This window comes from Cherax quadricarinatus, chromosome 4, assembly GCF_038502225.1.
Source record: "Cherax quadricarinatus isolate ZL_2023a chromosome 4, ASM3850222v1, whole genome shotgun sequence".
In the NCBI taxonomy this organism is placed as follows: domain Eukaryota; kingdom Metazoa; phylum Arthropoda; class Malacostraca; order Decapoda; family Parastacidae; genus Cherax; species Cherax quadricarinatus.
In genome coordinates this window covers 2,756,031-2,900,209 of record NC_091295.1, presented here as the reverse complement: position 1 = coordinate 2,900,209, position 144,179 = coordinate 2,756,031, and the positions used below count along the sequence as shown (strand labels likewise).

Below are 144,179 nucleotides of genomic sequence, written 5' to 3'. Positions count from 1 at the left end.
CAGTCTAAATAAAGACAGATCTGTTATCACAGAAAAAAACGTACGAGGAACTAGTACACACGAGACACCTTAACCAAATGAACACTGACTTCAGATGTCAAAATAACACGGATGTAAGCAACTCACAGACAAGGTAGAACGTAAGCCCATGACAAGGTAGACCTTTGCCTAATATTTTCAAAACTGTATATTACTATGCTACCATAATAAGATTTTTATTAACCCAGATTAATACAGTAATTAGAGAACTGTCTTAGTTTTAAGGTTGGCTTACCATCGGTTGGAATCTTGCCTTTTTTATGAGTAATGACCCACACCGTAGGTTTCTCTTTGGTTCTAAAAACGCAACTATTACTACTTACTGCTAATTGCTGTCATTTTATATATTATTATTACTATATTTGTCAAAAATTCAAAAGACAGACGGTGTCTTTAATAAACTTAGCCTTAATTAATATAAATTGAATGTACAGTATTCATACAAAATCCCCAGGCGAAATATATATGTCACTCTCAGAAGAATAGTTATCAGCCATATTTCATATTCATAGTTACTAGCAGGTTGGGACGTTATGTGCATGTGTCGGTACAGACAAGACTCGACTCACGAAATCGTAATGACACGATTGCAAACAAACTATACCAGGGGTGGGGTTTGAACCCGCGGTCAGAGAGTCTCAAAACTCCAGACCGTCTCGTTAGCCACTGGGCCAGCTAGCTGCAATAAGATTCGTCCAACTAGGTATATTTCTACACCATAGGAAGGTTAGCATAGGCACCACTGTGTCCACAATTGCAAGTTTTTACAGACGAATCTCCCGCTAGCATGTGGTGAAGCTTCCTAGTGTCGGTACAGACAAGTTCACTCAGTGTGTGGCGAGGCTTCCAACAGTGTCGGTACAGACAAGCTCACTCAGTGTGTGGCGAGGCTTCCAACAGTGTCGGTACAGAAGCTCACTCAGTGTGTGGCGAGGCTTCCTACAGTGTCGGTACAGACAAGCTCACTCAGTGTGTGGCGAGGCTTCCAACAGTGTCGGTACAGACAAGCTCACTCAGTGTGAGGCGAGGCTTCCAACAGTGTCGGTACAGAAGCTCACTCAGTGTGTGGCGAGGCTTCCTACAGTGTCGGTACAGACAAGCTCACTCAGTGTGTGGCGAGGCTTCCTACAGTGTCGGTACAGACAAGCTCACTCAGTGTGTGGCGAGGCTTCCAACAGTGTCGGTACAGACAAGCTCACTCAGTGTGTGGCGAGGCTTCCTACAGTGTCGGTACAGACAAGCTCACTCAGTGTGTGGCGAGGCTTCATACAGTGTCGGTACAGACAAGCTCACTCAGTGTGTGGCGAGGCTTCCAACAGTGTCGGTACAGACAAGCTCACTCAGTGTGTGGCGAGGCTTCCAACAGTGTCGGTACAGGTAAGACACATATGCAACAGTTAGGTATCTTTATTGTGAAACGTTTCGCCTACACAGTAGGCTTCTTCAGTCAAGTACAGAAAAGTTGATAGAAGCAGAAGATACTTGAAGACGATGTAATCAGTCCATCACCCTTAAAGTTTTGAGGTGGTCAGTCCCTCAGTCTGGAGAAGAGCATTGTTCCATAGTATGAAACAATATGGAGAAGATGTGACAGGATGGAGCTTTTATAGCGCCAAGAGGTGAGACGTAGGCCACTAGGAGAGGTAAGAACTCAGATGTTGAGAAGGCAGGTCCCTCTCAAATCCAGCCTCTCTCACTGGTGGAAGTTGTCGAAGTTGATTGCAGGTCTGTACCAAGATACCCCTGTGTTGCAGTGTCTGACAGATTGAACATTAAAAGGGTATAAAATACCGACAGATTGTTAGGTAAGACACATATGCCTACTGTGTAGGCGAAACGTTTCACAATAAAGATACCTAACTGTTGCATATGTGTCTTACCTAACAACCTGTCGGTATTTTATACCATTTTAATGTTCAATCTGTCAGACACTGCAACACAGGGGTATCTTGGTACAGACCTGCAATCAACTTCGACAACTTCCACCAGTGAGAGAGGCTGGATTTGAGAGGGACCTGCCTTCTCAACATCTGAGTTCTTACCTCTCCTAGTGGCCTACGTCTCACCTCTTGGCGCTATAAAAGCTCCATCCTGTCACATCTTCTCCATATTGTTTCATACTATGGAACAATGCTCTTCTCCAGACTGAGGGACTGACCACCTCAAAACTTTAAGGGTGATGGACTGATTACATCGTCTTCAAGTATCTTCTGCTTCTATCAACTTTTCTGTACTTGACTGAAGAAGCCTACTGTGTAGGCGAAACGTTTCACAATAAAGATACCTAACTGTTGCATATGTGTCTTACCTAACAACCTGTCGGTATTTTATACCATTTTAATGTTCAGTGTCGGTACAGACAAGCTCACTCAGTGTGAGGCGAGGCTTCCTACAGTGTCGGTACAGACAAGCTCACTTTATGTGTGGCGAGGCTTCCTGCAGTGTCGGTACAGACAAGCTCACTCAGATTGTGGTGAGGCTTCCTACAGTGTCGGTACAGACAAGCTCACTCAGTGTGAGGCGTGGCTTCATACAGTGTCGGTACAGACAAGCTCACTCAGTGTGTGGCGAGGCTTCCAACAGTGTCGGTACAGACAAGCTCACTCAGTGTGTGGCGAGGCTTCCTGCAGTGTCGGTACAGACAAGCTCACTCAGATTGTGGTGAGGCTTCCTGCAGTGTCGGTACAGACAAGCTCACTCAGTGTGTGGCGAGGCTTCCTGCAGTGTCGGTACAGACAAGCTCACTCAGTGTGTGGCGAGGCTTCCAACAGTGTCGGTACAGACAAGCTCACTCAGTGTGTGGCGAGGCTTCCAACAGTGTCGGTACAGACAAGCTCACTCAGTGTGTGGCGAGGCTTCCTGCAGTGTCGGTACAGACAAGCTCACTCAGTGTGTGGCGAGGCTTCCAACAGTGTCGGTACAGACAAGCTCACTCAGTGTGTGACGAGGCTTCCAACAGTGTCGGTACAGACAAGCTCACTCAGTGTGAGGCGAGGCTTCCTACAGTGTCGGTACAGACAAGCTCACTCAGTGTGTGGCGAGGCTTCCTACAGTGTCGGTACAGACAAACTCACTCAGTGTGTGGCGAGGCTTCCAACAGTGTCGGTACAGACAAGCTCACTCAGTGTGTGGCGAGGCTTCCTACAGTGTCGGTACAGACAAGCTCACTCAGTGTGTGGCGAGGCTTCCAACAGTGTCGGTACAGACAAGCTCACTCAGTGTGTGACGAGGCTTCCAACAGTGTCGGTACAGACAAGCTCACTCAGTGTGAGGCGAGGCTTCCTACAGTGTCGGTACAGACAAGCTCACTCAGTGTGAGGCGAGGCTTCCTACAGTGTCGGTACAGACAAGCTCACTCAGTGTGTGGCGAGGCTTCCAACAGTGTCGGTACAGACAAGCTCACTCAGTGTGTGGCGAGGCTTCCTACAGTGTCGGTACAGACAAGATCACTCAGTGTGTGGCGAGGCTTCATACAGTGTCGGTACAGACAAGCTCACTCAGTGTGTGGCGAGGCTTCCAACAGTGTCGGTACAGAAGCTCACTCAGTGTGTGGCGAGGCTTCCTACAGTGTCGGTACAGACAAGCTCACTCAGTGTGTGGCGAGGCTTCCAACAGTGTCGGTACAGACAAGCTCACTCAGTGTGAGGCGAGGCTTCCAACAGTGTCGGTACAGAAGCTCACTCAGTGTGTGGCGAGGCTTCCTACAGTGTCGGTACAGACAAGCTCACTCAGTGTGTGGCGAGGCTTCCAACAGTGTCGGTACAGACAAGCTCACTCAGTGTGTGGCGAGGCTTCCTACAGTGTCGGTACAGACAAGCTCACTCAGTGTGTGGCGAGGCTTCCTACAGTGTCGGTACAGACAAGCTCACTCAGTGTGTGGCGAGGCTTCCAACAGTGTCGGTACAGACAAGCTCACTCAGTGTGTGGCGAGGCTTTCAACAGTGTCGGTACAGACAAGCTCACTCAGTGTGAGGCGAGGCTTCCTACAGTGTCGGTACAGACAAGCTCACTTTATGTGTGGCGAGGCTTCCTGCAGTGTCGGTACAGACAAGCTCACTCAGATTGTGGTGAGGCTTCCTACAGTGTCGGTACAGACAAGCTCACTCAGTGTGAGGCGAGGCTTCCTACAGTGTCGGTACAGACAAGCTCACTCAGTGTGAGGCGAGGCTTCCTACAGTGTCGGTACAGACAAGCTCACTCAGTGTGTGGCGAGGCTTCCTACAGTGTCGGTACAGACAAGCTCACTCAGTGTGTGACGAGGCTTCCAACAGTGTCGGTACAGACAAGCTCACTCAGTGTGAAGCGAGGCTTCCTACAGTGTCGGTACAGACAAGCTCACTCAGTGTGAGGCGTGGCTTCCTACAGTGTCGGTACAGACAAGCTCACTCAGTGTGTGGCGAGGCTTCCTACAGTGTCGGTACAGACAAGCTCACTCAGTGTGAGGCGTGGCTTCCTACAGTGTCGGTACAGACAAGCTCACTCAGTGTGAGGCGTGGCTTCCTACAGTGTCGGTACAGACAAGCTCACTCAGTGTGTGGCGAGGCTTCCAACAGTGTCGGTACAGACAAGCTCACTCAGTGTGAGGCGAGGCTTCCTACAGTGTCGGTACAGACAAGCTCACTCAGTGTGAGGCGAGGCTTCCTACAGTGTCGGTACAGACAAGCTCACTTTATGTGTGGCGAGGCTTCCTGCAGTGTCGGTACAGACAAGCTCACTCAGTGTGAGGCGAGGCTTCCTACAGTGTCGGTACAGACAAGCTCACTCAGTGTGAGGCGAGGCTTCCAACAGTGTCGGTACAGACAAGCTCACTTTATGTGTGGCGAGGCTTCCTGCAGTGTCGGTACAGACAAGCTCACTCAGATTGTGGTGAGGCTTCCTACAGTGTCGGTACAGACAAGCTCACTCAGTGTGAGGCGAGGCTTCCAACAGTGTCGGTACAGACAAGCTCACTCAGTGTGTGGTGAGGCTTCCTACAGTGTTGGTACATACAAGCCCAATCAGTGTGTTTACCTGGAGTTTGCCTGGAGAGAGTTCCAGGGGTCAACGCCCCCGCGGCCCGGTCTATGACCAGGCCTCATGGTGGATCAGATCCTGATCAACCAGGCTGTTACTGCTGGCTGCACGCAATCCAACGTACGAGCTGGTCAAGTGCCGAGTTTAGGCGCTTGTCCAGTGCCTGCTTGAAGACAGCCAGGGGTCTATTGGTAATCCCCCTCATGTATGCTGGGAGGCAGTTGAACAGTCTCGGGACCCTGACACTTACTGTATTGTCTCTTAACGTGCTAATGACACCCCTGCTTTTCACTGAGGGGATGTTGCATCGTCCGCCGAGTCTTTTGCTTTCGTTGTGAGGGATTTTCGTGTGCAAGTTCGGTACTAGTCCCTATAGGATTTTCCAGGTGTATATAATCATGTATCTCTCCCGCCTGCATTCCAGGGAGTACAGGTTCAGGAACTTCAAGCGCTCCCTGTAATTGAGGTGTTTTATCTCCCTTATGGACGCCGTGAAGGTTCTCTGTACATTTTCTAGGTCAGCAATTTCACGTGCGTCGAAGGATGCTGTTAGTGTGCAGCAATATTCCAACCTAGATAGAACAAGCGACCTGAAGAGTGTCATCATGGGCTTGGTATCCCTAGTTTTGAAGGTTCTCATTATCCATCCTGTCATTTTTCTAGCAGATGCGATTATGGACCTTGAAGGTGAGATCCTCCGACATGATCTCTCCCAGGTCTTTGGTTGGTTTATTGCTCCATTTTGTGGCCGGAATTTGTTTTGTACTCTGATGAAGTTTTAATTTCCTCGTGTTTACCATATCTGAGTAATTGAAATTTCTCATCGTTGAACTTCATATTGTTTTCTGCAGCCCATTGAAAGATTTGGTTGATGTCCGCCTGGAGCCTTGCAGTGTCTGCAATGGAAGACACTGTCATGCAGATTCGGGTGTCATCTGCAAAGGAAGACACGGTGCTGTGGCTGACATCCTTGTCTATGTCAGATATGAGGATGAGGAACAAGATGGGAGCGAGTACTGTGCCTTGAGGAACAGATCTTTTCACCGTAGCTGCCTCGGACTTTACTCTGTTGACTACTACTCTTTGTGTTCCGTTTGTGAGGAAATTATAGATCCATCTACCAACTTTTCCTGTTATTCCTTTAGCACGCATTTTGTGCGCTATTACGCAATGGTCACACTTGTCGAAGGCTTTTGCAAAGTCTGTATATATTACATCTGCATTCTCTTTGTCTTCTAGTGCATCTAGGACCTTGTCGTAGTGATCCAGTAGTTGGGACAGACAGGAGCGACCTGCTCTAAACCCATGTTGCCCTGGGTTGTGTAATTGATGGGCTTCTAGATGGGTGGCGATCTTTCTTCTTAGGACCCTTTCAAAGATATATATGATGTGGGATGTTAGTGCTATCGGTCTGTAGTTCTTTGCTACTGCTTTACTGCCCCCTTTGTGGGGTGGGGCTGTTTGTTGTTTTTAGTAACTGTGGTACGACCCCCGTGTCCATGCTCCCTCTCCATAGGATGGTAAAAGCTCGTGATAGGGGCTTCTTGCAGTTCTTGATGAACACGGAGTTCCATGAGTCTGGCCCTGGGGCAGAGTGCATGGGCATGTCATTTATCGTCTGTTCGAAGTCATTTGGCGTCAGGATAGCATCAGACAGGCTTGTGTTCACCAAATTATGTGGCTCTCTCATAAAAAAATCATTTTGATCTTCGACTCTCAGTCTGGTTAGCCGCTTGCTAAAAACTGAGCCATACTGGGACTTGAGTAGCTCACTCATTTCCTTGCAGTCATCTGTGTAGGACCCATCTTGTTTAAGTAGGGGCCCAATACTGGATGTTATTCTCGACTTTGATTTGGCATAAGAAAAGAAATACTTTGGGTTTCTTTCGATTTCATTTATGGCTTTTAGTTCTTCCCGCAATTCCTGACTTGCATAAGATTCCTTTTAGCTTAAGTTCGATGTTTGCTATTTCTCTGACCAGTGTCTCCCTACGCATTTCAGACATACTGGCCTCTTTTAGCTGCTCTGTTATTCTTTTTCGTCGCCTGTAAAGGGATCGCCTGTCTCTTTCTATTTTACATCCACTCCTCCTTTTTCTTAAAGGAATAAGCCTTGAGCATACATCGAGTGCCACCGAGTTAATCTGTTCTAGGCATAAGTTGGGGTCTGTGTTGCTTAGTGTATCTTCCCAGCTTATATCGTTTACGACTTGGTTTACTTGGTCACACTTTATGTTCTTGTTATTGAAGTTGAATTTGGTGAAGGCTCATTCGTGACTGATCTCATTTTGTCGGTCTGGGGCTCCACGCATACTTGTCTGAACCTCAATTGTGTTGTGATCTGACTATATTGTTTTTGATATGGTGACATTTCTTATCAGATCATCATTGTAGTGAAGATGAGGTCTAGTGTATTCTCCAGTCTAGTAGGCTCTATTATTTGCTGGCTTAAGTTGAATTTTGTGCAGAGATTTAAAAGCTCGTGTGAGTGTGAGTTTTCATCAGAGTTGCCTCCTGGTGTTATTACTGCAACAATATTATTTGCTATATTCCATTTTAGGTGCCTCAAGTTGAAATCCCCCAAGAGCAAGATGTTGGGGGCAGGAGCTGGAAGATTTTCCAGGCAATGGTCAATTTTTAACAGCTGTTCCTGAAATTGCTGGGACTTTGCATCCGGAGGCTTGTAGACTACCACAATGACTAGGTTTTGATTCTCGATCTTTACTGCTAAAACTTCCACTACATCATTTGAGGCATTAAGCAGTTCTGTGCAAACAAGTGGCTCTGCGATATGCAGGCCATCCCCCCCTTTTGCCTGTTCACTCTGTCACATCTGTATAGGTTGTAACCTGGGATCCATATTTCGTTGTCCAAGTGATCCTTTATGTGGGTCTCTGTGAAAGCCGCGAACATTGCATTTGCCTCTGCAAGCAGTCCACGGATGAAAGATATTTTGTTGTTCGTTGATGGTTTTAGACTCTGTATATTTGCAAAGAAGAATGTCAACAGACTGGTGGTATTGGTGGTACTGGGGGTGACTTTTTTTCCGGCATTAGTATCTGTATCTGTTGGTTTGGAGTGGAGGCCATCGACTGTGGTTCAACTCCAGAAATGACTGGATCTGGCGTATGATTTCTGCCATTTCCTGCCAGTTTTTTTTTCCTTCCTGGCACTAAAAAACCTCTCCCTCTTGAGTAGCTGTGGCTACCCAGGTTTTCCCATGGCCTGGATATTTTGTATCTTTTTGTCCCCTTTAGATGGTGTGCCTGGCAATTTAAGTTATAGCACAGTCTTTCCTGTACTGAAGAGGGACACATTTCAGGGTGAAAAAGCTTACAGGAAGGGAGTTTGCATTTTCCTGTTGTCATATGGGCACGGCATTTTCTAGGGTGGTCAAAGTTGCACGTCCCATCTGTTTTTCTAGATTTCCCATGCCTGCAGATACCAAGTGCATAGTATGTGCATAGGCTTGGTTTCCGTTTGCCTTGGGTTTTTGTGACTGTATTCCCTGTTGGTGCATGTTTTCCTGTCTCATTCCTATCCTCACTAGTACTAACAATGGAGCTCTCACCAGTTGTTTCTGGTAATATATTCTCACTATTACTAGTGGAGTCCCCTTGTTTGCTATCTCCTGTGGTATTACTAGTTTGTAATATTGGCTTTATCTTGTCCTTGCCTACACTTGTTTCCCCACTACGGCTCCTGTCTCCCTCGAGGCCATTTATATGCATTCCTTCATGCGTACATTTACTGTCTACCTGGACAGCACCTCTAGCCTTTCAGTTTCTGACTACATGGCTAGCACCAAGGGCGATACCATCAAGCACAGACTTTCTATTTTTTTATCTGTTACAGAATGGTTCCAGGTTTTCTATGAAGGCTGCATTGATGTTATCCTCTTTTAATACCAATGTGATTTTAGTCCACAGATTGGTCTCATTTGGGCATACCCAAAAACACTTCCCTGATTTAACACTGCTTGCAGATAATTCTTGGATATCTTCACAAGGGGCTTAGTGAGGCTTCCTACAGTACAGACAAGCTCACTCAGTGTGTGGCGAGGCTTCATACACAGGCCTACGCTGTGGAGGTTCACTCAGATATTGTCTCAAGAAACTATTATCTCAGTAAACTATTATCAACTTACTTGTTTCTTTATTCCTCCTAAGATTATTCTACAACCCAACTTTTATACCTACTCAGATTATTCTACAAGTACCGGCAGCACTCGAACTTTGAAGCCTTAATGTCGTAAAATCAAAAGTGTATTCATCTCCTGACGTTACTTTATAGCACGTTATCAAATATTAACATCGAACGTTTGAGTGAAAATCATTGGCTTAATAAAGGACACGATAACGAGCGTTAAATTTGCAAACTTTTTCTGCTCAAACTTATTAACACAAACCATGCTGATGTTCTGTACGTTATCACCGTTAATAATAAACAATCTATAAATCTGTTTGAAAAATAGCTGAATTTTTCTTATTTTGGCACATAAGAACATTAGAATAAACACTGCAGCAAGCTTGCTGACCCATGCTTGGCACGTCATTCTCAAAGAAGTGCCAATTATAGAAACGTATCATCTATGAAGCAGGATCTCACACACAGGCATGAGAATGGAGACTTGTATGCTGCAGTCATGAGGTACATAAGATGTTGCAAAGAGTCAGTAGTTAAAGATGTGGTCACAGGTGGGTGGAACCTGACTAGCAGAAGTAGGTCACACCCATAAGCTGGCCAGACGCTAGCTGAATCTGTGGCTTACCTCATAGGTCTTACATTTTTCCACTAGTTGGCCCCAACTCCATTAGATATTATCGCCTACCCTTCTCATTCTGTTACAGACTCCATTTAAATGCCTCTATGTGAGATTAATAAAACCTGCTGCTATTTTGAAAGTTTTTTTTTCAATAAACAAATAAAGATACCTGAGGTCAGTGGTCCCATTTGGTCATACCTGTTCTGAGCTGTCTGGGCATTAGCGTGGGGTGTTACCAAGCACCATGACTTGTTGTAGTGTTGTAGAATCTCAGGTTAAAGTGTTGAAGAAGGAGGTTCTACTTCTTCAGGAGGAAAATAGGAGGCTGAAGCTTAGCCTAGATGTCTTTGGGAGTGAGTGTGAGATAGTTTGGTGCTGGTAAGGAGGAAATGCTTACCACCAGTGAGAGTGGTAGACGCTTTAAGTGGCAAGTGGTTCACAGTTCAGGAAGAAAGATGATAAGGAGGGTTAATAAAGAAGATGTGAAGGTAGGAAATCGATTCTCTGTTCTCTAAGACGAGTGTACTTCAGTGGTTAGTGAGGTTAAAGGTACCTCTGACTCCCCTGCTAATCAAGGTAAGAATATTCTGATTGTGGGAGACTTTCAGGTAAGATATATGGACCGTGTTTTTTGTAGCAGAGATAGAAAAGTCAGACAGAGGGTGTGCCTCCCAGGAGCTGGTGTTGGTGATATAGTCAGAAGGCTGGATAATATTATGTCAGGTAATGGGAGCAAGCTAGTAAATCTGTCTTAGTACTGGTAGAAATGACATTGGGAAGGGCAGGAGACAGGAGCTACTGGATAAGTACAGGTCAGCCACAGAAGTAGTCAGGTCTAAGGGAGGGATCCCTATCATATGTAGCAATGAATGGATGTCTAGGGCAATTGGTATAAATTGCTGGCTAGAGAGGTACTGCAAGGAACTTGCAATCCCATTCATTGATAACTGGGACAAATTCTATAGCAAACATGATATGTATGCAAGGGATGGGGTTCATCTCACTGGTGTTGGAGTGGTTGCATTAGCCAATTCAATTAGGGGGGTAGTTGATGACTTGTCCAGGACTTTAAACTGATACATTATAGAGGTATGGGTGTTTGTGGGAAACAATTAGGCTGCAGTATTATTGTTGGAAACAGCAGATATTACCAAGATACCTCGGGGATATGTTTAAAAGACAATATTCAAAATAAAGCAACTGATCAACAAACAAAGAGAGATAGTAGAGGGAACGAGTGACTAGCTCCCTTAAGGTTTACTATACAAATAGTAGGAGTCTAAGAAATAAGACAGATGAGCTAAGATTACTCGCAAGTGCAGGTAATATAGATATTATTGCTATAACTGAAACCTGGTTCAACTTGAGGGATAGAGAAATGCTTTTTGAATGCAGCATAAAGGGTTACAAACTATTCCACACTGATAGGGTCAACAGGAAGGGTGGTGGAGTGGCGATGTATGTCAGCGATAATTTAAATTGTTGTGTTAGACATGATGTACGATTAGAAACACTGGACTCAGAATCTGTTTGGCTACAGTTTCTCGAGGGGTATGAAAAATTAATTTTGGGTGTGATATATAGGCCCCCAAACCCTGATAGGGAGTGCAGTAAGCTGCTATGGGACGAAATTCATAAGGCGTCTAGATATGAAAATGTTGTGATAATGGGGGATTTTAACTTTAGACAAATTGATTGGAACAACTTGACAGGAAATCTTGAGTCTAGTGACTTACTTCATACAGTTCAGGATTGATTTTTAAAACAGTTTGTGACAGAACCAACTAGAGGAAACAATCTGCTTGACTTGGTTCTTGCCAACAAAGATTCACTAATTAATAACCTTGAGGTTAATGATGAACTTGGGGAAAGTGATCACAAATCACTTAGTTTCAGTATTTTATGGAATTACCCAATAAACTGCAATCAAATCTCTGTCCCAGACTTCTGCTTGGCTGATTTCATGAGATTGAAAAATTACCTGGGTGGGCTAAATTGGGATGATCTGACTATGGGTCAGGTAGCTAATGTTGGTTGCCAATATGACGTTTTTCAGAGCATAGTTCTAGCTGCTCAGTCAACTTTTGTTCCAAGTAGGGAAATTAGATCTAATAAAAATGATCCCAAATGGATGAACAATAGATTAAAGCATCTCACTGGTCAAAACAGAGGCATTTTTAGACGTATCAAAAGATGGGATGGCAGTTAAGAAATAAGTATATTCAATTAAAGAGAGAAGTAACAAAAGGAATAAGAAAAGCAAAAAGGGATTATGAGGCTAAGGTCACAAGGGATTCGAAGAGTAACCCAAAAGGGTTCTTTCAAGTATACAGAAGTAAGATTAGGGACAAGATAGGCCCACTTAAGAGTAGCTCAGGAGAGATAACTGACAGTGATAGGGATATGTGTGAAATTTTCAATTCTTACTTCCTCTCAGTTTTTACTCAGGAAGATACTAGCGAAATTCCAGAAATAATAAATTATGTAGAACAGGACGATAATAAACTATGCACGATTGCGGTAACTAGTGACGTGGTCCTCAGACAAGTAGAGAAATTAAAACCTAACAAATCCCCAGACCCTGATGAATTGTTTGCAAGGGTTTTAAAGGAATGTAAAGAGGAACTTCGCAAACCTTTGGCTAATCTTTTCAACATATAACTACGAAGTGGCATAGTGCCTGATAAGTGGAAAATGGCAAATGTAATACCTATTTACAAGGCAGGTGACAGGTCCTTAGCTTCGAACTATAGACCAATAAGCCTTACCTCCATAGTGGGAAAATTTATGGAATCAATAATTGCCGAAGCAATTTGTAGCCATCTTGATAGGCATAAATTGATTAATGAATCTCAACACGGTTTTACTAAGGGGCGTTCCTGTCTTACGAATTTACTACCTTTTTTGCTAAGGTGTTTGGGAGGTTGATCATGGTAATAAATATGATATTGTGTATATGGACTTCAGCAAGGCTTTCGATAGAGTTCCACATCAGAGACTTTTGAGAAAACTTAAGGCACATGGAATAGGAGGAGAAATTTTTTCATGGGTTGAGGCATGGTTGACAAATAGGTAGCAATGAGTTTGCATAAATGGGGAGAAATCAGAATGGGGGCACGTCACAAGCGGTCTTCCACAGGGGTCAGTGTTGGGCCCCTTGTTGTTCACAATTTACATAAACGATCTAGATGAGGGAATAAATAGCGACATAAGCAAATTTGCAAAATAGTGCAAATAGTACACTCCAGGATGATTTGAATAGACTGATGCAATGGTCGGAGAAGTGGCAGATGCAGTTTAATATAGACAAATGTAAAGTTCTAAATCTTGGACAAGACAATACCCATGCCACTTATAAACTGAATGTATAGATTTTATTACTACTGATTGCGAAAAGGATTTAGGAGTTCTGGTTAGCAATAATCTGAAACCAAGACAACAGTGCATTAAAAAAACCATACCCCCGGCCGGGATTGAACCCGCGGTCATAGAGTCTCAAAACTCCAGCCCGTCGTGTTAGCCACTAGACCAGCTAGCCACGATAAGATTCATCCAACTAGGTATATTTCTACACTATAGGAAGGTTAGCACAGGCACCTCTGTGACCACAAATGCAAGTTTTTACAGACGAATCTCCAGGTCTAGTGGCTAACTCGACGGGCTGGAGTTTTGAGACTCTATGACCGCGGGTTCAATCCCGGCCGGGGGTATGGTTTGTTTGCAATCGTGTCATTACGATTTCTTAAGTCATGTTGACGGCAGTGAAGGGACTTGAGCTAGAGTTCGTCACGGCCACGCTAGCTGGAGATTCGTCTGTAAAAACTTGCATTTGTGGTCACAGAGGTGCCTGTGCTAACCTTCCTATGGTGTAGAAATATACCTAGTTGGATGAATCTTATCGTGGCTAGCTGGTCTAGTGGCTAACGCGACGGGCTGGAGTTTTGAGACTCTATGACCGCGGGTTCAATCCCGGCCGGGGGTATGGTTTATTTGCAATCGTGTCATTACGATTTCTTAAGTCAACAGTTTACCTGGAGAGAGTTCCGGGGGTCAACGCCCCCGCGGCCCGGTCTGTGACCAGGCCTCCTGGTGGATCAGAGCCTGATCAACCAGGCTGTTGCTGCTGGCTGCACGCAAACCAACGTACGAGCCACAGCCCGGCTGATCCGGAACTGACTTTAGGTGCTTGTCCAGTGCCAACTTGAAGACTGCCAGGGGTCTGTTGGTAATCCCCCTTATGTGTGCTGGGAGGCAGTTGAACAGTCTCGGGCCCCTGACACTTATTGTATGGTCTCTTAACGTGCTAGTGACACCCCTGCTTTTCAATGGGGGGATGGTGCATCGTCTGCCAAGTCTTTTGCTTTCGTAGTGAGTGATTTTCGTATGCAAGTTCGGTACTAGTCCCTCTAGGATTTTCCAGGTGTATATAATCATGTATCTCTCCCTCCTGCGTTCCAGGGAATACAGGTTTAGGAACCTCAAGCGCTCCCAATAATTGAGGTGTTTTATCTCCGTTATGCGCGCCGTGAAAGTTCTCTGTACATTTTCTAGGTCGGCAATTTCACCTGCCTTGAAAGGTGCTGTTAGTGTGCAGCAATATTCCAGCCTAGATAGAACAAGTGACCTGAAGAGTGTCATCATGGGCTTGGCCTCCCTAGTTTTGAAGGTTCTCATTATCCATCCTGTCATTTTTCTAGCAGATGCGATTGATATAATGTTATGGTACTTGAAGGTGAGATCCTCCGACATGATCACTCCCAGGTCTTTGACGTTGGTGTTTCGCTCTATTTTGTGGCCAGAATTTGTTTTGTACTCTGATGAAGATTTAATTTCCTCATGTTTACCATATCTGAGTAATTGAAATTTCTCATCGTTGAACTTCATATTGTTTTCTGCAGCCCACTGAAAGATTTGGTTGATGTCTGCCTGGAGCCTTGCAGTGTCTGCAATGGAAGACACTGTCATGCAGATTCGGGTGTCATCTGCAAAGGAAGACACGGTGCTGTGGCTGACAGTGCATTAGTGTTCACAATAAAGCTAACAGAATCCTTGGCTTCATATCAAGAAGTATAAATAATAGAAGTCCTCAGGTTGTTCTTCAACTCTATATATCCTTGGTTAGGCCTCATTTAGATTATGCTGCACAGTTTTGGTTACCATATTACAGAATGGATATAAATGCACTGGAAAGCGTACAGAGGAGGATGACCAAGCTTATCCAATGTATCAGAAATCTTCCCTAAGAGGATAGACTGAGGGCCCTGAATCTACACTTTCTAGAAAAGCGTAGAATTAGGGGGGATATGATTGAAGTGTATAAATGGAAAACAGGAATAAATAAAGGGGATGTAAATAGCGTGCTGAACATATTCAGCCAAGACAGGACTCTCAGCAATGGTTTCAAGTTGGAAAAGTTCAGATTCAGGAAGGATTTAAGAAAGCACTGGTTTGGTAATAGAGTTGTGGATGAGTGGAACAAACTCCCGAGTACCGTCATAGACGCTAAGACATTGTGTAGTTTTAAAATTAGGTTGGATAAATACATGAGTGGGTGTGGGTGGGTGTGAGTTGGACCTGGCTAGCTTGGGCTACCAGGTCTGGTGCCGTGCTCCTTCCTCAAGTGGAAGTGACCTGACTAGGTGGTCATTATACACAAATAACCCGCACATAAAAGAGAGAAGCTTACGACGACGTTTCGGTCCGACTTGGACCATTGACAAAGTCACTTTGTCAATGGTCCAAGTCGGACCGAAACGTCGTCGCAAGCTTCTCTCTTCTATGTGCGGGTTATTTGTGTATCGTTCCAGTCACGGAATTGTGCCTTTTTGATATTTAGGTGGTCATTGTTCTAGGCCGGGGCGTGGCATGGACCTGCTTCTCATGGGTCAGTAGGCCTGTTGCAGTGTTTCTTGTGTATCTTATTCATCAACTTGTCGACAGAGTAAACTTTTAATATATATATATGTCGTGCCGAATAGGCAGAACTTGCGATCTTGGCTTAAATAGCAACGTTCATCTTGCCATCTAGGACAAGTGAAAATTTGTGTATGCAATAATTTCGCCAAAATCATTCTGAACCTAACGAAAAAAATGTATTTGAATATGTTTGTTTAGTACTAAATTACTGTAAACGTATTTTAAATATATTTAGTTGGGTTAAGCTAAAATAAATTGCTCTTGTTATAATAAGGTTAGGTAAGTTTTCTAAGATTCTTTTGGTCCAAAATTAAAAATTTTTACATTAACATTAATGAAAAATATATATCTTTAAACGTATAAGAGAAAATTTTAGAAAGGACTTAATTTTAAATGAGTTCTTGCTAATTGACCAGTTTTACATATTCGGCACGACAAATATATATATATATATATATATATATATATATATATATATATATATATATATATATATATATATATATATATATATATATATATATATATATATATATATACATATATATATATATATATATATATATATATATATATATATATATATATATATATATATATATATATAAAGGTGAATACAGGAAAGAGTAAGGTTATGAGGATAACAAAAAGATTAGGTGATGAAAGATTGGATATCAGATTGGAGGGAGAGAGTATGGAGGAGGTGAACGTATTCAGATATTTGGGAGTGGACGTGTCAGCGGATGGGTCTATGAAAGATGAGGTGAATCATAGAATTGATGAGGGGAAAAGGGTGAGTGGTGCACTTAGGAGTCTGTGGAGACAAAGAACTTTGTCCTTGGAGGCAAAGAGGGGAATGTATGAGAGTATAGTTTTACCAACGCTCTTATATGGGTGTGAAGCATGGGTGATGAATGTTGCAGCGAGGAGAAGGCTGGAGGCAGTGGAGATGTCATGTCTGAGGGCAATGTGTGGTGTGAATATAATGCAGAGAATTCGTAGTTTGGAAGTTAGGAGGAGGTGCGGGATTACCAAAACTGTTGTCCAGAGGGCTGAGGAAGGGTTGTTGAGGTGGTTCGGACATGTAGAGAGAATGGAGCGAAACAGAATGACTTCAAGAGTGTATCAGTCTGTAGTGGAAGGAAGGCGGGGTAGGGGTCGGCCTAGGAAAGGTTGGAGGGAGGGGGTAAAGGAGGTTTTGTGTGCGAGGGGCTTGGACTTCCAGCAGGCATGCGTGAGCGTGTTTGATAGGAGTGAATGGAGACAAATGGTTTTTAATACTTGACGTGCTGTTGGAGTGTGAGCAAAGTAACATTTATGAAGGGATTCAGGGAAACCGGCAGGCCGGACTTGAGTCCTGGAGATGGGAAGTACAGTGCCTGCACTCTGAAGGAGGGGTGTTAATGTTGCAGTTTAAAAACTGTAGTGTAAAGCACCCTTCTGGCAAGACAGTGATGGAGTGAATGATGGTGAAAGTTTTTCTTTTTCGGGCCACCCTGCCTTGGTAGGAATCGGCCAGTGTGCTAATAAAAAAAAATATATATATATATATATATATATATATATATATATATATATATATATATATATATATATATATATATATATATATATATATATATATATATATATATATATATATATATATATATAGGCCATGAAACAGTGTTAGAACATCATCAGTTAAGTTGAACATCATTCCAAGTCGTACCGCAGCAAGAGGTTGCCACCCACGAGTTTAGGTGATACAACAAAGATCGCAAAAAATAAGTGCAAGTCATGCAACAACAGCATAGGTCGTACATCAACATTGGTCGTACTTCAGTATTAACCGTACATCAGAACATGTTGCAAAATATCATCAATACAGTTCTTACGACATTAACGTTGGTCGCAGCAAACCTTGATGACGGTGGTCGTAATATGAGGATTTACATAAACGGGACATATCGCATAATATCAGTTCAAGGTATTCACGACCAGTACAAGTAAATAACGACAGTGTAGGTCGTACAGCATTAGTACACAACGATTATCAGTAAAGACATTCGTAAATACTAACATACCTCTCGAAGCATTATTATTGCTTGCAAAAACGTTCACACAATTCGTACATAACACTTTAGTGTCACAATAACTAGAATAACATCATTATAACTTATTCAATACGAATATAACTTTCACACCATTTAAATAACTTATACAACATTATAACACAAGTATAACCCACAAATATTAATCTAACTTTCACAACATCAATATAACTCTTACATCTATATAACTCTTCCATCAACATAACTCTTACATCTATATAACTCTTCCATCAATATAACTCTTACATCTATATAACTCTTCCATCAACATAACTCTTACATCTATATAACTCTTCCATCAATATAACTCTTACATCTATATAACTCTTCCATCAACATAACTCTTACATCTATATAACTCTTCCATCAATATAACTCTTACATCTATATAAATAACTCTTACATCTATATAAATAACTCTTACATCTATATAAATAACTCTTACATCTATATAAATAACTCTTACATCTATATAAATAACTCTTACATCTATATAAATAACTCTTACATCTATATAAATAACTCTTACATCAATATAAATAACTCTTACGTCATCAAAAATATATCAATTTTAATATAATTATAAGGAAATCAATATAACTCAAAGAACATCCGAATAATTATTACAACATCAATATAATTCGTGGAGCACCGATAATTTTTACACTGTATAACTCAATAACATCAATATAATAATTATATCAATATAATTGCCATAACATCAATATAATTCTTATAACGTCAGTAAAACTACTATAATATAAATATAGCTCCTGTAACTTCAGTATAATTTCTATAACATAAAGGGGCTCTGGCGGCCTGGTGGTTAACGCTCTCGCTTCACACGGTGAGGGTCCGGGTTCGATTCCCAGCCAGAGTAGAAACATTGGACGTGTTTCTTTCCACCTGTTGTCTATGTTCCCCATCAGTAAAATGGGTACCTGGGTGTTAGTCGACTGGTGTGGGTCGCATCCTGGGACACTGACCTAAGGAGGCCTGGTCACAGACCGGGCCGCGGGGGCGTTGACCCCCGGAACTCTCTCCAGATAAACTATAATATTAATATAACTCTGTAACATTAATATAATTTCTATAATGTAAATAGAGCTCCAATAACGTATATATAACTCCAATAAACTGATAGCCTGAGTTTGCTACCATCTGCAGCTCATAAGACTGCCATCCCCACGAGCCCTTTTAGGGCGGGGCAGATGGCAGACCAGAGGCCTAGCTTCTCCCTACGAGCCCCGTGAGGGCGGGGAATGTGGCTAGGCCTGGGGACAATTGGTCCCAAAGATGAGGGGGTACTTGTACCTCCTCCCATGGGAGACTTAAGTCTCTAGACACTCCCCAGATAGGGAGCCAAGGCCGGGTCACCACTACTTGGAAAAGACCCGGGCCGGGAGAGTACCGGCGAAAAAAAAAAAAAAAACTCCAATAACGTCAATGTAACTCCTTTAACACCAATATAATTCCTGTAACGTGCATGTAACTCCCATAACATCAATATAACTCCTATACTGTCACTATAACTTGAAGCATCAATATAACTTCTGTAACATCAATATAACTCTTATAAAGTCAATATAACTCTTATAATATCAATATAATTCCTATGACGTCAAAATAACTCCTATAATATAAATATAACTCGAGTCAAATTAATATAACTCCTATAGCATCAAAATAACTTCTATAACATCAATATAACTCCCAGAAGGTAATATAGCTCGTGAAACATCAATAAATAATATAATCTTTAGAATATTAATATAATTTGAATATCAATATAGCCAGTACAACTAACTCATGGAATTAGCACATCAATCAATTTTCTTGATCAATAAAACTCTTAGTACATCAATATAATTTCTTCAACATTAATATGATTAGAACATCTGTTTAATATGCCCATCAGTACAACTCACAAGACATCAATATAGCACCTGCGACATCAATATAGCACCTGCGATATCAATATAGCACCTGCGACATCAATATAGCACCTGCGACATCAACATAGCACCTGCGACATCAATATAGCACCTGCGACATCAATATAGCACCTGCGACATCAACATAGCACCTGCGACATCAATATAGCACCTGCGACATCAATATAGCACCTGCGACATCAACATAGCACCTGCGACATCAATATAGCACCTGCGACATCAATATAGCACCTGCGACATCAGTATAGCACCTGCGACATCAATATAGCACCTGCGACATCAACATAGCACCTGCGACATCAATATAGCACCTGCGACATCAATATAGCACCTGCGACATCAACATAGCACCTGCGACATCAATATAGCACCTGCGACATCAGTATAGCACCTGCGACATCAATATAGCACCTGCGACATCAGTATAGCACCTGCGACATCAATATAGCACCTGCGACCTCAGTATAGCACCTGCGACATCAATATAGCACCTGCGACATCAGTATAGCACCTGCGACATCAATATAGCACCTGCGACATCAGTATAGCACCTGCGACATCAATATAGCACCTGCGACATCAGTATAGCACCTGCGACATCAATATAGCACCTGCGACATCAGTATAGCACCTGCGACATCAATATAGCACCTGCGACATCAGTATAGCACCTGCGACATCAATATAGCACCTGCGACATCAATATAGCACCTGCGACATCAGTATAGCACCTGCGACATCAATATAGCACCTGCGACATCAGTATAGCACCTGCGACATCAACATAGCACCTGCGACATCAGTATAGCACCTGCGACATCAACATAGCACCTGCGACATCAATATAGCACCTGCGACATCAACATAGCACCTGCGACATCAGTATAGCACCTGCGACATCAACATAGCACCTGCGACATCAATATAGCACCTGCGACATCAACATAGCACCTGCGACATCAGTATAGCACCTGCGACATCAATATAGCACCTGCGACATCAACATAGCACCTGCGACATCAATATAGCACCTGCGACATCAACATAGCACCTGCGACATCAATATAGCACCTGCGACATCAACATAGCACCTGCGACATCAGTATAGCACCTGCGACATCAACATAGCACCTGCGACATCAATATAGCACCTGCGACATCAATATAGCACCTGCGACATCAACATAGCACCTGCGACATCAATATAGCACCTGCGACATCAACATAGCACCTGCGACATCAGTATAGCACCTGCGACATCAACATAGCACCTGCGACATCAACATAGCACCTGCGACATCAATATAGCACCTGCGACATCAACATAGCACCTGCGACATCAGTAAAGCACCTGCGACATCAGTATAGCACCTGCGACATCAGTATAGCACCTGCGACATCAATATAGCACCTGCGACATCAACATAGCACCTGCGACATCAATATAGCACCTGCGACATCAACATAGCACCTGCGACATCAGTATAGCACCTGCGACATCAATATAGCACCTGCGACATCAACATAGCACCTGCGACATCAATATAGCACCTGCGACATCAACATAGCACCTGCGACATCAGTATAGCACCTGCGACATCAGTATAGCACCTGCGACATCAGTATAGCACCTGCGACATCAATATAGCACCTGCGACATCAACATAGCACCTGCGACATCAGTATAGCACCTGCGACATCAATATAGCACCTGCGACATCAGTATAGCACCTGCGACATCAATATAGCACCTGCGACATCAGTATAGCACCTGCGACATCAGTATAGCACCTGCGACATCAGTATAGCACCTGCGACATCAGTATAGCACCTGCTTACTCGTTCATCATCAATATATTTTGTAAATATTAAAATATCAGACAGCAACAATGCAATACGTGCAACATCAATAACACATAAACATCAATATAACTTTAACAACAATTATCTAATTGATATAATATAAGTATAATTCAACAATATGTCTCATTAATATTACTATAATTCAACAATTGTGTTGCAGAGGTGCGAGTTGTGCTCAGATTTGTTAAGTTATACCATGAATTAAGGAAAATGGAAATGTTATTAGAAGACGGTGGAAGTTATGTATCTCAAGTGTGTAGGTCCCTCAAGGAAGGTTCCTTGATGTTGGTGAGGGGCTCTTGATTTAGGGAATTGGATCTGTGCTCCAGTTTCCCAGACGGTGGAAGTTATGTATCTCAAGTGTGTAGGTCCCTCAAGGAAGGTTCCTTGATGTTGGTGAGGGGCTCTTGATTTAGGGAATTGGATCTGTGCTCCAGTTTCCCAGACGGTGGAAGTTATGTATCTCAAGTGTGTAGGTCCCTCAAGGAAGGTTCCTTGATGTTGGTGAGGGGCTCTTGATTTAGGGAATTGGATCTGTGCTCCAGTTTCCCAGACGGTGGAAGTTATGTATCTCAAGTGTGTAGGTCCCTCAAGGAAGGTTCCTTGATGTTGGTGAGGGGCTCTTGATTTAGGGAATTGGATCTGTGCTCCAGTTTCCCAGACGGTGGAAGTTATGTATCTCAAGTGTGTAGGTCCCTCAAGGAAGGTTCCTTGATGTTGGTGAGGGGCTCTTGATTTAGGGAATTGGATCTGTGCTCCAGTTTCCCAGACGGTGGAAGTTATGTATCTCAAGTGTGTAGGTCCCTCAAGGAAGGTTCCTTGATGTTGGTGAGGGGCTCTTGATTTAGGGAATTGGATCTGTGCTCCAGTTTCCCAGACGGTGGAAGTTATGTATCTCAAGTGTGTAGGTCCCTCAAGGAAGGTTCCTTGATGTTGGTGAGGGGCTCTTGATTTAGGGAATTGGATCTGTGCTCCAGTTTCCCAGACGGTGGAAGTTATGTCTCAAGTGTGTAGGTCCCTCAAGGAAGGTTCCTTGATGTTGGTGAGGGGCTCTTGATTTAGGGAATTGGATCTGTGCTCCAGTTTCCCAGACGGTGGAAGTTATGTATATCAAGTGTGTAGGCCCCTCAAGGAAGGTTCCTTGATGTTGGTGAGGGGCTCTTGATTTAGGGAATTGGATCTGTGCTCCAGTTTCCCAGACGGTGGAAGTTATGTATCTCAAGTGTGTAGGTCCCTCAAGGAAGGTTCCTTGATGTTGGTGAGGGGCTCTTGATTTAGGGAATTGGATCTGTGCTCCAGTTTCCCAGACGGTAGAAGTTATGTATCTCAAGTGTGTAGGCCCCTCAAGGAAGATTCCTTGATGTTGGTGAGGGGCTCTTGATTTAGGGAATTGGATCTGTGCTCCAGTTTCCCAAATTAAGCCTGAATGCCTTCCACATCCCCCGCCCCCCAGGCGCTGTATAATCCTCCGGCTTTAGCGTTTCCCCCTTGATTATAATAATAATCAAGTGTGTAGGTCATTCAACGTCTATGGGAATAGAAGGAAATCAGGTTCGATCCAAAAGAAAGAGCAATGTCTATTTCCTTGAATCAAGAGCCCTCGTCAGCATCAAGGCACCTCTCATGAAGTGATTTTTTGTGTTATACGTTTTTTAATGAGGGAAACCGCTAGGCTTACATTATTATAATCATGGGGAAGCGCTAAATCCGTATGATTATACAGCGCATGTGGGGGGGGGAGATGGAAGGTATTCCGGCTGAGTCCAGGGAACTGGAACACAGATCCAATTTCCTAGATCAAGAGCCCTCCACCAGCATCAAGGAACCTCCCTTGAGGGGTCATGACTCACAGTGATGATATAGTACCTGGGGTATGAGAAGCATTCGGGTTCGATCCAAGGAAATGAGAGCACAAGTTTAATTCTTTGGGCCAAGAAGTTTCACTGATATCAAGGTACCTCCTTTGAGAGACTCTAAGGAGATAATGCCTTCAGTTCCTTAAATCAAGAGCCTCTCACTAGAAAATATTCCTGTTTAGTAAGTAAGTAAGTAAGTAAGTAAATTTATTCAGGTATACACAATACAGTTACATAGAATTATCATACATAGCAGCATATGTGTAGAGAACCTGGGATAACCCAAAAAAGTCAGACAGAGTGACTTATTTCCATTGGGGTTTGTGTATTGTTCTTGTCACTTTGTGCCGAAACTTCGTGAGGCGAACTTCTGGGTGACTGAGAAGTAAATACAGGCGAAATGTTGCTGGAAGATGAAAGGAAATTCCCCAGAAGAATAAATCTGACTTTGGAGGGATAGAATTCCTCAATAAATAATTGCATTCGTTTAATCTAAAGAGTCGGATAATTGCACTCTACTTGTGATAATAAACGGCGGCCACAGCAGCCGTAGCATTGTCCAAAATTTATGTCGAGGAACCATCAGAATATCAATAGATTTTACTACCTTTTCTGGAGGTAAATCATAGTTCATAATACAAAAAAAATATGCAAAAAAATATTAACAATTTTCTAAATACATTCCTCTGAGAAATATGACAGAAAAAAATATATTTGTGTAACATACTCAGCCTTTCACTGCCCATGATTTTTTTAACAGGTTGCAGTATGACTATAACAAATCATAAGCAATACATTACTTAATTGTGGAACTTCGGCCTCAAGATCAATTTTATTGATTTTATTTTCATTTTATTATTGATTTTATTGTTATATATATTTTTGTTCTATCATTAAAAGAAGTTTTGAAATTTGACCACAATTCTTATCAACGGGTGATATCATTTCAATAATTATAAAAAGGGGAATCTTCAGGGTATATATAATACTACAGATGGACACTAAAGTCACAGCTGAATATTTGTTAATGTGAAAGTGGAGAAAGGTAGGAGAGTATGTGATAAGGACGTGTTTGGATCTCAGTTCAAAGACTAAGTCTAAGTCCAAGACTAAATTTCAGAAGTTGCTAAGACCAGTGACTAATTCAGCAAACACGAAATAGTTGAGTACATATACACGAACACTTATAATGTTCACAATAATTCCTTGATTTAAAATATATTAATTTATATTTTCATTCCAGTGATGCAAAAGTGATGTTGACAACTTTATGGCCAATTGTCTTTTCGTTGATCGGCGGTGAGAGTCGGGGAATTATGCAGACAACAGGATCAGATGGTACGTGAAGCAAAATATTAGTAAATGATATTAATCAGATACTATATATTGCTAGGTCACAGTGTAGTATTACGGAAGATATGCAGACATCAGGACCAGTTGGAAGATCACACAGGGTACTGGTATATGTAGATTGCTCTTGACCACTTCCACTCTCATTCTCATGCCATTGCAGTGTACACAGATGACTCTAAGTCTTCTGACGGCGTAGGATTCGCAGCAGTGTTTCCGGACAGCGTCGTACGAGGGCATTTACTATCTTCGGCTAGTATCTTTACTGCTGAATTGTATGCCATTCTTGCAGCACTTATCCGTATTGCATCTGTGCCTGTGTCATCATTAGTGGTTGTCTCAGACTCCCTAAGTGCTTTACAGGCTATACAGAAATTTGATACAACTCACCGCTTAGTCCTCCGTATCCAACTTTGGATACGCCGCATCTCTTCCAAGCATAAAGATATTGTTTTTTGTTGGGTCCCTGGTCATGTTGACGTACAGACACTGCTGCGCGGTCAGCAGTATATGACTTACAAGTTTCATATAGAGGTGTTCCATTTACGGACTATTTTGCTGCAATAGCTACCCACCTTCACACCCGTTGGCAACAACGTTGGTCTACTCTGCCCGGTAACAAACTTCAATCTATTAAACCGAGTATAGGTTACTGGCCGTCTTCTTGTCACCAGTGTCGAGGATGGGAGACTACTCTCACCCGTCTTCGCATTGGCCATACTCGTTTATCTCATGGAGAGGCGCCCTGCTCCTCTCTGTGAGAATTGTCAGGTTCCATAATCGGTTAGCCACATTCTATTAGACTGCCCACTTTATCAACGAGCACGCAGAATATACCTCCAACGTCGTCTTCGCTCCGCTGCTCTCTCTTTACCTTCCCTTCTCGCTGATGGACCCACCTTTCATCCGGACTCTCTCATTGACTTTTTGACAACAACTGACTTACTTCACAAACTCTGATGATACCTTCAGCCCTTTCTACCTCAATCTCTTGCTACCCTCTACCCCCGGACTATCCCCTGCCCCGCTGTTTTCTATAACCTACTGATCATCCCTTCCCCCTTCTACTGCCCAATACTCTCGCTTCCTTCCCTACCCTGCAGCGCTGCATAGCCCTTGTGGCTTAGCCCTTCTTTTTGATTATAATAATAATAATAAGGATCATCCTAAATTCATATGTACATTGTATCCTATTTTGTTTGCACTCAAGCGGAAATTAATATGATCTAACTGTTTATGACTCCATACTGCATTATAGTATAAAACTAGCAATTCAAACATCACTTTACGACGTCTGATTGCTATATGACATCGTCAGTGATCCACATGCAGAAGAATGGGATCCCAACGCAAGCAGAGAAAGCTGGACTTAAAACGCAGGTGAAGTCAGGGCTTACATCACATGTCATGAAAGCTGGTCTAGCAGCACACCTGGTGAATGCTGCACTAATAATACAAGTGCTGGAGGACGTACTAGTCGCGGGATCACACGAAAGCTACTCTGTAATTTTCTTCACAGATGGCAGTACCTCACCTTCCACTGTTTTTATGGCAAGTTCCTCAACTTATAACTCCCTGTTATTTTAAAATAATATTCAAAATAATTTTAATCCAAATAATATTTAACTCAGAACTATGCGAGTAATCCATCTGACTATAATTTTCTATATTAGTTTTTAATGTAAAGTAATTATGAACAGCAACACTGAGCTTCCTTCTACAGTTATTTATTCGTTTAACTTCACAAGAACCTCAAACTCTACTGTTTACATTAAAAGTTGCAAATTCCTGCTCTTTTCCAAAGCCATTGGAATGGCTGTTTTAAAACCTATTCTGAGAACTAAATATATATTTTTGGAACATATAATTACTAACGAGCAAAATTTAGTACCTTCTAAAAATTATATTTTTTTCAGATAAATGACCATCTAAAGTTTCCAGGAGTGAGCTTCTTCGAAGTAATGACCATCGGCCTTGATATAAACAAGGAGAAAAATTTTTGCATGCTGCTGGATCAAGTTAAGCTGGTAAGCTGTTTTCCGGTTGTTTCGTGACTTAGAGACTTACAGTGTTGCAATATTCCGGTACTGATAACTTTCAAGTAACTCACGATAATACAAGACTCCCTTCAGGTTTTTAACCATATAAATGGTAGTTACACAAGATAGTCAAAGACGAACAAACCCTGTATGTGTGTGCTCACCTAGTTGTGGTTGTACGGGTCTAGTTACAGCTTCTGGCCCCACCTCTTCACTGGTCACCGCTAGGTCAGTCTTCCTGCTCCATGAGTTTTATCATACCTCTTCCTAAGGCTGTGTATGGATCCTGCCTCCACTACATCACTTCCCAGACTATTCCACTATTCCACTATTCCAGACTATTCCAGGTCTGCATCCTGTCAAGATCCCTCTGTAGTTCTGCCTGGTCCTCGTCCAATTGAATTCTTCTCAACTTCACATCATCTGCAAACAGGGACACTTCTTAGTCTATTTCTTCCGTCATGTCGTTCACAAATACCAGAAACAGCACTGGTAGTAGGACTGACGTCTGTGGAACCCCAATGACAGAGATAATAGGGAAACTTTGTGAAACAACTTTGGAATTCCATAAAAAATGCCACCATTTTGAAGTCTCCAATAACGTCCCAACCATACTTACCATAGCTCAAAGCTTCGAGTAGAATTTGAACACTGTTTTAGTTCTCCTTAAGATGCACTGAATGAAGAAAGGCAAGAGATGGATACTTGTTCCCACTGTGCAGAAGTACAGCTTTTAGGCTTCTAGAGGAGCTGTCAGTGAAGAGTCTCCACTCATCTGGATTGCATGCAATTCCAATTGCATCAAACAGTCCTGATACATCATTACAGCAGCACAACCTGTCTTCATTAGTGAAGAAGCTTGAGAAATGTTGGTGACGTTTTCTTTGGCTTGTCACTTGCACACTTTCGTCCACCAAGTCCCATTCCTTGAGCCTTGAAATCAAAAGCTCGGCATTTGACTTTGTCAAACCAAGATCTCTGACAAGGTCATTGAGGTCTGTTTGGTTTGTGTAGTAAGGATTCCTCCCAACAGCTCCATCTGTGAGATCATAGTCTTGTTCACTGTGCTCTTCATTTTCTGATTTGCTGCTTTCTTCTTCTGACTGTTGACTTCTTTCTGGAGGTGTAGGTACAGGAAGATCAGCACTGTGTGGTACTGGTGCAATAGAAGAGGGAAAGTCTGGATAAGAAATAGCAGGTGCATTTTTCCCAGTTCGGTGTTTGTAAGGATCCACCAGTCAGACGCAGCAGTTCCTATATTCCTATATTCTAGCAACACCAAACTTCATGGCTCTTTTTTCTCCACCTATATCATCCTGTAAAAAGAACAAAAGAATTAGTTTCTGTTACATACATTTCGTTTAAAAAAAATGGTGGTATAAACCTTGGTAATAAATACCGACAAGTTGGTTTAGAAAGACACGTAAGCAAACACTATAACATATTTATTAGAAAACGTTTCGGTCCTGGGACCTTGATCACTTCTAACATACAGAGGTAGAAAGACATTATATATATAGGCGGAGAGTGAGATGTGACGCACGTGACCTGAGGAATGTCATAAGAACATAAGAATGGAGGAACACTGTAGAAGGCCTACTGGCCCATGCGAGGCAGGTCCTTATCAAAACAACCTCTGCCTATGATGAGGACCAGTAGACGATGAAATCATGTGACTCCTGTGTTGTTGGGTTGGTGCTGCTTAAGTATCATGTATGCCAATGTTTTTGAAATTTTGTAGTTTCCAGTGTTGCGTTCTATAGTGTCGGTGACGGTGATTAGTGAGGCTTCTAGGCACCGTCGGCGTCTGAGGTCTGGTTCGGTGAGAACGAGTTGTGCCTCGTTCCAGTTCATCAAATGCCCCGTGGAGTCTCTGTGGAGGACACAGGTGTACCTTACATCGTCTCTGTTAGAGGCATTTCGATGCTAATTCAGGCGGACTGCAAGATCTCTGCCTGTCTCGCCTACATATTTCTTGGGACAGAATCCACAGGGGATAGTGTAGACGCCTGCTGTAGAAGTTAGAGGTGTGGGGCTGCGTTTAGTAGTGAGGTCTTTGATAGAGGATGTGTTTATGGTGGAAACGTTGATGTTACTCATAGCAAGTGCCCGGCGAGTATTCGTGGCAACATCGCCACATGGGAGTACTATGAACTGTTTAGGGGGCTGTTCCATGGGCGGTTTGTTGAGGATAGCTTGTGCCTTGAGTCTGCAATCTCGGATGAAGAAAGATGGGAACTGAAGACGTGTAAAGGCTTGTGTTATGTAAGTGCATTCTTCTTCTAGAAAACAAGGGCTGGAGATGCGAAGAGCTCTCAAGAAGAAGCCAATGAGGACTCCTCTCTTAGTGCGGGTATCTTGGTGTGAATAAAAGTGTATAAGATCGTCCTTGTTGATAGGTTTTCTATACACTTTGAAGAGAAGTTTGTCACTGTCGGGAGATCTGCACAGTAGAACGTCCAGGAAAGGAAGTTTGCCATCATTTTCGAGTTCAAGTGTAAACTTTATTGATGGTTCAACTGCATTGATCTTGTTGAGAAGGGCCTGGATATTGAGACGTCTTGGATAGAAAACCAATATATCATCAACGTATCTTAGCCAGGTAACGGTGTTGGGAATGAGGGTGCTGAATTTCTCTGTCTCCAAGTTTTCCATGAAGAGGTTGGCAAGCACAGCACTGAGCGGGCTGCCCATTGCCATCCCAAAGCATTGTTTGTAACAGTTGTCCTGATACTTGAAGAAGTTGAAATTAACACACAGTTCCACTAGATTGATGAAATCTAGAAGAGGTAAAGGGAGGTCGTGGTTTTCAGTGAGCCTCTGTCTCAGAATGTTGATTGCAGCGTCAGTAGGAACGTTGGTAAAGAGGGCTGTGACATCGAAGGGAGCCATGCTTTTGTTTTTGACATTCAGGTTGGAAATTCGGGAGAGAAGGTCACCTGAATGTTTGAGGTGGGCTTGACTGATAGTGCCCAGAAGCGCTGAAAGGTATTTGGCAAGGTGGCCGGCTAGTCTGTGTGGTGCACTCCCTATGCCCGAAGTGATAGGCCGTAGTGGGATGCCAGGTTTGTGTGTCTTAGGAAGGCCATACAGGCGTGCTGGTTTCGGTTGACCTGGTAAAAGTTTAAGTAGTTTTTTGCCTTGTTCTGATTTTCGTAAGATGCTACTAGCCTTTTGAAGGAAAGTCTGGGTACTTTGAAGTAGCACTGATTCCGATACAGGCTGGTATGTGTTGGCATCGTTGATGTCACAGCCCTCTTTACCAACGTTCCTACTGACGCTGCAATCAACATTCTGAGACAGAGGCTCACTGAAAACCACGACCTCCCTTTACCTCTTCTAGATTTCATCAATCTAGTGGAACTGTGTGTTAATTTCAACTTCTTCAAGTATCAGGACAACTGTTACAAATAATGCTTTGGGATGGCAATGGGCAGCCAGCTCAGTGCTGTGCTTGCCAACCTCTTCATGGAAAACTTGGAGACAGAGAAATTCAGCACCCTCATTCCCAACACCGTTACCTGGCTAAGATACGTTGATGATATATTGGTTTTCTATCCAAGACGTCTCAATATCCAGGCCCTTCTCAACAAGATCAATGCAGTTGAACCATCAATAAAGTTTACACTTGAACTCGAAAATGATGGCAAACTTCCTTTCCTCGACGTTCTACTGTGCAGATCTCCCGACAGTGACAAACTTCTCTTCAAAGTGTATAGAAAACCTATCAACAAGGACGATCTTATACATTTTTATTCACACCAAGATACCCGCACTAAGAGAGGAGTCCTCATTGGCTTCTTCTTGAGAGCTCTTCGCATCTCCAGCCCTTGTTTTCTAGAAGAAGAATGCACTTACATAACACAAGCCTTTACACGTCTTCAGTTCCCATCATTCTTCATCCGAGATTGCAGACTCAAGGCACAAGCTATCCTCAACAAACCGCCCATGGAACAGCCCCCTAAACAGTTCATAGTACTCCCATGTGGCGATGTTGCCACGAATACTCGCCGGGCACTTGCTATGAGTAACATCAACGTTTCCACCATAAACACATCCTCTATCAAAGACCTCACTACTAAACGCAGCCCCACACCTCTAACTTCTACAGCAGGCGTCTACACTATCCCCTGTGGATTCTGTCCCAAGAAATATGTAGGCGAGACAGGCAGAGATCTTGCAGTCCGCCTGAATGAGCATCGAAATGCCTCTAACAGAGACGATGTAAGGTACGCCTGTGTCCTCCACAGAGACTCCACGGGGCATTTGATGAACTGAAACGAGTCACAACTCGTTCTCACCGAACCAGACCTCAGACGCCGACGGTGCCTAGAAGCCTCACTAATCACCGTCACCGACACTATAGAACGCAACACTGGAAACTACAAAATTTCAAAAACATTGGCATACATGATACTTAAGCAGCACCAACCCAACAACACAGGAGTCACATGATTTCATCGTCTACTGGTCCTCATCATAGGCAGAGGTTGTTTTGATAAGGACCTGCCTCGCATGGGCCAGTAGGCCTTCTACAGTGTTCCTCCATTCTTATGTTCTTATGACATTCCTCAGGTCACGTGCGTCACATCTCACTCTCCGCCTATATATATAATGTCTTTCTACCTCTGTATGTTAGAAGTGATCAAGGTCCCAGGACCGAAACGTTTTCTAATAAATATGTTATAGTGTTTGCTTACTAAACCAAAAAAAATGTTCCTATTCAAGATTTTACCCTTCATATAACTAATGACTTTCTTACCTTCCAATGTTTTCTTACAATGTTGACAAACAACATGAGGCGCCCAGGCATGCCAAAATATGCTCTGTAAGCTTCACACATTTTTTTAGAAGAATTGACCACATATCTAGTATCTGGAGAATGATTGCAGCCTCTTGATGCCATTTCACTTCTTCTGATGTGTCTTCTCAGGCAGCCAGAGAGCTGCCCGTTATTATATTTGTCAAGCAAAACCCTAGAACTTAATAGTTTTACATCAGACTTTCTTGAAAGTGTTCCAGAAGTGTCCTGACCACAAAAGCAAAGTTCTGAGATTAAAACTGTTTTTTTAAATTTTGTTTAGTTATAAAGAATTGGGAAATGATTCTTACTTCCCAGGAACACGACAAAAGTGAAATTTTGTTACATAGTGTAATTTAGAAGTTAGGTCACTTACAGTAATGTATGGATTAAGACACGCACAATGATATTATAGGAGTCAGGTCACTTACAATAATACTAAAACTATAACCTCTTATCTTTAACATTTTCTGGATGTACTGACACTAAAATAAATTACATAAACAGCTGCGTCAGGTGTCATCATACACAACTGTCGTCGTCGTTACTGATGACCTGACCTTCCTAGCCGCCTTCCTCAAGTGTTCCCTCAAGGGCCGCGTCCTGGTGTGGTCTACAAGACTCCTGATCATCACTCGCACTCGCCTTGTAGATGTGCAGGATCTGCAAGCAGAATTATCTAAGTTGAATTCTATGATGCTTATTATCAGCGACTACACAACAAACATTAGGTTATATATTTTCTTGTTACAAACACTTAAAATGAAGATTAAATTAATTGATCTTTGATGCTACGCACCATTTGGATGTTTAAGTAAGGGTACTGAGAAACATTATGGATGGTAGGTAGCACTCACAGGTCTCTCACTGGTTTCAGACAAATATAAAATATAATTAAATTAATGTTTTCAGGTTTATTCTCTCTTCTGTCTGTCTGTCTGTCTGTCTGTCTGTCTGTCTGTCTGTCTGTCTCTCTCTCTCTCTCTGTCTCTCTCTCTCTCTCTCTCTCTCTCTCTCTCTCTCTCTCTCTCTCTCTCTCTCTCTCTCTCTCTCTCTCTCTCTCTCTCTCTCTCTCTCTTTCACACACACACACACACACACACACACACACACACACACACTCACACATGCAGCAGGTGTACCTCGACTGTGACAGAACATGAAAGAACAGAAACAACTGAGAGAGAGGGTAAGATGGTAGTGGCAGGAAGGGGAGACAGGGTAGGCATCGACTGCCAGGTTAGTGCAGCCTCGGGAAGAACTCCAAACACAGTCACCCACAGAGCCATGCACAGAATCCCCTCAACTCCTACCATTCCTCATCAAACAAACACAATAACTAGAAACAACCCACATTCCACGAACCTTTCCAGTCTCCCCAGTATTAATGCCACCATCACAGCAGCCTCCAGTAATATCCCGCCCTACCTTCCACATCTTCAGCTTGCACTATCCCCTCCCATGCTCCAAGAATACAGTAGTGGAAAGGAAGTTGAAGGTATGGTACACAAACGCAGATGAAAAAAGCAAATAAGAGTGAGGAGTGGCAAGAAAGAATCTCTGAGACATCCCAGGACATTATAGCATTCACGGAGACAAACCGATCTTCCCAAATGCATCTCGGATCCTGAAGAAAAACAGGGAACCGGGGAGGAGGAGGAGGAGAAGCTGCAAAAACCAATGGGGTTGAGATGGGAGGACTCGACAGATGGGAAGTAGATGACTACATAGTAGAACACTTCAGACCAGGAGTCCAAAAGTGATGTACAACTTGCAACTGAACACCAAGAAACCAAAACAAGAGTATTATGAGAGAAACAGAGCGATAGTGGACATACTAGCCGATGTGACTAGAAGGGCCCACAAGGGCAGGGCAAAGTTACTTGTCATAGGGAATTTCAACCACGAAGAGATTGACTGGGAAGGCCAGGAGTCACAGTGTGGACCATAAATGTTAAATGGTTAGATAAGTACACTTTCCTACATGAAACAAGATATAGCAATTGTTACTTATCCGTAACAGGATGATGTCCAGCAGCCTTCCCTTGGCCATCCCTTTGGGGTGCCATTCCAGGTTCCACTGGGGCTATGCATTAATAAGCGGTTATTTACATAATTTGCCCCAGAGGATAGTATATCTCAGCATTTTAGTATAATATGAAATGCCTAGAAGTACTCACTTCGTTGGGGCTTAAAGGCTTCCCATCACGGCCTTGTATAGGACAGCCCTAATTACCTTGTGTCTGCCCATGGACTGTAGTTCATAACTGGCGTTACAAGAGATTAGACTTACCTTGCTCGTGTAACGTGAAGTTATGGCGTTGACAGTGCCATTAAGACCGATATCGGTGACTTGACTGAAGGCTTGAGTGTCTCGGGGAATGTTGCACTGCTCGCCACTACGTCGGGAATGTTCGTTACCTGGAGGTTACCTGGAGGTTATTCCGGGGATCAACGCCCCCGCGGCCCGGTCCATGACCAGGCCTCCCGATGGATCAGGGCCTGATCAACTAGGCTGTTACTGCTGGCCGCACGCAGTCCGACGTACGAGCCACAGCCCGGCTGATCCGGCACTGACTTTAGGTATCTGTCCAGCTCTCTCTTGAAGGCAGCCAGGGGTTTATTGGCAATTCCCCTAATGCTTGATGGGAGGCTGTTGAACAGTTTTGGGCCCCGGACACTTATGGTGTTTTCTCTTAGTGTACCAATGGCGCCCCTACTTTTTATTGGCGGCATTTTGCATCGCCTGCCCAGTCTTTTACTTTCGTAGGGAGTGATTTCTGTGTGCAGATTTGGGACCATTCCTTCCAAGATTTTCCAAGTGTAGATTATGATATATCTCTCCCTCCTGCGTTCCAACGAGTACAAGTCAAGTGCTTCCAAGCGTTCCCAGTAGTTAAGGTGCTTGACAGAACTTATACGTGCAGTAAAGGATCTCTGTACACTCTCTAGATCTGCGATTTCACCTGCTTTGTATGGAGATGTTAATGTACAGCAGTATTCCAGCCTAGAGAGAACAAGTGATTTGAAAAGGATCATCATGGGCTTGGCATCTCTCGTTTTGAAAGTTCTCATTATCCATCCTATCATTTTCTTTGCACGTGCGATCGTGGCACTGTTGTGATCCTTGAAAGTGAGATCCTCAGACATTACTACTCCCAGGTCCCTTACATTATTTTTCCGCTCTATTGTATGGCCGGAGTCAGTAGTATACTCTGTTCTAGTTATTATCTCCTCCAGTTTTCCATAACGGAGTAGTTGGAATTTGTCCTCATTGAACATCATATTGTTTACTGTTGCCCACTGGAAAACTTTGTTTATATCTTCTTGGAGGTTAACCGCGTCCTCAGCAGATGACAGCCTCATGCAGATCCTAGTATCATCCGCAAAGGATGATACGGTGCTGTGGTGTATATCTCTGTTTATGTCTGATATGAGGATAAGGAATATGATGGGGGCGAGTACTGTGCCTTGTGGAACAGAGCTCTTCACTATGGCAGCCTCCGATTTAACTTTGTTGACCACTACTCTTTCGTTGCAAACACTCACAATACCGTTTGCACTTCACCATTCACTTCCATCATTTGTTCATAGTTTCGTGGTAATATCCACAACAGGGAGAACCTGGAGACGAATAACACTATGTTATTAGTTCTACCGCGAATTTCCTGACTCATATAAGGGAATTAGTCTAACTATCCTAGTTTCCTGATATTGTCAGAATGAACAAGAGTCAAGAACGCACTGGTCACTACTGTCCCTTTGCCTTTTAATGATAAGGAGGCAATGCTCTCGTGACACACACGTCTCTCTTCTGTTCCTTGAACCAATCTGAGGCCCACCCGCCTCGTCGCCCTTCTCATTGTCCCCACAAAGAATATGCTGAACTCAGCTTTATTTCTCTTCCTTTCTATACATTGCAACAGTATTCAACGAAAAAGTAGATTTTTTGCTAACTAGCTATTCACTACAATTCCTAATAGTCTCAACTTGTAGATAAAGTGGGTGCAGGGTTTCCCTTAATTTTCATGCTATGGAGAAAGAGTAATTAATCTCGTTTAACCGTTGTCTAGTTGACCAGGAACTCTTGCAAGGAGAGGAAAGCATGCCCCGTGACGCTACGGTACAAACTTGTGGGGTTAATCAAGTTGTTTGTGAGGAAGTAAGAATCCACTAGTCCCTTAGAGGGCTGAGAGGTAGCTGAGAGGGCTGAGAGATACCCCCTTTACTGGAGAATTTTCTCCACATTTGAGTTAGGATTTGTTCATGACACAGTACACTGTGTACATCAGGCCCATACTGGAGTATCTGGCTACAGTATGGAACCACACCTGATCAAACATGTCAAAAAAGAGAGAAAGTGCAATAGTTGGCAACAAAACTAGTCCCAGAGCTAAGGGTAGGTCCTATGAAGAAATGTTCAGGGCACCTGAACCTAAGATACAAGAAAAGAGGATGGATAGGAGACACATGATAACAGAATTTTTCAGAAATGGGATGCAGTGACAAAAGGACACAACTGGACGTTGAAAAATCAGATGAGTCACAGGGATGTTAAGAAGAATTTTTTCACTCTTCAGGAAGTGGAACAATGTGGAGAGTGAAGCATTAGATACAGGATCCATACATAGCTTGAAGTGTAGACAGCTTATGTTGTCTGCCAGCTGAGTTTATTTCGTGCCATGCTTGTGCTGCCACCTATAGGCCCATACCCAATTCAGAAACACCTCGCCGTCACCTTCAAGGACCACAACAATGCCACTATCACATCTTCGAGTAAACTGATAGGATGGATAATGAGAACATTCAAGATAAGAGATGCTAAGCCAATGATGATCCTTTTTAAATCACTTATTCTCTCTAGGCTGGAATACTGAACATTAACATCCCCATTCAAGGCAGGTGAAATTGCGGAACTAGAGAATGTACAGAGAACCTTTACTGAACGTATAAGTTCCATCAAACACCTTATCTACTGGGAGCGCCTGGAAGCACTTGACTTGTACTCACTGGAGCGCAGGCGAGAAAGATATATCATAATCTACACCTGGAAGATTCTGGAGGGACTGGTCCCTAATATGCACACAGCAATCACTTCATACGAAAGCAAAAGACTTGGCAGGCGATGCAACATACCCCCAGTGAAAAGCAGGGGCGTCACTGGTACACTAAGAGAAGATGCAATAAGTGTCCGGGGCCCAAGACTGTTCAACAGCCTCCCACCAGCAATAAGGGGCATTACCGGTAGACCCCTGGTGGTCTTCAAGAGCTGGACAGATGCCTAAAGACGGTGCCGGATCAGCCGGGCTGTGATTCGTACGTTGGATTGCATGCAGCCAGCAGTAACAGCCTCGTTGATCAGGCCCTGATCCACCAGGAGGCCTGGTCGTGGACCAGGCCATGGGTCCAGATCACTGAGGCAGCTGACTGCACTCAGACAACAGGTCTATTCCTCTCTCCCTCACAATTTGGCCCCTGGGGGCCATGAGCACCGTGTATCCACGATATCCCAAATAAAGTAAGAAGCCTTCGAAACCTTTATCATTGAACCACCGCCTGCAGAAAACGACCCTAATTATCCCATATAAATGGTGGAAGCGGTGGTCGCAGCATTTGTTTTGCCCAAGGAGGGAAGGAAGAGGAATGAAGTCATCTTCACTTCATCACCCCATACAAGAAGCATCCGTCTCTCAACGAGTTATCCTGATATCGTGTCTGCAAGTTTCAGCATCCAGACACAGGTACAAGCAGGATCCAGGCCTAAATTTGCCGCTGTTCTTCGAGAAATATAAATGGCGTCACCTGGAGCTTCACAGCGCCCCACGCTGTTTCTCAGTCACGTGCTCAGTGCCACCTGTATGTTCTGCTGTTGTTTTCAGCCCAGTACAGCTATTTCAGCAAGTCAGAGGTGAGGTTGTGGTGATTTTTGTGCTCAGCGTGGTAGAATGCACTATTCTCCTCGTGTGTTGTGAGATGAGAGTAGCAAGGCGCATGGTCCTGGCTTTACCATAACACCACGTTCGCCCCACTGTACGCCACCACACTACCCTACACCACCATGCTCTCACTCAGTTTGAATTCTTTGTCAGAGTTGTGTATCCGAGTGCCCGAGGTCACTCGAAGCCACGTGGATCACAAAGCCATGTGTGAACGAAACCACGTGGAGCAAGCCACGTCGGGTGTGGACGAAGCCATGTGGAGCTAGCCACGTGGGTTACCCAAGCCACATGCTGCCTGCATCATTCCAGGATGTCACCTCGCAACGTCCACTGATGCCACCTTTTGACGTCACTCACGATGCTGCCTAACTTCACGACCTGACTTCCGGACATTGTCGAAGTCACCTTGCAACGTCTTCTGACGTCGCCTCGTGATGTCACCCCATGACATCCCTCACTGCATCACGTCTGACATCACATGATGTCACATCGAGTGTTCTAGAGCGTTTGAGCCCCTTGTACAGAAAGCTCTTAATATTTTCCACTCGTAGATGCCCTGCTGAATCGTACCCACTACGATTCCCATCTTCACCTCCTAACCATCAGAGTGCAGCTATATGTAGAGAACCAGTCTGAGGATGCTTAGACTAACCTCTGCTGTAACTCCAATTGTCGAGAGAATGACACTCGTCATGCTGCAGTTAGCCCTGTCAGTAGTCTACTGTCTGCCTCGTGCCACAGCTTCATTGAGCAGCCTGCACAAAGATGATGTCACTTTGACTGCTAGCTTGTTCACTCCAGTACGGTGTATGTTGTTACGACTCCCGGATCCCAGATGTTCACTGAGTCGCCTCTGCCACGACTCACTCCACACTCAAAGGCAATTATAACCCCAGCGACAGTATCAGTCGAGAAATGTCCTCCTGAGTCGCTTGCTAAAAGAAGTCCTGCCTAGTTGCTGAGTATTTATTTATTTAATTATTTATTTTTTGTTTGGACATGATACATAGTTGTTCAAGGAAATATAATGGTTGGGTGTATGTGCCAAAAGCCCCTTGTATGCAGAGCATTATGGGCAGGCTTAAAATTAACTTAAGATTAACTAAGCAATGATATATTCAGTAGTAAAAATTGCAGTTGTGCCACAGGATGAGCAAGCCCTGCAGCGACTACTACGATGACTGCTTCACCGTTCCAGAGAACACCATACCCTGTTACATCACAGCTCAGCCCCAGCGACGTCTCCTGTGTTGCAGTATCTGTCCAGACACAGGTAGGCGTGCAGTAATGTCCCTCGACGCTCACTGCCTTGGACCACGATGTTCAGCACCCCTCCCCTAGGGTGTTCTGCACCCTGTTACTGCGAGAGAGAGACCGAGTTTTTTTTTCTGCCAATCATGGTCGACGACGACCATGGTGGTGGTGGCCGAGTGAATGTAGACAGCTTATGCTGTCTGTTAGCCCCTCGGGGCCATGGGCAATAACACACTGCCTATGTACCCACGATATTGCAAAATAAAGTAAGAAGCCTCCGAAGCATTATCATAACTCCCGCTTCCAAGAGCAACCCATTTAACTCATTTAGAAGCACACAAGTCTGGACTCTCTCTGTCTCTCTCTCTCTCTCTCTCTCTCTCTCTCTCTCTCTCTCTCTCTCTCTCTCTCTCTCTCTCTCTCTCTCTCTCTCTCTCTCTCTCTCTCTCTCTCTCTCTCTCTCTTTCACACATACACATCTTTACAAAGTAATCAACTATATACTAAAACTGTATTCACTTTGCAATGTATTTTAAAGAACTACTGTTACAGATGCAACATTTACATCCATCTGCCGTACAGTCCTCGAGGATCCCAGGTGTTGCAGGTGGCTCGGGGATCCCAGGTGTTGCAGGTGGCTCGGGGATCCCAGGTGTTGCAGGTGGCTCGGGGATCCCAGGTGTCGCAGGTGGCTCGGGGATCCCAGGTGTTACAGGTGGCTCACTGGGCCCCAAGTCAGGGTTTAATTTTCACCTCCAACCTTCCGCTCTTCCCTGACAAGTACTCTAAGTAAGATGAAAATAAATGGTATAAAATACCGACACAATGGAAACATAAACATATATGCAGTTCAATGTGATCCTCTGTTTGTGACTTGAAAAAGCCCACTGTGTGGGCGAAACGTTGTCAATAAAGGAACACATTAAACTGCATATGTGTTTATGTTTCTACTCTAAGTAAGACTGAGATGAAACGTAAAGAAGCACAACATAGTCGTTTTTGTTAGGTAAGACACATATGCAACAGTTAGGTATCTTTATTATGAAACGTTTCGCCTACACAGTAGGCTTCTTCAGTCAAGTACAGAAAAGTTGATAGAAGCAGAAGATACTTGAAGACGATGTAATCAGTCCATCACCCTTAAAGTTTTGAGGTGTCTTACCTAACAACCTGTCGGTATTTTATACCATTTTAATGTTCATAGTCGTTTTTACTTGTTTATTGTTCTACTTATTTCATTTTTTGAGAGTATAGGTATGTGAATAATAGAATTAAAAGTAACCTTCATGAATATTTTGGTCCACGAAAATATTTGAAATCGCAAAAGTGGATTTAAGTAGAAAAAGAGAAATTACAGGTTTTATTTCGTCATATTATTTGAGGAAAAATATTTTTAGGGGAGAAAATGACTATATTAATGAGTAATGACATAATATAAAAGGAATTTCTCTTCTGCATGAGTGACGAAAATCTGAAGATCTGAAAGAAATATTCTAATATATTCTCTTGCAAACAATATGAGGAATAATGTTGACTCTTATACGAATCTTTTGCTTAGTAATATTTAAGAATTGTTCAGTGTTCCTGAACAATTGTTCTCTCAGCCACTAACTTGCAAACTTAAAAAAAAAAATCAAGTTCTCAATATATCTTTTTTTTTTAATTTCTTTTCTATTTATTATTATCTATAATTCTCTAATAAAAAAAAATTATTTTTCTTAAAGAAAATCCAATTTCGTAAAAAAATCTGTATTATTATTATAATCATGTGGGAGCGCTAAACCCTTAGGATTATACAACGCATGTGGGGGGGGAGGGATGGAAGGTATTCAGGCTCAATTCAGGGAACTGGAGCACAGATCCAATTCCCTAGATCAAGAGCCCCTCACCAGCGTCAAGGAACCTCCCTTGAGGGGAAAAAAATCTGTAAAATTTGTAAAGTTGGCTCTTATAAAGGCCACAAAATTTTTCAGATTGAAATCCTCCATCGCTGGAGAATTTGACTCATCGCACAAGTGACATTCTTTAGTTTCTACACTGAAAACAGTTTAGTTAATGAAACTGGCTATATAAAATTTACGAAGCTTAAGGTAAAGACAAATTTTCTTCGATCAAAACCCAACCCACTGAGTGTGCAGTCTATCAGAAAACCCAACCCACTGAGTGCGAAGTCTATCAGAAAACCCAACCCACTGAGTGTGCAGTCTATCAGAAAACCCAACCCACTGAGTGTGCAGTCTATCAGAAAACCCAACCCACTGAGTGTGCAGTCTATCAGAAAACCCAACCCACTGAGTGTGCAGTCTGTCAGAAAACCCAACCCACTGAGTGTGCAGTCTATCAGAAAACCCAACACCACTGAGTGTGCAGTCTGTCAGAAAACCCAACCCACTGAGTGTGCAGTCTATCAGAAAACCCAACCCACTGAGTGTGCAGTCTATCAGAAAACCCAACCCACTGAGTGCGAAGTCTATCAGAAAACCCAACCCACTGAGTGTGCAGTCTATCAGAAAACCCAACCCACTGAGTGTGCAGTCTATCAGAAAACCCAACCCACTGAGTGTGCAGTCTATCAGAAAACCCAACCCACTGAGTGTGCAGTCTGTCAGAAAACCCAACCCACTGAGTGTGCAGTCTATCAGAAAACCCAACACCACTGAGTGTGCAGTCTGTCAGAAAACCCAACCCACTGAGTGTGCAGTCTATCAGAAAACCCAACCCACTGAGTGTGCAGTCTGTCAGAAAACCCAACCCACTGAGTGTGCAGTCTGTCAGAAAACCCAACCCACTGAGTGTGCAGTCTGTCAGAAAACCCAACCCACTGAGTGTGCAGTCTGTCAGAAAACCCAACCCACTGAGTGTGCAGTCTATCAGAAAACCCAACCCACTGAGTGTGAAGTCTATCAGAAAACCCAACCCACTGAGTGTGCAGTCTATCAGAAAACCCAACCCACTGAGTGTGCAGTCTATCAGAAAACCCAACCCACTGAGTGTGAAGTCTATCAGAAAACCCAACCCACTGAGTGTGCAGTCTATCAGAAAACTCAACCCACTGAGTGTGCAGTCTATCAGAAAACCCAACCCACTGAGTGTGCAGTCTATCAGAAAACCCAACCCACTGAGTGTGAAGTCTATCAGAAAACCCAACACCACTAAGTGTGAAGTCTATCAGAAAACACAACACCACTAAGTGTGAAGTCTATCAGAAAACCCAACCCACTGAGTGCGAAGTCTATCAGAAAACCCAACCCACTGAGTGCGAAGTCTATCAGAAAACCCAACCCACTGAGTGTGCAGTCTATCAGAAAACCCAACCCACTGAGTGTGAAGTCTATCAGAAAACCCAACACCACTAAGTGTGAAGTCTATCAGAAAACCCAACCCACTGAGTGTGCAGTCTATCAGAAAACCCAACACCACTGAGTGTGAAGTCTATCAGAAAACCCAACCCACTGAGTGTGCAGTCTGTCAGAAAACCCAACACCACTGAGTGTGAAGTCTATCAGAAAACCCAACCCACTGAGTGTGAAGTCTATCAGAAAACCCAACCCACTGAGTGTGAAGTCTATCAGAAAACCCAACCCACTGAGTGTGAAGTCTATCAGAAAACCCAACCCACTGAGTGCGAAGTCTATCAGAAAACCCAACCCACTGAGTGCGAAGTCTATCAGAAAACCCAACCCACTGAGTGTGCAGTCTATCAGAAAACCCAACCCACTGAGTGTGAAGTCTATCAGAAAACCCAACACCACTAAGTGTGAAGTCTATCAGAAAACCCAACCCACTGAGTGTGCAGTCTATCAGAAAACCCAACACCACTGAGTGTGAAGTCTATCAGAAAACCCAACCCACTGAGTGTGCAGTCTGTCAGAAAACCCAACACCACTGAGTGTGAAGTCTATCAGAAAACCCAACCCACTGAGTGTGAAGTCTATCAGAAAACCCAACCCACTGAGTGTGAAGTCTATCAGAAAACCCAACCCACTGAGTGTGAAGTCTATCAGAAAACCCAACCCACTGAGTGCGAAGTCTATCAGAAAACCCAACCCACTGAGTGCGAAGTCTATCAGAAAACCCAACCCACTGAGTGTGCAGTCTATCAGAAAACCCAACCCACTGAGTGTGAAGTCTATCAGAAAACCCAACACCACTAAGTGTGAAGTCTATCAGAAAACCCAACCCACTGAGTGTGCAGTCTATCAGAAAACCCAACACCACTGAGTGTGAAGTCTATCAGAAAACCCAACCCACTGAGTGTGCAGTCTGTCAGAAAACCCAACACCACTGAGTGTGAAGTCTATCAGAAAACCCAACCCACTGAGTGTGAAGTCTATCAGAAAACCCAACCCACTGAGTGTGAAGTCATTCAGAAAACCCAACCCACTGAGTGTGAAGTCTATCAGAAAACCCAACACCACTAGTGTGAAGTCTATCAGAAAACACAACACCACTGGGTGTGAAGTCTATCAGAAAAGCCAGCACCAATAAGTGTGAAGCCTATCAGAAAAGCCAGCACCAATAAGTGTGAAGCCTATCAGAAAACCCAACACCAATAGGTGTGAAGCCTATCAGAAAACCCAACATCAATAAGTGTGAAGCCTATCAGAAAACCCAACACCACTAAGTATGAAGCCTATCAGGAAAAGGATTCTCCAGTAATTTCTCCAAATTCAATCATTTTAATTTTCTAATAATTTCAATGAAATTTGAGTGTGTGTTTCCTATATGGAACATTTTTTGCAAGAAATATTGTAAGAAGATACTGTACTCAAAAATTTCTTTCTCCCAAATATTTGTGAATGTAGTGTTCACGTTGTTTAATATACAATTTCTCTAAACTTCATGTATCCAAAATATTTTGTGCGCCAGTTATAATTTTGAAATCATTTAACTCAGTCTATAATTGAGATTCATATTGTCTGCCTTTTTAAAATTCTTTACAGAATTGGTCTTTAGAAATGGGTCGTTATCTCAGAAAATACTGAAATCTTTCTTGAAAAGTAAAAACTTGGGCAAAATACTGTTTAATACATTATTATAAACCTGTGGGAGCTCTAAACCCTTAGGATTTTACAGCGCATGTGTGGGGTGGATGGAAGGTATACAGGCTCAATTCAGGAAACCGGAGCACAGATCCAATTCCCTAGATCAAGAGCCCCTCACCAACGTCAAGGAACCTCCCTTGAGGGGACTGTTTATTACAGTTCGTCAGGATATTCTGTACAATAATTAGGTCAGTTTTGTCCCAGGATGCGACCCACACCAGTCCACTAACACCCAGGTATTCATTTTACTGATGGGTGAACAGGGACAGCAGGTACCTTATGGAAACACATACTAATATTTTCAGCCGTACTGGGGGATCGATTACCGGAACTCAGTGTGTGAGATGAGTGCGCCAGCGTAAACTGTGGGGTCCAGTTTTCTGAACACTTGAGGGAATCTATTATTACAAAAATACAATTAGGAATGCAGCCATTTATTTACATGCATCAGCACTGTGAGGGCACAGATCAGTGTTTCTACGTCAAACCAACACAATGGGGCTGGATACTGTGCTCACAAGCCTCTCTAATGTAATTTTTTTTATTTGAATTATTTAATCATTTTTGCACATGTTGAGGTGCGCGGAAATTATTTTATTTTATTTATGTTTTTATTTAATTTATGGAGTAATTAACATGAGAACATAGGGACATAAAAACAAGGGAGTAGTGCACAAAGTCTATTGGCCCAGGTTAGGCAGGTACATTAGTGCAGCTCTCACACAACCACAGTCAGTTAGTAGTTTGAGAACAGTAATACGAAAATAACTTCTACTGAACTTCATTGACTTGAGTCAGTCCATGTATCATCATTCTATCATGCAGGAAGAGCCACATGTCTATGGTGCTTCTCACAAAATAAGCAAACTCTTGGATGTCACTCCCTCCGGGCTCCGGCTGGGGTTTAAGTATCTCTGACAGGTTAAATCACCACCACCAGATGTAGACCAAACGAAATATAAACTTTGCCAGATAGACTCTTGTCACAGCCTGCGTCATTATGTACTGGAGTGTGATCAAATTAATGAATTCAGAGACAACTCACTCACAAGATATGTGAAAGTATTTTTTCCACTGTGGTATATTACAAACCATTCTGGAAAAATACCTTGACTTGATCAACTGCAAATAACGCATTACCACTTATTTTTTTTTTTAAGAGTATGTGACCTAATTCATGTCTACATACGTTTGTGACCAGATATAAACATATAAAAAGTTTATTATCATTGTAATTTATTCAGCTTTAAAAATTCTGCTGGCCGGTCCCTGGACCCATTATATACCTCTGTAATCTTCTGTCTACCGTCCACAGGATGGGTATGGGGTGTATAATGAAGTTATTTAAGTAAAAACTACAAAGTTCTATCTTCAGTGATGCTACTTGGAAATCTTTTTCCCCTTCATCTATAATTCTATTCCCAAATTAGGACTTCCCTAAACTCTCTCTAAATCTCAATCTGTCCAACATAAATTCATTGCTGCAAGTCATGTCCTGGTTAGGCATTGTTATAAAAAACGCCATTCTAAAAGCTTAGAGATCTCCAGTGAATACTAGAAAGGACTGCCCTTCTAGCATCCAGCCTGTTACTGGGTTTTCGTAACAAGTAGTCAGTATCCTGGTCCAATTATCCATTAGAATTCAGTATGATTCAATAGTGCTTCAGGATTACAACTGGTAGGCTACTAACTAGAGAAATTAAAATTTAATAAATTTATTAAGTATCGTCTAGAGGTATATTATCAAATTAAATTAAATTAATCAATTCAAACAAATTAATAATAATTACTTCTCTCGTATACAATAGTATTGTAAAGGCATTTAAAAAATAAATATCAAATGAGAAACTGTAATTAATTTAATCTTAATAATCCTGTGTCTTTCAGATTTTTCCGCAGACCGCATTTGTTGGTGGCGGTGGAAGAGACAGCCTTCAGTAAGTTAATCAAAGGCAAAGAACCAGGGGCCTCTAAGTTCCTAGGATCCCTGCCACAGATGATTGATCAACTTTCTAAAGTAATGAATTTCACGTAAGTAAGCTTATGTAATAATTATTTTCACACACAAAAACACGCACACACACACACACACACACACACACACACACACACACACACACACACACACACACACACACACACACACACAACGGGAAGACCAGAACGAGCCCCTGGTTTTCCCGACGGTGTAAGGAGGCAAAAACAAAGTGAAATAGAGAATGGAAAAAGTACAGAAGGCAGAGAACACTCGAAAATAGGGAGATCAGTCGCAGAGCCAGGAATGAGTATGCAGAGGTAAGGAGGGAGGCCCAGCGACAGTATGAAAATGACATAGCATCGAGAATCAAGACTGACCCGAAACTGTTGTATAGCCACATCAGGAGGAAGACAACACTCAAAGACCAGGTGATCAGATTAAGGACAGTAGGTGGAGAACTCACAAGAAATGATCAGGAGGTATGTGAGGAGCTGAACAGGAGATTTTAGGAAGTTTTTACAGTAGAGACAGGAAGGGCTGTGGGAAGACAGCACAGAAGGGAACATCAAGAGGGAATATACCAGCAAGTGTTGGATGACATACGAACAACTGAGGAGGAGGTGAAGAAGCTCTTAAGTGACCTTGACACCTCAAAGGCGATGGGACCGGACAACATCTCCCCATGGGTCCTTAGAGAAGGAGCAGTGATGCTGTGCATGCCTCTAACCACAATCTTCAACACATCCCTTGAAACTGAGCAACTACCTGAGAAATGGAAGACAGCAATGTAGTCCCCATATTTAAGAAAGGAAACAGAAACGAGGCACTAAACTACAGACCTGTGTCTCTGACATGTATTGTGTGCAAAGTCATGGAGAAGATTATCAGGAGGAGAGTGGTCGAACACCTGGAAAGGAACAAGATTATAAATGAAAACCAGCATGGGTTCATGGAAGGCAAATCTTGTATCACAAACCTCCTGGAGTTTTATGACAAGGTAACAGAAGTAAGACACGAGAGAGAGGGGTGGGTAGATTGCGTTTTCCTAGACTGCAGGAAGGCCTTTGACACAGTTCCCCACAAGAAATTAGTGCAGAAGCTGGAGGATCAGGCGCATGTAAAAGGGAGGGCACTGCAATGGATCAGGGAATACCTGACAGGGAGGCAGCAACGAGTCATGGTACGTGAAGAGATATCACAGTGGGCGCTTGTTACGAGCGGGGTCCCACAGGGGTCAGTTCTAGGACCAGTGCTATTTTTGATATATGTGAACGACATGATGGAAGGAATAGACTCTGAAGTGTCCCTGTTCGCAGATGACGTGAAGTTGATGAGAAGAATTAAATCGGACGAGGATGAGGCAGGACTGCAAAGAGACCTGGACAGGCTGGATACGTGGTCCAGTAACTGGCTTCTCGAATTCAATCCAGCCAAATGCAAAGTCATGAAGATTGGGAAGGGGCAAAGAAGACCGCAGACAGAGTATAGCCTAGGTGGACAAAGACTACAGACCTCACTCAGGGAGAAAGACCTTGAGGTGACCATGACACCGAGCACATCACCGGAGGCACACATCAACCAAATAACGGCTGCAGCATACGGGCGCCTGGCAAACCTGAGAATAGCGTTCCGATACCTTAATAAGGAATTGTTCAAGACACTGTACACTGTGTATGTTAGGCCCATACTGGAGTATGCAGCACCAGTCTGGAACCCACACCTGGTCAAGCACGTCAAGAAGTTAGAGAAAGTACAAAGGTTTGCAACAAGGCTAGTCCCAGAGCTCAAGGGAATGTCGTACGAGGAAAGGTTAAGGGAAATCGGACTGACGACACTGGAGGACAGAAGGGTCAGGGGAGACATGATAACGACATACAAGATACTGCGGGGAATAGACAAGGTGGACAGAGATAGGATGTTCCAGAGAGGGGACACAGGGACAAGGGGTCACAACTGGAAGCTGAAGACTCAGACGAGTCACAGGGACGTTAGGAAGTATTTCTTCAGTCATAGAGTTGTCACCAAGTGGAATAGCCTAGCAAGTGAAGTAGTGGAGGCAGGAACCATATATGGTTTTAAGAAGAGGTATGACAAAGCACAGGAAGCAGAGAGAGAGAGGACCCAGTAGCGATCAGTGAAGAGTCGGGGCCAGGAGCTGAGTCTCGACCCCTGCAACCACAATTAGGTGAGTACAATTAGGTGAGTACACACACACACACACACACACAACATGATTGAAGGGTTAGACTCAGAAGTGTCCCTGTTTGCAGATGATGTGAAGTTAATGAGGAGAATTAAATCAGAGGAGGACCAGGCAGGACTTCAAAGAGACCTGGACAGACTGGACACCTGGTCCAGCAAATGGCTTCTCGAATTTAATCCCGCCAAATGCTAGGTGGCCAAAGACTGCAAACCTCACTCAAGGAGAAAGATCTTGGGGTGAGTATAACACCGAGCATATCTCCGGAAGCATATATCAACAAGATAACTGCTGCAGCATAAGGGCGCCTGGCAAACCTGAGAACAGCATTCCGATACCTTAATAAGGAATCGTTCAAGACACTGTACACCGTGTATGTCAGGCCCATACTGGAGTATGCAGCACCTGTTTGGAACCCGCACTTGATAAAGCACGTCAAGAAACTAGAGAAAGTACAAAGGTTTGCAACAAGGTTAGTTCCAGAGCTAAGGAGAATGTCCTATGAAGAAAGGTTAAGGGAAATCGGCCTGACGACATTGGAGGACAGGAGGGTCACGGGAGACATGATAACGACATATAAAATACTGCTCCGAATAGACAAGGTGGACAAAGACAGGATGTTCCAGGGAGGGGACACAGAAACAAGAGGTCACAATTGGAAGTTGAAGACACAAATGAGTCAGAGAGATATTAGGAAGTATTTTTTCAGTCATAGAGTTGTCAGGCAGTGGAATTACCTAGAAAATGACGTAGTGGAGGCAGGAACCATACACAGTTTTAAGACGAGGTTTGATAAAGCTCATGGAGCAGGGAGAGAGAGGGCCAAGTAGCAACCGGTGAAGAGGCGGGGCCAGGAGCTAAGACTCGACCCCTGCAACCACAAATAGATCAGTACAAATAGGTGAGTATACACACACACACACACACACACACACACACACACACACACACACACACACACACACACGGTGAAGAGGCGGGGCCAGGAGCTAGGACTCGACCCCTGCAACCACAAATAGGTGAGTACAAATAGGTGAGTACACACACACACACAGAGGAAGTATAGAAGGCAAAGGACCTAGGAGAATAAGGAGAGCAGTCGTAGAGCCAGAAATGAATATGCACAGGTAAGATGGGAGGCCCAACGACAATATGGAAATGACATAGCAGCGAAAGCCAAATCTGACCCGAAGCTGTTACACAGCCACTTCAGGAGGAAAACAACAGTCAAGGACCAGGCTAAGGAAGGAAGGAGGAGAGATCACAAGAAACGACTGAGAAGTGTGTGAGGAATTCAACACGAGATTCAAAGAAGTGTTCACAGAGGAGACAGAAGGGGCTCCAGAAAGACGGAGAGGTGGGGCACACCACCAAGTGTTGGACACAATACATACAACCGAGGAAGAGATGAAGAGGCTGCTGAGCGAGCTAGACACCTCAAAGCCGATGGGGCCTGTTAACATCTCTCCATTGGTCCTGAGAGAGGGAGCAGAAGCACTATGTGTACCCCTTACAAAAATATTCAATACATCTATCCAAACAGGGAGATTGCCTGATGCATGGAAGACAGCAAATGTAGTCCCAATTTTTAAAAAAGGAGACAGACATGAAGCACTAAACTATAGACTAGTGTCACTGACTTGTATAGTATGCAAAGATATGGAAAAGATTATCAGAAGAGTGGTGGGACACCTACAAAGAAATGAGCTTATCAACAACAGCCAACAAGGTTTCAGGGACGGAAAATCCTGTGTCACAAACCTACTGGAGTTCTATGACAAGGTGACAGCAGTATGACAAGAGAGAGAGGGGTGGGTTGATTGCATTTTCTTGGACTGTAAGAAGGCCTTTGACACAGTTCCACACAAGAGATTAGTGCAAAAACTGGAAAACACGGCAGGGATAAGAGGAAGGCACTACAATGGATCAAGGAATACCTGTCAGGAAGACAGCAGCGAGTCATGGTAAGAGGCGAGGTGTCAGACTGGGTCTAGGGGGTAAGAGACTACAAACCTCACTCAAGGAAAAAGATCTTGGGTGAGTATAACAGCAGGCACATCTCCTGAAGCGCACATCAACCAAATAACTGTTGCAGCATGTGGGCGCCTAGCAAACCTCAGAACAGCATTCCGACATCTTAATAAGGAATCGTTCAGGACCCTGTACACTGTGTACGTTAGGCCCATATTGGAGTATGCGGCACCAGTTTGGAACTCACACCTAGCCAAGCACGTAAAGAAACTAGAGAAAGTGCAAAGGTTTGCAACAAGACTAGTTCCAGAGCTAAGAGGTATGTCCTATGAGGAGAGGTTAAGGGAAATCAACCTGACGACACTGGAGGACAGGAGAGACAGGGAGGATATGATAACGACATACAAAATACTGAGAGAAATTGACAAGGTGAACAAAGACAGGATGTTCCAGAGATGGGACACAGCAACAAGGGGACACAGTTGAAAGTTGAAGACACAGATGAATCACAGGGATGTTAGGAAGTATTTCTTCAGCCACAGAGTAGTCAGGAAGTGGAATAGTTTGGAAAACGATGTAGTGGAGGCAGGATCCATACATAGGTTTAAGCAGAGATATGATAAAGCTCACGGTTCAGGGGGGGTGACCTAGTAGCGACCAGTGAAGAGGTGGGGCCAGGAGCATGGACTCGACCCGTGCAACCTCAACTAGGTGAGTACACACACACACACACACACACACACACACACACACACACACACACACACACACACACACACACACACACACACACACACCAACAAGGGATCTACCATCAAGTGCTGGATGAAATACACACAACTGAGGAAGAGGTGAAGAAGCTGCTATGTGACTTGATCCCTCAAAGGTGGTGGGACCGGACGACATTTCTCCCTGGGTCCTTGGAGAGGGAGCAGAGATGTTGTGTGTGCCACTAACCACAATTTTCAATACATCCCTTGAAACTAGGCAACTACCTGAGGTATTAAGATGGCAAAAGTAGTCCCCATTTTTAAGAAAGGATACAAAAACGAGGCACTAAACTATAGACCAGTGTCACTGACCTGTATAGTATGCAAAGTCATGGAGAAGATTAGAAGACTGCAGACACAGTATAGGCTAGGTGGTCAAAGAGTGGAAACCTCAATCAAGGAGAAAGGTCTTGGGGTGAGCATAATACCGAGCACGTCTCCAGAAGCACACATTAAACAGATAACTGCTGCAGCGTATGGAAACCTGGCAAACTTGAGAATAGCATTTCGATACCTCAGTAAGGAAACGTTCAAGACTGTACACCATGTACGTCAGGCCCATACTGGAGTATGCAGCACCAGTTTGGAACCCACACCCGGTCAAGCACGTCAGGAAATTAGAGAAAGTGAAAAGATTTGCAACCAATCTAGTTCCAGGGCTAAGGGGAATGTCCTACGAAGGAAGGTTAAGGGAAATCGGTCTGGAGTACAGGAGGGTTAGGGAAGACATGATAACAACATACAAAATATTGCGTGAAATAAATAAGGTGAACAGAGAGGTCACAATTGGAAGCTGAAGAATCAGATGAATCAAAGGGATGTTTGGAAGTATTTATTCAGCCATAGAGTTGTCAGGAAGTGGAATAGTCTGGCAAGTGATGTAGTTGAAGCAGGAACCATACATAGTTTCAAGACGAGGTGTGATGAAGCTCATGGAGCAGGGAGAGAGAGGGCCCAGTAGCGGTCAGTGAAGAGGCGGGGCCAGGAGCTGAGTCTCAATCCCTGCAACCACAAATAGGTGAGCACTGCAACCAAACAATCTAACCCAAAACCCACACACCTTACCCACTCTCCCTACCCCCCTCATCACAAACTTCAACCCCACAGCTATCCCCCATAGATCCCCGTCAGATCCCCCGCACCACAACGTTCTCCACAGACCCCGGTTTTAGAAAAGAAGTTGAAGGTTTGGTATACGAATGCAGATGGTACAGCGAACAAAAGTGAGGAGTGGCATGAAAGAATCAAGGACATCATAACACTCACAGAAACGAAACTCACAGGGATGATAACAGATGCAGTCTTCCTACCTGGATATCACATCTTGTGGAAAGATAAAGGGAGCAGAGGAGTTGCACTGCTTATTAAAAACCGATGGGGATTTTGGTACAAAATTATTGTTTTTTACGTTAACATAAATGAAAAATGTGTATCTCTAAACGTATAAGAGAAAATTTAGAAAAGACTTAATTTTAAACGAGTTCTTGCTAATTGTTCAGTGTTACCTATTCGGCACGACATATGTATGTATAATATATATATATATATATATATATATATATATATATATATATATATATATATATATATATATATATATATATATATATATATATATATGTATATATATATATATATATATATATATATATATATATATATATATATATATATATATATATATATATATATATATATATATATATATATATATATATATATATATATTATTATCACACTGGCCGATTCCCACCAAGGCAGGGTGGCCCGAAAAAGAAAAACTTTCACCATCATTCACTCCATCACTGTCTTGCCAGAAGGGTGCTTTACACTACAGTTTTTAAACTGCAACATTAACACCCCTCCTTCAGAGTGCAGGCACTGTACTTCCCATCTCCAGGACTCAAGTCCGGCCTGCCGGTTTCCCTGAATCCCTTCATAAATGTTACTTTGCTCACACTCCAACAGCACGTCAAGTATTAAAAACCATTTGTCTCCATTCACTCCTATCAAACACGCTCACGCATGCCTGCTGGAAGTCCAAGCCCCTCGCACACAAAACCTCCTTTACCCCCTCCCTCCAACCCTTCCTAGGCCGACCCCTACCCCGCCTTCCTTCCACTACAGACTGATACACTCTTGAAGTCATTCTGTTTCGCTCCATTCTCTCTACATGTCCGAACCACCTCAACAACCCTTCCTCAGCCCTCTGGACAACAGTTTTGGTAATCCCGCACCTCCTCCTAACTTCCAAACTACGAATTCTCTGCATTATATTCACACCACACATTGCCCTCAGACATGACATCTCCACTGCCTCCAGCCTTTTTAGCCGGGGATCGAACTTGTGTAATTTTCGCCCGCGTCGTTGACAGTCAAAATCTTCAACTCTCTAACCTGTGTGCCATCAGTCCTACTAACATCGTGTATCCAAGGCTAGTCGCTGCCAGTTGTTCGTGGATGCACTATGTATACTGCTTGTGAAGGCTGTACTACTTGTGAACGGGAGCAGAATGAAATTAGTTGTTAGGCTCACTATACTCATGAAATATGCCCAGTGTTACTGGGTACGTGATTTTTGTAGGGTTGCTTGAGAATTTTGACTGAGAATTTTGACTGGTTTTGACAGGCTAAAATGACAAGGGATCGATCCCCGGCCAGTTGCAGTTTCTTAATTGCTTGAAAACCACTTGTTCATGGAAGCATAAACATGTGTACTGCCCGTGAAGGCTGGAATTTTAAATGGGAGTAGAAATAAATTAGTTCCTAGCTTACCACATCCACGAATGTCCTTGCATCATGAAACCTGCCCAGTGCTACTGGGTACATAATGTTTGTAGGATTGATGGCTCAGTGTTTAGAGCGCCGTTAATTTTGAATGGCTTCCCATGAGGCGGACTATATTAACACCGGTTAGATTCTCAGCCAGTCGCAGTTTGTTATTTGCTTAAGAACCACTTGGTCGTAGATACATTAATGTGTATACTGCTCGTGAAGACTGGTGTTTTAAACGGGAGAAGAATGAAATTAGTTCTGAGCTTACCAGAACCATGTATGTTACATAAATTACATAAACTTTCTTAAAATAAATTATGTAGATTGTATGTTAACATAAATTACATAAATTTTGCGTTAACTTCATCACCTCTCTCTTTCCTAAGTTCACTCTTCGTTTCCTTCTTTTACTTACCCTCTCAAACTCGTCCCACCAACCTCTGTTACTTCTCTTCAAAATTTCCCAAAAGCACAGTGTCATCAGCAAAAAGCAAATGTGTCAACTACCACTTTATGTTAGAGTTTCATATTTTAACACCAACACCTGAGCATTCACTTCCCCTTACAAACTCATCTATAAATTTATTGAACAACTATGGTGACATTATGCATCTCTGTCCAAGGCCTACTTTTACTTAGAAATAATCTCCTTTTGTCCTACACGCTCTTATCTGAGCCTCACTATCCACTTTAACAACTTTTAGCTGCTTTAATTAACCTACCACCTATTCCATACACTTGCAGCAGCAACATCTGCCATATTGGTCCCCTAGCCACTATATCATTTCTTTTCCAAATCCATAAGCGTAACAAAAACTTCTTTCCATTTATCTAAATCATGTTCACTAATATGCTTCACTGAAAAAACTTGGTCTACACATCCTCTGCCTTTCCTTAAGCTTCCTTATTATTACGCGATTTTGCTCTCTATCTTACTATTAGTTCTTTCAATAATAACTCTGCTATACACATTACCAAGTATACTCAACAGGCTTATTACCCAATATTTTTTTCACTCTCTTTAGTCTGCTTTGCCTTTATACAAATGAACAATGCATGCTCTGTCTGCCGGTTTCTGGTTACCGTCCCCTCTTTCATACATTTATTAAATAAACGCACCAACCATTCCAAATCTATATCCCCTCGTGGTTTTAAAATATCTGTCTTAATTCAATCAGTCTCAGCTGCTTTACCCCTTTTCACTCTATCCACAGTCTCACACACCTCCCCATACTCACAATTGGCTCCTCCTCACTCCTAAAAGATGTTATACCTCCCTGGCGAATGCACGTAATCAAAGGCTCTCTACCTTCATCAACTTTTAATAGTTCCTCAAAATATTCCCGCAGTCTTTCTGATATATGCAACTCTTCTGTCATATACATTCGTTCCCTAGGATTTCTTCAAAACTAATTCTTATTCTCAGCAAAATTTCTTTAAGGTATCTCACCCACTCTCTCATTTGCTCTCATTTTACATTCCTTCACCTCTCTCATAACCTCTTTTTTTCTCTCCATATATTCCTCCCTCCTTATATCACTTCTACTTGGTAACACCCTCTCATATGCTAAGTTTTTCCTCTCTTACCTCATTCCACCAATCGCTCTTCTTCCCTCCCGCACCCACTTTGTTGCAACCACAAACTTCTGCTGAACACTAACACAACATTCCTATATCTATCCCATACCTCTTCAACCTGATTGCCTATACTCAAGCCCAACTTTCTATAACTGACTCCTTCATTAGCTTATAACCCTTCACCTCTCTCTTTCTGCTACAATTCTCCTTGCACTTCATCTACCTTTAACTCTTACTGTAGCTATAACTAAAAATCCGATATATCCGTTACCCCCTCTCAAACCATGCACATCAGAAGTTTGCTCATCATTCTTTTATTTATCTATACATTGTTCAACAAACTACTTTCATTACACCCTATATCATGTCATTTAGTTATTTATCCGAACCTCTTTTTATACAAAGTTCGGTCAACTGTCCCATATTATTACTTACCCCTGTCACCCCAGACTTACCTACCAGGCCCTATACAACCGTTTCTCCCACTTTAGCATTCAGGTCTCCTACAATAAATGCTCACACTTCTTTCAAACTCCCTAAGCTCATTTAACATCACACAAAATCTCTCTCTTTCCTCTACATTTTTCTCCAAGTGCATAAACTCTTGTTATAACCCACTTTTAGCATCCAACCCTCATTTTAATCTACAGAATCCTTGAATTTATACATTTATATTCCCACTTCTTCTGTAACAGATCCTTCAACATAATTGATGCCCCTTCTTTAGTTCTAAGTCTCTCAAATATTCCTGACCTAATCCCTTTTATTTCTCCCCACTGAATCTTCCCTACCCCCTTCACCTTTGTTTCACTTTAGGTTAGGACATCCAATTTCTTTTCCTTCATAACACTGGCAGTCATCTTTTTCTTATCATCTGCACTACATCAATTCACATTCAAACATCCCAGCTTTATAAGTTTTTCTTATTATTATTTATACAGAAGGGGGGAGGGGTTATTGTGTGTGTGTGTGTGTGTGTGTGTGTGTGTGTGTGTGTGTGTGTGTGTGTGTGTGTGTGTGTGTGTGTGTGTGTGCGTGTATAGGGAGTATGGTGTGATCTGCGACTTCTCTAATGTCGGTGCGCTGCCACACAAGTACATTAAGTTGCTTAAGTTACTTGCGTGGCGGCACGAGAAAACCTCTGAGGTTGCTTGTAAGTTTTCCATTAACTGTGTCTATATGTAGAGCAGCACATGTTGGGTACTATATGTAATTTATATTCTACTGAAAACCGTTATCAATATATATCAACAGATACAGCTTCGTTCGACCTCCTGATGGAGTCTGGGGAGTAAAACTGAAAAACGGCTCATGGTCTGGCATGGTGGGGATGGTGATGAGGGAGGTGAGTACAGTACCAATTGTTTTTTAAATCTGTCTCGTGTCACCATCACAAAATTTTAAATGAAATCAAAAATTAGTTTTAAGTACCGTATTTGTTAGGCAAATACTGCTAATTTCTCTCTAACCCAGAGTTTCATCGGTATAATACCAACGATATGTTTAATCGAGACCCAGGGCGTATGAAGGTAGTAATAATATTTGTTATAGTAGTAGTAGTAATAGTATTTGTTATAGTGCTTGTAGTAGTTGTAGTAGCATTTACTTCTTTTACAACCCCATCTATAAATATATTAAACAACCATGGTGACATTACACATCCCTGTCTAAGACTTACTTTTACCGGGAAGTATTCTCCCTCTCTTCTACACACCCTAACCTGAGCCTCACTATCCTCATAAAAACTCTTTACAGCATTTAGTAACTTACCACCTATTCCATATACTTGCAACATCTGCCACATTGCTCCTCTATCCACTCTATCATATGCCTTTTCTAAATCCATAAATGCAATAAAAACTTCCCTACCTTTATCTAAATACTGTTCCCGTAAATGCTTCAATGTAAACACTTGATCTACACATTCCCTACCCACTTTAAAACCTCCTTGCTCATCCGCCATCCTACATTCTCTCTCTTCTAATTCTTTCAATAATAACCCTACCGTACACTTTTCCTGGTATACTCAGTAAACTTATTCTTCTACAATTTTTACAGTCTCTTTTGTCCCCCTTCCCTTTATATAAAGGGACTACACACGCTCTCCGCCAATCCCTAGGTACCTTCCCCTCTTTCATACATTTATTAAACAAAAATACCAACCACTCCAACACTATATCCCCCCCTGCTTTTAACATTTCTGTCATGATCCCGTCAGTTCCAGCTGCTTTACCCCCTTTCATTCTACATAATACCTCACGCACCTCCCCCACACTCACATCCTGTTCTTCTTCACTCCTAAAAGATGGTATACCTACCTGGCCAGTGCATGAAATTACCGCCTCCCTTTCTTCATTGACATTTAAAAGTTCCTCAAAATATTCTCACCATCTACCCAGTACCTCCATCTCCCCATCTACTAACTCCCCACCACTGTTTTTAACTGATAAATCCATTCATTCCCTAGGCTTTCTTAACTTGTTTATCTCACTTCAAATTTTTTTCTTATTTTCATCAAAATTTCTTGACAGTGCATTTCCCACTCTATCATCTGCTCTCCTTTTGCACTCTCTCACTACTCTCTTCACCTTTCTTTTTCTCTCCATATACTCTACTCTTCTAATAACACTTCTACTTTGTAAGAACCTCTCATAAGCTACCTTTTTCTCTTTTATCACATCCTATACTTCATCATTCCACTAATCACTCCTCTTTCTTCCTTCACCCACCCTCCTATACCACAAACTTCTGCCCCACATTCTAATACTGCATTTTTAAAACTATCCCAACCCTCTTGATGACCCCCACTGTTTATACTTACACTAGCCCACCTTTCTGCCAATAGTTGCTGATATCTCACCCTAACTTCCTCCTCCCTTAGTTTATACACTTTCACCTCTCTCTTACTTGTTGTTGTCATTTTCCTTTTGTCCCATCTACCTCTTACTCTAACTGTAGCTACAACTAGATAATGATCAGATATATCAGTTTCCTCTCTATAAACGTGTACATCCTGGAGCCTACCCATCAACCAGTGGAGATGTCATGTCTGAGGGCAATGTGTGGTGTGAATATAATGCAGAGAATTCGTAGTTTGGAAGTTAGGAGGAGGTGCGGGATTACCAAAACTGTTGTCCAGAGGGCTGAGGAAGGGTTGTTGAGGTGGTTCGGACATGTAGAGAGAATGGAGCGAAACAGAATGACTTCAAGAGTGTATCAGTCTGTAGTGGAAGGAAGGAGGGGTAGGGGTCGGCCTAGGAAAGGTTGGAGAGAGGGGGTAAAGGAGGTTTTGTGTGCGAGGGGCTTGGACTTCCAGCAGGCATGCGTGAGTGTGTTTGATAGGAGTGAATGGAGACAAATGGTTTTTAATACTTGACGTGCTGTTGGAGTGTGAGCAAAGTAACATTTATGAAGGGGTTCAGGGAAACCGGCAGGCCGGACTTGAGTCCTGGAGATGGGAAGTACAGTGCCTGCACTCTGAAGGAGGGGTGTTAATGTTGCAGTTTAAAAACTGTAGTGTAAAGCACCCTTCTGGCAAGACAGTGATGGAGTGAATGATGATGAAAGTTTTTCTTTTTCGGGCCACCCTGCCTTGGTGGGAATCGGCCAGTGTGATAATAAAAACATAATAATAAAACATAATCTAACAAACTACTTTCATTACGTGCTATATCATACTTTGTATACTTATATATCCTCTTTTTCATAAAATATGTATTACTTATTACCAAACTTCTTTGTACACATAGCTCAATTAAAGGCTCCCAATTTTCACATACCCCTTGAACCCAAAACTTACCTACTACTCCCTCCACAACATTTTTACACACTTTAGCATTGAAATCCCCAACCACAAGTACTCTCACACTTGGTTCAAAACTCCCCATACACTCACTCAACATTTCCCAAAATCTCTCTCTCTCCTCTACACTTCTCTTTTCTCCAGGTGCATAAACGCTTACTATAACCCACTTCTCACATCCAACTCTTATTTTACTCCATTTAATACTTGAATTAATAAATTTATATTCCCTCTTTCCCTGCCATAACTTATCCTTCAACATTATTGCTACTCCTTCTTTAGGTTATGGAGGAAACATTCTTATTCCACTTCCCCATGAATATAAAAGGAAAAGCAATAAGAGCAAGAACTATTAAGGTAAAATCAAAGAAAACTCAGATAATTGTGTATACATAAACGTTTGTATGTATGTGTAGTGTGATCTAAATGTAAGTAGAAGTAGCAAAACGTACCTGAAATCTTTCATGTTTATGAGACAAAAAAAACACCAGCAATCATACCATCATGTAAAACAATTACAGGCTTTATATATATATATATGTATATATATATATATATATATATATACATATATATATATATATATATATATATATATATATATATATATATATATATATATATTCTTTCTTTCAACACACCGGCCGTATCCCACCGAGGCGGGGTGGCCCAAAAGGAAAAACGAAAGTTTCTCCTTTTACATTTAGTAATATATACAGGAGAAGAGGTTACTAGCCCCTTGCTCCCGGCATTTTAGTTGCCTCTTACAACACGCATGGCTTACGGAGGAAGAATTCTGTTCCACTTCCCCATGGAGATAAGAGGAAATAAACAAGAATAAGAACTAGAAAGAAAATAGAAGAAAACCCAGAGGGGTGTGTATATATGTGCTTGTACATGTATGTGTAGTGTGACCTAAGTGTAAGTAGAAGTAGCAAGACGTACCTGAAATCTTGCATGTTCATGAGACAGAAAAAAGGACACCAGCAATCCTACCATCATGTAAAACAATTACAGGCTTTCGTTTTACACTCACTTGGCAGGACGGTAGTACCTCCCTGGGCGGTTGCTGTCTACCAACCTACTACCTATAATATATATATATATATATAATATATATATATATATATATATATAATATATATATATATATATATATATATATATATATATATATATATATATATATATATATATATATATATGCAAAACAACCACTGTGAAAGAATAGAGAAATTCCAAGCACTTTGGTGACTACTCACATTATCAAGGAACAATGAAAGTAAAGCATCAAAGGAAGGTATATAAAGGGGTAGCCCACACCTAACTATCAGATCCCACAACAAAGAAACACCTGACGCGAGACTCATAAGAAAGGGAACACTGCAGCAGGCCCGCCGGCCCAACTAGACAGGTCCTTCACACACCTGTTTACTGTGATCTTTTTGCATATATATATATATATATATAGATATATATATATATATATATATATATATATATATATATATATATATATATATATATATATATATATATATATATATATATATATAATATAAATTATATATATATATATATATATATATATATATATATATATATATATATATATATATATATATATATATATATATATATAATGTGTGTGTGTGTACTCACCTAGTTGTACTCACCTAGTTGAGGTTGCGGGGGTCGAGTCCGAGCTCCTGGCCCCGCCTCTTCACTGATCGCTACTAGGTCACTCTCCCTGAGCCGTGAGCTTTATCATACCTCTGTGTGTGTGTGTGTGTGTGTGTGTGTGTATGTATATGTACATTATATCATCGCGTTAAAAATATTAATTATATGACCTTAAGAAGATACGAACAGAGGATCGCTGCAGTATTCATAGTGTCGGGGAGGTCCGACTCACTCCCAAACATTACTTAAGAATAGAGGTGCACCACAGCAAAAATATTGACCAATACTATACACACCCAACTAACATTCAACACATGTTTGCTTTGTAGTGACTCGGAAAGAAATTAGTGAGTCGAGTTGGATTTAATATAGACCTTCCTTGTGTGGACCAGTAGGCCTACTGCAACGCTTGTCAATAATTATGTTCTTATGACAGCTGTATTACAGTTATTCACATAAGTTACTATACAAGACAATATTTTATAATGCGTGATATAATAACTATTAGTAATTTCGTAATAACTATTTATTTTCTTCTACAGGAGGTAAGCATTGGTGCTGGACCTTTCATGGTTGACAGATGGAGAGCCGAGGTGGTGGACTTCACGGTTCCAATACTGATAGACTACTGGAGGATCCTTGGAGCCCGGGGACTTCCTGAGGTGGATCCCTGGAGTTTTCTGTTTCCCATGTCACCGACTGTGTGGGTGGCAATCATAGTGGCGTTGATGGTGCTAGCTGCCTCGTTGTTTCTCATGTCTTCTTGCTTCTTCCTCGCCAGTGACTACAAGAATAAATGGTTATCCCGCACATTCGACTACATACGGATATTGCTACAGCAAGGTAAGTGTAGTGTTATAAAACAGAAAATAATGGTTCGTTATTTTTTCATTATTTTTCCATCGGCAACCCATAATTTTTTCTATCTCGCCTTTTGTTTCCAAAACTATGGAAGGGAAATTCAAGAAAAACACTGAGATTTAGAAGATTTTCAAAGAATTGACGTCTAAAAAATACAGTTGTAGCTTTAATAAGAAGTCAAGTAAAGAAACTATCCAGGTGGCCTGGTGGCTAAAGCTCCCGCTTCACACACGGAGGGCCCGGGTTCGATTCCCGGCGGGTGGAAACATTCTGACACGTTTCCTTACACCTGTTGTCCTGTTCACCTAGCAGCAAATAGGTACCTGGGTGTTAGTCGACTGGTGTGGGTGGCATCCTGGGGGACAAGATTAAGGACCCCAATGGAAATAAGTTAGACAGTCCTCGATGACGCACTGACTTTCTTGGGTTATCCTGGGTGGCTAACCCTCCGGGGTTAAAAATCCGAACGACATCTTATCTTATCTTATCTTATCCACATCGAAACTAATTATGTATGTTTCAAATTTATTTAATATTACTTAAATTCAATGAAATCAATAAAACTGGTGAATTAACAAGAACTCATTTTAAATTAAATCTTTTTTAAAAATTTCTCTTATACGTTTAAAGGTATATATTTTTCACTTTGTTAATGTAAAAATTAATAATTTTATACCAAAAGAACCTTAGAAAACTTAACTAACCTCATTATAACAAACGCAATTTAATTTAGGCTAACCCAACTAAATATATTTCAGGTAAGTTTACAGTAATTTAACAATAAACAAACACAATGAAATATATTTTTTATCGTTAGGTTCAGAATGATTTTTGCGAAATTATTGCATACACAAACTTTCGTGTGCCTTATTCGACAAGAAGAGCGTTGCTTTTTAAGCCAAAATCTCAAGTTTTACCTATTCGGCACGACATATATTTCAACTTTCTTCATTATTTCATATCTATTGAACAATAAGAATTTCCTTATTGAACAAAGTCATTATAATTTTAAAAATAAAAAGTATAGTAAAAGTATCGGTATCGGCTGAAAATTGTGTATCGGTAACAGTAAAAATTTCAGTTATTGCTCTAACTCTGCTTTTCATATAGAGTTTTCCCCAATGCCGGACTCTATTGCTTTATCAAGAAATGAGTAAATTCACCGCCATGACGCCATGACGCCATGACGCCAACATCGGGGAAAGGCATGTTACGCATAACGTTATTGTGAAAACACGTCACATATGAGGTCATAATTTAAGAGATGAAGTGTTGTGAGGTGAGGTACTGGTGAAGGTTATGGTGATAATTATTGTGAGGTGAGGTACTGGTGAAGGTTATGGTGATAATTATTGTGAGGTGAGGTACTGGTGAAGCTTATGGTGATAATTATTGTGAGGTGAGGTACTGGTGAAGCTTATGGTGATAATTATTGTGAGGTGAGGTACTGGTGAAGGTTATGGTGATAATTATTGTGAGGTGAGGTACTGGTGAAGGTTATGGTGATAATTATTGTGAGGTGAGGTACTGGTGAAGGTTATGGTGATAATTATTGTGAGGTGAGGTACTGGTGAAGCTTATGGTGATAATTATTGTGAGGTGAGGTACTGGTGAAGCTTATGGTGATAATTATTGTGAGGTGAGGTACTGGTGAAGCTTATGGTGATAATTATTGTGAGGTGAGGTACTGGTGAAGGTTATGGTGATAATTATTGTGAGGTGAGGTACTGGTGAAGGTTATGGTGATAATTATTGTGAGGTGAGGTACTGGTGAAGGTTATGGTGATAATTATTGTGAGGTGAGGTACTGGTGAAGGTTATGGTGATAATTATTGTGAGGTGAGGTACTGGTGAAGCTTATGGTGATAATTATTGTGAGGTGAGGTACTGGTGAAGGTTATGGTGATAATTATTGTGAGGTGAGGTACTGGTGAAGCTTATGGTGATAATTATTGTATGAATCCTGGAGAACATAAGTACTAAGTCCAGCCAACGTGTACGTTCCTTTGTTATGCTTAATGATTCTTCTGGTGCGGTTCACTGATGCTTCCCGAATTCTGCGCTTGGCCATGTAGTTCTGCGCTTGGCCATGTAGTTCTGCGCTTGGCCATGTAGTTCTGAGCCTGGCCATGTAGTTCTGCGCTTGGCCATGTAGTTCTGCGCTTGGCCATGTAGTTCTGCGCTTGGCCATGTAGTTCTGCGCTTGGCCATGTAATTCTGCGCTTGGCCATGTAGTTCTCGCAGTGTAAGAACTGTGGTCTCACTGCCAGACGCAGAATTTCATAAACAGCTGTGATCCGCCTCATCAAAACAACTGAATTTCTGTAATTCATTGTTCTTATATCTTATCCTCCTTCATTTTGACCAAGATCTACGTTATTTATATTCGTACTATGGTTATTTTCTTAAACCAGGATTAAAAGCATAATTTTTTCAATATTCACCTGTGTCTGCTACATCTCCGACCCAATATTGACCTTTCCAGATCATTCTGTAGACTTTAGTCTACATCAGAAATATATGGACGATCTATTTTAGGGATATCTACGAAATTTCCGTTATTGATATTTTATCTCTCTCATTTATGAAGTCAACAGAGTTGGCAAACAAGACGGGCACCTAATACTGACCATTTGAAATGGGTTCCCTTTCTGATTACTCCCCAATTACTCCTCAATTACTCCCCAATTACTCCTCAATTACTCCCCAATTACTCCTCAATTACTCCCCAATTACTCCTCAATTACTCCCCAATTACTCCTCAATTACTCCCCAATTACTCCTCAATTACTCCCCAATTACTCCTCAATTACTCCCCAATTACTCCTCAATTACTCCCCTATTACTCCTCAATTACTCCCCAATTACTCCTCAATTACTCCCCAATTACTCCTCAATTACTCCCCAATTACTCCTCAATTACTCCCCTATTACTCCTCAATTACTCCCCAATTACTCCTCAATTACTCCCCAATTACTCCTCAATTAATCCCCAATTACTCCTCAATTACTCCCCTATTACTCCTCAATTACTCCCCAATTACTTCTCAATTACTCCCAAATTACTCCTCAATTACTCCCCAATTACTCCTCAATTACTCCCCAATTACTCCTCAATTACTCCCCTATTACTCCTCAATTACTCCCCAATTACTCCTCAATTACTCCCCAATTACTCCTCAATTACTCCCCAATTACTCCTCAATTACTCCCCAATTACTCCTCAATTACTCCCCAATTACTCCTCAATTACTCCCCAATTACTCCTCAATTACTCCCCAATTACTCCTCAATTACTCCCCAATTACTCCTCACTTACTCCCCAATTACTCCTCAATTACTCCCCAATTACTCCTCAATTACTCCCCAGTTACTCCTCAATTACTCCCCAATTACTCCTCAATTACTCCCCAGTTACTCCTCAATTACTCCCCAATTACTCCTCAATTACTCCCCAATTACTCCTCAATTACTCCCCAATTACTCCTCAATTAATCCCCAATTACTCCTCAATTACTCCCCAATTACTCCTCAATTACTCCCCAATTACTCCTCAATTACTCCCCAATTACTCCTCAATTAATCCCCAATTACTCCTCAATTACTCCCCAATTACTCCTCAATTACTCCCCAATTACTCCTCAATTACTCCCCAATTACTCCTCAATTACTCCCCAATTACTCCTCAATTACTCCCCAATTACTCCTCAATTAATCCCCAATTACTCCTCAATTACTCCCCAATTACTCCTCAATTACTCCCCAATTACTCCTCAATTACTCCCCAATTACTCCTCAATTAATCCCCAATTACTCCTCAATTACTCCCCAATTACTCCTCAATTACTCCCCAATTACTCCTCAATTACTCCCCAATTACTCCTCAATTACTCCCCAATTACTCCTCAATTACTCCCCAATTACTCCTCAATTAATCCCCAATTACTCCTCAATTACTCCCCAATTACTCCTCACTTACTCCCCAATTACTCCTCAATTACTCCTCAATTACTCCCCTATTACTCCTCAATTACTCCCCAATTACTCCTCAATTACTCCCCAATTACTCCTCAATTACTCCCCAATTACTCCTCAATTACTCCCCAATTACTCCTCAATTACTCCCCAATTACTCCTCAATTACTCCCCAATTACTCCTCAATTACTCCCCAATTACTCCTCAATTACTCCCCAATTACTCCTCAATTACTCCCCAATTACTCCCCAATTACTCCTCAATTACTCCCCGGTTATGCAAACTCTCTTACCTAATCCCCAGAGATTAGTTTTTTCTTCTGTATATCACTCAATAAAAGATTTGTAGATCTAACATAGCATTATTTATCATAATATACAATCTCAAATATATTAGTGGAAAAAGTTTCGTAATTTCGTATGGCAATAACACATTTTCGAAAAACCGTGCAGAGATTTTTTAACCAAATTTTTTAACCTAAATAGAATCCACAGTTATTTATTCCATCACCTTCCTCACAATTGAAGAAAGAGGAACTGGACTAGAATTTGAATCTAAGAACCTATCTCCGGCTTCATAAACTGGTATCTCATTTGCCATTTTCCACCTCTGACCAGCTCGTCAAGGTCAGGTAATTTGGTTTCAGTCAGTCTAGTTATCTGAGGACCATGTCACTAGTGACTTTATTCTTGCATAATTTATTTTCTTTCTAACGTGTATTATTTTCTAATGATGGTATTTCGTTTTTATATCCTCTTCTTAAAAATAGCGATAAAATAACAGATAGCAATGGTTCGCATTACTTTCTCGAGAGCAACAAGCTGACCTTATTTGCATTTAGTGTAATTAAATCGGACTATCTGTTCCTTACTCTAATTTTAGGCTCCCAAAAGAAACTCTTTTGGTTGGTCTTTGATTCCCTCAATGACGTCATTTCTTTTTAGCTTGTCTTATCCTTTCTTTACTTTTTCCTTGAACATACTTGTCAATAAGGTGACCTTCTCTTTCGATCTGCCTGTAAACGCCTCCTTTCATTTGTTAGTAAATAACACAGAGTTACTCTTAACATCATTACAGATATGACGGTTCCCATATGCTACTGGTGGGAGAGGATGTTGTTAGTAGTGTGGATGATGATCACACTGGTTATTACACGGAGCTACTCAGGCAACCTCATGGCTCTCTTGGCAGTGAGACACATCCCACAACCCTACCAGTCTCTTCGTGACGTGATGGACGACTCTTCCGTAACGGTGATATGGGAAAAAGACTCAGCATCAGTCCCTTATTTGAAAGTGCGTCAGTAAATATATAGCCTGAATTTTTGCTCATTGAAACGTGCTAAAAAATGCTTAAAACACACATATGCTCTCCCTCTCTCACACAGACACAGACACACACACACACACACACACACACACACACACACACACACACACACACACACACACACACACACACACACACACACACACACACACACACATATAGCTATAAGCAGAGGTATGATAAAGCTCACGGCTCAGGGAGAGTGACCTAGTAGCGATCAGTGAAGAGGCGGGGCCAGGAGCTCGGACTCGACCCCCGCAACCTCAACTAGGTGAGTACACACACGCACACACACTCACACACGCACACACACACACACGCACACACACACACACGCACACACACACACACAGACACACATGGTGGGTGCAGACGTGGGTACACAAGGCTCCGAGAACCTTCGTGTTTTTGAGGGGTGCAACAACCCCTAGCAGTAATCAGTGGTAGTGAAAAAGTCAGTGAACAAACCTACGAGTGATAACTATAGTTATTAGTTGAAAAAATTCGAGGGGAAACCTAAATTCAGTATTTTCTTTTAAAAGTGCCAAACCGTTGTGGATCTACTAGGCACTGTTGCCACACAGATACAAACATAAAAATATCAAAGTGAGTGTGGAAACGGGTGATCAAGAATTACCAGCGTTTGGTTAACAAGCGAAATGTGGGGCACCGTAATGTGAGAGTGAAAAAGTTAATAGGCAAAAGGAGAAAGAAAAAATAAAATATACAACAAGGGAAGGTGGCAGTAGGCCTACTGAAGCAGTGACGTCACACCAGTTTGTATGCCATTATACATATAAAGTGTAACACCGAATGTGAAGTGTATTCTGTAATAAGTGAAAAGTGAAATCACTTGAGGAACGCGGGATGCATGAGCATATATGATTATAAACATCACGGGTGAAGGAGTTACAAAATAGTGAGAGAAGGCCTATGTACGACCACTACGTCATCAGCTTCTGGCAACTTGTCATCACACCGCTGTCAGCGCAAGTATTCCACCTGTTGAGGTTGCATATTGCAAGATTGAGTCTGGTCCTGCATCACTGTTAGATACTGGTCACTCACTCCTGCAAGCCATTACCAGAATTAGAGTAGAAATAGCATAGAGGAGAGTGCAAGGAGTAAAGCGGTAGTGAGGGATAACGTCAGACACTTAAGCTGAGACAAGCTAAATTTTACAACCTAGCTACTTTCTGAATTTTAGAAGTAGAATCGATAAGTGTTACAAGTATTGGTAAGCTTAGAATTACTGGTATCTACCGGTATTCATTAGCAGTATGAATACTTAGAAGTGGGGGCACACACACACACACACACACACACACACACACACACACACACACACACACACACACACACACACACACACACACACACGCACACACAGGACTTCAAAGAGACCTGGACAGACTGGACACCTGGTCCAGCAAATGGCTTCTCGAATTTAATCCTGCCAAATGCAAAGTCATGAAGATAGGGGAAGGGCACAGAAGACCACAGACAGAGTATAGGCTAGGTGGCCAAAGACTGCAAACCTCACTCAAGGAGAAAGATCTTGGGGTGAGTATAACACCGAGCATGTCTCCGGAAGCACACATCAATCAGATAACTGCTGCAGCATATGGGCGCCTGGCAAACCTGAGAACAGCATTCCGATACCTTAGTAAGGAATCATTCAAGACACTGTACACCGTGTATGTCAGGCCCATACTGGAGTATGCAGCACCTGTTTGGAACCCGCACTTGATAAAGCACGTCAAGAAACTAGAGAAAGTACAAAGGTTTGCGACAAGGTTAGTTCCAGAGCTAAGGGGAATGTCCTATGAAGAAAGATTAAGGGAAATCGGCATGACGACACTGGAGGATAGGAGGGTCAGGGGAGACATGATAACGACATATAAAATACTGCGTGGAATAGACAAGGTGGACAAAGACAGGATGTTCCAGGGAGGGGACACAGAAACAAGAGGCCACGATTGGAAGTTGAAGACACAAATGAGTCAGAGAGATAGTAGGAAGTATTTCTTCAGTCATAGAGTTGTAAGGCAGTGGAATAGCCTAGAAAATGACGTAGTGGAAGCAGGAACCATACACAGTTTTAAGACGAGGTTTGATAAAGCTCATGGAGCGGGGAGAGAGAGGGCCTAGTAGCAACCGGTGAAGAGGCGGGGCCAGGAGCTAGGACTCGACCCCTGCAACCACAAATAGGTGAGTACAAATAGGTGAGTACACACGCACACACACACGCACACACACACGCACACACACACATACACATACACATACACACACACACATACACACACACATACACACACACACACACACACACACACACACACATACACACACATACACACACACATACACACACACATACACACACACACACATACACACACACATACACACACACACACACACACACACACATACACATACACACACACACACACACACATACACACACACACATACACACACACATACACACACACACACACACACACACACACACACGTACACACACACACACACACATACACACACACACATACACATACACATACACACACAGGAACAAGCACTTGTAAGCTGTAGTACACACGCAAACACACATACACAGGATTTCACACCGTCCTGTGAACTGACCATCTGAACCTTTCTCCTCTCCCCCCCCTCTTTCTACCCTAAGTAGACCTATCTCTACCTTTCTCACTCTTTACCTATATCTCTCTCTCTACCTATCACTCTCTACCTATCTCTCTCTCTCTCTTCCCTCTCCCATCTCTCCCCTCTAACATCTCTTACCTCTAACACCTCCCCCCCTCTAACATCTCTCCCCCTCTAACATCTGTCCCCTCCCATTATCTCTCCCCTCTCCCTTTCCCCACCTCTCTCCCATCCTCCCCTCCCTCTCCCCCTAGCCTCTCTCCCCTCTTGCTCTTCCATCTCCCCCCTCTTTCCCCCTTCTCCCCCTCTCTGCCCCCTCTCTCTCCCCCTCTTTGCCTTCTCTTTCTCTCTCTCTCTCCCTCTCTCCCTCTCTCTCTCTCTCTCTCTCTCTCTCTCTCTCTTTTTTTTTTTTTTTTTTTTTTTTTTTTTTTTTTTTTTTACACAGGGTTTGACAAGGTTAAGGATCCCTAGCTTTATTGACAGCTATTTACAGGTTAAGGATTCCTAACTTTATTGGCAAGCTAAGAGCTGTTACCTACATCAGCTCATTTGAAAGCATTTTTGTTATGAGACATACAAGTAGGGAACAGGACGAAGTTGGAGCCATCTGTGGGCCAGCATTTTCATTTGATCAACTGACGTTATCTCGTTGACATCATTATGCTGTACGAATGTGTTCCATACTCGAGTCATCCTGGGTATGTATGATCTCAGATGGAGTGATGTTCTGGAGAAGGGTACAGCCAGAGTGAAGTTGCTGCTTTCTGCCCGTCTCTCTCTCTCTCTCTCTCTCTCTCTCTCTCTCTCTCTCTCTCTCTCTCTCTCTCTCTCTCTCTCTCTCTTGCTCTCTCTCTCTCTCTCTTGCTCTCTCTCGTCCCCATTTTCCCTTCTAACTCCCCCCTCTCCTACTCTTCCCTTCACTCTCTCTGCCCCTCTACCTTTCCCTTCTCTCTTTTCTCACAAAAAAAAAAAAAAAAAAAAAAAAAAAAAAAAAAAAAAAAAAATGGTGGGGACTCGCAGGAACCAAGGATCAGATGAGAATGGTTCTGGTAGGGAGGAGTGGATGGAGGAGCAGTGGAAAAGGATGGAACAAGAGTGGGAGAGAAAATTAGGAGAGCTTTCTGAAAAAATGGAGAAAGAGCTCTCTGTGAAATTGGAAAAGAGGTTGGAGAAGGAGACAAAGAATTGGGAGGCACAAGTCGAAACTGCAGTAGCCAAGATAAGGGTCCTAGAAGTTGAGATAAATAGGCTGAAGCGAGTTACAGGGGCAGTGACCAGAGAAGACACAGCATATGAAGCTGCGAGGCCGAACAGGAAGGAAGGAATTATGAATTATGCTAAGGTCATATCAGTCTGCCAAGGAGGACCAAGGAGTGAAAGGGAAGATCAGCTGGTTGCAGATGGAGAGGGTGATAGGTCGAATGCTGAGGCACAACCAGGCTATCAAGAGCCACTGGAAAAATCAAGGGAGAAACTGACCACATACAGGCAGGATCCAGAGTCACAGAGGGTGAGGCAATGGGAGGAAGAAAGGGCAAAATCATTGTTTATCCATGGGCTTCAGGAGAGAGAGGAAAGGACACACACTGAAAGGCAGCAGGAAGAAAGAAAGGAGATTGAGAAAATCATCACGGAAATAGGTGAAGAGATGGACGAGATTGTAAATTTTCAGAGAATAGGGGGGTACTCGAAGGGGAGAAACCGACCAATCAAGCTGATTCTCAGGACGGAAACAGTGCGGAACAGGATCCTCCAAGAGAAACCACGATTGAAATACTCGGAAGAGTACAAGAGGGTGTTCCTAGACAGAGACAGAACAAAATCAGAACGACAGCAGCTGAGGGAGAGGACAAAAAAGCGAAAGGAGCTAGGAAAAGAGACAAGGAGGGAACCAGCAGAGGTCAGTCAGAGCAGAACAGAACAGCAAGGGCAAGCACACACACAACTATTCTCAGAACCATACAACCTATCACACCATCCCAACACACACTACAATCCATACCCACAGCCTCCACCCAACACCGAGCTATAGAATCCCACAGTATGCCACCAGGTCTCCCACCCTCACAGGCCCCCCAAACCACAGTGTTGGAAAGGAAACTGAAGGTATGGTACACAAACGCTGATGGAATAACAAATAAGTGGGAGGAGTGGCATGAAAGAGTCAAAGAAGCATCACCGGACATCATAGCTCTCACAGAAACCAAGCTTACAGGTATGATAACAGATGCCATCTTTCCAACGGGATACCAAATCCTGAGGAAAGACAGAGGGAACAGGGGGGGTGGAGGAGTGGCGTTGCTGATCAAAAATCGCTGGAATTTTGATGAGCTGGAGAGAGGAGACAGCGGAGAAGAAAGTGATTACATAGTGGGAACACTTCACTCTGGAGGTCCCAAGGTGGTAATAGCAGTGATGTATAACCCACCACAGAACAGCAGGAGGCCAAGGCAAGAGTACGACGAGAGCAATAGAGCGATGGTTGACACACTGGCTAGAGTGGCCAGAAGAGCTCATGCATGCAGGGCAAAGCTCCTGATCATGGGTGACTTTAACCACAAGGAGATCGATTGGGAGAACTTGGACCCACATGGGGGCCAAGATACATGGAGGGCTAAGATGATGGAGGTGGTACTGGAAAACTTCATGTGCCAACACGTAAGGGACACTACAAGAGAGAGAGGAGAGGATGAACCAGCAAGGCTGGACTTAGTATTCACCTTGAGTAGTGCAGATATCGAGGACATCACATATGAAAGACCCCTTGGGGCCAGTGACCATGTGGTTTTAAGCTTCGAATACACAGTAGAGCTACAAGTGGAGGGAGAAGCAGGAAGGCCAGGACGAATGAAGCCAAACTACAAGAAAGGGGACTACACAGGAATGAGGAACTACCTGAACGGGGTTCAGTGGGACAGAGAACTGGCAGGGAAGCCAGTTAATGAGATGATGGAATATGTAGCAACAAAATGCAAGGAGGCTGAGGAGAGGTTTGTACCCAAGGGTAACAGGATTAATGAAAAAGCCAGGATGAGCCCATGGTTTACCCAAAGGTGCAGGGAGGCAAAAACCAAGTGTGCTAGGGAATGGAAGAAATATAGAAGGCAAAGGACCCAGGAGAATAAGGAGAACAGTCGTAGAGCCAGAAACGAATATGCACAGATAAGAAGGGAGGCCCAAAGACAATATGAAAATGACATAGCAGCGAAAGCCAAATCTGACCCGAAACTGTTGTACAGCCACATCAGGAGGAAAACAACAGTCAAGGACCAGATAATCAGGCTAAGGAAGGAAGGAGGAGGGACAACAAGAAATGACCGTGAAGTATGTGAAGAACTCAACAAGAGATTCAAAGAAGTGTTCACAGAGGAGACAGAAGGGACTCCAGAAAGACGGAGAGGTGGGGCACACCACCAAGTGCTGGACACAGTGCACACAACCGAGGAAGAAGTGAAGAGGCTTCTGAGTGAGCTAGATACCTCAAAGGCAATGGGGCCAGATAACATCTCCCCATGGGTATTGAGAGAGGGAGCAGAGGCGCTATGTGTACCCCTAACAACAATATTCAATACATCTATCGAAACAGGGAGATTGCCTGAGGCATGGAAGACAGCAAATGTAGTCCCAATCTTTAAAAAAGGAGACAGACATGAAGCATTAAACTACAGACCAGTGTCACTGACATGTATAGTATGCAAAATCATGGAGAAGATTATCAGGAGAAGAGTGGTGGAACACCTAGAAAGGAATGATCTCATCAACAGCAGCCAACATGGTTTCAGGGACGGGAAATCCTGTGTCACAAACCTACTGGAGTTCTATGACATGGTGACAGCAGTAAGACAAGAGAGAGAGGGGTGGGTGGATTGCATTTTCTTGGACTGCAAGAAGGCGTTTGACACAGTTCCACACAAGAGATTGGTGCAAAAACTGGAGGACCAAGCAGGGATAACAGGGAAGGCACTACAATGGATCAGGGAATACTTGTCAGGAAGACAGCAGCGAGTCATGGTACGTGGCGAGGTGTCAGAGTGGGCACCTGTGACCAGCGGGGTCCCGCAGGGGTCAGTCCTAGGACCAGTGCTGTTTCTGGTATTTGTGAACGACATGACAGAAGGAATAGACTCTGAGGTGTCCCTGTTTGCAGATGACGTGAAGTTGATGAGAAGAATTCACTCGATCGAAGACCAGGCAGAACTACAAAGGGATCTGGACAGGCTTCAGACCTGGTCCAGCAATTGGCTCCTGGAGTTCAATCCCACCAAGTGCAAAGTCATGAAGATTGGGGAAGGGCAAAGAAGGCCGCAGACGGAGTACAGTCTAGGGGGTCAGAGACTACAAACCTCACTCAAGGAAAAAGATCTTGGGGTGAGTATAACACCAGGCACATCTCCTGAAGCGCACATCAACCAAATAACTGCTGCAGCATATGGGCGCCTAGCAAACCTCAGAACAGCATTCCGACATCTTAATAAGGAATCATTCAGGACCCTGTACACCGTGTATGTTAGGCCCATATTGGAGTATGCGGCACCAGTTTGGAACCCACACCTAGCCAAGCACGTGAAGAAACTAGAGAAAGTGCAAAGGTTTGCAACAAGACTAGTCCCAGAGCTAAGAGGTATGTCCTACGAGGAGAGGTTAAGGGAAATCAACCTGACGACACTGGAGGACAGGAGAGATAGGGGGACATGATAACGACATACAAAATACTGAGAGGAATTGACAAGGTGGACAAAGACAGGATGTTCCAGAGATTGGACACAGTAACAAGGGGACACAGTTGGAAGTTGGAGACACAGATGAATCACAGGGATGTTAGGAAGTATTTCTTCAGCCACAGAGTAGTCAGTAAGTGGAATAGTTTGGGAAGCGATGTAGTGGAGGCAGGATCCATACATAGCTTTAAGCAGAGGTATGATAAAGCTCACGACTCAGGGAGAGTGACCTAGTAGCGATCAGTGAAGAGGAGGGGCCAGGAGCTCGGACTCGACCCCCGCAACCTCAACTAGGTGAGTACAACTAGGTGAGTACATATAGGGAGGGAGGGAGCCAGGAGCTAAGACTCGACCCCTGCAACCATAAATAGGTGAGTAACACACAAGAACCAACATGGTTTACATGGGTTAGTTTTGGCAGACATCATCGTGAGTATCCACCGGAGATTACAGAGTTGTGACAATCCTCTGCATCAGACCGTTGCTTCTGTATCAGTGAAAGTGCAGTGTGCATGTTGGGATTTGGGGAGTAGCGGTGGTGAGGGGATCCTGCCAGTGGTGGTGTGGAAGGAGGTTTTGTTTACCTCTGTGTCCGGCCGGGGTCGGGGATTGGGGGAGGAAGTGGCCATTCACGACACCGTCACTGGATGCTCAACAGAAGAACACCTCGGTTAATAGTGAGGCAACTAACTACATGATAACCACCTGGTGGTTCACAATTACACTCATTCACCCACTGACTATAAGCCCAGAAATACTAATCTTAGTCTTAAAATAATAAATCCTAAGTAGTCATAAGTTTGCCTTAATCCTGTAAGGATTAAGAATTAATCTAAGTCTGCCCGAAATGCCTAGCCATGCTAGGTGTCCTAGTGGCCCCCTCTGTAATTAGTATTTTATAACATGTAAACCACACAATACCCAAAACCTGTAAACCCCACATTGTAACCCTTATAGAGAATAAACTTGAATTGAACTGAATTGAATTAGTGTGCTAACTGGCGAGGGTTTTTTCTAAATAGAATATTAAGTGCATAACAATTAGCAAAAATTATTCAGTGATGTGCATCTTTAGCGAACACACAGAACCACTCCCTCCGCCCCCAATCCATGATCCCCTCCCATCATCCCAGCCTAGGCCCACTGACTTCCTGATCAAGGGTGTTGCCGTTTATTGTCACACTAATTACATTATTATTATTATTATTATAATCTAAGGGGAAGCGCTAAACCCGTAGGATTATACAGCGCCCGGGGGGGGGATGTGGAAGGCATTCAGGCTTAAGTCGGGGAACTGGAGCACAGTTCCAATTCCCTAAATCAAGAGCCCCTCACCAACATCAAGGAACCTTCCATGAGGGGACACTAATTACAAGTTCTCCCGCTACTCCCCCACCCTCATCTCCCATGCATCCATGCTGTCCTTCACCCGTCACCCCACAGCTGGCGCCCTCCCACCCCTACGATATCAGAAATGTCACAAGTAGTCGCAGGTTCCCAGGAATCTTCACGACAGGGCCAAAGCCGTCGTTCACGAGGCATCTGCCGGGTGTGCTACAGGGAATGTGCACTCAATCCCTCAACTGGCAACATCCATGCACACAATGGATGTCTAGGCTCCAGGAGAGCTCCAAATGATAACCAACAGCCCCTCCAAGCAGACAGCGCTGACAGCTACCGTGACTTCACCTCTACAGAGGACATCAAATCTGCAATCAAATTAACATCCATCAGGACTCTGACACACATCCCCAAAGCAGCTCGCCCTCAAGCTGCTAGCAAATTCACTGACATTCTGAAGAAAGTCAACGAAGCTCCTTCAAACAACAGATCCTGGCACAACCTGCTGCTTTTTGGCAATGCCTGTTTGGCTTTCCGACCAAGGAGGGACAAGTCACTAGCAACACATGTTACCAGGGCAATAAATGCATTCCCAAGGGATGACAACCTCCTCCGTCTCCCCCCTAGGACGACAAACACCCACCGGGCAAATGCCAACAACAGGACACCCGACGCCTCAAAAATCAGAGCCCAAATTAGCAAAAAAATAGAAGAAGGTAATACTATTGAAGCTCTGAGGCTTATAACCAGTGAGGATACCATCGTTCGCAAGGATGTCAGCACGGCGCAAGCTCTGAAGGACAAACATACACCCAGGGCTCCCAATACCAACATTGACCTCCCTGACATTGCAGCAGGCAAAGAACATCTAACCTTACAGGATGCTGATGTGTATAAAGCTGATATGTTATTTCCACAGGGCTCAGCAGAAGGCTTCACCGGTTTAAGGCCTCAACACTTTAAACAAATACTCAATCCAGCACTTGGTGATGTATCAGAGAGGCTGCTGTCTGAACTCACCAAATTTTCCAACCTGTGCCTGCCTGGCAGTATTCCAGAGCCCATCAGACCCCTTTTCTTTGGTGCCTCATTGTGTGCCCTCCGGAAAAAGGATGGCAGAATCAGGTCCATTGTAGTGGGCAACATCCGTCGGCGCCTAGTCTCCAAGGTTGCAGTAAGAAGGGTGAGTCAAGAGGCTGCTGCAATGCTGAAACCAACTCAGCTAGGTTTTGGCATTCAACAGGGCTGTGAAGCAGCTACCCACGCAGCATGAGTATATATCAACAACATGCCCGATGAAAAAACCTTGGTCAAATTGGACTTTGCCAACGCTATCAACTCAGTCAGAAAGGATGCTGCTCTCCAAGCAGTTTATAGAAACTTCCCTTCCCATATCCCTTCATAGAATCGTGTTATAGTGTGACTTCCAAACTATTGTTTGGGGACCATGAAATTGACTCATGTGAGGGCGTGCAACAAGGGGACCCTGTCGCCCCCTTTCTATTCTGTTTGGTCATGAAGAAAGTCACAGAAGCACTCTCCAGTGAGCTCAATATCTGGTTCCTGGACGATGGCACCCTAGCTGGCACAACAAAATCTCTCCTAGAGGACATCAGTAAAATTAAAGACATGGGAGAAAGCCTGGGCCTTTCTTTAAACCCCACCAAATGTGAAATAGTTTCTACCAATAAACAGATGATCCAGAATATTAGCTAGGTTTTACCAGGAGAACGAGCCATTGATCCAGCCAATAGCACTCTCCTTGGTGCTCCTCTTGGGTCCAATGCCATCGATCTGATCCTAGAAAAAAAAGTCTCAGACCTCCGGACGATGGAAAGCAGGATGAAAGACACTGACACACATGATGCCTTCTACCTACTCACCAGGTGCCTGTCAATCCCAGAATTTACCTACTTTCTGAGATGCTCCCCAGCCTTCAGCAGTCCGAAACTCAAGGAATATGACTCTCTCCTTAAGACCATGCTAGAGAGTGCATTGAATCTTTCCCTTGAAGATGGAAAGTGGTTGCAAGCCTCACTTCCGGTCAGGCTTGGGGGGCTGGCAGTACGCAGATTCTCCCAGATCGCTCTACCAGCTTTCCTGTCCTCTTCCATAGCATCAAACGAGTTCATAAGACAAATTCTTCCTGATAACCTCAGTGACTCAGCAGGAATACAGGACCCTAGCTATGCCAGTGCCATTACTGAATGGGAGAGTCTTGCTGCTCCAGTACCAAACCCTAGTGCAGCACTGGCTCACAAACAGTCAAGCTGGGATGGCCCAATAACTGAAAAGGTGCTTGCCAACATGCTCAGGGCTGCAACATCTGTGAGTGCACCTCACTCTGGGGACTTCCTCCAAACAGTTCCCATATCGGCAATGGGAACGTGACTCGACCCTAAGACCCTCCGTATTGCAGTGGCGCCGCGCCTTGCTTCCCAAATTCACACAGAATATACGTGTATTTGCAGCGAAAAACAAGCAGACCAATACGGTCTACATGGTCTTAACTGTTCCAAAACCAAGGCCTGGCATGCAAGACACAATGAGGACAACAACATCATAAAGAGAACCCTTGTGTTGCAGTGTCTGACAGATTGAACATTAATATGGTATAAAATACCGACAGGTTGTTAGGTAAGATACCCAACTGTTGCATATGTGTCTTACCTAACAACCTGTCGGTATTTTATACCATTTTAATGTTCAATCCATATATATATATATATATATATATATATATATATATATATATATATATATATATATATATATATATATATATATATATATATATATATATATATATATATATATATATATATATATATATATATATATACACTCCTTAATAATTATTGCTTTCAGTCAGCGAATTCTGGTATATACCGGGAGGTAGCTGATGCTGAGAAGACTGGTCGACTTATATGGAGAACACATTCAGAGTTCGCCGAAGCATTAGATACTTTGGTGCGGCGGGGCGACCATGTCCTCATTGATGTTGATAATGCCATAAGGTCTTACATTGCTCAAGACTTCACAAAAACGGGTAATTTAAGTAAACTACCACAGGTTAATATAATTGTTTAACATTAATATAACTGATTTATTTGATAATATATTAGCCAAGATTGCTTTTAATGTTTTTTTGGTTAACTTCGTGGTACATTCTCTGCAAGTTTCTGAGAATATATTAATTTTTGTTAATTTGTTGTATTGCATCACGTAGTGTAATAACTGGTCCATCTTCCAGTATGATTAAGATGTGAGTGATGGTGATTATCTGATGTTAACCTCTGGGAATTCTATTTTTTACATTTACTGACTGTACCGGTAATGCAAATAAAAAGTCTAGTTATTTAACTTGAAAGATATTGTGTCGACGACGATCCGCTCTTCACCACTTTGTTTACATTACTCAAATATTTTCAACTCTCATGTTTATTCATTAAACATACATCGGTAGCGAATAATTATACTCTAAACTGCTTTTGTTGTATTCAGAATAATTCACAAATCAGCTTTATTTGTAAATTCACAATGGTTAAAATTTATAGCACCAACCATTATAAGACGTTTAAGTCTGCTCTTAGTTTCGTTCCCAGACTCGAGGTTCAATTTCAGTTCTGTGAAATAAAAATCCGCTCGAACAGTCTCAACAAGACATCATGGAGAAAATATATCAGGATAGATAAACAAAGGTATAGATATATAAAGTTGTATTGTTCCATAGCATTGTATTGCTTCAAAAACTGCAGTTTCTCCAAAAACTGCCCATCTCCAGGATGTGAGCGCACCTCACTCCGGGGACTTCCTCCAAACAGTTCCCATATCGGCAATGGGAACGCGACTCGACCCTAAGACTCTCCGTATTGCAGTGGCTCTGTGATTTGCTGCTCCAGTTCACACAAAATATATGTGTATTTGCGGCGAAGCGCAAGCAGACCAATACGGTCTACATGGTCTTAACTGTTCCAAAACCAAGGGCTGGCATGCAAGACACAATGAGGTCAACGACATCATTAAGAGAACCCTTGCTACAGCTGGATGCCCTGCCGAGAGGGAGCCCCGATCACTTGCAGCAAACAATACCCACAACCCAGCAAACCGCCCCGATGGGATCACCATCTATCCTTGGAAGAATGGCAAGCTCTTAGCATGGGACTATACCTGTGTGTCCACACTGGCTGACACCTACATCTTTCATAGTGTTGGGTGACAGGGAGGAGCTGCTGACCACAGGGAGGAGTACAAGATCAGCAAGTACAGGGACATAAGCCAACAGTATCAATTTATCCCAGTGGGATCAGAGACCTTGGGATCAAGGGGAAAAAATGCCACACGTTTCCTTAAAGAATTGGGTTCCAGACTCATCGACACCACCAGGGACCCAAGGACAGCCACTTTCATGTTCCAGCACCTCATCGTGGCCATCCAGAGGGGAAGTGCTTGCTGTATACTTGGCTCTCGTCTGGCTTCGGAGGAACTGGAGGAAATTCACGATCTTTAATACATTGTGCCATTGTATTCATGTTTGTCTTTTTCTGCAAATGTATTCTGTTTATTAATAAATGTTCACATAGAATATAAAATATAGGGGATGGTAGGAGAAGAAAATATTCAAACAGCTCCTGGGAGAACCTTGAGTTTTTCCTGAGGCACGTTTATTGTCTTCTCTGAGGATGAGGGTCCCCATTCCAGCTATAGAGGTGGCACTTCCCTGTATATATATATATATATATATATATATATATATATATATATATATATATATATATATATATATATATATATATATATATATATATGTATGTATATATATATATATATATATACATATATATATATATATATATATATATATATATATATATATATATATTTACACTGAGAGTAAAAGGTAGATGGGATACAAGGAGAATAGAAGCATCAGGGAAGAGAGAGGTGAAGGTTTATAAACTAAAAGAGGAGGCAGTTAGGGTAAGATATAAACAGCTATTGGAGGATAGATATGCTAATGAGAGCATAGGCAATGGGGTCGAAGAGGTATGGGGTAGGTTTAAAAATGTAGTGTTAGAGTGTTCAGCAGAAGTTTGTGGTTACAGGAAAGTGGGTGCAGGAGGGAAGAGGAGCGATTGGTGGAATGATGATGTAAAGAGAGTAGTAAGGGAGAAAAAGTTAGCATATGAGAAGTTTTTACAAAGTAGAAGTGATGCAAGGAGGGAAGAGTATATGGAGAAAAAGAGAGAGGTTAAGAGAGTGGTGAAGCAATGTAAAAAGAGAGCAAATGAGAGAGTGGGTGAGATGTTATCAACAAATTTTGTTGAAAATAAGAAAAAGTTTTGGAGTGAGATTAACAAGTTAAGAAAGCCTAGAGAACAAATGGATTTGTCAGTTAAAAATAGGAGAGGAGAGTTATTAAATGGAGAGTTAGAGGTATTGGGAAGATGGAAGGAATATTTTGAGGAATTGTTAAATGTTGATGAAGATAGGGAAGCTGTGATTTCGTGTATAGGGCAAGGAGGAATAACATCTTGTAGGAGTGAGGAAGAGCCAGTTGTGAGTGTGGGGGAAGTTCGTGAGGCAGTAGGTAAAATGAAAGGGGGTAAGGCAGCCGGGATTGATGGGATAAAGATAGAAATGTTAAAAGCAGGTGGGGATATAGTTTTGGAGTGGTTGGTGCAATTATTTAATAAATGTATGGAAGAGGGTAAGGTACCTAGGGATTGGCAGAGAGCATGCATAGTTCCTTTGTATAAAGGCAAAGGGGATAAAAGAGAGTGCAAAAATTATAGGGGGATAAGTCTGTTGAGTGTACCTGGTAAAGTGTATGGTAGAGTTATAATTGAAAGAATTAAGAGTAAGACGGAGAATAGGATAGCAGATGAACAAGGAGGCTTTAGGAAAGGTAGGGGGTGTGTGGACCAGGTGTTTACAGTGAAACATATAAGTGAACAGTATTTAGATAAGGCTAAAGAGGTCTTTGTGGCATTTATGGATTTGGAAAAGGCGTATGACAGGGTGGATAGGGGGGCAATGTGGCAGATGTTGCAAGTGTATGGTGTAGGAGGTAGGTTACTGAAAGCAGTGAAGAGTTTTTACGAGGATAGTGAGGCTCAAGTTAGAGTATGTAGGAAAGAGGGAAATTTTTTCCCAGTAAAAGTAGGCCTTAGACAAGGATGTGTGATGTCACCGTGGTTGTTTAATATATTTATAGATGGGCTTGTAAGAGAAGCGAATGCAAGGGTCTTGGCAAGAGGTGTGGAGTTAAAAGATAAAGAATCACACACAAAGTGGGAGTTGTCACAGCTGCTCTTTGCCGATGACACTGTGCTCGTGGGAGATTCTGAAGAGAAGTTGCAGAGATTGGTGGATGAATTTGGTAGGGTGTGCAAAAGAAGAAAATTAAAGGTGAATACAGGAAAGAGTAAGGTTATGAGGATAACAAAAAGATTAGGTGATGAAAGATTGAATATCAGATTGGAGGGAGAGAGTATGGAGGAGGTGAACGTATTCAGATATTTGGGAGTGGACGTGTCAGCGGATGGGTCTATGAAAGATGAGGTGAATCATAGAATTGATGAGGGAAAAAGAGTGAGTGGTGCACTTAGGAGTCTGTGGAGACAAAGAACTTTGTCCTTGGAGGCAAAGAGGGGAATGTATGAGAGTATAGTTTTACCAACGCTCTTATATGGGTGTGAAGCGTGGGTGATGAATGTTGCAGCGAGGAGAAGGCTGGAGGCAGTGGAGATGTCATGTCTGAGGGCAATGTGTGGTGTGAATATAATGCAGAGAATTCGTAGTTTGGAAGTTAGGAGGAGGTGCGGGATTACCAAAACTGTTGTCCAGAGGGCTGAGGAAGGGTTGTTGAGGTGGTTCGGACATGTAGAGAGAATGGAGCGAAACAGAATGACTTCAAGAGTGTATCAGTCTGTAGTGGAAGGAAGGCGGGGTAGGGGTCGGCCTAGGAAGGGTTGGAGGGAGGGGGTAAAGGAGGTTTTGTGTGCGAGGGGCTTGGACTTCCAGCAGGCATGCTTGAGCGTGTTTGATAGGAGTGAATGGAGACAAATGGTTTTTAATACTTGACGTGCTGTTGGAGTGTGAGCAAAGTAACATTTATGAAGGGATTCAGGGAAACCGGCAGGCCGGACTTGAGTCCTGGAGATGGGAAGTACAGTGCCTGCACTCTGAAGGAGGGGTGTTAATGTTGCAGTTTAAAAACTGTAGTGTAAAGCACCCTTCTGGCAAGACAGTGATGGAGTGAATGATGGTGAAAGTTTTTCTTTTTCGGGCCACCCTGCCTTGGTGGGAATCGGCCGGTGTGATAATAAAAAAAATAAAAAAAAAATATATATATATATATATATATATATATATATATATATATATATATATATATATATTTATTTATTTATTTATTTATTTATTTATTTATTTATTTATTTATTTATTTATTTATCTCTCTCTCTCCTCCTGCCTCACTTCTGTTACTGTGTGACAAGACATGTCATCTCTAAATTTGCGTTGGCTGTTGCTTATATAATTATTTATCGCCGGGAGCTCCACTATTCCCTTTCGGATTATATTTTATATTATCTTAAATAGCATACATGTCAATGATACAATCTTTTATTTCAATGCTTCCTGTCTTTCTCTTTTATTAAATACTGAAACAACATTTAAGGTCTTTCAAGTTTCTGAAAATTAGTCCACATCCATTGACTTACTGTAGATTTTAACTAGTCTCCCGCATTCGTTGACTCCCCTTCTGGTTCCCGTTCCTGAACATTCCTATTGTACGTCTTTATAAAATCTTTCATCTCGTCTTAGTTTCATCTTCTTGAAGCTTTTCTTCCCTCATTCTTTACTTTACACGAAATATTTGAAGCTTAGCATTGTATGGTTGCTTGTGCCCAGATGCCTCTCATAACGTATTTTATCTTCATCAGATGCCCTTACAATGAATACCAGATCCAATGTTGATGGTTCGTACCATTCTCTTTCTCTCTCATACTGTGTCCCATACTTGCTGACACACTTCTTCATCACATCTATCACCTCTAACCCTCTACATTTTTGGTCCCCCGTGTGAATTCTCTCAGACTATTTTTGGGGGGTTCAAATTACGCATGATAAGAAACTTAGTTGTGGTCATGTGTGTTTTTCTTGCTGTCTCTATTATGGGGTCCACCAGTGTATCATCTTTTCATTCCTCCCTCGGTCTCGTCCTGTATGGTGGTGGGTTGTATATCACTGATTCTCCCCGCCATGTAAACATTAGACTTATTTCTTTTCATCTCTTTCATCTCATTAAATCTCCAGTGATTTATTATTACGTGTTCCACTCTTCTGTTTCCTCATTCTTTCCTCATAACATGGTATCCTGCTGGAAATATTTTATCTGTTATTATTTCAGTTTAATCTGTGTAAGAACTATCACATCTTGGGCTGCTTTTGCTATCCATTCTTTTAAATTTGTTACTCCGGTGATATTCTATCTGCATTCATGAACCCTGCTCAAAATTGTTTTTTTTTTTTCTAAGCATTCGTTTTCCTCACCCATATGTCAACAGAGTGATGGGTCTGGGATTGATGTGAGCATAGATAAAAGATGTAAGGGCTTAGGGGTTAATGTTGTAGATGAAGGAGAGGAAGGAGAAGTTTGGGTTGAATTAAGTTAAACTGCTAAGAGAACACAAGTCTATTAATCAACTTGTTTTCAGATATTTCTGAAGGTTGAGTGTTCCCTCCGCATGCTATCTCTCTCTATTTCTTTCTCCTGTCCTTGACAATTCTACAAACGGTTCATCGACTGTTCCTTCTCCAATTCTGTTCTCTTCTGATCCAAGGAAACATGATTATGTTTTGATGTGCTTCTCAAGAATGTTCTCTATCTCTAGATCTGATTTCGAGGTGATCCAGACCAGATGGATAATTTGAGAGGCCATTATTAGCTTTGGGAGTACGTCCCTATTATTAATATTATTCATCTGCGCTAAATTTCCTCTCATCCATTACTTTCATTTATTACTGTAATCACCATCATCCTCATATACATATATTTCACAAATTAACTCCCTATTTCTTTCACAATCATTCCATCCAAGTTACCTTGTCTGTGGTTATTGGTTTCCATGTTTTCTCTCTTATCACTTCCCATGACTCTCGTGAGCATCTTGGCTATGGTAATTTATTTGTCTTACTTTCTAAATTCATCTAATAGTTCTGCTTTTCCCTTTATTATATCTGCCCTTTTACACCCTTCCACTCAAGTCTTTTTCAGAGTTTCTTTCAGAATTGATATTTTTTTTAGTCTTTGAGCTCTATCTTCCGCAGCAGTTGCCCTTTGTCCCATCCTAACCTTTCATCCCTGTGGCATGCAAAGAGTATGTTACAATTTATTCAGTGTATGTCATACTCCCATATAGGCTGTCTCCCAACCAGCAAACCGGGTGCTAAGGGTTTAACGATTATTGGGGGACCCGTCATTAAATCAGTACCTTGGTTCATTGACCAATTACAGGCGAGCTCGCCTGTGGTCAGCATTTGTCAGACTTGCCTACCTGCTGGTTGAGTACGGTGCTCTCTCTCTGGCTTTTGCTTTTGCCTTTCTGTCACCGTCGTGTGGTACACTTACTATTCAACCTCTGTACATAGTGTACATAAGTATATATCTGGTGAATTATATCTGGTGAAGGAAATGCAATTTATAGTCTATCTGCTGAGGTTTTTTTTATTTTTTTTTTTTTTTTGGTCCAAAACCTATTGTGACCAGGTCACAGGTCATTGCGACAAGGTCACAGGTCATTCATAATCCCTTTCTTTTAAATACATTTACATCTTTTCTTTGTATAGTATTCATCTTTCTTTCACATTCCTCGTTCATTTCGCTTTTCAAATTTACTATTGTCAAATTTGAAGGGATACCATCTAAACATCTCTTTTCTTTCCCTGCATAATGAATGCCTTTCTTTTGATTTCAAATTTATTTTCCCTGCAAATTTATTTTCCCTGCTGTTTCCGAACAGTCAAATGAATAGGTCGTAGAGTTCTTTAAAAGCAGCCAGATGATGAAGAGACAAATTCTGCCCATGGTCGATATTCTCATATTAGTCTGTAGTTAGTCAGGCTATAAGTTATTATGTAGTACAGTGCCTGAGGTGTGTGTGTGTGTGTGTGTGTGTGTGTGTGTGTGTGTGTGTGTGTGTGTGTGGGAGTGTACTCACCTGTTTGTGATTGCAGGGGTCAAGATTCAGCTCCTGGCCCCGCCTCTTCACTGACCGCTACTAGGTCCTCTCCCTGCTCCATGAGCTGTATCATACCTCGTCTTAAAACTATGTATGGTTCCTTCCACCACTACATCACTTGCTAGACTGTTCGTCTTCCTGACAATTCTATGACTGAAGAAATACTTCCTAACATCCCGTGACATAACTGAGTCTTCAACTTACAACTGTGACCCCTTGTTTCTGTATCCCATCTGTGGAACATCCTGTGTGTGTGTGTGTGTGTGTGTGTGTGTGTGTTTGTGTGTGTGTGTGTGTACTCACCTATTTGTACTCACCTATTTGTGGTTGCAGGGGTCGATTCATGGCTCCTGGCCCCGCCTCTTCGCTGATTGCTACTAGGTCCTCTCTCTCCCTGCCCCATGTGTGTGTGTGTGTGTGTGTGTGTGTGTGTGTGTGTGTGTGTGTGTGTGTGTGTGTGTGTGTGGATGTGTGTGTGTGGATGTGTGCGCCTACTGAGACTTGTCAGGATGAAATCAAATTAATATCAATAAATTGTTTCAGGTCAGTGTTCATTTTACGAGTCTAGAGAAGAGTTCCTGCTGATAATGTTGTCAATGATCGGTCAGAAGGACAGTCCACTTGTTCCTGCGTTAAGTAAGAGGTAAAATAATACTGACAGTATTGCTTGTGTATATATAATAAAGGACGCGTGTATGTGTAAATTATCATGACGCAACTAGGTCACACAACTTGGTCAAGTGGTCACACAACAAAGTCTGACACAACTTGGTCAAGTGGTCACACAACATAGTCTGACACAACTTGGTCAAGTGGTCACACAACATAGTCTGACACAACTTGGTCAAGTGGTCACACAACATAGTCTGACACAACTTGGTCAAGTGGTCACACAACATAGTCTGACACAACATGGCAACATGATGAAGGGGTCAAGAACCAGTCGAGAGTAAGTCCCAGAGTGACTAACTTTCAGGGGGAAGGGTATTTTGGGAGGTCGGACTAAGGTATGAATTTTTGGAGGATAGCCCAGAAAAAAGGTTCTTCTGAGCAGTTGCCTCTTAAGGTTTAGCTCCCGGACCCCCGAAACGGGGGCGGCTGTATGACTGGTCACACTGAGACGTGATTTTGTGTGTGTGGAGGTGGGGTTGTAATTCGAAATAATTGAGCGTTGTGTCTGAGATCATTTCCCAAGATTTTTTTTTTTATTAATTTGTAATTACCTTCCTCCCCCACACTCCCCTCCCGAAGTTCCCTACCCTCCTCACCTTCCCTAAGCCTCCCTCCCCTACCCTCCTCACCTTCCCTAAGCCTTCCTCCCCTTACCCTCCTCACCTTCCCTAAACCTCCCTCCCCCTACCCTACTCACTTTCCCTAAACCTCCCTCCCCTACCCTACTCACTTTCCCTAAACCTCCCTCCCACTACCCTACTCACTATCCCTAAACCTCCCTCCCCTACCCTACTCACTTTCCCTAAACCTCCCTCCCACTACCCTACTCACTTTCCCTAAACCTCCCTCCCCTACCCTACTCACTTTCCCTAAACCTCCCTCCCACTACCCTACTCACTATCCCTAAACCTCCCTCCCCCTACCCTACTCACTTTCCCTAAACCTCCCTCCCCTACCCTACTCACTTTCCCTAAACCTCCCTCCCACTACCCTACTCACTTTCCCTAAACCTCCCTCCCCTACCCTACTCACTTTCCCTAAACCTCCCTCCCACTACCCTACTCACTTTCCCTAAACCTCCCTCCCACTACCCTACTCACTTTCCCTAAACCTCCCTCCCCTACCCTACTCACTATCCCTAAACCTCCCTCCCCTACCCTACTCACTATCCCTAAACCTTCCTCCCCCTACCCTACTCACTTTCCCTAAACCTCCCTCCCCCTATCCTAAACCTCCAGGACCATCCATGCTCCTACTCCTTGGATCAAGAATTCATATAACTTCAAGATTCCCGTTTCCGTAGCCCCCTACACCCTGCCCCCTCTATTACCCTTCCTTCATTAAGCCCTACACGCTGTCCCCCTCTATTATCCCTTCCATAACCATGTTCTCAGGCCCGGTGGCCTGGTGGCTAAAGCTCCCGCTTCACACACGGAGGGCCCGGGTTCGATTCCCGACGGGTGGAAACATTTCGACACGTTTCCTTACACCTGTTGTCCTGTTCACCTAGCAGCAAATAGGTACCTGGGTGTTAGTCGACTGGTGTGGGTCGCATCCTGGGGGACAAGATTAAGGACCCCAATGGAAATAAGTTAGACAGTCCTCGATGACGCACTGACTTTCTTGGGTTATCCTGGGTGGCTAACCCTCCGGGGTTAAAAATCCGAACAAAATCTTATCTTATCTCTCTTATCAACCTTCCTCCATTGCATCACCCCTTCTCCATCACCGCTTTTCTAAATCAATCCCCCTAGATCACACTTCCCCTCCACCTCCAGGACCAACCAAACTCTATTTCCTCGGATCTAGAGCCCATCAAAGACCAAGACTCACTTTCCTCCCCTTCACCTCCCCCTCACCTCCCCCACCTACACAACCCACCACAGAGTTCCTCTCTCAGTGACAACCTACCCCACCTTCACACCCAGCTCCAACGCCCTGGATCACACTACAATGTAATGTGTGACTCAGCAATAGTGTTCCCCCACCAACCGACACAGGGGGGGGGGCCTTCCCTCACACTTCCCCTCCCCCCTCTGTCATGTCTACTTCACCAGTCTTCACGGTCATGTCTAATTCTTCATTTACTTAAATTTCACCTCATTCCTATAGTCTAATTATCCTAATATAAGTCTTTTCTTTATTACTTCACATAACATCACTCAAAATTTTAGAATAAATCATATATATATATATATATATATATATATATATATATATATATATATATATATATATATATATATATATATATATATATATATATATATATATATATATATATATATATATATATATATATATATATATATATATATATATATATATATATATATATATATATATGTATATGTATATATATATATATAATTTTTTTAAGTCCTATCTCTAAATTTACCTCTTGGTAATGTAAATAAAATTTGTAAAATTTCAATTTTTCAATAAATTATTCATCCCTAATTATACAATGTCAGAATAAATTCACTAAAATTTTAGAATAAACCTGATATATAATAAAATTTTAAAAGCTTTCACAACTAAATATATTCCATTATATCTTCTATTATATCTTCTGTTACATCTTCTATTAAATCTTCTTTTAAATCTTCTATTAAATCTTCTTTTATATGTTCTATTTGTTTAATATATTCTATTCATTCTCCTCATTTTTTCCTACAGACTTGATAATAAAACATCCATTGAACTTAACTCCTATTCCACAGATCAAGAGTAAACCTAAGTTCGAGACTCACGTCCCTCTCCAATCTCTACCCACCTACACAAGCCAACACCAGCTTCCCTCCCCCCATCTCTCCCCACCTACACAAGACAACACCAGCCTCCCTCCCCCCATCTCTCCCCACCTACACAAGACAACACCAGCCTCCCTCCCCCCATCTCTCCCCACCTACACAAGACAACACCAGCCTCCCTCCGTCATCTCTCCCCACCTACACAAGCCAACGCCAGCCTCCCTCCCCCCATCTCTCCCCACCTACACAAGCCAACACCAGCCTCCCTCCCCCCATCTCTCCCCACCTACACAAGACAACACCAGCCTCCCTCCGTCATCTCTTCCCACCTACACAAGCCAACACCAGCCTCCCTCCCCCCATCTCTCCCCACCTACACAAGACAACACCAGCCTCCCTCCGTCATCTCTTCCCACCAACACAAGCCAACGCCAGCCTCCCTCCCCCCATCTCTCCCCACCTACACAAGCCAACACCAGCCTCCCTCCCCCCATCTCTCCCCACCTACACAAGACAACACCAGCCTCCCTCCGTCATCTCTTCCCACCTACACAAGCCAACACCAGCCTCCCTCCCCCCATCTCTCCCCACCTACACAAGACAAAACCAGCCTCCCTCCGTCATCTCTCCCCACCTACACAAGCCAACGCCAGCCTCCCTCCCCCCATCTCTCCCCACCAACACAAGCCAACACCAGCCTCCCTCCGTCATCTCTTCCCACCTACACAAGCCAACACCAGGCTCCCTCCCCCATTTCTCCCCACCTACACAAGCCAACACCAGTCTCCCTCCCCCATCTTTCCCCACCAACACAAGCAAACACCAGCCTCTCTCCGTCATCTCTTCCCACCTACACAAGCCAACACCAGCCTCCCTCCCCCCACCTCCCCCCACCTACACAAGCCAACACCAGCCTCCCTCGCCGTCATCTCTTCCCACCTACACAAGCCAACACCAGCCTCCCTCCCCATCTCTCCCCACCTACACAAGCCAACACCAGCCTCCCTTCCCATCTCTTCCCACCTACACAAGCCAACACCAGCCTCCCTCCCCATCTCTTCCACCTACACATGCCAGCACCAGCCTCCCTCCTGATCTCTCCCCACCTACACAAGCCAACACCAGCCTCCCTCCCCATCTCTTCCCACCAACACAAGCCAACACCAGCCTCCCTCCGTCATCTCTTCCCACCTACACTAGCCAACACCAGGCTCCCTCCCCCATTTCTCCCCACCTACACAAGCCAACACCAGTCTCCCTCCCCCCATCTCTCCCCACCAACACAAGCCAACACCAGCCTCTCTCCGTCATCTCTTCCCACCTACACAAGCCAACACCAGACTCCCTCCGCCATCTCTCCCCACCTACACAAGCCAACACCAGTCTCCCTCCGTCATCTCTTCCCACCTACACAAGCCAACACCAGCCTCCCTTCCCTCACCTCTCCCCACCTACACAAGCCAACACCAGCCTCCCTCCGTCATCTCTTCCCACCTACACAAGCCAACACCAGCCTCCCTCCTCCTCCTCTCCCCACCTACACAAGCCAACACCAGCCTCCCTCCCCCCATCTCTCCCCACCTACACAAGACAACACCAGCCTCCCTCCGTCATCTCTCCCCACCTACACAAGCCAACGCCAGCCTCCCTCCCCACATCTCTCCCCACCTACACAAGCCAACACCAGCCTCCCTCCCCCCATCTCTCCCCACCTACACAAGACAACACCAGCCTCCCTCCGTCATCTCTTCCCACCTACACAAGCCAACACCAGCCTCCCTCCCCCCATCTCTCCCCACCTACACAAGACAACACCAGCCTCCCTCCGTCATCTCTTCCCACCAACACAAGCCAACGCCAGCCTCCCTCCCCCCATCTCTCCCCACCTACACAAGCCAACACCAGCCTCCCTCCCCCCATCTCTCCCCACCTACACAAGACAACACCAGCCTCCCTCCGTCATCTCTTCCCACCTACACAAGCCAACACCAGCCTCCCTCCCCCCATCTCTCCCCACCTACACAAGACAAAACCAGCCTCCCTCCGTCATCTCTCCCCACCTACACAAGCCAACGCCAGCCTCCCTCCCCCCATCTCTCCCCACCAACACAAGCCAACACCAGCCTCCCTCCGTCATCTCTTCCCACCTACACAAGCCAACACCAGGCTCCCTCCCCCATTTCTCCCCACCTACACAAGCCAACACCAGTCTCCCTCCCCCATCTCTCCCCACCAACACAAGCAAACACCAGCCTCTCTCCGTCATCTCTTCCCACCTACACAAGCCAACACCAGCCTCCCTCCCCCCACCTCCCCCCACCTACACAAGCCAACACCAGCCTCCCTCCGTCATCTCTTCCCACCTACACAAGCCAACACCAGCCTCCCTCCCCATCTCTCCCCACCTACACAAGCCAACACCAGCCTCCCTTCCCATCTCTTCCCACCTACACAAGCCAACACCAGCCTCCCTCCCCATCTCTTCCACCTACACATGCCAGCACCAGCCTCCCTCCTGATCTCTCCCCACCTACACAAGCCAACACCAGCCTCCCTCCCCATCTCTTCCCACCAACACAAGCCAACACCAGCCTCCCTCCGTCATCTCTTCCCACCTACACTAGCCAACACCAGGCTCCCTCCCCCATTTCTCCCCACCTACACAAGCCAACACCAGTCTCCCTCCCCCCATCTCTCCCCACCAACACAAGCCAACACCAGCCTCTCTCCGTCATCTCTTCCCACCTACACAAGCCAACACCAGCCTCCCTCCGCCATCTCTCCCCACCTACACAAGCCAACACCAGTCTCCCTCCGTCATCTCTTCCCACCTACACAAGCCAACACCAGCCTCCCTTCCCTCACCTCTCCCCACCTACACAAGCCAACACCAGCCTCCCTCCGTCATCTCTTCCCACCTACACAAGCCAACACCAGCCTCCCTCCTCCTCCTCTCCCCACCTACACAAGCCAACACCAGCCTCCCTCCGTCATCTCTTCCCACCTACACAAGCCAACACCAGCCTTCCTCCCCATCTCTCCCCACCTACACAAGCCAACACCAGCCTCCCTCCCCATCTCTCCCCACCTACACAAGCCAACATCAGCCTCCCTCCCCCATTTCTCCCCACCTACACAAGCCAACACCAGCCTCCCTCCCCCCACCTCCCCCCACCTACACAAGCCAACACCAGCCTCCCTCCGTCATCTCTTCCCACCTACACAAGCCAACACCAGCCTTCCTCCCCATCTCTCCCCACCTACACAAGCCTACACCAGCCTCCCTCCCCATCTCTTCCCACCTACACAAGCCAACACCAGCCTCCCTCCCCATCTCTTCCACCTACACATGCCAACACCAGCCTCCCTCCTGATCTCTCCCCACCTACACTAGCCAACACCAGCCTCCCTCCCATCTCTTCCCACCAACACAAGCCAACACCAGCATCCCTCCGTCATCTCTTCCCACCTACACAAGCCAACACCAGCCTCCCTCCCCATCTCTCCCCACCTACACAAGCCAACATCAGCCTCCCTCACCATCTCTCCCCACCTACGCAAGCCAACACCAGCCTCCCTCCCCATCTCTTCCATCCAGCACAAGCCAACACCAACCTCCCACCGCCATCTCTTCCCACCTACACAAGCCAACACCAGCCTCCCTCCGCCATCTCTTCCCACCTACACAAGCCAACACCAGCCTCCCTCCGTCATCTCTTCCCACCTACACAAGCCAACACCAGCCTCCCTCCCCCACCTCTCCCCACCTACACAAGCCAACACCAGCCTCCCTCCTTCATCTCTTCCCACCTACACAAGCCAACACCAGCCTCCCTCCCCATCTCTCCCCACCTACACAAGCCAACACCAGCCTCCCTTCTCATCTCTTCCCACCTACACAAGCCAACACCAGTCGCCCTCCGTCATCTCTCCCCACCTACTCAAGCCAACACCAGCCTCCCTCCCCTTCTCTCCCTACCAACACAAGCCAACACCAGCCTCCCTCCCCATCTGTCCCCACCTACACAAGCCAACAGCAGCCTCCCTCCTCATCTCTTCCCACCTACACAAACCAACACCAGCCTCCCTCCCCATCTCTCCCCACCTACACAAGCCAACACCAGCCTCCCTCCCCATCTCTTCCCACCTACACAAGCCAACACAAGCCTCCCTCCCCATCTCTTCCCATCTACACAAGCCAACACCAGCCTCCCTCCCCATCTCTCCCCACATACACAAGCCAACACCAGCCTCCCTCCCCATCTCTTCCCACCCACACAAGCCAACACCAGTCTCCCTCTGTCATCTCTCCCCACCAACACAAGCCAACAGCAGCCTCCCTCCCCGTCTCTTCCCACCTACACAAGCCAACACGAGCCTCCCTCCCCATCTCTTCCCACCTACACAAGCCAACACCAGCCTCCCTTCCCATCTCTTCCCACCTACACAAGCCAACACCAGCCTCCCTCCCCATCTCTTCCCACCTACACAAGCCAACACCAGCCTCCCTCCCCTTCTCTTCCCACCTACACAAGCCAACACCAGCCTCCCTCCCCATCTCTCCCCACCTAGACAAGCCAACGCCAGCCTCCCTCCCCATCTCTTCCCACCTACACTAGCCAACACCAGCCTCCCTCCCCGTCTCTTCCCACCTACACAAGCCAACACCAGCCTCCCACCCCATCTTTCCCCACCTACATTAGCCAACACCAGCCTCCCTCCCCCGTCTCTCCTCAGGTCTGCAAATTTGCCTGCCTCGAAGGGAACCACTCCTGTACAGCAGGACTCCAGCCTAGAAAGAACAAGCAATTTGAAGAGAATCATCATTGGCTTGGTATCCCTATTTTTAAAGGTTCTCATTACCTAATCATTTTTCAAGCAGATATGGTAGAGACAATGTATTGGTCTTCAAAAGTGAGATTCTCTGACATTTTCTCTCCCAGGTCTTACACATTAGTTTTTTGTTCTATTGTGTGGTTGGAATTTGTTTTATACTCCGATGCAATGGAGTAAATGAAATTTGTCTTTATTGAATTTTATATTGTTTTCTGAGGCCCATTTAAAGACTTGGTTAATGTCCACCTGGGGATCTGCAGTGTCCTCAATGGATGACACAGCCATGCAGATTTTAATATTATCAGCAAAGGAAGACACGGTGTCGCGGCTTACATCTTTGTACAAACTATGTCAGATATGAGGATGAGGAAAAGGATGGGAGTGAGTACTGTAACTTGTGCAACAAGAGCTTTTCACAGTAGCCGCCTCTGATTTTATTCTGTTTACTATTACTCACTGTGTTTTATTTGTTAGGAAGTTATAGATCCATCTTCTGACTTTTTCTGTTATTCCTTTATCACGCATTTTGTGTGCTATTACACCATGTAGAAGGCATTCATATAGTATACTATATCTGCATTTTGTTAGTTCTCCAGTTTATCGAAGACTGTCATAATGGTCCGAAAGTTATGAGAGGCAGGAGCGATCTGCTCTAAGCCCATGTTACCCTGGGTCATGCAAGTGTTGGGTGTCCATGTGGTTGGCGATCGTGCTTTTTTGAAACCTTTCAGAGATTTTTATGATGTGGGATGTTAATTTATCGTTGTGTATTTTTTTTGCAATTGCTTTACTGCCACCTTTGAGGAGTGAAGCTGTATCCGTTGTTTTTAGTGGCTGTGGGATGACCTGTGTCTATGTTCCCTCTCCATAGAACATTTAAGCCATATGCAAGGAGATTCATGTAATTCTTGATGAATACTGAGTTCTACGAGACTAGGCCTGGGGCAGAGTTAATGGGTATGTCATTTATTGCTTTCATCCCACTGTATGTTTCCGTTATTGAAGTTGAATTTGGTGAAGGTACTCTCCTGGCCAGTCTACTTACATCACTTTGTGATCCGAGTGTACTTTCTTTGATAATGTCATATTTCGCAACAGATTATTTTTATTAGTCAAGATAAGGTCAAGTGTATTTTCCAGTCTTTTTGGTTCCATTATTTGTCTTAAGGTGAATTTGTTGCAGTGTTAATGGTTCATGTGTGTGTTTATTTTCATCTGAGTTGCCATATTCCTCAACTTTAGGTGTCATAAGTTGAAATCCCTCACCAACAAGATATATGGGGCTGTGTTTGGAAGATTTTCCAAACAGTAATCTATTTCTAAAAAGTTGTTTCTTGATTTTTTAGGAAGATACATCTGGTGGCTTGTATACAACCATAATGACAAGATTTCGATTTTCAATCTTTACTCCCAAAGCTTCAAATGCATCATTTGTGGTGTTTATTGATTCCGAGCAAATGAATAACTCCATGATATACAGGCCATAATCCCACCCCCTTGTTGCCTATTCTTTCTGTCGCATCTGGATAAATTGTATCCTGAAAGCTATATTTAGTTGTCAAAGTGATCCTTTGAGTGAGTCTCTGTGAAAGCCGCAAACATTGCGCTTGACTCTGCGAGTCCACTGATAAAAGGTATTCTGTTGTTTGATTGCGAGAAGAATAAAAAAAACACAATACAGTCACTGGAACAATGCAAAAATAACGTGCACATAGGAAAGAGGAGCTTACGAGGACGTTTTGGTCCGACTTGAACCATTTACAAAGTCACACTAACAGATAGGAGGGAAGAAGGCAGTGTATCTAGGCCGAAACGTCGTCGTAAGCTCCTCTCCCCTATGTGGGAGTTATTTTTGTTTTGTTGATTGCTTTAGACCCTTTATATTTGCAAGTGCAAATGTTGTCGTGTTGATTGTACGAAGGGGAGGGGCTTTATTTGCTAGCATTAATATTTGTTGTTCCAGTAGTGATATGAGGTAGTGTAGTATTTCTGTCATTTCGTCCCAGTTTTTTTCTTACTGGCAATAAACAATCTCTTTCCCTGGAATGATTGCCACTACCCTGGTGTGTTTCCTAAGGTCTATGTGATCTGTACCTTCTGGTCCCCTTTGAATGGTGTTATGGAGAGTATATGTTGTAACAGTGTCCTTCATAGACTGAAGAATAACACATTTCAGGGTGAAATAGCTTACAAAAGAACAATTGCATACTCCTTTGGTCATTTGTTCATGGCATTTTCTAGATGGTCAAAATTGCAACTCCCACCTGTTTCTCCAGATATTCCATGCCTACAGATACCAAAGGAATAGAATCTGCACAGATTTGATATCTGACTGCTAGTTTTTTTTGAGGCTAGGTTTCCCTATTTCCTGACATCCTACTATTTGTCACAAGTGTCCTAGCTTCAGTACCACCACCAGTTATTACTGGTAATGTATTAACTCGCGCATCATCCCCCTTTTTTTTCCATCTCCAGCAGTAGTACTACTTTATATTTCTGGATTTTGCATGTCTTATTCTGTACATGTTTCTTCAATACCCAGGACCACTATCTCCCTCTGTTGCACTACCTTACATTTCTACATCTATACAGGCACTGTTTTCCAGTGACAGCTCCAGCTGACCCTCTCTCTCTTTACTTTCCCAATATTCGTATAAAAACTCAAATTATACAAATATGATATTTTTTTTGGTTAGCATTTCTGTCTTTTAGTATATACGAAAATTTGCTCTCACTGTTTCCTGTCTTACGAGCAGGCGAGAAACATTTCCCTGTTTTAATATTAGTAGTGGCAATTACAGAAACAACATTCTACTCTATCGATTCCTGGCTTGGAACTTAAGATACGATGTATCTGTTTTCTCGGTCTCCCCTCCTTTAGCATCTCCTAGTTGAAATTAAGACACATGTGCAACATCTGGGTATCTTTATTGTAGACGTTTCGCCATCCAGTGGCTATATGATAAAGCCACTGGATGGCGAAACGTCTACAATAAAGATACCCAGATGTTGCACATGTATCTTAATTTCATCTTGTCGGTATTGTATACCATTCTTGCACAGCATCTCCTAGTACTGGTTGGCGACCACCACACTGAGAAGCGAGCCCATGGCATTGACGTTTGATTTGATAGCACAAACTTGTTCCAAAAGGAAAGTAATTAAAGTTCATGCTAAGTTTGAAAATATAAATAATTTTTTTTGGGTTGGGACTGGAAGGTTCACGTTAACCATGACTTTCTGCCGTAAAATGGTAACAGCTTGGTGTGGGAGGGGGGGGGGGCTTGTAAATACAGAAATGACATCATAAATGTTTTAACACTAATATTCCTGATCCTGTCCAGGTTTTCTATATGTCGAAGATGTGCATAGCTCATTTTTCCCAGTAACTTGAGAGATATTTTGTTAGCTTTAATGCAAGTTAATGTGGGGCGCTTCCAGTACCGGACGTGATAAATCTTAGAGATTTCCCTGGTTTGCGTCTTCGAGAGAGATTATGTGAACGGGCTAGTCTGCATTTACTGGCTAAAATATGAAGGAGTTTCTTGATTTGTTGTGCACGTCTAAGTACCGTATTTGTCTTGATTTGGAGAGGAACAGATTGGTAAGTCTGTCTTACTCGAAGGACGCATTTGGTTGATAAATGGTTCTGTCATGCAGAACGTTCTGCATCTTAGCAACATAGTTCTCGACAGAGTTCACAGTGTCTGTACTTCGTACCATTTTTCTACACTGTACAGAAGACTGGAAAACTTTATATAGGTGCAGCGGAGCGTTTCCAATTAAGTTATAAAGTAATGTCTTCGTGGCAGAAAACACATACAACCATTGAAAGAGGAGTTTACAAAACTGACAAGTTGATGAATGTGTCACTTATGCAACTTTTGTGAATCTCTCTTCTGGAAACGTTTAGCCGGCCAGTGGGTTCTTCAGTCTAACGTAGAGAACGGTGGAAGATGGGCAGGTCGAGGTATTCAGTCCATCATGGTTTAGTCCATCAGTCTTTTATCAGATTGATCAGATAATTTCCTAACAAATAGAGCACGAGGAGAAGTAGTAAATAGAGTAAAGTCTGAGGCAGCTACGGTGAAAAGCTCTGTTCCACAAGGCGCAGTACTCGCTCCCATCTTGTTCCTCACCCTCATATCTGACAATCTGCATGACAGTGTCTTCCACTGAAGACACTGCAAGCCTCCAGGCAAATATCAACCAAATCTTTAAATGGGCCGCAGAAAAAATATGAAGTTCAAGGATGATAAATTTCAATTACTCCGATATGGAAAACATGAGGAAATTAAAACTACATAGGAGTATAAAACAAATTCCAGCCAGACAATATAGAGAAAAACTAATGTAAAAGACCTGAGAGTGATCATGTTGGAAGATCTGACCTTCAAGGACCATAACATTGTATCAGTCACATCTGCTAGAAAAATGGCATGATGGATAACGAGAACCTTCAAAACTAGGGATGCCAAGCCCATGATGACACTCTTCAGATCGCTTGTTCTATCTAGGCTGGAATATTGCTGCACACTAACAGCACCTTTCAAGGCAGGTGAAATTGCTGACCTAGAAAATGTACTGAGAACCTTCAAGGCACACTTAACTGCGATAAACCATATCAATTACTGGGAGCGCTTGAAGTTCCTGAACCTGTACTCCCTAGAACGCAGGCGGGACAGATACATGTGTCAGGGGCCTAAGACTGTTCAACTGCCTCCCAGCATACATTAGGGGGATTACCAATAGACCCCTGGCTGTCTTCGAGCAGGCACTGGACAGGCACCTGAAGTCAGTACCTGACCAGCCGGGCTGTGGTTCGTACGTCAGTTTGCGTGCGGCCAACAGTAACAGCCTGGTTGATCAGGCCTTGATCTACCATGAGGCCTGGAACCAGACCGGGTCGCGGGGACGTTGACTCCCAGAACCCTCCCCAGGTTCACTCCAGGTATAACATGGACTCCAGGATGAGGGACTCATTACCTCAGATTCCTCCTCATCTTCCACCGTTCTCTAGATCAGACTGAAGAACAAACTGGCTAGCGATCAAAATATCAAAACATTCCTCATGTCTCATTTAGGGAATCCCTAATTATTACTGCATATTTAATTAGAATACTTCGCTGTAACTGTGTATCCTCAAATGTGGTACCTCCCCTTCTTTACAGTATTTAAAACTGGTATGCTATAACTTGGTACCTCCCCATCTTTACAGTATTTAACACTGGTATGCTATAACTTGGTACCTCCCCATCTTTACAGTATTTAACACTGGTATGCAATAACTTGGTACCTCCCCATCTTTACAGTATTTAACACTGGTATGCTATAACTTGGTACCTCCCCATCTTTACAATATTTAGCACTGGTATGTTATAACTTGGTACCTCCCCATCTTTACAGTATTTAACACTGGTATGCAATAACTTGGTACCTCCCCATCTTTACAGTATTTAGCACTGGTATGCTATAACTTGGTACCTCCCCATCTTTACAGTATTTAACACTGGTATGCAATAACTTGGTACCTCCCCATCTTTACAGTATTTAACACTGGTATGCTATAACTTGGTACCTCCCCATCTTTACAGTATTTAGCACTGGTATGTTATAACTTGGTACCTCCCCATCTTTACAGTATTTAGCACTGGTATGCTATAACACTTCGCTGTAACTGTGTATCATCAAATGTGGTACCTCCCCTTCTTTACAATATTTAACACTGGTATGCTATAACTTGGTACCTCCCCATCTTTACAGTATTTAGCACTGGTATGCTATAACTTGGTACCTCCTCATCTTTACAGTATTTAACATTGGTATGCTATAACTTGGTACCTTCCCATCTTTACAGTATTTAGCACTGGTATGCTATAACTTGGTACCTCCCCATCTTTACAATATTTAACACTGGTATGCTATAACTTGGTACCTCCTCATCTTTACAGTATTTAACACTGGTACCAACGCAATAACTTGGTACCTCCCCATCTTTACAATATTTAACACTGGTATGCTATAACTTGGTACCTCCTCATCTTTACAATATTTAACACTGGTATGCTATAACTTGGTACCTCCCCATCTTTACAATATTTAACACTGGTATGCTATAACTTGGTACCTCCCCATCTTTATAGTATTTAACACTGGTATGCTATAACTTGGTACCTCCCCATCTTTACAGTATATAACACTGGTATGCTATAACTTGGTACCTCCCCATCTTTACAATATTTAACACTGGTATGCAATAACTTGGTACCTCCCCATCTTTACAATATTTAACACTGGTATGCTATAACTTGGTACCTCCCCATCTTTACAGTATTTAACACAGGTATGCTATAACTTGGTACCTCCCCATCTTTACAATATTTAACACTGGTATGCTATAACTGGGTACCTCCCCATCTTTACAGTATTTAACACTGGTATGCAATAACTTGGTACCTCCCCATCTTTACAATATTTAACACTGGTATGCTATAACTTGGTACCTCCCCATCTTTACAGTATTTAACACTGGTATGCAATAACTTGGTACCTCCCCATCTTTACAATATTTGACACTGGTATGCTATAACTTGGTACCTCCCCATCTTTACAGTATTTAACACTGGTATGCTATAACTTGGTACCTCCCCATCTTTACAGTATTTAACACTGGTATGCTATAACTTGGTACCTCCTCATCTTTACAGTATTTAACGCTGGTATGCTATAACTTGGTACCTCCCCATCTTTACAGTATTTAACACTGGTATGCTATAACTTGGTACCTCCCCATCTTTACAGCATTTAACACTGGTATGCTATAAGTTGGTACCTCCTCATCTTTACAATATTTAACACTGGTATGCTATAACTTGGTACCTCCCCATCTTTACAGCATTTAACACTGGTATGCTATAAGTTGGTACCTCCTCATCTTTACAATATTTAACACTGGTATGCTATAACTTGGTACCTCCTCATCTTTACAGTATTTAACGCTGGTATGCTATAACTTGGTACCTCCCCATCTTTACAATATTTAACACTGGTATGCTATAACTTGGTACCTCCTCATCTTTACAATATTTAACACTGGTATGATATAACTTGGTACCTCCTCATCTTTACAATATTTAACACTGGTATTCTATAACTTGGTACCTCCCCATGTTTACAATATTTAACACTGGTATTCTATAACTTGGTACCTCCTCATCTTTACAATATTTAACACTGGTATTCTATAACTTGGTACCTCCTCATCTTTACAATATTTAACACTGGTATTCTATAACTTGGTACCTCCTCATCTTTACAATATTTAACACAGGTATGCTTTAACTTGGCACTTCTCCATCTTTACAGTATTTAACACTGGTATACTATAACTTGGTACCTCCCCATCTTTACAATATTTAACACTGGTATTCTATAACTTTGTACCTCCTCATCTTTACAATATTTAACACTGGTATTCTATAACTTGGTACCTCCTCATCTTTACAATATTTAACACTGGTATGCTATAACTTGGCTCTGGTGGCCTGGTGGTTAACGCTCTCGCTTCACACGGTGAGGGCCTGGGTTCGATTCCCAGCCAGAGTAGAAACATTGGACGTGTTTCTTTCCACCTGTTGTCTATGTTCCCCATCAGTAAAATGGGTACCTGGGTGTTAGTCGACTGGTGTGGGTCGCATCCTGGGACACTGACCTAAGGAGGCCTGGTCACAGACCGGGCCGCGGGGGCGTTGACCCCCGGAACTCTCTCCAGATATACTCTCCAGATATACTCCTCATCTTTACAATATTTAACACAGGTATGCTATAACTTGGTACTTCTCCATCTTTACAGTATTTAACACTGGTATTCTATAACTTGGTACCTCCCCATCTTTACAATATTTAACACTGGTATTCTATAACTTGGTACCTCCTCATCTTTACAATATTTAACACTGGTATTCTATAACTTGGTACCTCCCCATGTTTACAATATTTAACACTGGTATTCTATAACTTGGTACCTCCCCATCTTTACAGTATTTAACACTGGTATGCTATAACTTGGTACCTCCCCATCTTTACAGTATTTAACACTAGTATGCTATAACTTGGTACCTCCCCATCTTTACAGTATTTAACACTGGTATGCTATAACTTGGTACCTTCCCATTTTTACAGTATTTAACACTAGTATGCTATAACTTGGTACCTCCCCATCTTTACAGTATTTAACACTAGTATGCTATAACTTGGTACCTCCCCATCTTTACAGTATTTAACACAGGTATGCTATAACTTGGTACTTCTCCATCTTTACAGTATTTAACACTGGTATGCCATAACTTTGACTGCGCATTAACTGGACTAAGTCTCGATGTAATACAATAATACTGTTGGTTACTCGCCAGAATAATGTGGATGACGGAGGCTGGACTGTTCTTCCAGTGGCTGGTAGCTGAAGAACCAAACTCGACTGTGTGTTATCGTACGTCCAGCAAGATCACAGTCAATGCTGCACTCTCTCTCACCAATATTTCGGTAATTTTATTTTTCATATATTACTTTTTTTTAGTTTAAAAAAGGTATTATGTATTATGATAGATATATTATGTTTAAAAATTATCTCTCTTAATTTAAATATTATAACGTTTACAAAAATTGAAGTGTAATTTTTTTTTCTCGCTTTTCAGGGAATGTTTGTAATCATTTTGGTTGGATATTTCACCAGTCTTTTCGTATTCTTCATAGAACTTTTGATTCCTTGCTCCAGAAATTTTTAAATATTTTTTGAAGTAAATGTAGCATTTAATTATTGTAAGAAATATTTTTTAGTGAGATGAGATCACTCATTTTGCTTATTGCAAAGAATAATTTGCTAGCAAGAAAATTCTTTGCAATATCGGAAATGGTTCGTTATGGCTACATATTTTTTTTAGAGATGTCGTCTATGTTTACTCATATTACCGCTTTTTGCTGTTTAATCGTATGTATATGTTTTATTTTCATTTCGTTGACTATCAGACTGTGTTAGCGACACATACACATAGTCTGGGAAGTAATGTAGTGGAAGCAGGATCCATACATAGCTCTAAGAAGAGGTATAATAATGCTCGTGGAGCAGGAAGTGTGACCTAGTAGCGACCAGTGAAGAGGCGGGACCAGGAGCTGTGGCTCTATCCCTGCAACCACAACTAGGTGAGTACAGATAGGTGAGTACACACACACTCACAAAAAGAAGTAGGAACCGCAAGCTGAAGCTGCAGAGGCCAGGATACAGAGACAAGAAGATGAACTGAGAAACATGAAGCTGTATATAGAGACAATGAACATAAGAGGCTTGGAATCATGAGCAGGTACACCATTATCCAGTAGGAGGGGGACACCATGAAATGTCGAGGAGAGAAAATGGCAAACACTGGGTACTGAGACAATCATAAGTGAGAGAATTGTAGGTAGAGTTGGTAATAGGTTACCTGCAGAGGCACTGTCAAGCTACATAGAAATACAGGAAATGATAAGGGAAGCAGGGGTGATGATTTTGCAACTAGAGCCAGAGATACAATGGGAAAAGAAGAGAAGAGAGGGAAGTTTTTATCCAAAGGCTTCAGGATGCTAAAGGGAAAATATATGAAGAAAAATGACAGGGAGAGGAAAAAAGAAACTGAAAATATCATCAAACAAACAAGAGAGGAGGACATGACTGAGCTGATATATTTCAGAGAATCGGAGGATACTTGAGGGGGGAGGGAATCTACCAACCTAATTAGTTTTCAGAACGGAAATGGTGCAAAAAAGAATCCTGCAGTGGAAACCATAGCTAACGAAAACAACAAAATGCAAGCGGGGTTTCCTCAACTTAGATAGAGTGGCAGACACTGAGAGAAAGGACTCAAAGATGCAAGGAGCCAAAAAACGAGAGACATGGTTAGAAACAGGCAGTGGCACCCAGAGTCAGGAGGACCAGCAAACAAGTCTACCAAAAGAACCACCCACAGAACAAGGCAACCAAACAAATTAACCCAAATCAAACCACACTCTGCACTCACAGAACTCCCCCCCCCCCCAGCACAACCCCAATCCACACAGCAGCATACCATAATGTCAAGCTGTATCTCCCACTTCCCAAGCCACCACAAACCCCCAGAATACAACTCAGGAAAAAAATCTGAAGGTGTGGTACATCAATGCAGATGGAATAACGAACAAGTGTGAGGAGTGGCACGAAGGAATCATGGAGGCATCCACAGACATCAGCACTTATGGAAACCAAGCTGACAGGAATAATAACAGATGATATCTTTCCAAGTGGATATCAGATCATGAGGAAGCACTGAGGTAACAGAGGGGAAAGAAGGAGTTTCATCAGTGGAGTTTTGAAGGGTTGGAGGGAGTGGACAGAGGAGGAAACAAGTGACTACACAGTATGAGGTATTTCCTGCATGAGGTACAGTGGGAGAGAACTGGTGGCAAAAACAGTGAATGAAATGATGGAATATGTGACTACAAAATGTAAAAAGGCGGAGAAGAGGTTCGTAGCTAAGGGTAACAGAATCAATGGGCAGATCAGAATAAGCCCTTGGTTCACCCAAAGGTGCAGAGAGGCCAAAACTAAGTGCACTAGAGAATGGAAAAAATGTAGATGACAAAGTACCCAGAAAAATAAGGAGATTAACCGAAGAGCCAGGAATGAATATGAATGAATAAGGAAGGAAGCCCAGCGGCAATACGAGAATGACATAGCATCGAAAGCTAAGTCTGATTCAAAACTGTTGCACAGCCACATCAGAAGAAAAACAACAGTCAAGGACCAGGTAATCAGGCTGTAGAAGGAAGGGAGATTACAAGAAACGACAAAGAAATATGTGAAGAGTTAAACACGAGATTAAAGGAAGTAATTTCAATGGAAATAGACTGGTCTACAGTAAAAAAAAAATGGTACTGTACACCTACAGGTGCTGAACACACTCTACACAACAGAGGAGGATGTAAAGAGGCTGCGAAGTAGATATGTCAAAAGCAATGGGACCAGACAACATCTCTCCATTGGTCTTGAGAGAAGAAGCAGAGGCACTGTGTGTGCCACTAGCAACAATCTTCAACACATCGATCGAAACAGGGCAACAACCTGAGGTGTGGAAGACAGCAAATGTAGTCAGTATCTTTGAGAAAGGACACAGGCAGGTAGCATTAAACTACAGACCAGTGTCACTGACATGTATAGTATGTAAAATTATGGAGAAGCTTATTGGGAAGAGACTGGTGGACCACCTAGAAAGGAATGAGGTTATACACAATAACCAGCACGGTTTCAAAGAAGGGAAATCCTGTGTCACTAACCTCCTGGAGGTTTATGACAAGGTGACGGAAGGCAGGAGAGAGAGAGATGGGTGGATAGACTGCATTTTCTTGAACTGTAAGAAGGCTTTCATCATAGTTCCACGCAAGAGATTAGTGCAAAAAGTTAAAGGACCAGGCAGGAATAACAAGAAAGGCACAATAAGTGATGGTACGGGACGATGTGTCAGAGTGGGCGCTTTTGACTAGCGGGATTTCAGCATAGTCCTAGTGTCGGTGCTGTTTCTGGTACATGTGAAATACTTGAGGGAAGGGATAGATTCAAGAGTGTCCCTGTTTGCAGACGACGTGAAGCTATTGTGGAGAATTCAAGTGGATGAGGATTAGGTAGATGTGGCATGCAAAGAGTACGTAACCTTTATTCGGCGCATGTACACACCCTCATTTACAGGCTATCTCCCCCAACCAGCGAACCAGGTAACTGAGAGTTGACGATGGGGCCCCGTCATTCAACTAGTAACCAGGCTCCAGCCAATAAGAAGATGGTTTTGGCAATCGCAGAGGTTATGTGGGTACCACTCTCCTGTCTGCCCTTGTCATTCCCATTCTAGAGCTGGTTGAAGCACGGTCTGCTCTCTTGTGGCTTCTCTTCTGCCTTGCTTATCGTGGAGTGCACTTATACCTATCACTGTATATAGTGTACATATTGCTGTTCTAAATTGGTGAAGGATAATATAAGTCAAAACTTTTCTGCTGTGTTTATTTTGCTCCCTTTACACCCACGATAACAGGCCATTTGGACTCCTGGGTTGTAATAGTAGAACTACAAAGGGATCTGGACAGGCTGAGAGCCTGGTCCAACAACTGGCTCCTGGAGGTTAACCCACCAAGTGCAAAGTCATGCAGATTAATGAAGGTCAAAGAAGACTGCAGACAAAGTACAGGCTAGAGAGCCAAAGACTGCAAATCTCACTTGAGAAAAAGGATCTTGGGGTGAGTATAATACTGAGCACATCTCCTGAGGTGCACATAAACCAAATAACTGCAGCAGAATATGGGTGCCTGGCAAACCTAAGAATAGCAAGCGTTTCAACACCTTAGCAAGAAATCGTTCGAGCCTCTGTACATGTTTACGTTATGCTCATATTGGAGTATGCAGTACTAGTACGTAACCCACACCTGGTCAAGCATGTCAAAAAATAAGAAAAAGTGTAAAGGTCTGCAACAAGGCTAGTCCCGGAACTAAGGGATATGTCCTACGAGGAGAGGTTAAGGGAAATCGATCTGACGACACTGGATGACAGGAGAGACAGGGAGGACATGATAACCATGTATAAAATACTGAGAGGAATTGACAAGGTAGACAGGGACAGGATGTATCAGTGATGGGACACAGCAACAAGGGGTCACAGTTGGAAGTTCAAAACTCAGATGAATCACAGAGCTGTTAGGAAGTATTTCTACAGTCACAGAGTTATCAGGAAGTGGAATAGCTGAGAAGTGATGTAGTGGAGGTAGGATCCATACATAGCTTTAAGAAGAGGTATGATAAAGCTCACGGAGCAGGAAGAGTGACCTAGTAGGGACCAGTGAAGAGGCCGAGCTAGAAGCTATGATTCGACCCCTGCGACCACAACTAGGTGAGTACACAATTTGAGAGAATCACCATTTGCACTTCGAAGTTCACAATTTAACAGTTAACTGGATACGTCTCGTGACACGCCTCCTGTTCTGGGATAGCCAATCACCAACCTCCAGTCATTTTAAGTTCATGATGATAGCCAATGGAATGCGAGAGGATGGCTCACAACTCCCATAAAAGAGGCGATCATGTACAACTTGACTCATTCGACAAATGACAAATTCAAGCAGCCCAGCCACCGTGGAGAGAAGACGTCGTCGTTCTTGCTCTTCAGCTGAGCAACTCTGAACACTGTTGCTCGGGAATTTTCTTGTGTTATCCTGAGTAATTCTTCACCAGAGCTGAGAGGAAATTTGCTTGCAGTCACTTCGAGCCCCATCCCATCAAGAGGGTAAGGCGGTGACTTGCTTGCTTGTTCACCCCTCTCATCCCCATCCCCCCATCCTACCCTCACCCATACATCAACACTGGCCCACACACTTAACACACTACATACATTGCTATCCTTCTGACTGTCCTATCTTCTTCTTTTTCGGCAACTTCGCTTTGGCGAGTTAACACAAGGCATTTTGACCATCTGGTAGCCCGTGTGGTTTTTTAAAATCCAGCCGATCTTTGCCTTGGGCCCTTTCCCCTCACTACTCGAGGGTAGGCTATCTTAGGGGCTGACCTTCATAAGTCAGCTGTAATAGGATGCTAGTTTAACATCAAGGAAAGTTCCCTTTTTGTTAAGAAACTCCTCTGCCAGGTGTTCCTTCCTCAACATCATGGCGAGGATACGTGTAAGATTACGCATTGACGGCAATCAAATGACAATGAGAGAAATTCTCACATGTATTTGCTCCAACTCAACTGTTGCTCCAGTGGATGTTTTTCAAACCCACGCTGGAGCAGTACTTCTCCTCTCTTCGGAAGAAGAGTTACTTCAACTGCTGAAGCATGATGTGCTTGAAAAACTCAAGACTTCTGGTGTTACCCCAGTTGCACCTGATAGCTATCAAGCTCAGAGGACTGTGTTTGTGGCCAGAATCAACAGTTTCATGAAACATAACACAGTGAATGAAATTGTTGACGACATTAATACCGAGAATTCTGACTTTAGGGCTGTAGAAGCACATAAATTCTCTGATCCTACCAACAACAAGGTGACCTTAAAGCTAATACTTGAGACACCTGAGGAGGCCAAACTTGTGTGTCAACATGGATTCAAATGTTTTGGCACCAGATGTACACCTGACCAAATCTCCCTTGAACGATTTGTCAGTGTGACACAGTGTTTCAAGTGTTATGCCTTTGGTCATAACAACAATAAATGCGGTACTCAAGGGCAGATTTATAGCATTTGCTCTGGCCAACATTCGTATAGAGATTGTACCAACAAAAATACACCTAAGTGTGTACTCTGCAATGGAAAACATCATGCTGTTTCTGCTATTTGTCCTGAAAGGAAAAAGGAAATGCAGAAAATTCTTGAAGCCAAGAAACTGTCCACTGCTAAGAAGACCACTCCCCAGGCACCGCCAACGATGTCCCAAACTTCCTTCCCAGCTCTGCCTGGATCAAGTGGGACTCCTCAGGTCTCTACCAATGGTTCCAATGTTTGGAATTCTGCCCCTCTAGGAGCGCCCCAATCTAACCCTCACCTACAACATACACAAACGCAACAACAAGGTTCAGTATCATCTCCTATGTCTCAGGTATCCACAGCCGGGGATATGACGAGAGCACAACTAATGTATATGCTGGCCAAAGACATAGCAGGTGGTGACATTCAACTCTGCTCTCAGGTTTTAAATGATCTGTTAATGGCTAATGGGATCACTCCCATTACTATCCCAGAAAATGTGAAGGCTATTATGACCCAGCCTTCTCATAACAAGAAGTATGTACCCTACTCTACATCTAAAAATAAGCCAAAGTCATCCCTGGCTCAGGGATCGCCCACCTCACTAACCCAGGTTGTCAACTCCCCTCAACCCGATAAGTCAACACCTGAACATAACAATGCCCCAGAAAGTGGTGCCTACTCTCCCGCTATTGAAGCTGATCCTGTTGAACAGGAACTTTCCCAGGGTAACTCACCTTGCCTGCCTACTTTTCCCTTGGAGCCTCCACAGTCTCCCATTAACTCTCACGAGCCTCTGCTTCCTGTAACTGGGAATAGCATACCTCAGTTTTCTGATGATGACTCTACCGATTCTAATGAGTCTGTTAATATTACTACCTCTAGTGAAGATGATGGCATTTTTAATACACAAGCACCTACGCAAAAGTTTCCTCCTCCCCTTGATGAGTCCAGCAGGGATAGTGTAGATACAACACGTGACATTACTTGCAGGCGTTCAGAACGCAGTACACGAGCGAAGAACAAGAAATAATGGGGATTACAATTTTCCAACTTAATGTTCAACATTTCTTTAATAACCGTTACCTTCTTGAGGTTGAACTACATAATTACAATCCCGATGTTATACTTCTGAACGAGACTGCTGCAAGAGTTGATCAATATATTAAATTACGTGGTTACTCTACTGTGGAGAAATCGAGAGGACCATTTAGTGGAGTAGCCATCTTAGTAAAATTAGGCTATACATTTAAAAATATTCATGTTGATGAAGATAACATTCTTGCAATAGAAAAGACAACGTCTCATGGACAACTAGTGATAGTAACTGGATATTTTCCCCCGAGACAACAATATATAGAGTCAATTCCTCTACATAGGATATTAAGCAGGAATATTCCAACAATTCTAGCGGGAGATTTTAATGCTCATCACCCTGCCCTCTTCAACTGTGGAGCTGGTATTCCACTGGGTGACTTAAAAGGAAAACAACTCTTTAATATCATGACAGCTAGAAACTTGTCATTTCAAGGCCCATTCTTTAAATCGTACATTGGACCTCATCCAGGGACACCTGATATAGTACTGACAAACAGGGACTGTGACCTCTTTCACTGTCGTATATCTCCTGGTGGACATGTAGGATCTGACCATATCCCTGTTATAATACGACTACAAACTTCTCCATTTAGAATACCTGTACCACCTAAACCCAATCTTAACACCCTAGGATTTGACCCCTTCAGGGCATATCTGGGTGATGATGAAATTGTGTCATTGGAAAATCTACCTTCCAATGCAATTGATGATGCAATCAGGTCCCTGCATAATCGAATAATCGAAGCTACTAATGCAACTTGTCAATTAGCTTCCACAAAGATATACCAACAATATAAACCTACTAGGGAAATTAGAGACAATTTACGAAATTATCAAGCAGAATGTCGAAGGCATCTTCAAACGCGACAACCACCAGCAGCTACACTGCACCGATTAAGGCAAGAATTAATTACTATGATTAGTCATCACAAACGAGACATATGGAAATTTCTAGTTCTTCAAGCTAATCAGTATAAACGTGAACCAGCAAAATTTTGGAGTAAGATCCGACAACTTTCAGGGGCAAAGCACAAGGCTCCTAACTACCTAGTTCATACCTTCACTGATGAGGATGATGAAGATGTTAAAATTAAACTTGACGATCCACAGGACCAGGCTAATTTGATGGGTGATGTATGGGAGAAAATTCTATCCCATAATAATAGTCGTCAATTTAACAATAATCATTATCAGTTGGTAAATGAATGGAGAGATGAGAACTTGGATGATCTACAACCACTACCTTCCATCGATACTTCAACTCTTGAAGATACCCACCCGCTTACTAGACCTATTACATTACTAGAGATAAGTCAGGTTATTGGAAGAATGAGAAATAGAGCCCCTGGCCTCTCTGGAATAACAATGAAACAAATAAAGTACCTACCTAGAAATTGTAAACAGTCTTTGGTAAATATCTTTAATGCCATCTTGGCCTCAGGACATTTTCCAGTGGTTTTTAAGACTGCTAAGATGATCTTTCTTGGTAAGCCCAATAAAGACATCCACCAACCTGGGAACTATAGACCTATATCTTTACTTGAAGTCACTGGAAAAGTTCTTGAGAAAGTCATTTCCAACAGATTGAACTACTATATGGAGTTTAATCACTTGTTTACTGAAAAACAGTTTGGCTTTAGAACACATAGAGGTACCCATCATGCAATAAATATTGTAGCGTGTCTGAAACATCAGGACAATCTTGCCCTAATTGCCACCAGAGATGTTCATAAAGCTTTTGATAGCTTATGGCATGATGGTCTTATATACAAACTTATTGACCTACCAGACCATAACTGGACTTTTCTCAGATTAATATATAATTTCTTAACTCAAAGAAAAATCATTCCCACCTTTCATGGCAGGTCGACAGAGCCTTTTATACCGACAGCTGGTGTCCCACAAGGTTCTTGTCTCAGTCCACTTCTGTTCAACATTTATGTGAATGACCTTCCTCAACCAGAGTTTAATGACACAATTGTGACACAGTTTGCAGATGATGTTATTCATGTCGTCTCATCAACTCCGGTAACAGGAAAATACAAGTACGAGAGAGTCATAGAGAAAATGAATATTGAACTTCGTCGAACATCTAATTGGGAAAAGAAATGGAGAATTACAACTAATCCTGACAAGGTCCTTGTTAGCACGATAGAATGTTTTGCATCAACAATTGAAGATAAAGGGGGTATCTCCATCAGAGGTACACCTGTAGCCATTAGAAACCCTAACAAGATTTTGGGATATGAAATCGACAGGCTGCTCCATTCAACATCTCATGTAACTAAAAAGATCAACATAGCCAAAGCCGGTCTTAGCAGACTCTTTCGATTCAATCAAGCCCCTCAACATGTCAAAAAACATCTGAATAAAATGATAATAAGACCAATACTCGAATACCCTTGTGTCCCAATGTCATTAACAACAAAGACCAACATGCTACGGTTACAAAGGGTCCAGAATAGAGCTCTTCGCTTCATCACCGATACCAGGAGGAGAGACAGAGTTAAAATGGCAGATTTACACATACAAGAAGATATTACTGCCATAAATGTACGCCTTGACACCTTAAAAAAGAAACAACTTTATACAATGCAAGAACTATACATGCCAGATAGAGAACATCCTATACAAGTGGTAAATACCACCGATTATACTATCAATACTCCGCCTCACAGGACTCAACGAATGACTCTCCCACAGAGGGTCCGTCGTTTTATTCATAAGATGATTACCCTCGACCCATGATATTGAACAACCTCCCTGATGAAGAAGATTGGGTACCACCACACCCCTTCTATGTATACTGAGAAAATCATCGCCACCAATTAGGGAGACATCTTATATAACTTTCTAATGTAAAAATTATGCTATTTACTATGGCTGGACACCACCTGTAAGAAGCCATTGTCACGAAATTTATAAACTGGCCAGAAAATTATGCCTTCCTTGTCGCATAAACATCCGTTGTGCAATCGCAAAAAAAAAAAAAAAAAAAAAAATTGCAACTTGTATAATTACTACCAATTCAGAGTCGTGTACTTATAAATCTGTTATATCTATGTGACTCTGATGGGTTAGTTTTATACCCCTTAATTAAATATATTATTATTTCACGTACACTTTTTAAATTACACCAAAGTGGTTGTGCCACTTACCTTTTATATCCTACCTCTCCCCCCCCTCCCACCCTTTTCCAATATTTCCATCCTTACCCATCCTTCTTCCTTACCCATCTTACCAAAGCTCTGGTCTGAACAAGAACAAGAACAAGAACAAGAACAAGAACAAGAACAAGAACAAGAAAGACTCATTCTTCTGCTTCTCGCTCAGATGTCATTGATCAGTAAGCTGTTCTACTGTGTCCCCGAGAAGGATCTTAGTCTTGAAGTTAATATAAATGTGCTTCTACTTCTGGTTTGATCATTAAGGTAAAAAATCTAAAATATTTCACAGCTTTTCATATTGGATTATTTTAACCGCTTTCCTTTTTTTTTTGCATAATTGTGACTGACATATATGTTGGATACTTTGTTCCAACACCAAAAATAAATAAATATAATATATATATATAAATATAATATATATAAATATAATATACAATGGACAATTTCCACCTGTAAAGATTATGAATAATATTATGAATGTTCAGTTCCATTATTCATCATTACTACTTCTACATTTTCTGTTGCATGTGATTTTTTTTTTATTTTTTTTTTTTTGTATTTCTTATGTGTTTAATACAACATTGTGTAATATAATGTTAGACACAAATAACATGTAAGAGAAGGTGATCTTGTGACGATGTTTATCTTCGACCTGGACCATTAGATATTTACAAGCACAAGATGGGGGTAGTGGTGGTGAAGATGGTGGAGATAGTGGTGCTGTGGTGGTGATGGTGGTGAGGACGGAGGAGATAGCGGTGCTGTGGTGGTAATGGTGGTGAGGATGGAGGATTTTAATTCATTTACCAAACTGCGGCTGGCCAGGACTCTACCCTACCAACGTTGTACCGCCTCGTAAGACAACCACAATTAGGTGAGTTAGGTGAGTACACACACACACACACACACACACACTTTTCTCAATATCTCTTAAGAAATATTCTCTCATCCACAACCTTTATCATCTCACTACAGAACAACCCCAAGATTACTTCGAACACTCTCATAAATCATTTGTATACTCACAAAAACACCTTTGAACATTTCCAAACAACACTAAATCGTTTCCAAGACAACATTTTGAATACTCCCAAATAAGATTTATCATCTCTAATTTATCTACACTTTCTTATTTCATTAAATTACAACTCATCCCCCAAAACTCCTCCCTCATTCTCCAGATGTTTACAACAGTATCACAAAAACTAACTCAGACACTTTACTTTGAACAACACCAAAAACACCATCATTTACCTTTGAATACTCCAAAAACATCATTCGAATACCCCCAAATTACCACTGAATACTCCCAGAACACCTTTATAAATTCTCTTGCACATCATTTGAACACCTTCAAAAACACCTTTGAATAGTCTCAAACACCATTTGAGTACTCCCAAATACACCACTGAATACTACTAAAACACTTTTTTCTCGTTTTAACTAATTTCATCAGAAAAAGTCACAACAACAACCCACAATCCACAACACCCACATCCCACAACACCCACAACCCACAACACCCACAACCCACAACACCCACAACCCACAACACCCACAACCCACAACACCCACAACCCACAAAACCCACAACCCACAACACCCACACCCCACATCACCCACAACAACAACCCACTTATAACATCTTTTCGGTATCTCTAGTTCGACAACAACACCCACAACCCACAACACCCACATCCCACAACACCCACAACCCACATCACCCACACCCCACAACACCCACAACAACAACCCACTTATAACATCTTTTCGGTATCTCTAGTTCGACAACAACACCCACAAACCACAACACCCACATCCCACAACACTCACAACCCACAGCACCCACAACAACAACCCACTTATAACATCTTTTTTGGTATCTCTAGTTCGACAACAATACCCACAACCCACAACACCCACAACCCACATCCCACATCACCCACAACAACAACACACTTATAACGTCTTTTCGGTATCTCTAGTTCGACAACAACACCCACAACCCACAACACCCACAACCCACAATTTTTTTTTCTCGTTTTAACTAATTTCATCAGAAAAGTCATATCAACAACCCACAACTTATAACCACTTTTTCGGCATCACTAGTTCGACAACAACACCCACAACCCCCAACACCCCACAACCCACATCACCCACAAAAACAAACCCCCCCCAGTACCAACAATACCACCAGTCCGATAACATTCTTCTTTGCAAATATACAGGGTCTAAAGCCAGCAACAAACAACAAAATACCTTTCATCCGTGGACTGCTTGCAGAGGCAAGGGCAATGTTCGCGGCTTTCACTGAGACCCACATAAAGGATCACTTGGACAACGAAATATGGATCCCAGGTTACAACCTACACAGATGTGACAGAGTGAACAGGCAAAAGGGGGGGGGTTGGCCTGTACATTGCAGAGTCACTTGTTTGCACAGAACTGCTAAATGCCTCAAATGATGTAGTGGAAGTTTTAGCAGTAAAGGTCGAGAACCAAAACCTAGTCATTGTGGTAGTCTACAAGCCTCAGGATGCAACATCCCAGCAATTCCAGGAACAGCTGTTAAAAATTGACCACTGTCTGGAAAACCTTCCAGCTCCTGCACCCAACATCTTGCTCCTGGGGGATTTCAACTTAAGGCACCTAAAATGGAGGAATATAGCAAATAATATTGTTGCAGTAATAACACCAGGAGGCAGCTCTGATGAAAACTCACACTCACACGAGCTTTTAAATCTCTGCACAAAATTCAATTTAAACCAGCAAATAATAGAGCCTACTAGACTGGAGAATACCATAGACCTCATCTTCACTAACAATGATGATCTGATAAGAAATGTCACCATATCAAAAACAATATACTCAGATCACAACATAATTGAGGTTCAGTCATGTATGCGCGGAGCCCCAGACCGACATAATGAGATTAGTCACGAGGGAGCATTCACCAAATTCAACTTCAATAACAAAAACATAAAGTGGGACCAAGTAAACCAAGTCCTAACCGATATAAGCTGGGAAGATATACTAAGCAACACAGACCCCAACTTATGCCTAGAACAGATTAACTCGGTGGCACTCGATGTATGCACAAGGCTTATTCCTCTAAGAAAAAGGAGGAGTAGATGTAAAACAGAAAGAGACAGGCGCTCCCTTTACAGGCGACGGAAAAGAATAACAGAGCGGCTAAAAGAGGTCAATATATCTGAAATGCGTAGGGAGACACTGGTCAGAGAAATAGCAAGCATCGAACTTAAGCTAAAAGAATCCTTTAGGAGTCAGGAATCGCGGGAAGAAATAAAAGCCATAAATGAAATCGAAAGAAACCCAAAGTATTTCTTCTCCTATGCCAAATCAAAATCGAGAACAACGTCCAGTATTGGGCCCCTACTTAAACAAGATGGGTCCTACACAGATGACAGCAAGGAAATGAGTGAGCTACTCAAGTCCCAATATGACTCAGTTTTTAGCAAGCCGCTAACCAGACTGAGAGTCGAAGATCAAAATGAATTTTTTATGAGAGAGCCACAAAATTTGATTAACACAAGCCTATCCGATGTTATCCTGACTTCGAACAGGCGATAAATGACATGCCCATGCACTCTGCCCCAGGGCCAGACTCATGGAACTCTGTGTTCAACAAGAACTGCAAGAAGCCCCTATCACGAGCCTTTTCCATCCTATGGAGAGGGAGCATGGACACGGGGGTCGTCCCACAGTTACTAAAAACAACAGACATAGCCCCACTCCACAAAGGGGGCAGTAAAGCAACAGCAAAGAACTACAGACCAATAGCACTAACATCCCATATCATAAAAATCTTTGAAAGGGTCCTAAGAAGCAAGATCACCACCCATCTAGAAACCCATCAGTTACACAACCCAGGGCAACATGGGTTTAGAACAGGTCGCTCCTGTCTGTCTCAACTATTTGATCACTACAACAAGGTCCTAAATGCACTAGAAGACAAAAAGAATGCAGATGTAATATATACAGACTTTGCAAAAGCCTTCGACAAGTGTGACCATGGCGTAATAGCGCACAAAATGCGTGCTAAAGGAATAACAGGAAAAGTCGGTCGATGGATCTATAATTTCCTCACTAACAGAACACAGAGAGTAGTCGTCAACAGAGCAAAGTCCGAGGCAGCTACGGTGAAAAGCTCTGTTCCACAAGGCACAGTACTCGCTCCCATCTTGTTCCTCATCCTTATATCCGACATAGACAAGGATGTCAGCTACAGCACCGTGTCTTCCTTTGCAGATGACACCCGAATCTGCATGACAGTGTCTTCCATTACAGACACTGCAAAGCTCCAGGCGGACATCAACCAAATCTTTCAGTGGGCTGCAGAAAACAATATGAAGTTCAACGATGAGAAATTTCAATTACTCAGATATGGTAAACATGAGGAAATTAAATCTTCATCAGAGTACAAAACAAATTCTGGCCACAAAATAGAGCGAAACACCAACGTCAAAGACCTGGGAGTGATCATGTCGGAGGATCACACCTTCAAGGACCATAACATTGTATCAATCGCATCTGCTAGAAAAATGACAGGATGGATAATGAGAACCTTCAAAACTAGGGAGGCCAAGCCCATGATGACACTCTTCAGGTCACTTGTTCTATCTAGGCTGGAATATTGCTGCACACTAACAGCACCTTTCAAGGCAGGTGAAATTGCCGACCTAGAAAATGTACAGAGAACTTTCACGGCGCGCATAACGGAGATAAAACACCTCAATTATTAGGAGCGCTTGAGGTTCCTAAACCTGTATTCAATGGAACGCAGGAGGGAGAGATACATGATTATATACACCTGGAAAATCCTAGAGGGACTAGTACCGAACTTGCACACGAAAATCACTCACTACGAAAGCAAAAGACTTGGCAGACGATGTACCATCCCCCCCAATGAAAAGCAGGGGTGTCACTAGCACGTTAAGAGACCATACAATAAGTGTCAGGGGCCCGAGACTGTTCAACTGCCTCCCAGCACACATAAGGGGGATTACCAACAGACCCCTGGCAGTCTTCAAGCTGGCACTGGACAAGCACCTAAAGTCAGTTCCGGATCAGCCGGGCTGTGGCTCGTACGTTGGTTTGCGTGCAGCCAGCAGCAACAGCCTGGTTGATCAGGCTCTGATCCACCAGGAGGCCTGGTCACAGACCGGGCCGCGGGGGCGTTGACCCCCGGAACTCTCTCCAGGTAAACTCCAGGTAGTATCATCTTTTTTGGTGTCTTTAGTTCGACTACATTACCCACAACCCTCATCACTTACCAATTTATTCACAATTTATTAGATACAAATTTTTCCCCTTCTTTTTACTGAATCTTAAATGTAATACACATTCCTCCCTACATTACTAAAATTCTAATAAAATCCTCTCCATACCCATGTCCTTGTATCCACATAAATTGATATTATACTCGCATCAACTAATCTCACTACCCAACTATTGCGACATGTTTCAACACCCTCCATTCTTTTCCAATATATCATAACTTTTCAATTCTATAATTTCTTTTTAAAATATTCACACATTACCTTTATTTTCAGTAAAATCCCCCCATATTTCATTAAATTTCTAATACAACCCTCCCCATACCCCTCTCCATCTCACCCGCATTTCTTCACATCCACTCACCCATCTCCCAACATCTCTTCTGAACACACACAAAAATCACATTTCATATCCACAAATGCATCTCATCACCCATCTCAAATCCACTAAAATCACTGTAACCAAGATATTCACAAAACTCTATGACCACCTAACACACACACACACACACACACACACACACACAAATGATGTGAAGTTAATGAGAAGAATCAAATCGGACGAGGATCAGGCAGGACTACAAAGAGACCTGGACAGGCTACAAGCCTGGTCCAGCAACTGGCTCCTTGAATTTAACCCTGCCAAATGCAAAGTCATGAAGATTGGGGAAGGGCAAAGAAGACCGCACACACAATATAGTTTAGATGGCCAAAGACTGCAAACCTCACTCAAGGAAAAAGATCTGGGGGTGAGTATAACACCGAACATATCTCCTGAGGCGCACATCAATCAGATAACTGCTGCAGCATACGGGCGCCTGGCAAACCTACGGATAGCGTTCCGATACCTCAGTAAGGATTCGTTTAAGACTCTGTATACCATCAACGTCAAGCCCATACTGGAGTATGCAGCACCAGTTTGGAATCCACACCTAGTCAAGCACGTCAAGAAATTAGAGAAAGTGCAAAGGTTTGCAACAAGACTAGTCCCAGAGCTACGGGGATTGTCCTATGAAGAAAGGTTGAGGGAAATCGGCCTGACGACACTGGAGGCCAGGAGGGTCAGGGGAGACATGATAACGACATATAAAATACTGCGCGGAATAGACGAGGTGGACAAAGACGGGATGTTCCAGAGATGGGACACAGACACAAGAGGTCACAGTTGGAAGTTGAAGACTCAGATGAATCAAAGGGATGTTAGGAAGTATTTCTTCAGTCATAGAGTAGTCAGGCCATGGAATAGCCTAGAAGGTGATGTGGTAGAGGCAGGAACCATACATAGTTTTAAGGCGAGGTACGATAGAGCTCATGGGGCAGGGAGAGAGAGGACCTAGTAGCAATCAGCGAAGAGGCGGGGCCAGGAGCTGTGAATCGACCCCTGCAACCACAAATAGGTGAGTACAAATAGGTGAGTACACACACATGTGGCAACAAAGTGCAAGGAGGCAGAGGAAAGTTTTGTTCCCAAGGGAAACAGAAATAATAGGAAGACCAAAACGAGTCCTTGGTTTACCCGAAGGTGTAGGGAGGCGAAAACTAAGTGCAACAGAGAATGGAAAAGGAACAGGAGGCATAGGACCCAGGAAAACAAGGAGATTAGTAGAAGAGCCAGAAACGAGTATGCACAGATAAGGAGGGAGGCCCAGCGACAGTATGAAAACGACATAGCATCGAAAGTCAAATCTGACCCGAAACTGCTGTATAGCCACATTAGGAGGAAGACAACAGTCAAGGACCAGGTGATAAGGCTGAGGAAAGAAGGTGGAGAACTCACAAGAAACGATCAAGAGGTATGTGAGGAGCTCAACACGAGATTTAAGGAAGTATTTACAGTAGAGACAGGAAGGACTCTGGGGGGACAGACCAGATGGGACACCAGCAAGGAATACACCAACAAGTGTTGGACGACATACATACAGATGAGGAGGAGGTGAAGAAACTGTTAAGGGACATCGATACCTCAAAGGCAATGGGACCGGACAACATCTCCCCGTGGGTCCTTAGAGAGGGAGCAGATATGTTGTGCGTGCCACTTACCACAATCTTCAACACGTCCCTGGAAACTGGGCAACTACCTGAGGTATGGAAGACGGCAAATGTAGTTCCCAGTTTTAAAAAAGGAGACAGAAAAGAGGCACTAAACTATAGACCTGTGTCATTGACGTGTATAGTATGCAAAATTATGGAGAAGATTATCAGGAGGAGAGTGGTGGAGCACCTGGAACGGAACAAGAGTATAAATGCCAACCAGCACGGATTCACGGAAGGCAAATCCTGTGTCACAAACCTTCTGGAGTTTTATGATAAAATAACAGAAGTAAGACACGAGAGAGAGGGGTGGGTTGATTGCATCTTCTTGGACTGCAAGAAGGCCTTTGACACAGTTCCTCACAAGAGATTAGTGCAGAAGCTAGAGCATCAGGCGCATATAACAGGAAGGGCACTGCAATGGATCAGAGAATACCTGACAGGGAGGCAACAACGAGTCATGTACGTAATGATGTATCACAGTGGGCACCTGTGACGAGCGGGGTCCCACAGGGGTCGGTCCTAGGACAAGTGCTATTTTTGGTATATGTGAACGACATGATGGAAGGGTTAGACTCAGAAGTGTCCCTGTTTGCAGATGATGTGAAGTTAATGAGGAGAATTAAATCTGATGAGGACCAGGCAGGACTTCAAAGAGACCTGGACAGACTGGACACCTGGTCCAGCAAATGGCTTCTCGAATTTAATCCTGCCAAATGCAAAGTCATGAACATAGGGGAAGGGCACAGAAGACCACAGACAGAGTATAGGCTAGGTGGCCAAAGACTGCAAACCTCACTCAAGGAGAAAGATCTTGGGGTGAGTATAACACCGAGCATGTCTCCGGAAGCACACATCAATCAGATAACTGCTGCAGCATATGGGCGCCTGGCAAACCTGAGAACAGCATTCCGATACCTTAGTAAGGAATCATTCAAGACACTGTACACCGTGTATGTCAGGCCCATACTGGAGTATGCAGCACCTGTTTGGAACCCGCACTTGATAAAGCACGTCAAGAAACTAGAGAAAGTACAAAGGTTTGCGACAAGGTTAGTTCCAGAGCTAAGGGGAATGTCCTATGAAGAAAGATTAAGGGAAATCGGCCTGACGACACTGGAGGACAGGAGGGTCAGGGGAGACATGATAACGACATATAAAATACTGCGTGGAATAGACAAGGTGGACAAAGACAGGATGTTCCAGGGAGGGGACACAGAAACAAGAGGCCACAATTGGAAGTTGAAGACACAAATGAGTCAGAGAGATATTAGGAAGTATTTCTTCAGTCATAGAGTTGTAAGGCAGTGGAATAGCCTAGAAAATGACGTAGTGGAGGCAGGAACCATACACAGTTTTAAGACGAGGTTTGATAAAGCTCATGGAGCGGGGAGAGAGAGGGTCTAGTAGCAACCGGTGAAGAGGCGGGGCCAGGAGCTAGGACTCGACCCCTGCAACCACAAATAGGTGAGTACAAATAGGTGAGTACACACACACACACACACACACACACCTCATTTTACTTTGAACACCTTCAAAACACTCTCATACATCATTTGAGACCACCTTTTCTCAATATCTCTTAAGAAATATTCTCTCATCCACAACCTATATCATCTCACTACAGAACAACCCCAAGATTACTTCGAACACTCTCATAAATCATTTGAATACTCACATAAACACCTTTGAACATTTCCAAACAACACTGAAGCACTTCCAAAATATCATTTTGAATACTCCCAAATAATATTTATCATCTCTAATATATCTACACTTACACATTTCTTTAACTGAAATTACAACACATCCACCATACTACTCCCTCAGTCTCCAGACTTTACAACATTATCACAAAAACTAACTCAGACACTTATGACATGAGACATTTTACCAAAACTAACACAAACACATATCTGTTATATCTCCAATATCTAAGATCACCACAATCAAGACGTTTACCAAATTCTATAACCCCACCACTAAGATCACACATTTTTTGTACACATTCTCTTAAAACATCATCATAACGAAGATCACTAAAACTATCTATACTTTTACTAAGATCACATAACATTTTGTCTTCTCTAACTCACCCACCAATTCACATTCTCATTCACACTTACACATTTCATTAACCGAAATTACATCTCATCCACCAAACTCCTCCCTCATTCTCCAGACTTTACAACATTAGCACAAAAAAAACTAACTCATACACTTATGACATGAGACATTACCATAACTAACACACTGACTAACTTTGAACCAACTCTAAACATCACCAAAACACCACTGATCATCTTCAAAAAATACTCTGCACATCATTTGAACACCTTCCAAAACACCATCAAACACCTCCGAATACTCCCAAAACACTACTGATTACTACCAAATCACCACTGAATACTACCAAAACACCGTCAAAGTCACCAGAAACTAAGTTTAACATCACCATCTAACACCCTTTTTATAGAAATCCCCTCAAATCACTATAACCAAGAACTCCCTCCCCATGGGAGCATAAAAAAAAAAGCATGAACACAAACCTAATACACAAACACCTAGTACATGATCACCATCAACTGAAAACATATCTTGTACACACATAAATCTAAGACAACCACCATCAACAAACGCCCATATTCACTTACCTCAAAAACCACTAATACCACAGAAAACACTCATTTCTTATAAACATTCACACAAAAAAACATATTTGACAATATCTAAGCGCACTCACCTCACTACCACCAACACACGATGTCACATCCCACAGGACCGGCGAGGTCACCTCAAGTGACGTCACACTCCCATCTGTGTTTACTTGGTGGTAACATCACACCCAACCCACCTTGTTTCAACCTGTTGTACCCACAATATCTAAGAACACTATAACCAAGACGATTACCAGATTTTATGACCCCACCACCAAGATCACAGAAAACACTCATTTTTTATAAACATTCACACAAAAATCACGATCACCAATTCCATATCATGTTTACCATCATCTATCAACACTCTTCAACAAGATCACCAAAAATCTAAGATCATGCATCTCAAAACTACTATGATCACTGAAAACACTTATTTTTTAAACATTCGCACAAAAAAAAAAAAAAAATAAGACATACACAAAAATACCACAACACTTCCACCAACATCTATAACATAACATGAGCACTATAACATATCACCATCACCAAAAATAAAAATAATACACAGACACCCACATCTTATACATTTCAATCTCAAATTTAAAACATGAGACATACACACCAAATCTAAGACATTCACCTCCAACTAAGACATACACATCATAACTAGGACATACACCAAAACCTATACTTGACATATTAACAATAAATATAAGACATAAGCAGAAAAAAATTTACCATATCATGAGACGTTACCAGAACGAAGTCACACACCTCCAACTAATACACAATCACTTTACTAACTTCATGTTAACTATTCATCAACAAAAAATTATTATTTTTTTTTATTATCACACTGGCCGATTCCCACCAAGGCAGGGTGGCCCGAAAAAGAAAAACTTTCACCATCATTCACTCCATCACTGTCTTGCCAGAAGGGTGCTTTACACTACAGTTTTTAAACTGCAACATTAACACTCCTCCAAAAAATATTAATACAATTTACCCAACAAATTTATGTTATAATCATCAAAACATAAAATTGTTTTACTCATTTTTTTTCTCAAACTGAATATTCATACCACATTTTATCATTTCTCATCTATGTTACATATCACATTTCTCACCCTCATCATCCCTAAAACATCCTTTCTTATTCATCCGTATATCACCTAGAGATGTTTTAACCCCGACGAGCCATCACTAGGAGCCAGAGTGTAGTAGGTGGTGATGGAGTGGTGATGGTTGCTCTGGCTCCTACGTCATTTCACTATCTATAAATTTGAAAGTTTTTTGCAGTTTGTCCGTGTAACTTGTAAGCTTCTCATTATTTCTTATATATTATCAACCTATGACAATTTTTATTAATAATAATCCCTAGATCACTTTCCTTATCTATTTTGAGAATTAGACTATATTTCTCATGTCCCCTCATTTCATTTTTTCCCATTTCTATTACTAGGCTCTATATTACTCTATTTCTTGGCTCTATATTACTCTATTACTTGGCTCTATATTACTCTATTACTTGGCTAAAGCTTTCACTTCACTCGGCAAGGGCCTGGGTTCGATTCCCAGCCAGAGTAGAAACATTGGGCGTGTTTACACCTGTTGTCTATGTTCGCCCATCAGTAAAATGGGTACCTGGGTGTTAGTCGACTGGTGTGGGTCGCATCCTGGGACACTGACCTAATTTGCCCGAAATGCTAAGCATAACAAGGGGCTTTCTATACAGTAGCATGTCACTGATGTCAGCTAGGCCTATATACCTTGTATATGTACTTGTAGTAAATAAAGATATTATTATTATTATTATTATTATTATTATTATTATTATTATTATTATTTTTATTATCATTATTTTTATTATTATTATTATTATTATTATTATTATTATTATTATTATTATTATTATTATTATCCATCTATCACTCCATGTGCTCAGTGAATCCAGATCCTCCTGTACGAATTTATTTATTTTCAGTATTCATTTTACAAGACATTCTTACATCTACAAGGAATTTAATAATTTTATATTCCTTCTGGTAAATCATTGATACAAATTATAAATATTATTGGGGCAAGTGTAGACCCTAGTGGCATTCCAATTTATCCACTCTTGTTGATCCGCCGGTACTTCGGGCCCGGGTCTTCTCCAGATGGTGACCCGGCACTTATCCATTGTAATAATATACCTTTAAATTCTATTATTTACAATTTCCTAACAAGTATTTCATGAAAAACGCTATCAGAGGTTTTCTTAAGCATATATAGAGGTACAATCTGCCAATCAAAGTCATTCCTGAACAGTTTTCGTAAATCTGTCATAACTTAAATCTTGACTCACGAAATCGTAATGACACGATTGCAAAGAAACCATACCACGGACGGGGATTGAACCCGCGATCATGTTAATGGAAGACTGTGGAACTTATGTGCCCCTTAAGTTACATGTCAGATTTTATTTATCCTCGAGAACAAATCATAAAAATACTGTTTAATGATTGTGGAAGTTTTTTTATAATCAGTCGGAAAATATGCATTTAACTTAAATTCAATCTCATTTTCACAGACCATTATAATGAAGATTCACCACAAGTTTGCACTTACGAATGTGAGCGAGCGCATCACTTTCGTCCGCATGCGTGCTAGTGGTATGTCCTTCAAATTCAATTCAAATTCAAATTCATATTCAAAGTTTATTCTCTATAAAGATTACAATGTTGAATTTACAGAATTTGGTTGTTGTGTGGTTTACATGTAGTTAAATAATGATTACAGAGTGTACCACTAGAACACCTAGCATGGCTAGGCATTTCGGGCAGACTTAGTTTAATTCTTTATTTTAAAATATTACAAATTATGTGGTAAGTTGGTATTATAGCTAAGTGACTAAATACTAGTTTGTGAGTTTAGCAATGTGAATGCTTTTATTTTGGCACAGTACATAGTTTCAGTATTGGAGTATCATAGGATTCATTATTTTAAGATTGAGATTAATATTTCTGTTTATGGTCAAATGGGTGAGTGAAAGTGTGAACCACCAGGTGGTATTCGTGTAGTTAGTTGATGGGGTGTATCAGGGAGATAAGATGTTTTCTAATGGTAGTTTTGAAGGTGATGAATGTGTCTGCAGTTCTAGAGTTCTCAGGTAGGGTGTTCCAGATTTTAGGGCCTTTGACATACATTGAATTTTTGTAAAGGTTTAGTCAGACACGGGGAATGTCGTAGAGATGTTTGTGTCTGGTGTTATGCCTGTGGGTTCTGTCACAACTATCAAGAAAGCGTTTTAGGTCAAGGTTCATATTGGAGTTTAAGGTCCTGTAGATGTAGATTGCACAGTAGTAAGTGTGGATGTACTGAACAGGGAGTAAGTTTAGATCTTTGAAGAGTGGGGGGGGGGGTGTTGCCAGGGATGGGATTTAGTGATTATTCTTACTGCAGCTTTTTGTTGGGTTATTATTGGCTTTAGGTGTGTTGCTGCAGTTGATCCCCAAGCACAAATAGCATAGGTGAGGTATGGATATATAAGTGAATGGTATAGTGTGACAAGGGCAGTTTGCGGCACGTAGTATCGTATCTTGGAGAGGATCCCAACCGTTTTGGATACTTTTTTGGTTATGTGTTGGATATGGGTGCTGAAATTCAGGTTGTTGTCAAGGTATAGGCCTAGGAATTTGCCCTCATTATGTCTGGTAATTAGAGTGTTGTCGATCTTAATGTTAATTTGTGCATCTCCTGCTCTGCTACCAAACATAATATAGTAGGTTTTGTCAGTGTTAAGCGTAAGTTTATTGGCTGTCATCCAAGTCGATATTTTGATCAGCTCCTCGTTAACAATGGTGTTGAGGGTGGCAAGATTAGGGTGAGAGATGACATAAGTCGTGTCGTCAGCAAAAAGAATGGGTTTCAGGTGTTGGGATACGTTTGGAAGATCATTGATGTATATGAGGAAGAGCAGGGGACCAAGGACACTTCCCTGCGGAACTCCAGTATCAAGTGGCCGTGTTGTTGATGCTGTGTCTTTAATGGTGACATACTGATACCTATTAGTAAGGTAAGATTTGAAATAAGCAAGCGCATGGCCTCTTATACCGTAATGGTCAAGTTTGTGGAGTAGGATGTTGTGGTCTACTGTGTCAAAAGCTTTTCATAGGTCAATAAAAATTCCTAGTGGATATTCCTTATTTTCCAATGCTGTGTAAAGCAGATCTAGCATTTTTATGATTGCATCATTAGTGCTTTTATTTTTCCTGAATCCAAATTGGCAGGGGTTGAGTATGTTTTGTGTTGTTATAAATGAATATAGTCTCCTGTGCACGAGTTTCTCAAAGATTTTGGATAGCAATGGTAAGTTTGATATTGGCCTATACATGTAGTTGTTTAAGTCGTAGGGTCACCACCTTTATGTATTGGTGTAACCCTTGCCATCTTGAGTAGTTTCGGGAAGGTGCTAGTTTCTAGTGACTTGTTAAAAAGTAATGAAATAGCATGCGAAAGGATATGGGCCGCTCGCTTGTACAGTAATGGTGGGACATTAGACAGATTCCTTGAGTTGTTTTTAAGTGACTTTATAATCTCGGTGACTTCCGAGGGCTCAGTTGGTGCAAGATAGAAGGAATTTGGGAAATTCCCATCTAGGTAGTCCCCGGCATGGGCATTGGTATGTGGGATTTTATTGGCGAGATTAGATTCCGTGCCATCGCTCGAGCTACTGGTGTCAGCGTGACCACTGTCTACAGGTGGATTCAACACTGGCTGCGTGTTGGCACCGTCAACTCGAGGACTTATAAAGACAAGCTACTTGAAGTAAATACTATAGATAATAAAGTGGCTACCAGTGCCAACGCTTTACAGTTTACCTCGAAGTTGATGCATTACAAATATTTTCCGCCACACTCTCTCACTCCAGAGAGACTGTAATCAGCCAATATCCAGTCTACTTCTCTGAGTATTTAGAGTTTTGCAAGTGGAAAACAGAATTTGATATGTATTTAACTTTGTTAATCACTGACAATCAGTGAATAATGCGACTGATGGATACAGATTTTAATCATGGAATTACATCACAGATGAGCCCTTGTCTATAATATATAACTTTTATCAACTTATGATTAACAATAATTTCAAAAATCTGCAACAAGTAATAAAAAAAAACCTACATACAGTATAATTTACAAATTACTGAATAACTTATAATTTTCTTTATATTTCAAATAATAATAACAATAATAAGAATGGCAAACCTATTTTCATATACATCGCTTCAGTTTTGTACAAGTCACAAAACACCCAGAAAATTGCTAGTATATTCTTATCAACATCATTTCTTTTTTGTGTTGTAACTAATCCCGCTAAGAAAAACTTACTCTTGTGAACGACTGACACAGCATAATGGAACGTCGACGGTTTTAGCACACCGTTGTTGTTGTTTTTGTTTTTTCTGGAGTTATGCGCATTTGTGGACTCCACTATGCGTAAAATATTGGCTCTAACGCATTACTTTGGTTTATGTTAACATAAATTACTAGATAATTAACCATTTCTAACATCATGAGAGTAGATACCTTCAAGAACCCTGGTAAACAGACAGTAAGTTACCAGTGGACTGCAAGGAGATCTGGAGAATCAAAACTAACTTCATTAGTAAATTAACTTTACGTATGTTTTTTAATGATATTTGTCCTTGGTATATAGGTTGAGTATTTAGTTACATCTATGTAATAAACTCCCTGGGAAACTTTGTTTTACTAAGTTAGGCACTGTTAGTAAATTTTGCTGAATTTAATCAAACATAGGCGTGTCTAACGTAAAATAATGTAAGCTGGGAACTGTTTACTCATGGAACTGTTGATGTCTTAAACCAAATATCGCTGGGAGGCCAAAATGTTAAATATTCATTTACTGTCCACATGCCCAGCCATTTAATTCTATTTGCATCACTTTGTTGCGACGTTATAACGCATATTGAACATCACGAACATGGCAGAAATGACGAAACATTTCCGCTGCAACCCAGAAATGCAACATTTCACGAAGAGTTTATTTACAGATTAAAATGATAGTTTCTCTCACAGAAAATGTAAGCAATCTCTCACAGAAAATGTAAGCAATCTCTCACAGAAAATGTAAGCAATCTCTCACAGAAAATGTAAACAATCTCTCACAGAAAATGTAAGCAATCTCTCACAGAAAATGTAAACAATCTCTCACAGAAAATGTAAGCAATCTCTCACAGAAAATGTAAGCAATCTCTCACAGAAAATGTAAGCAATCTCTCACAGAAAATGTAAGCAATCTCTCACAGAAAATGTAAGCAATCTCTCACAGAAAATGTAAGCAATCTCTCACAGAAAATGTAAGCAATCTCTCACAGAAAATGTAAATAATCTCTCACAGAAAATGTAAATAATCTCTCACAGAAAATGTAAGCAATCTCTCACAGAAAATGTAAACAATCTCTCACAGAAAATGTAAGCAATCTCTCACAGAAAATGTAAACAATCTCTCACAGAAAATGTAAATAATCTCTCACAGAAAATGTAAGCAATCTCTCACAGAAAATGTAAACAATCTCTCACAGAAAATGTAAATAATCTCTCACAGAAAATGTAAGCAATCTCTCACAGAAAATGTAAACAATCTCTCACAGAAAATGTAAATAATCTCTCACAGAAAATGTAAGCAATCTCTCACAGAAAATGTAAACAATCTCTCACAGAAAATGTAAGCAATCTCTCACAGAAAATGTAAACAATCTCTCACAGAAAATGTAAGCAATCTCTCACAGAAAATGTAAACAATCTCTCACAGAAAATGTAAACAATCTCTCACAGAAAATGCAAACAATCTCTCACAGAAAATGTAAACAATCTCTCACAGAAAATGCAAACAATCTCTCACAGAAAACGTAAATCTCACAGAAAATGTAAGCAATCTCTCACAGAAAATGTAAACAATCTCTCACAGAAAATGTACACAACCTCTCACAGAAAATGCAAACAATCTCTCACAGAAAACGTAAATCTCACAGAAAATGTAAACAATCTCTCACAGAAAATGCAAACAATCTCTCACAGAAAATGCAAACAATCTCTCACAGAAAATGCAAACAATCTCTCACAGAAAATGCAAACAATCTCTCACAGAAAATGCAAACAATCTCTCGCAGAAAATGTAAGCAATCTCTCACAGAAAATGCAAACAATCTCTCACAGAAAACGTAAATCTCACAGAAAACGTAAGCAATCTCTCACAGAAAATGCAAACAATCTCTCACAGAAAACGTAAATCTCACAGAAAATGCAAGCAATCTCTCACAGAAAATGCAAACAATCTCTCACAGAAAACGTAAATCTCACAGAAAATGTAAGCAATCTCTCACAGAAAATGCAAACAATCTCTCACAGAAAACGTAAATCTCACAGAAAATGTAAGCAATCTCTCACAGAAAATGCAAACAATCTCTCACAGAAAACGTAAATCTCACAGAAAATGTAAGCAATCTCTCACAGAAAATGCAAACAATCTCTCACAGAAAATGTAAACAATCTCTCACAGAAAATGCAAACAATCTCTCACAGAAAACGTAAATCTCACAGAAAATGTAAGCAATCTCTCACAGAAAATGCAAGCAATCTCTCACAGAAAATACATGCATGCTGTCACACACAACATAAACAGTCAACATGCTTATCAATAATTTCTGATTAGCTACAAACATTAATCTTGGGATACACGTGTGTGCAGTTTGAGAACATTTTCTGACACTTTTGTCACACAAATTTCAGTTAATTTGTGCTAATATTCATTCAGATAAAAATATATAAAAGGAAGATTTTTGTCAATTGTTCTTGAAATGTAAAAGTCCTGATATGTAGAGAATTTATTGTATATAAACATAAAAATGTAATATATAATATGAGTCAAAATGCTGCATGAATTATAATTAGATTTTAAAAGTAAGAAAATTGTTAAAAGTACGGAAGAGTTTTTGGTCTTTCTAAATAATTAATGCATTTTAAATCATACTACAGCATTGTACCTCTTTATAATACATCAGTGTAGCTTGACAACGTCATTGTAATTAGTTCATTAACAATATAGGTTGAGCAGAAGTGTAGGATGTGCATCATCAGTGATGTTTCTGAACTAACCAGGCAGCCTATTTTGGTGTCATCAGCATATTTGCTTATATCGCTATTTATTCCCTCATCTATGTTGTTTATGTAAATTGTGAACAACAACGGGCCCAACACTGACCCCTGAGGAACACCGCTTGTGACGTGCCCCCATTCTGATTTCTCCCCATTTATGCAAACTCTCTGCTGTCTATTTGTCAGCCATGCCTCTACCCAGGAAAAAAATTTCCCCTCCTGTTCCGTGAGCCTTAAGTTTCCTCAGTAGCCTCTGGTGTGGAACTCTATCGAAAGCCTTACTGAAGTCCATATACACAATATCATATTCATTACCATGATCTACCTCCTCAAACACCTTAGTGAAAAAAGATTTGTTAATCAATGTATGCCTTCAAGATGGCTACGAATTGCTTCGGCAATTATTGATTCCATAAATTTTCCCACTGTGGAGGTAAGGCTTATGTGTCTATAGATCGAGGCTAACGACCTGTCACCTGCCTTGTAAATAGGTTATTACATTTGCCATTTTCCACTTCTCTGGCACTTTGCCAGTTTGTAGTGATATGCCGAAAAGATTAGCCAAAGGTATACTAAGTTCCTCTTTACATTCCTTTAACACCCTTGTAAACAGTTCATCAGGGCCTGGGGATTTGTTAGGTTTTAATTTCTCTGTTTGTCTGAGGACCATGTCACTAGTTACCCTAATTATGCATAGTTTATTATCGTCCTATTCTACATAATTTATTATTTCTGGAATTTAGCTAGACGAAATGATCTATTTGAAAGGAATTCACTATTTTGTATTAAAATTTAAGGCATCTCTAAACCCCGAATTAGAAGACAATTTTAAGATTGAGTACTAATGAGATTTCGTTGCCCTTAAAAATAGAGATCCACACCTATCACCAACTATTCTCATCACTAGTGATCCACACCTATCACCCACCATTCTTATCACTAGCGATCCACACCTATCACCCACCATTCTTATCACTAGTGATCCACACCTATCACCCACCATTCTCATCACTAGTGATCCACACCTATCACCCACCATTCTCATCACTAGTGATCCACACCTATCACCCACCATTCTTATCACTAGTGATCCACACCTATCACCCACCATTCTTATCACTAGCGATCCACACCTATCACCCACCATTCTCATCACTAGTGATCCACACCTATCACCCACCATTCTTATCACTAGCGATCCACACCTATCACCCACCATTCTCATCACTAGTGATCCACACCTATCACCCACCATTCTTATCACTAGTGATCCACACCTATCACCCACCATTCTTATCACTAGTGATCCACACCTATCACCCACCATTCTCGTCTATCAGAGGTCTCACTGTTCAGTCAGGATCCATTCTACCTCAGATTTCTCTTACTTATTAATTAGGTTCAAAATCCTCAATGATATGATCAATGTTAATGAAAAAATATATTTCAAACTAATTTCCATCCTGAGTATAATGTTTTCCAATACATAAAACACTAACTAATCCGATCATTCCACAGTTCTTAATCGTGTCCCTAAATATTGTTAGCATTAAGATTAGGGCTCAATATTTTCAATTATAATCCTTTTCCATATGGTTTATCATATAGCAAAAGATAAGTTGACTCACTCTGTGTTTCCTCATCTTTCCTCAGAAAATGGCAAATTACCAATGTGACCGCGGCCTGGTCACAGACCGGGCGGCGGGGGCGTTGACCCCCGGAACTCTCTCCAGATAAACTCCCAGGTATACCTGTCTCTGAGACACGTGGTAACCAGATAATATCTCTTCTCATACAAAGGCCTTTTATAACATCAAAACTAAGACATACCAACTACTAATTTAATACTAATGTAAGATAAAGTTCAATGTGAATTGTAAAATAAAGTTAAATACGAACTGCAAAATAAAGTTCAGTACAATTAGAAGTTCAAAATGAATGAAAATTAAATACGAGATGAAGTTTAGCATTAATGAAAACTGAATAAGAAGATAATACGAATGAAAGTCTAATACAAAGTAAACATGAATAATTTTTTTTTTATTATTATCACACTGGCCGATTCCCACCAAGGCAGGGTGGCCCGAAAAAGAAAAACTTTCACCATCATTCACTCCATCACTGTCTTGCCAGAAGGGTGCTTTACACTACAGTTTTTAAACTGCAACATTAACACCCCTCCTTCAGAGTGCAGGCACTGTACTTCCCATCTCCAGGACTCAAGTCCGGCCTGCCGGTTTCCCTGAACCCCTTCATAAATGTTACTTTGCTCACACTCCAACAGCACGTCAAGTATTAAAAACCATTTGTCTCCATTCACTCCTATCAAAACACGCTCATGCATACCTGCTGGAAGTCCAAGCCCCTCGCACACAAAACCTCCTTTACCCCCTCCCTCCAACCTTTCCTAGGCCGACCCCTACCCCGCCTTCCTTCCACTACAGACTGATACACTCTTGAAGTCATTCTGTTTCGCTCCATTCTCTCTACATGTCCGAACCACCTCAACAACCCCTCCTCAGCCCTCTGGACAACAGTTTTGGTAATCCCACACCTCCTCCTAACTTCCAAACTACGAATTCTCTGCATTATATTCACACCACACATTGCCCTCAGACATGACATCTCCACTGCCTCCAGCCTTCTCCTCGCTGCAACATTCATCACCCATGCTTCACACCCAGACCTGGAAAACACTCTCTCAGATTCTAGGGACCCACAAACTGAGAAAAACCAAGAATATTGTCCTAACTAAACCTAATGAAACACCACTACATCCCACTGACACAGCTAACAAGATAAACGACTTCCTCTCAAACATAGGATCTAATCTCGCCAGTAAAATCCCACATACCAATGCCCATGCCGGGGACTACCTAGATGGAAATTTCCCTAATTCCTTCTATCTTGCACCAACTGAGCCCACGGAAGTCATTGAGATCATAAAGTCACTTAAAAATAACTCGGGGAATCTGTCTCATGTCCCACCATTACTGTACAAGCGAGCGGCCCATGTCCTTTCGCATGCTATTTCATTACTTCTTAACAAGTCAATAGAGACTAGCACCTTCCCGAAACTACTCAAGATGGCAAGGGTTACACCAATACATAAAGGTGGTGACCCTACACACTTAAACAACTATAGGCCAATATCTAACTTACCATTGCTATCCAAAATCTTTGAGAAACTTGTGCACAGGAGACTGTATTCATTTATAACGGCTCAAAACATACTCAACCCCTGCCAGTTTGGATTCAGGAAAAATAAAAGCACTAATGATGCAATCATAAAAATGCTAGATCTGCTTTACACAGCACTGGAAAATAAGGAATATCCACTAGGAATTTTTATTGACCTAAGAAAAGCTTTTGACACAGAAAACCACGAAATCCTACTCCACAAACTTGACCACTACGGTATAAGAGGCCATGCGCTTGCTTATTTCAAATCTTACATTACTAATAGGTATCAGTACGTCACCATTAAAGACACAGCATCAGCAACACGGCCACTTGATACTGGAGTTCCGCAGGGAAGTGTCCTTGGTCCCCTGCTCTTCCTCATATACATCAATGACCTACCAAACGTATCCCAACACCTAAAACCCATTCTCTTTGCTGATGACACGACTTATGTCATCTCTCACCCTAATCTTGCCACCCTTAACACCATTGTGAATGAGGAGCTGATTAAAATATCGACTTGGATGACAGCCAACAAACTTACGCTTAACACTGACAAAACTTACTATATTATGTTTGGTAGCAGAGCAGGAGATACACAAATTAACATTAAGATTGACAACACTCTAATTACCAGAAGTAATGGGGGAAAATTCTTAGGCTTATACCTTGACAATAACCTGAATTTCAGCACCCATATCCAGCATATAGCCAAAAAAGTATCCAAAACGGTTGGGATCCTCTCCAAGATACGATACTACGTGCCGCAAAATGCCCTTCTCACACTATACCACTCACTTATTTATCCGTACCTCACCTATGCTATTTGTGCTTGGGGATCAACTGCAGCAACACACCTAAAGCCAATAATAACCCAACAAAAAGCTGCAGTAAGAATAATCACTAAATCCCATCCCTGGCAGCACCCCCCCCCCACTCTTCAAAGATCTAAACTTACTCCCAGTTCAGTACATCCACACTTACTACTGTGCAATCTATATCTACAGGGCCTTAAACTCTAATATCAACCTTGACCTTAAACGCTTTCTTGATAGTTGTGACAGAACCCACAGGCATAACACCAGAAACAAACATCTCTACGACATTCCCCGTGTCCGACTAAACCTTTACAAAAATTCAATGTATGTCAAAGACCCTAAAATCTGGAATACCCTACCTGAGAACTCTAGAACTGCAGACACATTCATCACCTTCAAAACTACCATTAGAAAACATCTTATCTCCCTGATACACCCCGTCAACTAACTTCACGAATACCACCTGGTGGTTCACACTTACACTCGCACACTCATTTGACCATAAACAGAAATATTAATCTCAGTCTTAATATAATGAATCCTGTGATACTCCAATACTGAAACTATATACTGTGCCAAAACAAAAGCATTCACAGTGCTAAACTCACAAAATAGTATTTAGTCACTTAGCCATAATACCAACTTACCTCATAATTTGTAATATTTTACATTTAAGAATAAAACTAAGTATGCCCGAAATGCCTAGCCATGCTAAGCGTTCTAGTGGTACACTCTGTTATCTCAATTTTACTACATGTTAAACCAAACAATAACCAAATTTCTGTAAACTCAGCATTGTAATCCTTATAGAGAATAAACTTTGAATTGAATTGAATTGAATTTGAATTGAATATAAGAGCATTGGTAAAACTATACTCTCATACATTCCCCTCTTTGCCTCCAAGGACAAAGTTCTTTGTCTCCACAGACTCCTAAGTGCACCACTCACTCTTTTTCCCTCATCAATTCTATGATTCACCTCATCTTTCATAGACCCATCCGCTGACACGTCCACTCCCAAATATCTGAATACATTCACCTCCTCCATACTCTCTCCCTCCAATCTGATATTCAATCTTTCATCACCTAATCTTTTTGTTATCCTCATAACCTTACTCTTTCCTGTATTCACCTTTAATTTTCTTCTTTTGCACACCCTACCAAATTCATCCACCAATCTCTGCAACTTCTCTTCAGAATCTCCCAAGAGCACAGTGTCATCAGCAAAGAGCAGCTGTGACAACTCCCACTTTGTGTGTGATTCTTTATCTTTTAACTCCACGCCTCTTGTCAAGACCCTCGCATTTACTTCTCTTACAACCCCATCTATAAATATATTAAACAACCACGGTGACATCACACATCCTTGTCTAAGGCCTACTTTTACTGGGAAATAATTTCCCTCTTTCCTACATACTCTAACTTGAGCCTCACTATCCTCGTAAAAACTCTTCACTGCTTTCAGTAACCTACCTCCTACACCATACACTTGCAACATCTGCCACATTGCCCCCCTATCCACCCTGTCATACGCCTTTTCCAAATCCATAAATGCCACAAAGACCTCTTTAGCCTTATCTAAATACTGTTCACTTATATGTTTCACTGTAAACACCTGGTCCACACACCCCCTACCTTTCCTAAAGCCTCCTTGTTCATCTGCTATCCTATTCTCCGTCTTACTCTTAATTCTTTCAATAATAACTCTACCATACACTTTACCAGGTATACTCAGCAGACTTATCCCCCTATAATTTTTGCACTCTCTTTTATCCCCTTTGCCTTTATACAAAGGAACTATGCATGCTCTCTGCCAATCCCTAGGTACCTTACCCTCTTCCATACATTTATTAAATAATTGCACCAACCACTCCAAAACTATATCCCCACCTGCTTTTAACATTTCTATCTTTATCCCATCAATCCCGGCTGCCTTACCCCCTTTCATTTTACCTACTGCCTCACGAACTTCCCCCACACTCACAACTGGCTCTTCCTCACTCCTACAAGATGTTATTCCTCCTTGCCCTATACACGAAATCACAGCTTCCCTATCTTCATCAACATTTAACAATTCCTCAAAATATTCCCTCCATCTTCCCAATACCTCTAACTCTCCATTTAATAACTCTCCTCTCCTATTTTTAACTGACAAATCCATTTGTTCTCTAGGCTTTCTTAACTTGTTAATCTCACTCCAAAACTTTTTCTTATTTTCAACAAAATTTGTTGATAATATCTCACCCACTCTCTCATTTGCTCTCTTTTTACATTGCTTCACCACTCTCTTAACCTCTCTCTTTTTCTCCATATACTCTTCCCTCCTTGCATCACTTCCACTTTGTAAAAACTTCTCATATGCTAACTTTTTCTCCCTTACTACTCTCTTTACATCATCATTCCACCAATCGCTCCTCTTCCCTCCCGCACCCACTTTCCTGTAACCACAAACTTCTGCTGAACACTCTAACACTACATTTTTAAACCTACCCCATACCTCTTCGACCCCATTGCCTATGCTCTCATTAGCCCATCTATCCTCCAATAGCTGTTTATATCTTACCCTAACTGCCTCCTCTTTTAGTTTATAAACCTTCACCTCTCTCTTCCCTGATGCTTCTATTCTCCTTGTATCCCATCTACCTTTTACTCTCAGTGTAGCTACAACTAGAAAGTGATCTGATATATCTGTGGCCCCTCTATAAACATGTACATCCTGAAGTCTACTCAACAGTCTTTTATCTACCAATACATAATCCAACAAACTACTGTCATTTCGCCCTACATCATATCTTGTATACTTATTTATCCTCTTTTTCTTAAAATATGTATTACCTATAACTAAACCCCTTTCTATACAAAGTTCAATCAAAGGGCTCCCATTATCATTTACACCTGGCACCCCAAACTTACCTACCACACCCTCTCTAAAAGTTTCTCCTACTTTAGCATTCAGGTCCCCTACCACAATTACTCTCTCACTTGGTTCAAAGGCTCCTATACATTCACTTAACATCTCCCAAAATCTCTCTCTCTCCTCTGCATTCCTCTCTTCTCCAGGTGCATACACGCTTATTATGACCCACTTCTCGCATCCAACCTTTACTTTAATCCACATAATTCTTGAATTTACACATTCATATTCTCTTTTCTCCTTCCATAACTGATCATTTAACATTACTGCTACCCCTTCCTTTGCTCTAACTCTCTCAGATACTCCAGATTTAATCCCATTTATTTCCCCCCACTGAAACTCTCCTACCCCCTTCAGAAATAACACCAAGCAGATCTCTTATCTCTTGCAGATATCAGTCTCGAATCATCCTAATTCACCTGTAGTTCTGGTATTCTCAAGTATTCTTTGACAATCATAAATTCCTTCTTCTTTAAGTTTCAGGTAATATCTTCAGAAATGAGTCTGTAATGATAATCCTTGTAATAGATATTTAATGTCCTTCACACTTTCTACAGTAGCCCACCAGCTTCCTCAGAATAAATTATTCGGTCGGCAACTCTGTTTTATTATCAAACCAGCCACTAAATGCAAATTTCTTTAATTTTTACTTAATCATTGAGAAATAACATTTTCTTCCAATGGTTCACCTGTGCCAAATTGGGTTATTATCGCTATTAAAATAGGAAGGATTCAATCTTCTCTGATCAGATGCAGGTTCCAATTAGATAACAATTGTTGGTGGTAGACGATCCTCAGTTTTACATGTACTTAGATTAAAGAGTACTTCTCTACTTAGTTACGTGTCAGCATAAGGATATTTCTTACTCAAATGATAACTTGATCCTTATCCTTTAACACCAGGGTTCCCCAAAGTGGTCAATATCAACCCGTAAGGTCGAATGGAGTATCGAGGTGATCGATAAATGGTTGGAGCCCAAAGAGAGGGGAGAGGGTCGTCAGTAAATTTTTCTGGACGTGTATTGCTTTGTGCATCTGTGACCTTCCACCCTTTCCCCTCGTCTTTCTCATCTCTCCTGTCCCGGGAAGCACATACGAACATGTAGTATTGGTGTTCACTTCCCGTGATGAGCATACTCCCTCACCTTAAACTCAGGTGGAGAGTCAGTACATTCTCAACACCCATAGTGACAGCAGCGGTGACGAAGTGGTGTATTTACTACAAATTGAAAGTAGCAGCTGTTGTTACTAAGAAGTGCTGAGAGTACTCAAAGAAAATATTTAAAATTTGGATTCAAAACCTCGTTTACCAATGAAACAATAACCATGTTCCTATTAAGTTAAAAGACTCACTTGTAATGCCATGGAACCTCCGAAAATGAAAGACTGCTTTGAAAGGGTTTAGTCTGATATGAAAATTAAGACCTTGATTATATTAAGACACTGAAAAAAAAGGAAAAAAATACCAAATTAAGGACATTTTGAAAGCACCTACTAATGGTGATAATAAAGGAGGACTGTAAACATAATACAATATCTCCCTCATGATATCAAAGAATGGAAAATCGCATACAGTTGGTGAGGACATAATAATTCATATATTACAGAGATGATTGAAACTGTTATAAAGACAACGTATCCTAAAATGCCCGTCATTAAGTAACGATACACTACAATGACGAATTGATGAGATGGTTGATGATGTGGGAAAGATTTCTGTAACTCAGCTCCAACACTTCAAGTTTTTTCTCCAACCCCTTTGACGAATTTTTGTTTTCCAGTTATCTTAAAGCTAATGCAAAAGATCAGACAATTTTCCGGTGTTGAGTATTTGGTGATGCACTACGGATCTCGAGGCAAAAGTATTGTTCACAAGTAAAAGCTTAAGTAACTATTGGAGCAATGTAAATTCTGTTGATAAATACCCTCGGCTTCCTGCAGCGGGGTCTATGAACAATCCGAAGTTTCATAAAGGTGTTGATTAAGCATGAAATACAATGCATGTATTATCATTGCACAATTCTTCATTTGGTTTCCCTCTTCAACTTTCAGTCACTAGTATGGACGAGTCGAAAATGTATGCTGCTTGTACCCCTTCCTTTCCTCCCAGACGTATGATTTAGTTGCTAGTATAGTGGAACCTCTGGTTACGACCATAATTCGTTCCAAAACTCTGGTCCTGACCCGATTTGGTCGTGGCCCGAACCTAATTTCCCCACTGGATTGTATGTAAATACGATTAATCTATTCCAGACCCCGACGAACTGCATGTAAATATTGTTTTTTTTCTTTAAGATTTTTAAGCACAGAAATAGTTAATTATACCATAGAATGCAGAGTGTAATTGTAAACTAAATGTTAAAACCTTGAATAACACTGAGAAATCTACGAACCATTAGCTGTAAACAGTTTTTTTTTTTAAGTTTTAAGAGACATTTAATGGCTGAAAAGTTAACTCCGTTGTTTATAGTCCGAATTCTTTTGGTGTACATTAAGAAGCTTCTTTCTATCATATATTGCCCAAGTTTCAATAAGATAGCCCAACAAACAACTGAGAAAAAAATGTTTACCAATAATCATATTTGTCAAGCCCTAGCTGGGTACTGGCACTGCGAGAAGCTGTTTGTGCACTGCCTGCTGAAAAAACATTGTTAATCCGAATTTATCACGGTCGTATAACTTCCAGAAAAGGGTGTGCACCGAAAAAAAATCGAGAAAATAAGTAACTCTGTCTGACTTTTTTGGAGGGGTTATCTTATGGACTTTGTTAGGTGTACACAAACAACAGGAAGTGGGGAAAATTGGCGCATGCAAAAGAAATGGCGCAGAATTTGAAAACTGGTGCGGCTGTGTTTATTCTGCACCTGATTATGTGTTCGTGATCAGATGCAAAAATTTGGCGATTTTTTTTGGTCGTGAACCGATTTGGTCGTGTTCCGAGGCGCTTGTGATCAGAGGTTCCACCGTATTTTATTTCACCTTTGTTACGCCGGTTTGTCAAACTTCGATGTCTTATATTAGATCCCTTAATTTAAGTAAATATCACACTAAATCCTTAATTTTAAGAAATACCATTTAGTTCAAAATATTATAAAAACCTTTTATAAGACAGAACAGTAGGGTATCCATCCTCTTATTAACTTTGTTTCATAGCTTGAGGATTCCTGAGATCAATAGGAATTCCTTTAGCATTTAAAAATGCAGTATCTTCGATAAATCTTCCACAAAGAATTTTTTATTGGTCCTCGTACCATTTTCAGCAAAAACTTATATACTTATTTCAATAATATTACGTCCGCAAATAGGACTAATGAGATCCTCACTCTAATCTCAATTAATCACAAATTATCAGAATGTTAATTATAGACTGATATAATTAATATTCTTGGGTTAAACTCTTAAATGTATAAAACTCGTTAAGTCTGGTGTTTTGGGTGGTTTCACGGGGATGTGGTGCTGGTGGGCGAAGGTCTAAACTTCTATTTTTTTCTCTTCTTCCTTCAGTATTTTTTTCCTTAACCCTGTTTGATTGGATCCGTATTCTTCTTTCACAAAGTTCCTAATTACTTAACATCTCCTTCACCTGATCAAGTATCGATGGTGGTGGTAGGGTTAAATTAGAGAATTAGAATAACCCACACTTAAAAGAGAGGAGCTTACCTGGAGTTTACCTGGAGAGAGTTCCGGGGGTCAACGCCCCCGGGGCCCGGTCTGTGACCAGGCCTCCTGGTGGATCAGAGCCTGATCGACCAGGCTGTTGCTGCTGGCTGCACGCAAACCAACGTACGAGCCACAGCCCGGCTGGTCAGGAACCGACTTTAGGTGCTTGTCCAGTGCCAGCTTGAAGACTGCCAGGGGTCTGTTGGTAATCCCCCTTATGTGTGCTGGGAGGCAGTTGAAGAGTCTCGGGCCCCTGACACTTATTGTATGGTCTCTTAACGTGCTAGTGACACCCCTGCTTTTCATTGGGGGGATGTTGCATCGTCTGCCAAGTCTTTTGCTTTCGTAGTGAGTGATTTTCGTGTGCAAGTTCGGTACTAGTCCCTCTAGGATTTTCCAGGTGTATATAATCATGTATCTCTCCTGCCTGCGTTCCAGGGAATACAGTTTTAGGAACCTCAAGCGCTCCCAGTAATTGAGGTGTTTTATCTCCGTTATGCGCGCCGTGAAGGTTCTCTGTACATTTTCTAGGTCAGCAATTTCACCTGCCTTGAAAGGTGCTGTTAGTGTGCAGCAATATTCCAGCCTAGATAGAACAAGTGACCTGAAGAGTGTCATCATGGGCTTGGCCTCCCTAGTTTTGAAGGTTCTCATTATCCATCCTGTCATTTTTCTAGCAGATGCGATTGTTACAAAAAACGCGATTCTAAAAGCTTAGAGATCTCCAGTGAATACTAGAAAGGACTGCCCTTCTAGCATCCAGCCTGTTACCGGGTTTTCGTAACAAGTAGTCAGTATCCTTTTCCAATTATCCATTAAAATTCAGTATGGTTCAATAGTGCTTTAGGATTACAACTGGTAGGCTACTAACTAGAGAAATTAAAATTTAATAAATTTATTAAGTCTATAAGTTGTCTAGAGGTATATTATCAAAGTAAATTAAATCACAGCAATCAAAATAAAATCAGTCTCTCGAGTTCAATATTATTGTGCTGAAAGCACATATCACATTTATAATTCTTAAGTACCGTCATGTACATTAACATTTAATAAGATATTACAAATATGTACAAGTAAGTGTGTGTATGCGTGTAAGTGCTCTTAAGTAGTTAGCTATGTCTCAAGACTCGAATAAGACTTAAACAAGTGACTGACAAAGTCCTCAAATAAACTAACTTCTTGACCGACTGGCAACCCGAACAGTCTGCTTGAACAACAAAGAATGCTAAGCCCCATAGCAATGCAATAAGCGACTGTGACACAGAATCAGGAACAGGGAGATAATATAACGACACTAAGTAGGGACCATCAGCAGATCCTCCACAAAAGTTACCAAACTCCCATACTACTGAATCTATGTTCAGCATAGGAAAAACGCGACTGTGACAATACACAGAAACCAGTACAAAATTAGGTCAGAAGCTATAGCTCGGGACCTGAGATGTTCAGAGTGTCTAAGCAACACACAACCTCAGTACAACGTCGAAAATCACTAAGTCTATACAATGTTCTGTGAACAGAGTTCTACAGAACTAACAAGAATAATGAGACAGACAATCTGTCCAACCACCAAGCGAGTCTAGAGCAGACTGAAAACTTCACGAGAGGTGAGGACACCCCCCCCTCGATCACGTGATAGCTACGTGGACAACTGCAGCTCAGAAGCCGGCAGTATAACGAGCGACAAGCGATAATTACAGTAGTTTGACAATCAAGACTAACTGAGCACATTTTATATACATCCTAACAACATAAGTCAAATAAGAATATAACAGTCAAATAATAATATAAAGTCATACATTTACGATTTAGCTATTATCGCAAATATAAGCAATATAAAATTATATGAAAAGATAATATACATTACATATATACATAATAATCATTGTAACCCATTCAGGGGTTGCAACACGATTGATACAATGTTATGGTCCTTGAAGGTGAGATCCTCCGACATGATTACTCCCAGGTCTTTGACGTTGGTGTTTCGCTCTATTTTGTGGCCAGAATTTGTTTTGTACTCTGATGAAGATTTAATTTCCTCGTGTTTACAATATCTGAGTAATTGAAATTTCTCATCGTTGAACTTCATATTGTTTTCTGCAGCCCACTGAAAGATTCGGTTGATGTCCGCCTGGAGCCTTGCAGTGTCTGCAATGGAAGACACTGTCATGCAGATTCGGGTGTCATCTGCAAAGGAAGACACGGTGCTGTGGCTGACATCCTTGTCTATGTCGGATATGAGGATGAGGAACAAGATGGGAGCGAGTACTGTGCCTTGTGGAACAGAGCTTTTCACCGTAGCTGCCTCGGACTTTACTCTGTTGACGACTACTCTCTGTGTTCTGTTAGTGAGGAAATTATAGATCTATCGACCGACTTTTCCTGTTATTCCTTTAGCACGCATTTTGTGTGCTATTACGCCATGGTCACACTTTTCGAAGGCTTTTGCAAAGTCTGTATATATTACATCTGCATTCTTTTTATCTTCTAGTGCATTTAGGACCTTGTCGTAGTGATCCAATAGTTGAGACAGACAGGAGCGACCTGTTCTAAACCCATGTTGCCCTGGGTTGTGTAATTGATGGGTTTCTAGATGGGTGGTGATCTTGCTTCTTAGGACCCTTTCAAAGATTTTGATGATATGAGATGTTAGTGCTATCGGTCTGTAGTTCTTTGCTGTTGCTTTACTGTCCCCTTTGTGGAGTGGGGCTATGTCTGTTGTTTTTCGTAACTGTGGGACGACCCCCGTGTCCATGCTCCCTCTCCATAGGATGGAAAAGGCTCGTGATAGGGGCTTCTTGCAGTTCTTG

General features: G+C 42.2%; 1 protein-coding gene across 1 annotated transcript; it reads left to right on the top strand.

Annotated features, from left to right (window-relative positions):
• Positions 1-26,155: 26,155 nt before the first annotated feature.
• Positions 26,156-102,877, top strand: LOC128684416 (probable glutamate receptor). Its single transcript, XM_053770566.1, has 13 exons — positions 26,156-26,401; positions 26,767-26,877; positions 32,198-32,421; positions 39,436-39,481; positions 39,590-39,672; positions 45,816-45,959; positions 56,455-56,545; positions 61,228-61,528; positions 66,600-66,817; positions 78,455-78,635; positions 86,377-86,476; positions 102,506-102,635; positions 102,788-102,877. The coding sequence occupies exons 1-13, from the start codon at positions 26,156-26,158 to the stop codon at positions 102,875-102,877; spliced, it is 1,965 nt and encodes a 654-aa protein (XP_053626541.1).
• Positions 102,878-144,179: the final 41,302 nt, after the last annotated feature.

What these genes read in the sequence shown, in the direction of transcription:
- LOC128684416 (XM_053770566.1), top strand. Translation starts at nt 26,156, where the DNA reads ATGACATCGTCAGTGATCCACATGCAGAAGAATGGGATCCCAACGCAA. An exon ending in ACAGTCCTCGAGGATCCCAG is followed by an intron (nt 39,482 to 39,589) that starts GTGTTGCAGGTG and finishes CGGGGATCCCAG; the next exon opens with GTGTTACAGGTGGCTCACTG. An exon ending in TGGGGATGGTGATGAGGGAG is followed by an intron (nt 56,546 to 61,227) that starts GTGAGTACAGTA and finishes TTTCTTCTACAG; the next exon opens with GAGGTAAGCATTGGTGCTGG.